The 139,439-nt window shown below is 36.8% G+C and overlaps 4 protein-coding genes and 1 long non-coding RNA gene across 6 annotated transcripts in view; 3 read left to right on the top strand and 2 right to left on the bottom strand.

Moving 5' to 3' along the window:
- Positions 1-30: 30 nt before the first annotated feature.
- On the bottom strand, positions 31-6,322 carry LOC109106605 (inactive serine protease 35-like). Of its 2 annotated transcripts, none has more exons than XM_042772806.1 (2): positions 6,049-6,322; positions 31-2,200 (listed from the first exon to the last, which is right to left on the bottom strand). In XM_042772806.1, exon 2 carries the CDS (start codon positions 2,185-2,187, stop codon positions 904-906), a length of 1,284 nt encoding a protein of 427 aa, XP_042628740.1. In that variant the 5' UTR covers positions 2,188-2,200; positions 6,049-6,322; the 3' UTR covers positions 31-903. The 2 variants fall into 2 exon arrangements, with proteins under 2 accessions (XP_042628740.1, XP_042628741.1); XM_042772807.1 differs by lacking the exon at positions 6,049-6,322 and adding an exon at positions 4,314-4,441.
- Positions 6,323-18,437: 12,115 nt separating this feature from the next.
- Positions 18,438-83,427, top strand: me1 (malic enzyme 1, NADP(+)-dependent, cytosolic). The gene is made up of 14 exons (XM_042772805.1): positions 18,438-18,605; positions 40,042-40,175; positions 42,887-43,036; positions 62,290-62,365; positions 63,205-63,366; positions 69,579-69,682; positions 76,906-77,015; positions 78,583-78,680; positions 79,004-79,117; positions 80,053-80,158; positions 80,243-80,385; positions 80,473-80,646; positions 82,915-83,013; positions 83,123-83,427. Exons 1-14 carry the CDS (start codon positions 18,477-18,479, stop codon positions 83,288-83,290), a joined length of 1,767 nt encoding a protein of 588 aa, XP_042628739.1. The 5' UTR covers positions 18,438-18,476; the 3' UTR covers positions 83,291-83,427.
- Positions 83,428-86,481: 3,054 nt separating this feature from the next.
- mchr2a (melanin concentrating hormone receptor 2a) lies at positions 86,482-99,022 on the top strand. The gene is made up of 5 exons (XM_042772804.1): positions 86,482-86,826; positions 90,233-90,442; positions 94,527-94,721; positions 95,284-95,403; positions 96,405-99,022. Exons 1-5 carry the CDS (start codon positions 86,546-86,548, stop codon positions 96,715-96,717), a joined length of 1,119 nt encoding a protein of 372 aa, XP_042628738.1. The 5' UTR covers positions 86,482-86,545; the 3' UTR covers positions 96,718-99,022.
- A 2,762-nt stretch (positions 99,023-101,784) lies between these two features.
- LOC122148015 lies at positions 101,785-125,523 on the top strand. Its single transcript, XR_006162004.1, has 3 exons — positions 101,785-101,948; positions 106,336-106,434; positions 124,844-125,523. It is a non-coding gene; the product is annotated as an uncharacterized LOC122148015 (long non-coding RNA).
- Positions 125,524-136,516: 10,993 nt separating this feature from the next.
- Positions 136,517-139,439, bottom strand: part of LOC109106589 (PR domain zinc finger protein 13-like) — a 5,365-nt gene continuing 2,442 nt past the window's right edge. The window contains exon 4 of the mRNA XM_042772803.1: positions 136,517-138,353. Within this exon, the coding sequence (XP_042628737.1) occupies positions 136,912-138,353 (1,442 nt within the window). The 3' untranslated portion in view covers positions 136,517-136,911. The remainder of the gene's footprint in view (positions 138,354-139,439) is intronic.

Here is a 139,439-nt window from a genome sequence, read left to right as displayed (position 1 = left end):
ACAAACATTTAGAGAAGGAAAAGTATGCAATTTGTATTTGAAAACATCAATTTTATATTACAATTTTCAATGTATATTTTATATCAAACTATATTGCTTTTCTCTTTATCATAATCACAATGATATGTATCATTGAGCATATCTAAGTTTAAATAACCCTGTGTATTTTGTTTAAAGAACGACATAATCATATGAAACTCATAATACGAGTCTTACATTAAATACATACAGTTCTACAGTAGACGGTTACTCCGACAGGTTCACTGATGTTTTATATTTTAAAATTAAATTAGCACCAAAAGTCAACAAGGGCATCTGACTCTGAAGGGTAAACCTCCAATTGCCTGCACTGTAAAAAGCAGAACAATTGTAAATGGAAACCCATGAAGACAGGTTATAGTTTATGCTATCAAAGTCACACAATCATAACATTTAATAATAATGATAACAAGAACAAAGGGTTTCAAAGAACAGCATATTGATAGTCAAATGTGTTCTTCAAAATGAAAAAAGGGAAGTAAAATCCAAAAATAAACATCAAAGCTTTTTTTTTTTTTTGCTTGTGTCAACTAGACATCTAACTTTCTACTTCAAGGTATCCAGACAGATTACCAGACAAAACAAATGCCTCCCATATCAAACAACACTGACTGAAGTACATTTTCTAATTCAAAATGACAGTTTAGGACAGAATTAGTTCTTGTTAGGACTACATTCGCTCTAATTCATAACAAAAGTTGTCTAATAAAATAAATTAAGGTATCAGAATAGCTTGGAAAAGTTCAATTGTAGGTGTGTTATAGTGTTGATGAATGCAGCAGTTTGTGTTGTGCACAAATGGGAAGCACAAGGGTGACTGAGAGCCGGGACAGTGGCAGTCAGACGGGCCGCTGACAGAGTCTCTCAGGTGCCCAGACACTGGCTGGAGTCCCCATGGACCCAGAGGCAGATTTGTGCGTACTTGGGGGGCGTGATTCGCACGGCTACGTTGTAATCTTGCTGCATTCCATTAACATCCACCCACTGGTGACCCGAGAACACTCCAATGATCTTTCGCTTCCACTTTTTCTTGCCAGGCTCTTTGAGTCGAATATAGACACCCGAGCCACTGGAGCCAGGCTTCGCATCGCAATACTGGTACAGCAGGTCATTGGACTCGTCGGAAACGGAGCAGAAGCGGTACACCAGGTTGCCTGGCCGATCGTCGTCAAATCCCGAGAAATGGATACGTCCTGCAGGCAGCTTCTTGACGGAGGGGATGACACCGAGATCCATGTATTTGGTCTTCTGCGCCCTTTTAAGCTCCAGGATGGCATAGTCATAATCAGCCACAGCGTTCTCCGAGATCCCTTTAAACCAGCCCTTCGGCACCTGCATCTGTTTCACCCGGGTCCATCGGAACGAGGGCTGCTTGGAGGTGGTGCTACGACGACTACGGTTTCTCCTGCCTTTGCCTTTTCCCTTACGCTCCTGCTTCTCTCCAATCTCTATATTTTCATTGATTTCCTCCTCCTCCTCCTCCTCCTCCTCTTCTTTATGCTTCCTCTTGCCTTTCCCCTTCCGTCCTTTCCCTTTCCGTCCCTTCCCTTTTTGGCGGGAACGTTCTTTCAGCACACCAATGCTGAGTTTCTGTACCCCATCCAGGTAGTCCGTACCATTGTGGATGCAATGAGCGGCAGTCAGGACGTGTTTGGGTGACACCAGCACTCCAGAACAACCCGTGGAGATCTTCACAGACGTGGAGAATGGATACTTCAAGGAGTACTGCTTGTCGCCGATGGTAAACCGGGTGTCCGTGCCATAGACTTCTCGTCTGCGCCGAGAGCGTAACATAGAACCTCCCTTCCAATCATTGCTAATGTTTAGCTCCTGTATGGTGACGGTGGTGAGTGTGCGGGTTCCGTTGTCGTACATGGTCTCATAGGACAGTAGCTGCTCCAGATCGTCCAGGCTGGGCTCTGGGAGACCCCTCTGGCACTCAATGCCACATATTCCATGGAGCTCAGATTGTGGCTTAGCCAAAAACTCAGAACTGCCCAGATGCACTGTTTGCTTTTCTTGTACCAGTGGTACTTTCCTCTGTGGCCACGTGTAGTCATCGTCACCTGTGGGATTGTCCACTGCTGCAGACACCAGCACAGCCAGTGCTGAGATGCAAAGCAGGAGTGTTAAGGGTACCGGGCCCATTGCAAAGAGCCCCCTAAAACAGACAGAAAGAGAAGAGAATCAACATCACTTAAAATATAGTTATGTAACACATATTTTACAGAGCATAAATGTCAATGTAGCATAAATGAAAGAGCATAAATGTCAATGTAGGCTACTTGTGAACATCTAAATTTCTTCAGTACAAAAAAATGAAGTGGGAGGGAATTTATTGTCTTTTGATACAACATTCTCAGCTTTGCTTACAGAGAGCCCAGGACAGTCATCACCAAAGGAATGAGAACACCCTCTGTTGTTAAATTAATTAGTGGTATCAGTCAACATTGGATTTTGAGTTGTGCATACTATTTTCCCTATTTTTACATTTAGATTAACTTTCCAGTCAATCCCAAAGTATAGTTCACTTTTTATGCATACGCTAGGGTATGCGTACAGTTGTGCAGTTGCATTCGATTTTTCCAACCCCCCCGCAGAACATGTGCCCCCATTTTATTGTTTGTTTGTTTATTTGCACAAATAAGTTGTAGTAGTCATTGCATATCATTTTGCCCTGAATGTAAATAAAATGCATGCAGTATATCTCTTTCAGACATTCCTAGAAATTAGTGTATCTCATTCCTGGTCCCAGCACTGCACATTTTGGATGTCTCGATTATATAGTACATCTTATTTATTTAATCATCTCTTTAATAGAGAATCCAATACTTGAAACGTGTGTCAGATTAGGCAGACATCCAAAAACAATATTAAGCCTGCCTGCATGAGAAGCAGGGCTGGCAGGATTGAAATCGGGAAAAAAAAAGATGATTTTATTACTACAGTCATGACCACTAGGGAGAGACAAATAATAAGGCTTTGGAGCACTATTTCAAGACTATTTCAAGTGTACATACTGTATATATCTCCTCATTGTTCATCATCACATTCCATAGATATTTAGATCCTGTCCTAATGTACCTGTTAAGTCATCAATAGTATTCTCACAGATTTCCAAGTAAAACTTTTGATTCTGCTTTTAAGACACACACAAAAATATTTTATTACAAAAGAAATAGTTTACATGAATGCCAAATTTGCTGCATTAGCTTTAGGGACTAAACAAATGACTCAAACATCACACAAATGTGCTCTCATTTAAAACCCAGTCCCTAAATCATACCAGCTACAGTAGCAAAAAATATCTGCCATTAGAGGAAAATGATGCTGCCTGTGGAGACGGGAGGTTTGTGGCGGGTACTTTAAGAATATTGACCCTGTCGGCACTGACTCGAGTCAGTGGTTTGGAAACGTTTCCTACTGTCTTGCTAAATGTCAGTAATAAGTATACACTGGGGTTCTGCGGATGGAAAAGCAATTGGTACTGTTACCAGTAAATCAGAATATAAAATTATATGATAATTTACTGTAGACACACATGCACCCACACACATATACAGTAGATGCTCATAGTGATAAGCAGCCTACTTATGCATATCAGGTACAGCTCTAACTGGAAAAAAGTTTTAGATATGAGTGCATTTTATTTTTACAGCGGACCATCAATTTGCATGGTGATGAAAAGATGCTTGACTCTTCAATGCAGGTCACACATGGAATCACGCACCACATAAATCATGCACATAAATAATGGGAACAAAGTAGTGATTTTAAATGGATACCAGTTTTCCCAAAGCTTTGAACAATGCATTTCTATGACTTTTGCATTTATCCATTTATTATCAAAACAATAGTGACTGCACTGACCTGAGTATAAATATGAATAATACATTTTCAATGAATTTGTAAATATTGTGCACATTTTCATGTTTCCAGGCCTGGAAATCACAATTTTATCCAAGTATCCTTATAATTTCAGGATTTCCATGTCAGTGAGAAACCACGTTTGCAGAAGTATGAGATCTTTCAGAGTCCTGATCAGGTTTATTTTACAATAATGACCAGTTGACTTTACATTATCCAGCTTAAGGCTTAGCAACAAGGTGAAAACTGCAAAAATATTACATTAAATTATATTAAAAGAAGTCCCGTGGAGTTTCACTACAATCATTGACAAAGACACAAGCTGGTGCCATCTGTGTTTATTTGAAGAGATCACAATAAGAGATGTGTGTGATATGATGCATGAAAATAGTGCTAGTTTCAGTTACCTGGATTTGTGGACTGTTAAAGCATTTCCATGGACAACAGTGACTATTCGGCAATGCGAGACCACTGAATCACCACAGCATAAAAGATTAGGCTTTTTATCCCACAGTTCCAACCTTTCTTTTCAGAATTTGCTGAAAAAATGTCAGAACTCGAAATTATGGAGAGTCCTTCCATATGCTAAAACAGAGGAATAAGGCAAAGTCTCTTTCAAGTATATCTATAGGCTAGTCTTCTTATGAACACAGAGAGAGAAAAAATCAGCAAACCACAAAGCCAAGCATTTCACAGCCACCAATCTCACACATTCATCATATGTTAGATTGCTGGGCACCCAAGGAAAACATAGACTGCAGCAGCATTTTCTAACCAGAAGTCAGTTTAGGGGTGGAGAGGGTGGGTTGGAATATAGATTGCTACTGCATTCTTGCTTCAGTACTTTCCCTGAGGAGCTGAAATCCCTCTCCTCTCACTTCACTATGACATGCCGTCAATGAGGATTATCTACATCAGCCACTCTGTCTGCAAGAATCAATCTGTACAGACAATACTGTCAGTGAAAGTGTGAGGCGAAAATATGTGTGCATGAATATGTATGAGGACGTTATGAGTCCAGGCAATGACAAATCAGATGTATCACTACTTGAGAGGGCCATGAGAAGTAAAGGACTTATAGAGGTCCAATAAGGCAAGCTTGAGCCTTAAAATGTCTGCAAAACAGACAGACTCAGGCAAACTCGGTCTGACATGTGATCTGATCTCTCTATCAACAGTTCTCTTGCTAAAATGAGCATCTGCAATCTGACATTCTTCCATCACTGCTGAAATATCGCTATGACATTTCCAATGACATTTCTGTAATAAATACATCTGACTTGCTCAAAAAATATCTTGAGATGCTTAGATTAGTGGGGTTTTATATGTATAATATAGCCCCTTTAAAGAAAGAAAGAAATAACTGGCTGTAGTGGTAGATGTAGAAGATTCCCCTCCATGTCAGCATCACCCAATTTTTCCATTACAAGGCACAGAAATTTCAATCTTGCACATTTGCTAACCTTTCGACCACCTTCATCAACCAAACGGTGGCGCTAATGGTCTCATTTACATTGGTCTCATTAAATTTAAGACTAATTCATTCAAAGTTGGCAGATTTTTAAGTGCATGTCTTTCCCTCACCGTCAATCATTTATGGATACATGAATATTTGCATTAACAGTATAAGTTATCTGCATGGTAATCATCTCCTTTGCACAAAAATTACTATGATAATCAGACTTTCCACCAAAAAGCTGTAAATGTTTCGCAAGGGCTCATTTAAAAGTGCATTTTGTTAGGTGAGGGGTCTTCAACCTACCCAAGTGTCATTATCATTCCTGATCTAGAGATATAGCCTATATTTAAAATATTCAATGCATTTTCCACTTTACTAACTCCCTAAACTTTCATGAAAAAAAAACTTAATTATTAGACCATTTTTCATGGAAGCTGTGCAATCAATAACTATACTTTAAAGTGATGACAAAGATAATGACACTTAAGTTTCACCCCAAAGGCTAGAATGATGCAAAAAGTTTTTAAACTTAATGTTTTAATATAGAGATTAGACTTTTACAAATAATAATAATAATAATAATAATAATAATAATAATAAAATTATTTGAGCCTGTAAATAGAACAAAACCTCTAGAACAAAATAAATAAATAAATAAAAAGTAGCAGTGAAATTCGCTGTACCTGCTATCATTCGATTGATGGAGATGTTCAATCCGCAAACAGATGTTTGTTATTTAAGCAAGAACCGTCTAAAAGTTACTTCATCTCAGAGGGCTTTCTGCTGGATGGACTGATAGTCCGATTCTTCTCATATCTGCTCCACCTTCAAGACAAGGAGAGCTCACAGACGAAGCCCTTGGTATGAATTACACTTGGCGTTTAAGGGAAAGGGAGGGAAAAAATCCCAACAAGCTTTTCACAAAGAGTTTTGTATAGGGGAGGGACCATCATGATGGACGGAGAAAGTGAAGTTGAGAGAGCGTTCAGGACTTGTTCTTAATGAGTCGCGGGATTTGAATAAATCTTTATTTGACAATTCAAAGAGTCGTTTATGTCCAGAATTCAAAGGGGCTTTCCACTGATTCGTTCCACTGAGAGCACAATAGCGCAGCAGCGGCTTTTTTTTGTGGTTCGGTTCCGTTCCCACATCACTGACACTTGTGTCCGTGTACATGATGTGGCAAACAAGCGAGCAGGGGGTCTGTGAGTTAGAAGAACGCCTTCAAATTTAAGTGTACATGTATGCAGATTACTGTGTGGGTCAATGACGTCACGTTCTGCATATATTAGATATTTTACAAACTAGATAAAATATCATACAGAAACCGACTTTCTGTGCGATTGTGTTTTCAATTTCAGAATTCAGATTTTGTGTGTGTGTGTGTCTAAAGGCATAAGCCTATCACTGAAATTGACTATAAAATAAAACTAATAGTATTAATATTTTTAAACCCTTTGTTTCCTAAATCAAACTGTGGCAACCAAGAAGAAAACAGGGATTTATGTACACTCTCATGAATGTGTAAAGGTCAGTATTTATTTATTGATTGATTTATTTATTTATTTATTTTTTATGACAAAGCATGTTCTTGTCAGGTCATATTGTGTAACACTATGAAAATTTCCTGATACTGTATTCATGTAATTTGAGCCCATGTATGTTGTAAACTTCAAGATTTATCTTTACATTTCTGTTTATCATCCTTATTTGTCATTGATCTAAACAAATGTAAAAGTTTTGTGTTTATTTATCCTTCATTTAAGATGTGCTTAGTCTCTTTAGAGTAGTTCTAACCTCATTGCTTCATTTAGAAAGATTAACACTATCAAAATTGTTTCCACTAAATGAGCTGCAGGAGCTCTAAGCATGTAAATGGGTCATATTTTTTTAAAGGGGCCAATAAACAATACTCTTGTGCGTTAACACTTCACACTAAAGCGCACAAATTCCTTTCGTAGAATTAGAGTGATGGACCAGAAACAAGCATTGAGATGCAAGAACTGACTTTCCATGTGATAGCCTACGTCATGTACAGTACATTCAGGTATATTGTCCTTTTTTCTTTCTGTTTTCTAATTCTTGTTCAATAGGCGACCACACGTCTTAAAATCACCTTTCTGTCTAGCTCTTTTTTTCCCAGAGACTCAGGGAAAGGGTCAGTCTTTCAGGTTCCACAATGTAGGCTCACATCAGTACCCTGTGAGGTTCTCTGTCAAGTCTGAACAGAGATAGATGATCTCATTGCTTTAGACTGTGGCCTCCACCTTCCAGCTTAGAGAACGTGCCCCTACAATGATCATCATGAGCTCATAGATCATCATCTCTCAATAAAACGTGTATTATTTTAAATTTTTTACACATTGGCATTATTTTATTTTATCAAAACAGATGACACAAACTGATGGAAGCAGAGTGGGGGGATTCAAACTCTTGAGCCACTTCTCTTTGACTGTAGCATATGCACTAGCTGATCTGATTTTGCTACATCTAAAATGTATGATACTTTTCATAACTAGCAGGTTCCATAAATTGTTACATGTGTGTTTGGCAGTGTTGCACTGAAAGGAATGGCCTTCATGTCATATTTCTGCTCATGGTTGTGTGAAACACTGGTTCCATATAGAGGGTTCTTTGTCAGGAGAATCATCTCTTCATGATCCGGGGTGAACCTATAGGTTGCAACTATAGTGTTCGTTTTAAATCAGTAGGATAGAGATACACACATTTTTTTTTTCTCAAAAAATAGTTTGAGATTCAAATCAGCAATTTTTTATTTATTTATTTTTGCTTCTTGATAGTCTTTATTAGGCAAAACAATAGATTAATCTTCTCTCAAGTAGGTTTGACTGGCTTGCAGTTTACCTAACAGCTTGTGGTCAGACTTCACTCACGCTGCTAACAGTCTGTCCATGATTCCATTTACAGTATATGCTAAAGAACACATTTTGCTTGAGTTTAAGGGAACGTGAGTGTTGCGTTGAGTGGCTGCTCAGGAACACCCTTAGAAAGTTGAAGGCGATGTACTGTAGACTAAAGAGTCCCCCTCTGCCTTGTAAACTAGCTGGAAGATAACTTTAGGGTAGCCATACTGAATTTGTTGACAGCAAATATTTAGACACATTCAAAAGTGTCAAAGTTCAGGCTGCCGTGTCATTATATAGCAAACATATACAAGCAGCACAGTAAACATGCACTACTGTTCAAAGGTCTGGGGTCGGTAAGATTTCTTTCAAAGAACTGTCTTATGCTCACCAAGGCTGAATTTATTCTTCCAAAATGCTGTAAAATATTGTGAAATATTATTACAATTTAAAATAACTGTTTTCTAAGTTAATATATTTTGAATAGTAATTTATTCCTGTGATGGCAAAGCTGAATTTTGAGAAGCCATTACTCAAATTCAGAGTCACACGATCCTTTAGAAATCATTCTTATATGCTGATTTGGTGCTTAAAAAACATTTATTATTATTATCAATGTTTAAACAGTGTTTTGCTGCTTAATATTTTTGTGAAAACTGTGATAATACTTTACTTTAATGTATGCATCAAAGATATTTCTTGTGTAGAGGGATGTGAAGCAATTTTTAATGATGAACTTTATTTATTTTTATCGCAATAACATTTTATAGCATTTATTTCAAAGACTGTTTTGGGTACTTTAACCCTACAAGATGTATATCAAGGATCTGGTTAGAATCTGCACTGTGGGTCATACCACATTTCCCCTCTGGAGGATTTATTTTATTTTATTTTTTCATGCATACAGGAAATTGATGTCCAAATGTCATGATAAAAGTAGCCCACCAAAACTGCTGCTAAAGTGAGACAGACTTCCTGTGCTTAAGGCAAAGCTGCCAACATACACAAGAGAGGAGCAGAGCACTTCAAGCATGCAAACAGCTAATACAAACCAAACAAAAATGGTTCCAAAGCAAACACACCGATTTGGCACAGGGAGTCTACAAGTCGTCATGTAGGTGTTTGAGAGTCAGTGGTTTGAAACAAGTTCAACATTTTATAGTGAAAGGATAAATAGATATTGACTTCCATTTTTGATTGTGAGTTTTGGTTAGTCTGTTGCCTTCAACGTTTCAGTGTCAATAGTTTGTTATCTAGTGTTTTACAGCAAGGGTCCTGTTGGATGAGCTCACAGGTTATTTAATTATTCTGCTAAATCTTAAGTGTAATATATTTTTATACAAAGCACACACGGTCAAACTCTGAGGTGTCTTCAGAGAACTTCCGGGTCAGAGGTACCTAAACACTCGCATACCTAAAACACACACACACACACACACACACACACACACAGACACACACACACACACACACACACAGCCACACACACACACACACACACACACACACACACACACACACACACACACACACACACACACACACACACACACACACACACACACACATTCTTTGCTTGAAATCAAAAAAGCTTTGCTAACACACTATGCTAATACAGTATTCATTGTATCCAGAACGGAAATCAGAAGTTAAAGTGCTTTAATAACTGACAATGAGCTTTATGTCTGACATAAAGTCAAGTATTTACATATTGCGGTAAATTGCTTAATCACACTGGCCTCACTTTTTATGCTAGATCACTTCAAAGAACCAATGTCAAAAGCAGCCCTTATTCCCCCTTGTGTGACCTTTGACCTGCCTTGCATTTTTGAGACAAGTCACATTACTGTGTATGCCTGGTTTCATTGTGCTTCTCCTTATCTCTAAGTCTGTCTCAATCTCTGTTTTATTTTATTTATTTATTTTTTTTGCATCACCTGTTCGTGTGATAGCATGCTTACCTACCTACTCAGCCCCTGCCAAACATGTGCAAACACTTTGCATGATCATGTGAGATGATTAATCATAGAATCATAGATTATTCATCGACCTTGCAAAAAAACAAACAAAAACACGTATTGAGAGTCCAAAAGCATTCACTGGGCGATGAAGCCTATTAGAATACAGGTAAATAAACCTTATAATTCAAGCAATTAAAGAAAAAATAACCATGTATGACGGCCCATTCAAATGGACACTTTCCAGTCTATCTGTCCTAAATAGTATTGAAAATTACTAACATCAAATAGAATTTAGCATGGCTAGTATGCACATTGCGACGCAGGCTTGTTTCGTTTCTAATTGAATCAGCCGATTTGAACGAATCATTTGATTTGAACGATTCAATAAATCATTTATCAAAACAGGGGCTTGCTGCCACCTACTGGTGGTTTTGTTGTTATCATTATTTATCCATGACGGGCCTAAACCAGCCAAGGTTTCAGCACATTTCCCAAGTAGTCCTCGCTGCAGACTGTAGCGCGGTGACGTCACGTATGTAAGGATGGATTTAATTGTAAGGATGCTTTGGTCATAATCATAGAGAGTGTCATTGCAAATGTGTGCGATTTCAAACATTTATGACATGTTTTATGATATAGTATTCAAAGTGACAGGGATTCTGCTGGTCTTATTTCGCCTAAAATGAGCCTTTTAAGGTGTCTTAAAATAGAGCAGAAATACTTTATTAATATAAGTAATGCCACTGATGGTTGCATGCATTGCAAAATAATAATAATAATAATAATAAATTATCATATATGTAATCTTTTTCATTAACCAACGTTATCAAAGATTAATAGATACTGTAACAAATGTATTGTTCATTGTTAGTTCATATTAATTAATACATTAACTAGTGTTTACAAATGACACCTTATTGTAAAGTGTTACCTCTTAAATTTACCTTCATGTGACTTCATATGACTTTTTAGGGACATTGTCAGTGAGAAGAAATTTAGAGAAGAGGCCCACTTCATGCGGCTAGATAGTTCTTTAACTCCTTACCATGTAGTGAGTACTGTACAAAGTATTTGAGTGTCTGTCTCTTTTCATCTTTCTGTCTGTATTCTCTCAACTATCTGTTTTTTTTCTCTCTGATAGACTGCATTGCCCTCAACTGTAAAATTTTCAAATTGAAAAAAACTTCAAACTTTCAGGCTATGCTTTCTCAAGCCAAACCAACCTAAATTTTGACTTGACAAACTTTATTAATTTAGTTGATGTTAATGCTGGTTATAAATTAAATCTCTTAGGTACTTTACAGACAAAGCAAATAACACTTTTTCTAACACCATCCTATAATATATTTAAAAAGACATTTAAAATCTTTTCCTTGTATTGCCTTTCTTCAAAATGATTTAATATTGCTTAATATTGTTTGTTATTGTATGCAAATTAGGTGTGGTGAACTGGAGTGCATTGTCTGCACAATACAACCAGGAGTTCCGGGTGCCATGTTCACTGACCCAGTGCCTACAGTGCAGTGAGATATTTAAAGACTGCTCACCTGGGTGTGTGGGGAATGGCAGGAGGTGAGTCCTGTGTGGGTTTTATTCATTGAAAGAATTTGAGGGCTACTGCTCGGTTGATTGTTTTATCAGTGATGGAGGTGAATTTCAGAATGAGTAGATGATTTTTTTTTCTTGTGTCATGTTTATAGTCTATAGTCTTCATCTATATTTGTATATACAATTATATATTTCTGTTTTGTTCTTTGAAATAAAAATAAAAAACACTTTTTTTTGGAGGCATGCATAAAATGCATAAAATGGGATGCAGACACTAAAAATATACTGTATGTAGTCAGTTGAACTTAAAACTACTTTATTAGCTTAAATATTTCACATGCAGAATTGCCAAGGCAAAAGAAAAATGTCCAAAATTATACTTAAAAAAAAAAAAAAAAAAAAAGAACCATGGCAGAGGAAAGATTGAAATAAGAAAGGCAGTGGATATTTGCACTATGTTAAAATAGCAGGATTAAAATAGCAGGATTTTCTGCTATTTATACTACTTGTTGCAAATAGTGGCAATTATCTGCACCTCAGTATTGTAGTACATTATAAAACAGTATGCAGTATTGAGTGTAAATTATAATTTTAATTCAAATTATTAAATGGATGCAACCTTAGTGGGACAATAAAGCCCTCCCTCACAACTTTTTGATTATTTCCTTCATTTTTAGTGAAAATAAATGTTTTTTGATGTGATTTGAAATTTAAAAAGGGAGAAAAAACTTAAACAAAAGGCAGATTTGAACCCGGGTCGATCGCATCAAATTGTGAATAACACACGTTTTACCATCTGCACCACTAGAGTTGAAGACTCATCTTTATCTGTTGTAATGTTGCCTAGCCCAATAAGAAATATATAAGGTGCAATTAAAGTGTAATATTACAATATACACAGTGAAGTAAAGTGCAACAAAATGTTAATATATTGTAAATAAAATACTACACAGAATAAACTCTGTAATTCTGCATAATTTTACCTCAGATGAAACATGGTTAAAATAATGGATATGTGCTGTTTGCTGTATTATATTTTACTGTTGTTTTTCCCTTCTTTTTTTTCCACCTTACGTCATCACCTTACGTCACTCTGCGCATGCGCGGTAAACATGACGTCACCGCGCTACAGTTGGCAGCCAGGAGTGTCTTGCACATTTATCAAAATATTGTTTAATTATCAATATTAACCAAAATTCTTCCATTTCAGGCCCGTGACACTTGGCCTTTTAAATTTATATTCAGACTTCTTTCTTTTGCAGCTCTGAGTATCACATTTATTGCTCCATCTTAACTCACCTGCTCTGTAAGTGCCCTTTTATCAGTTAAGAGTATAAATTTTAGAAGAACAGAATATACAACTGATGATCATTTCTGTCTGGAACTCTCTGTCCTTCCTCCTCTGTCACCGTCATCAGGTGAACTCATGAGTCTGTGTGTGTTCTTTCAGTTCTCTGGAAACTCAACAGGATCTGAGGTGTGTGTTTCCCTCGGCTCAACCCTGCTGAGGTTTTTAATGGGATATAAAGATCATGCTTGTAAAAAACAGCAGAAATCCCTCTATTAGATACACCACAGTGCAGCACCCTACAATGTGTTTCATTAAGACAGTGTGTTTATATGGCAAGTCATTTAGGCTATTTTTCATTTGCAGGATATGAATTCTTTCTATCAACAATTCAATTTTCTCTAGTTAAAATGCTAATTCTTGATATCATGAGTTGGATTTTGGCTCCTCATTAGGTTATCCCATAAGAGTGTACAAATTAATATACTTTATTTGATGCATTAAAACAAAGTGTAATGAAACCAAAAAAAAAAACACAGGAAAAAACTACGAGGTTATTTTTTATTTATGACAATGATAAAGCTTATGGTGACATTAAACTAGTAAAAATACAATTACAGATATCAATAATTATAGATTTTATAGCTGAAATTAAATTCTTGCTTTCTGTGGGTGATGATGTCATTGTTGATATTAAGAATTAACAATATGTAATTCATGATATCAAAAATAGCCATTGTTGCTAGTACAAATCAAGAATTAGCATTTTAACTAGTGAAAATTTTAGTTGTTGATATCAAGAATCTAATCCTGTTAATGAACTAAAGTCAAAACGGCTTGCCTTAATGTTTATGCATTTGTCTATAGTGGAAATAAACATTTGTGCATTGTGGCCAACTGCTAAGTGTTTAAAAACAATATTACCTTCTAGCACATTAGCCTTGTCAAATTCACAGTTCTAGCCTATTCCAAATTACCCATGAAATTTCCATTATAAGCGCAGAGGGATCCCCTTACTCCCACAGCAGGTTCTCATTGAATAAATTCTCAACTGATAGTTTGTATTGGCAGGTATATATCACGGCACAAGGAGTATAATTTCCTCAATCCTTGAAGTCTTGGTGTTTTGGTGCACACTATATGTGAGTGTGTGTGGTAATACCATACATCACAGGTTCAGCAACACCAGGTGTTGGTTTTCAGAGGTTAGGGAGGAAGTTCAGCAATACTCTGTAATATAGATTTCCCTTCGCTGTCTTTTCTGGAACCTTTTAGAGATTTCTCTCACCCTGCTGTTATCTGCACAGTGTTGTGGCTTCCTTGATTTAGTCTGAAGAGTCCAGTCTTTTATAAATACCCAGGGGGCTCAAACAGCCTAAATCTGGGAATAGAGCTTAATAGGAGGCTACTGGAATTCCTGCATGGAACCACAAAACCTTATTACTGAAATAAACACCTCTGCAAATACAATTACATAGCAGGGAGCAAGCCCTGTTATTATGATCCAGATAACAAAGAGTGTTCACAGAAAATTGCATGTTTACCATTGATGTTAGATCCTCTCTATATTGTTTTGAAAGCGCAAATAATAGCAGTACTAGCTTGTCCAGCTTAGACTTTTGGGAACTACTATTCTATTATAACTACTATGTGAGAAGAAGAAGCATAGATAAAGAAAAGAAGAAACTGGGGCCTTTTCTTTTTGCTGCTAAACTGGATGTGTAAGATTATTTATAGATTGTCTTGTTTTGCAAGAATGTAGCCTTGTAGTTTGTATAAGGCTGTCCAGTAAAACTATTTCCATGGATTGTTGCTAGGTAGAATTAATGGTTTTGAATGAAACAATTCAGCAAACAGTGAAACAATTAACTGAAATAATTCAACAGTTCAGAAAAAGCTTCTGTGCTGTCTAATAAAAGTAGCTTACTGCTCTAATACTGTATACTGTATATCTTACACACTGCCTTTGTTTCATTAACATATTTTCCAAATATATTGCGTTCCTTTTATTTCCTTGCTTCTGTACACTAGCATACACGATGGCATAGTGCACCCCATTTTGTAAAAAAATTTTTTGAAGTCTTTTTAAATATATTTAAAAATATACAGAATTGGCCAAATGTAAAAATATATATACCTAAATATATTTTACTTATATTTCTTTGCATATTTTGGCCATTTTTTAATATATTTCAATATAATAAATATATATTTATATTATCTAAAAAGTTTGTATTTCATTGCCACTTGAAGTACATTTTTCAATACATGTTGCCATTTGAAAGTTTAAAATATTTTATATATTTTGGCCAGAATTTCTGAGAATTATTTTATGGGAAATATTTTTGGCTCCTATAATAAAGTGCATGTGCTGGTTCTCATTTGTAAATCACTTTGGATAAAAAGTGTCTGACTATAAATTTCCTTTATTTACTGAATTATATTTCCCCCTTAAACTGCATTGTTTGTATCTGTTGTACTGTCAACAGCTATATCATCCTGCTCTGTTGGAGTGTAGAGCATAATGAAAAATGGACCGAATGTGCTCCTATCTGAGCCTCATTGTGCTTTTATCTGAGCCTCTATATCACAGTCTTGCCCAATTTATCGCTCCATTTATCTGTAACTCTGTGTGACAGTGTTTGAACAGTAGAGTTTGTTTTTTTGTCATATCATTTACAAAGCCTATGCCTCTCTGAAAAAAAGATCCTTTTTTCGAAAAAAGACGATATTTTTAGTAGAATAAATATTTGCTAGATTTAGCAAGCTAGGATTATATCTAGTGACATCATCTCAAACCTGGCACTGTCAGAGTCTGATTTGTTCCTTGTTCTTGTAAATCATTTCCAATCTATTTCTGACGTTTAATCATTTCATACATAGAAGAATCAAATGATCTGTTTATCCTATTCAGACAGATAAAGTTTTATATAATATTCTATAATATTTTCTATATCTATTTTGTTCTTTTTTAATGTTTGTATTATGTAATAAAGAGCATTTCATATGAATAAATCAAAAATAAATAAAATATTATTTGTATTATTGTATATTATTTTTGTCTATGAATGTATAGGGGTTAAAGTTAGCTTTTTAGGGTTAAAAAAGGTATTGTAAGTAAGGACTTAAATTCAGAATGAAACTGCTGTGCATTTAATGCAGCAGGAAGTGTTAAAATGCAGTGTGTTCTAACTACAGTATGTCTCTGTTGTCAGTTTCAGTCAAGGCCAAGCTAAAGTAATATGCCTGGGGCTAGAAGGAATGCACTTGAACAAGGTGCCCTTGAATCACACTTCATACATTCAGGGAAGTGTCTGAAGGTCACAGAATATCCATTAGCTTCCTAGACAGGTTCCTAGCATTCTAGACAGGTTTCCTATCTACATATTTGTTCATATGGGAACAGTAATTGGTATGCATAAGCAATTTCAACATTTTTGCCCCTGGCATGCTGTGTTGGATCAGGGCCAAGTGCCCTGGCTTTTCAAAGCAGTCACGGTGACTAAGCGTCTCTGTAAAAGGACCCTAACCGCTTGTCCAAGTCTGTAAGAATGCACATACCATACTGTACGAACCACATATCTTGCACACTTGCACACACATACTGTAGGCCAGGGTTCAGCCGGAGCACTGCTCTCAGACAAGCTCATTTGTGAAACATGATCCTTCTTATCATTACGAGACAGTTCAGCTAATTCAATGGCCTTGTGCACTGTAAGGTGAGTGAGGTAATGCTCACAGTGACACAAAGACGCACACACTATCAAAAAGTCTATACTGGGAACAATAAGCTTTGTCTATTCAAAAATCTGATGAAGAGGCGAATTGAGGCACACATGCAATAAAGTTTTGTGTGCACTATGTCTGATGTTGAGACTATCTTTTACCTAGACGTATTGCAGTGCATATTGCACTCAGCAATTTTGGATTATTCAAAGCCATATTACCTCATCCAGAGCTATTCGTGAACTTCTGTTGCAAACTTGTGACCTTGCTTTGCTAGTCATCACCTGATACCACACCACCACACACCAGCTTTTTTTTTTTTTTTTTTAAATCAAACTGTTTAAACAATATTTTTAGTAGAATAAATATTTGCTAGATTTAGCAAGCTAGGATTATATTTAGTCACATCATCTCAAACCTGGCACTGTCAGAGTCTGGTTTGTTCCTTGTTCTTGTAAATCATTTCCAATCTATTTCTGACATGTTTAATCATTTCATACATGGAAGAATCAAATGATACCCTATTTATCCTATTTAGACAGAGAAAGTTCTAGATAATATTCTATAATATTTCTGTATCAATTTGTTTCGTTTTTAATATTTGTATTACGTAATAATGAGCATTTCATATGAATAAATTAAAAATAAATAAAATAATATTTACCTAGATGTGTTGTAGTGCATGTTGTACTGTAAAAAAGCCATATTACATCATTCAGAGCTATTTGTGAACTTCTGTTGCAAACTTGTGACCTTGGTTTGCTAGTGATCACCTGATATCACACCACCACACACCAGTTTGTTTCTTTTCTGTCTTTTTGCAGTGCACACTGTAAAAAATAAAATAAAAATAAAAATAAAAGTACTGGTCATTTTCTGCCAGGACATTATCCATAAATTTTCTTGACATTTCCATTAACTCTTATGGATGTCATCTGGATGATGACATCACTGAATCATCAATGAAATGACTTTAGCTGGAAAAATGACTCTTTGTTATTGTCTTCTTGTATTACTGACAAACTGTTTTACTGATTGACACAGTATAGCTGCTTTGACACAATTCGTATTGTATAAAGCGCTATACAAATAAAGGTGATTTGACTTGATTCTAAAAGCATTGCAGTCCAAAATTCAAAATACAGATAAAATACCTGTAAAAACAAATACAGAAAATTCAGTGCACTTTGCCATTTTTTGTGTGTAAATAAATATTACAAATTGTTTAAGATTGTTTAACTGCTCATTTAAAAGTCATGGGGGGAACTTTTTGGTAAATATATATATAGGCTACTTTTATTGTACTTTCAATTTGATACAATATGATTTTAAAGTCTCAGACAAAATTCACAAAAAAGATATTCTAATTTAATAAATTATTGAATCATGTATTTAAAACCAACATATAAAACCACTGCTACAGAAAACACATTTTTATATCGACTAAATCTAACTCAAAATCTTTTGTGACAACTAGCCCCGTATCTTTTTTGCCCCTGTTCCAACCACGGTAAAGTTACTTTGAAACCATGCCTGAAAATATTATGTAAAGCCTTTATGTTCTGCTTCAAATAAGATATGCAAGACTATTATCGACTTTTACAGCTAATAGTTTGGCGATAACAGCGCACACGCAACCACTATTGACAGTGTCGCTGCGTAACGTCTTCCTGTCTGATGAGGCGCGCGCACTTGAGTTCAGCGCTATTTAAAGGGGAAGCAACATGGCACATGCTTTAGTCAAACGGGAATCTGTCGAGTGGGAGATGCAGAAGTCAGCAGACCAAAGCAAGACCTTTGTTTACACGAAGAAGAGGGGGTATGATGTTACACGTAACCCCCACTTGAATAAGGTAAAAAGAAACAACGCTTTTTTTTTTCAAAACATAACATTTTGTGTTGACTGTTTGCTAATACGACAGCAAGGCAGTGGATATCAGTTTCGAGAGGAACTATATTTAGACTTAAAGGGCCACACACTTTCTTTGTCGCAGTTGCTCTCTTAGTCAAAAGCAAGTCCGTTTGTAGTTTACAGGTGCTCTTGAACTGACGTTGGTCATGACGCGCTACCTTCAGGATCAGCTCACGGAGTTTTCTTTTGACATATATAGTATATATTTACCAGTTTTAATCTCCACAGATTTTGTTATTAGGCCCCAGATTACGCTATACTTCAAAATAAAGAATAATACAAGACCTATAATCCTTATTTATAATTTTTTGATGAGATCAACAGCAGCCTCTGTCCAAGGTGCTGACAAGTCGTTGCTATGGGATCACCTCAAGAACTTGCACCTGATGGGACAGTGATGCTGCAGAGTCCAAATTATATATATTATATATATATATATATATATATATATATATATATATATATATATATATATATATATATATATATATATATATTATTTTTTATTTTTTTTTGTTGCTTGTGTGTATCATATATGCACTGAATTAAAAACTAAAAATGTTTGTTTATTTTAGGGTTAGAATTCCATTTTCTAATGCAAGTTCTTACATTTTATTTAAAATATTCACTCTTTGGAACATGCATTGCTCTTAAGTGTTGCAATAATTATATCTAAGTTGTTAGTAAAATAAAATTGCAAGACCTGCTAGTTCAGTGCTAACTTATAGTGTTATAGTACAGACCATTGCCTCTTTTAACCTTTAAATTAATATTTTCTGGTAACTAAAAGAAATGCTTATGGGAAAATCTTTTGAGACTTACTGATTCTTGCACTTTTTTTCATTCTGACCTTGAATGAAAACATTACTGACCTTAGCCCGTTGACTGCTGTATTTATTGTATATTTCACATTGATAGTGTTTAGCTTCTGCTCTCTATTCAGTGTGATGAAGTCCAAATCTCCCAAACAACAATGAACAGCTTGGTATGAATCACTGGTTTTATTTAATTTTTTAAATTTTATTTACTGATTACATTTTTTTTTTATTCCAAACCACCAGTTGTGTGAGAAAACAGATAAGGGGTTGGGGTAGACCATTGTTTGCCCTTTGGAATTTATTTTCAGGGTCTTTCTTTTTTTTCCATTTTCCATCTGACCCAAAAACAATCAAATCATTGAAATAAATTGACAGTTTGTCACCTTTGAAATCAAATCATAGTTCTTGTAAATAATGCACACAATCATAAAATTATCAGGTTAGCATATATATTAACTCTATACTGCTAGATTTACATTTGTTTTAATTAGTGTTTCCTTCACTTTCATGACATTCAGAGAAGATTTTCCATAAAAACACTTTGTATTCACTACACACTATCTGACAGCAACAGATCACTACTATAATTTGTAGTTGCAAACACACATTTGAATATTATGAAGTATGCAAGTAGGCTTCTTTTTTCACTTTCAGTGGCAATCCCTAGTTAACTTTTGAGCCAGCACAATTTACATTTAAAATACTATCATTGTCTTTACTCTTTATCTTATTAGCAGTTATATTTAGAGTTTATCTATCACCATTTGACCCTCATTTGTGAATCACTGTCCCTGATCTGTGGTCAATTTATCTTTGGACTTTTCCATTCATTTGCTGCATGTGCCTGCACTCTGCACTTTTGTTTTCATTAGGGTGGACCATTTGGATCAGTTTCCCATTCCCAAACGTCACATCTCTTAGCACTTTGCCACAGGTCAGGTACTGATGACAACACAGCACACTGCCTGTCTTTAAGGTTAATGAATTCTAATCTGCACAAGAGATCCCACAGAATGAGGTCATATGTTCAATCCAGGTGCACACTACCAGAAGGTTCTGAAAGGTGTCTTTATGTATACATGAATCCATAGGGTTGGTTGAGGTATGAAGATCACGGGTTTGTGTGTTGTCTTTTTCTTTAGGGCACACTCCAGTCATTTCAGCTATGCCGACCCTGGCAAAAAATAAAAATAAAAATAAAAAAAAAAAACATTTTATAGGCCTGTAAATCATGCAAAGTCACTCTTTAATCAAAACTGGCTATTAAAGTAAAACATTTTCAGTGACCCACTCATTATAGAGGTCATGATGGTGTTTTTAAGAATATAGGCTGTGTTTTTAGATCATATTAATTTGAAAAGGTCTTTCTGTAACGACAAGATGTTAAATATTTATAATCGACCTCAGGTCTTGAGTTCAAAAGCTTCTCACTGCAAAATAAGGTTTGATATGTGGCTCGGAATTGTTGTGGGAATTGTTGATTTCAGTGTATTTTCAGTTGATGTGCTATTTTGTTTATCTTGCTATATTAAATTTGAACAAAATTTTGATGCAAAGTGCACATATTTTAGTTTTTTTTGTATTTAGAGGTGACACTTTATTATACCTTCCATGGTCCCCTTTACTGTAATCAAACAAAATCTTGAATTAATGGCTCTCTTTAATGCAGCTTCTGTGTCTGTGGTGCTGGAAGTTGCCGACTGGTGCCACAACTTAAAGCTTATGTGGTGCTTCGGGGTGTGAGAGCACTTCTAATGCTTTCATGTTTTTATGACGTGGCTTTCCAGTTCCACCCACGCCCTTGACTCTAATGAGCTAAATTCAGTGTTATTGTCTTGTTTTATAGACAGAGACTTGATTTAATGAGATTAATTAAAAGAGAGGCTCAGGTTTTGCTGTGTTTCTTTGTATGCTTGAGAATCAGCCTTTGCAGGAGGCGTCAGGAAAATTGTGTGTAATGCGAAATCTCTGACATTATAAGGAAACAGAATTGCATAAAAAAGAGAATGAACCTCCAGAACAAAAGACTGTGTGATTGATATCATAATTAGCACAGCAATTAGCAATCAACTAAAGTGCCTATTCCATTACGTCAGACTCAGGGTTGAGGGCCATTCATAGCAAAATTGAGAATGGATGCAGCATGAAGAAATACAATACGATGAATTTGAATGTAAGGAAATAACATGAACATTTTTTTTAAATTCACACTTTTTTAAACAAGAAAAGTCAATCTTTGGATCTTGCCTTGATTAGATAGATTTTTATATATTTTATATATTTATATAAAAGTAACCTGAATAATAACTCATTGAGGTTTGTTACCACCAGACCAGCTCAACTGTTAACACACAGTACTTTGGTCAAGAGCTTACGTCTTTGTTTACAAACTTTTATTTTCTGGACTGTGATGTGTCAGTTGAACATTGCTAAGCTTGAGGTTTGTGTAATCAGTGACATATCAGTCATTCCTCTGATGAGTCTTATTTCACGCTTAGGTAGTGCTACTCGCTTGTAAATACAGTCCCACATCGAGTAAACCATTTGAACTTTCATACAGCGTTCTGAAAAACCAACCTCCAGAACTCATGAACCAAAACAAGGAAATTAAGAGAGAAGGTAGGAAATGACCCCTGAGAGGAGCTGTACGATGCTGTACACTTGGTACACTGTGGTTCTCCAGTGGCACATTGTTGCTGTCCCGAGGGCCCGGCTATCACAGGGCTTGAGTGTTCTCCCATTTTCTCACTCTCAGCTGCAGAGAAGCAGAGGACAACATGCTAATTGATGCTGTGGGACTGAAAATGTAGAGGCCTCACATCCGCAAGCTGGAGTTTACTCTCAGCGCCCCTCCCTGGTATCCCTTCTGACCTCCTCCCTTCTCAACAGCCCTTCCCAGTGTCTGCCCGAAGTGCAGGCAGGATATTATGCTTGTGTTTGCGGGAAGCTTTGCGCAGTAAGAGATGAGAGTGAGAGAAAGAGGTCTCTGTGGAGCGAAGGAGAGAAAGAGGGAGCTGCCCTGCTCTCCACAGTCCTCCTCTGTGTCTCTGCTTTATCTCTCATTAATGACCGCGCTGGCCTCTGGCTCCATGCCATGCCAGAGACCAAAAACACAAACAATGCAGCACTAAACTCGCCTAGCATCCAAGCTGAGATCCTGTTTCACATGAGGAAATGTGCTTTTAGGAGCACAGGTGACTAACAGATGCCCATTCAACTTGCTGTTGAAAACAAGAGCTCAGTTGGAAATGTGGCACCTTTTGGGCTGAGCACTGGAGACTTTAAGGCCCCCTTGTGGTTGTTATGTGTGCCGATTAGCTATTGTTAGAGACAATGGCTATGTTCACACTGCAGGAAAATGTGGCCCAAATCAGATTTTCTCTTTGCTTTTTTTTTTTTTATCAGTGAAAGTCTTAATTCACTGATAATTTTGAATGTTCCAGCATCTACCAGTAGGGGCTAATTGACCTAGTTAGCGTGCTTGCTAGATTGCAGAAGCATCCAATTCAAAGTGGGATTGGCAGTAGCATTTCGATGACAAGGACCATCTTTGCAGTTTTGGAAAGAATTGTCCACACTGGACAATTGTGTCCTTTTTTAAACTTGTTTCTTACAGCTGCTTTTCCAGCACTCATGCTTGTCCTGTTCTGTCACAAACGTGGTGTGTTTAATCTCAAAGGGGTTAAGGTTTTCCATAAGACATGTAGTTTTGCATTTAAATGAAAGTAAATATGGGTGAGGTAAATAAAATAAGCAAAAAGTCAAAGGCTGTCAGTGTCAAGTGTAACCAGACACAGAGCTTTGCATTTCTCCTCTATCATAAAGAAAAGCAGGCCTTTACGGCCTATTGCTAGTGCAGCTTAGTTTAAACTGAATGCTCTTTTTCCCTTGAATCTGGCTTGAGTTTGATGTTTTGAAAATTTTTTTAATGAATCATAATAGCATCTGTTTATCATTGCGTGTATATCTAATATTTGGTTGCATAATTTTTTCATAATTTCATTCACTCCATGAATCATTTGAAAGTCATAAAATTTAAGTTTACTAACACATCGGCATTAGGATAACATTAATAATTTGAATTATTGAAATATTTAATAATAACAGGATGTATAGAAATTCACACTGAGATAAACATTTTGAAGATTCAAGCGGTATATTTTCATCCATCCGTGTTTATTTCATTTAGTACTATACTAATATATATATATGTATTTTTTTTTTTTTTTTTACTGGAACAGAAAAAAAAAACTACCAGGCAATTTACAACAACAACAAAAGTTTAATGTAGTAATATTTCTTTTAATAATGTGTTAAGTGGAATATCTTCTGCTCAGTGCTATTTGCATGGAAAGAATGTTCCTTAATTTAATTGAGTTCTTCTTTTTAAAAAAAACAACAACAACAAAAAAAAACATCAAGACTAACAGATGTTCAGTTGGAATCTCAGACATTTTAATTAGTTTCACTTCTACCCTATAAGCTGTAGAAATGTTCTCTGGGAGTCGAGGCTGCAAAATAATGTCAGCCTCTGTTATGTTGTTATATTAATGCTATGAGATGACAGGACTGCTGTATGTGCAACAGAACGTTATAGTGCGTTGGTGTGGACGCTGATATAGTTATCATTATTTTTATAGTTATCGTTCTGTGTGGATATTATTAGGAATCAACTGAGATGCTTATGATTGTGTGTGTGGAGTCGGTATGCTAATGATGGAACAGACCTCGTTTTGTCTGGATGAGAGAGCATGTAAGCTCTCAGGGAGGGTCAGGTGCTGCTGTCGGTCACATCTTTCTATGGGCTCCAAATGTGTGTATGTATTGCAGCCCAGGTGTGCCCAGGTGCATATGGAAGATACTGACCACCCACAGGGCAGCAGTAAAGCATTCCATCGCTAAATGTGTTTGAAGTGCTTAAAGGAAAATTGAAAGTGCTCTACTGTTCATGGAGAGATTAAATGCCAGTCACCCTTATCCAGCTCTACACAGACACACACAAGCATGCATGCATGCACAGATTGCTCAAATGGCTTTCTGATCATAATCTCCCTGTTTATTTGGCTTTCACATTTTTCTCTGTGACAAACTGATAGGACTATTCCAGCAGAACACTGAGACATTATGAAATGTCATTTAGCTTAGAAATGGTTAGTCCACTCTGTTTTCTATTTCCCACTACCTGAATCAAGCTGTATAATCAGTAAAGTCGGTAAGAATTTTGCTAGTTAGCGATGGAGTTCCAGTAATGATGGTCTCAGTTTTAATGAAGTTCCTAGATGAAAGTTTAGGAGGAGTGAGTCCATCTTATCTTTCAATCAACAGCCAGAGTATATAAGTAGCTGCTTACCTCTCTCCAGCCTCAGCTGTTCCATTATCCCTCCACCTCCCCAATCTCCACCTTCATCTAAGGTACCTTGCACTTTGTAATCATATCCTACATTAAGTCTCTGTGGGGTATATCGGAGCTCGAGTTGAAGCTGCTTCATCGAGCCCCTCATCAGTGGACAGCAAGCCAAATAAGTTAAACGTAATTTCCTAAAGTTTATATGGGCAAACGAACTTGTTAATCCACCTGGAGTTTAGCCATTCTTTTATTTCATTTACACAAGCAAAGATTTTATCAATTTGAATGGATAGAGTAGACCTACAGGTAATGAATATTTGGATGTCATCAGCATAGAAATGATAAACCATGCTGATGTAAAATCTGACCCAGAGGTATAATGTGAATAATAATGGACCGAGAACTAATCCCTGGGGGACACCTTGCTTCAGTGGTAGAGTGGGAGATCAAGAATCCCTCACAGAAATATAAAATTGTCTATTAGAGAGCAACACCAGAAATACCCACATTTGAAAGGCGGGAAATAAGTAAATCATGGGAGACTGTGTAAAAGGCAGAAGCTGAGGTCAAGTCGGAGAAGTATATAGAGACAACCAGAGTGGCAAGAAAGTATAACTGAGGGGTTGAGGTTGGGTTTATTGAGGACTAAGGTAGGGTGAGTTTATGGTCACTGAATATGTTTGTTTCTGAGGTAAATGTGACGTTACGTGACATTGTTTACAAGACTTTATATTGACTTTGCGTGGCTGAAACACTGATTGAGAGATTACATGAGACAGGATACGGATTGTAAAGTTGAACTCTTTCTTTTAACTTACTTTCGGATGTTTAGATATGACTCATGTTTAATTTGTGCTGAAACTGGTATTAATGTGGAGGAGATAATCGGTTCATGTGCGTTACGTGCTGCTGCATCTGTTGAATTACAGCGATCTGTCACTCTAGATTAAACAGCGCCAAAACGGCATTTATTGTTTGAATACTGCAATACAATGGACATAAATTGAAACCTGAGACTTTGTTTCATATTAAAAGCACCAAAGCACAATACTTGCGATATATTGGATGGGAAGTGCCCTTCAACGTTCCGTCCATTAACTGAAATCGATTCTTGGGATTTAAGAATCGATATCGTTCCATAAAATAGAGAATCAATTAATATCGAGATATCGATATTTTTACTCAGCCCTATTGATTTTATGCTCGCTTGCCTTTGACTTCCCATAAGGAACAGGGAGAGCGGTCACAGTCTTTGCTCACAGAAAAAGAGAAGGGTTTTTTAGACTCTTAAGTCTGCATCCTTTTGTCTTTTTGTTTTCTTAATGTGCAGTTTTTTTTACATGGATGGCTACCCTGTGGGTGGGCATGTAAATGACTTGAGTGACTGAAAAAAGAATGTGAATGACTGGTGTCAAATTAAATTCCAGGCACAATATAGCTCCAAAGGGAGCAAAGCTGATATCAATGAGGTTCAGCAGTCAACAATCAAGTGCCAAATTAATTCAGGCTCATACAAGAAGACTAGAACACATGGAATCTTGTTTCACCGGATTTAAAAAGTAATAATAAATAAATAAAACATAAATGGTAATTGTGACTTTTTATCTCACAAATCTGAGTTTGTATCTCACAATTTGGACTTTGTTTCTTGCAATTCTGAGAAGAAAAGTATATCATAAATTGTAAGATATAAAAGATACAATTTTGAGAACAAATGTTTTTTTTGTTTGTTTTTTTGTGGGGGAAAAAAATGAATTGTGAAATTGGAGTTTATTTATATCTCACAGTTCTGACATATTTTCCCCTCAGAATTGTGAAAAAAAGCTTCTGTAAGAAACAAATAAACACTTTCAATGAACATACCCAGAATTCTTATGTAATAATCAAAGGAACTGTTGCTCCATTCATTTGAATATCTAAGCAAAATATCTCATTAAATACCACCAGTGTTGCCAAGTCCGCAGTTTTCCCGTGGAATTGGGCTGCTTTAACACTGCTGCCATGGGTTGTTTTTCATGTCTGCGGGTTGAAGCGACCCCAATAACGTGATATTAAGCCCCTGGAATGCACATTTTACCAGGGGAACCCCGCCAAAACACGTGTACTTTATCCCCGGAACATTTTTTTTTTTTTTTTTTTTTTTTTTTTACGGGAAGACCTCTCTCGAAATGTGATTGGGCTAATTTTGGGTAGCGATTGGGCGGGTTTTGTTGTGAAAACCTGCCAACCCTAAATACTACTCATCTCCATCAACTTAACATCAAAGTTGTTTAGAAAGCACTTTCCTAGGTCTTGCTTGATACATCAGTGTCCTTTCCATTTATTAATATAAGTGAAAAATATTTAAAAGTTTTCAGGAAAAAAAATGGTTTTATTGTTTATCATATGCACTTTTTGTGGAAGATTGGAATGTCTGAAACAGTAGAATTATCTGCCTTAAGATTACTATGTGTCCACTGAGGAATGCTTCTGATCATGATTATAGCATTAAGAGGGTTTCTGCTGTGCCTGTGTATTTAAACTGGAGTCACATTTTAAATGATCTTTGACTGATTCTTAGATCAAGACTACAGATGCAAAGAACAAAATGGCTCAGTCTGGCAGGATTAAAGTTGTGAACACAAATATATTCTTTTTATGCATATAAAAATACAGAAAATTGACAAATGAACATGGGAGAACAAAACAAAGACATGAAAAATTAAAACCCCTCAAAAGTGACAATGCATGAAAAGAACAAGAAAACTTTAGGACAGAAGACAATAGATTACAATATATAACCATGAATAACGTAAGATAAAAAATATAGATTTGGAGACTCAACATCAGGAGAGGAACACATAACGGTGCAATGTTTTACATCTGTCTGTTCCCCTAGTGTCAACACATCAGCCTTCAGCTCTTTTCAGGGCTATTTAACTAACAAGTTCATTTAGACATCCCTCAGGTAGCATTTATTTTTGTGAAGAAATGAAATGTGTTGAACTCTTCTGTTTTTCCTTGAGTCAGAATGAGAGACTGGGTTGAAACTTTTAGTGATAGTATTCCAGTATTTTGCTCTGGATCTGAAACATGATTTGTTGGATAGCATCACACCATATGGAAGACCATTTATTGAACCATTATGTTTGCTTTTCCTGTCAGGAAAGAGCCCTTGCTGAGTGTAGCAAAAGCCTGGTTTCTTAAAGGGGTCCTATTATGCCTTTTACTTTTTCAACTTTAATTAGTGTGCAATGTTGCTGTTTGAGCATAAAAAGAACTGCAAGGTTATAAAGCTCAAAGTCCACTCCAAAGGAAGATATTTTCTTTAACAGAAATAACTTTTCAAGAACTACAACAAGTGGCTTGTTTGAACAACAATTAGCTTCTTCTGGATAATGTGATGTCAAAATATCACTCATTTATATAATTCCTGCCAACAAAATATGGCAAAGGGGGGGGGGGGGGGGGGGGGGGGGGGGGGGGGGGGGGGGGGGTCGATTGAATTCTGGTTGAGCTGCTCTAGAGAAGACAAAGAAGAGGAGCTACTTTAGTAGCGTTTTGTCGCCATGTCTGAGAGACACTGTTCAAAAAGCTTGCTATGCACAAAAGCTTCTCCTGCAGCTGTTTTACTGCAATTACTGTTAAATGGTGTATTGGACCAAAAAGTCTTGAGTGTCAATTTTTCGAAACTGAGATTTATACATAATCTGAAAGCTGATTATGGTTTGTTAAGATCGAACAATATTTGGCCGAGATACAACTATTCGAAAATCTGGAATCTGACGGTGCAAAAAAATAAAAATATTGAGAAAATCACCTTTAAAGTTGTCCAAATAAAGTTCTTAGCAATGCATATTAAATTTAGTTTTTTTATATTTACGGTAGGAAATTTACAAAAATATCTTAATAGAACATGATCTTTACTTAATATCCTAATGATTTTTGGCAAATAAAAAAAAAAGATAAAAAAACACGATAATTTTTGTCTTTTTTTTTTTTATAGGAAAACCATTTTTTTTTTTTCACTTAACAATGTTTTTTTTTTTGGCTATTGCTACAGTTATACCCAGGCGACTCCATACAATGTTTTTTTGGCTATTGCTACAATTATACCCCAGCGACTTAAGAATTACAAAAACAACACTCTGAAACGTCCTGTAAAATCCGTGCTTGCAAAGGTTCTGGACAATCCTGTTGTTTGTAAACATTCTCAGGGTCTGAATTGGGCCCAAATTGATTTAACAAAATTGATGCATTTGTTAATATTTACAGCTGAACAGATGAAACTTGCAGATGTTTGGTAAGGGGCGTGACATGTCCGGAACATGCTCTAAATGGTTTGCCAATCGCAATGCCCTGGGCCAGCTAACCAATTAGAGCACATTTTGTTTTTCAGAACAATCAAGCATGCAAACCTATTCTAGTACACCCAAATAAAAAAACCAAAAACAAATCAAGACTTCATTGCAGGAATATTAGGACCCCTTTAACATTGTTATACTGCTGTGGTCTACTTGGATCAGCTTGTGGAGAAGGTCTCATTGGTTTTATTTAATACTGTCATTGGTATCTGTTACTGTGAAGTTTCATGACTGGATGTGCCTTGTCATGGCACAGCTTGTATAGCAAGCGGAAAACAACAAAAGGCACTCTACCAGTCACAAATGTTTCTAAATTGTCTACTCTTGACTCATATTATCTGATGTTTGTCATGATGGCAGTTCGAGATCAATTCAGATAAACTGACATCTTCCATCTAAACAACATCAAGGGGCAAATACATCAGTCGCTCATAATAATTGACCTATTAAAAAGGACAGTTTATAGAGGAATTTAACTGACAGGCAAATGGTATTTTAATCTTTGTACTGAGGAAGTGAGGCATTTAAAAAATGCCAGTAACATAGCCAAGGTTATAAAAGCTTTCCAAGGTTAAAAACAATTTTGTGACTCCCATGTGAGAAAAAATCTAATATGGCATCGAAACATATCGTACCAAGAAAACTGTGGCCAAAGCTATATACTGATGTTTTGCACATTTGTGTTAAGTTGCGTTAAGTCTGAAAAACATAGGAATGGTAACTATATTAATTTCACAGCTTCCTATAATCCTTGAGCATGAGACTAAACAGTGGACACTAATTTATGTATAAATCTAATGCAAATAAAAAGTTATCATGGGAAATACAGTAGGTATAGAAAAGAATAACCCCCTTTAAAATAATCACATTTTGTTGCTTTAAAGCCTGAAATTAAGACGGACACAGTTTTTGTTTTATCCAGCTGTATTGACTCAGTGCAACTTATTATATCATAGTGGTTTATATACTGTAATTCTGAAATTAAGACGGACACAGTTTTTGTTTTCATTTTTTTATTTTTTAATAACTTGTCAGAAAAAAATTAAATAAAAAAACAGAATCACAGAGTTGGAAAAAGGACCACCCCTCTTCTCCCCTGCCCCCATTGTGTCAGTATTTTGTTAAACCACCTTTTGCATTAATTACAGCCTTTAGTCTGTTGGGATATGTCTCTACTCTGCACTTCTAGACTTTGTGTCAGTATTTTGTTAAACCACCTTTTGCATTAATTACAGCCTTTAGTCTGTTGGGATAGAGTGCAACTTTGCAATATTTGTTCAAGTTCAATTTGATGGTGACCGCTTGTGGACCTGTCACTTGAGTTCTTGTGTTCATCCATATATTCTGAGTTTCTGAATAGTACCCACTTTCTGAATAGATGTCTAATAATTATAATGTTAAAAATTTTAAAGTTAACTTTTATTTTATTTTTTTATTTTTTTAATAAAGTATTGATTTTCTAGATTACATGGAAAGCTTTGTTTCAAGTTGCCTTGTCACCTCTTCTTTCTGTTACTTGGTGTTACTTCGCTATTCTGTGTTTTTTGTTTTTTCTTTATTTGTTTTTGTCTGTTTTTGTGGTTGTTTTCCCCAGTGTTCTGATTGGTATGGTGAACCTCTTCTTTCTGTTACTTGGAAATGTTCTTCTGTTGAGGAAGTTGTTTTGATTTGTTATAAGGGAGTGTGTTGTGATTATGGAAGGTGTTGTTCATAAGTGGTTAAAAGAAAGAAATAAAAAAACTGGTGTCAGGGTTCTTGTACTTGAGAACAGTTCATGAGTCTGACCATAGATTGAATTGGAGGAATTGATCTTTCTGGGCCTTGACCTTGACTGGGGAATTTTATTTAACATCCATTATACAATCAGATCTTTGGAGTCTATTAATTTAATAAAAGAAAGGATGTCTCCTAATTTAAATAAAATAACCCCAGTCAGGGGGTCTTGGCTCATGGGAACTGGAGTCTGGCCTGTGGCATGTCCCGATCTTATTTCCACTATCTCCTGCACTTTCTCTACTCTCTTCTATTTCAAGACCCACTGAAATTAAAGTTTTTGCTTTAAGCTGCGTATTTGTAAAAAACAAAACAAAAGTTAAGGCATTTTAATTTGAAACCATTGCTTCTGGCCAAAATACCAGTCTATAATAAATAATAGCACTTCCTCCAATTAAAAAGTTCATCCATTGCTGTCCTCTCACATCAAAATCCACTGATATATTGGTTTAATGCTGCTTTGGATTGTTTTCACCTGTAAACTGTGGTTGATCTGTACATACTTCTATCTTGATTTAGACAAAATTACTTTTTGAAGAAAGTAATACTATGGATAGAGGACTTGTATTTTAGCTGGAGGCAATGGTGTGAAGTATCTTTACCTTTCCATTTCACAAGACATTAATTGATGAAAGGGAGTCGCCTGCTTACTCATGGATTATTGTGATGCCTTTTTTCAGCTGTTTGAACTTTCATTCTGATGAAATGCAAAAGTGACCTTTAGCAGACAGACACATTTAAATGTACTTTATCTTTCTCAGCTAAAATAGTGATGAATAGTGATTTTAGCTGATCAAAATCTTTCTTGAATGGGAATGTCCCTCCTAGCAACTACTATGACTAGCAAGTAGAAAATCATGGTTCATGGCTGTGACTTAACTAACCTTTTATTTTCCGTTTTAGAACAAATGGGATGACATCTTTCATATGATAACAGGAACAGTGATAAAGCTAGAAGCAATAAGCAAGGTGTTAGATTAGACAGCTTTTGTACCATTGGCTATATTGACTATATACTATGTTGACTATTGGTCATGACTATATTCAACACAGCTTTTTTCACTGCAAACTCTACAACTGTGATCCAGGCCAGTAAAGATGTCACCTGCTGTTTAGAATGGCACTTTTAAAGTCCACCAACTACCTTAGACCCTGATGGACTGAAAGAACATTTTACGATCTTACCAGAAAGCATAGAAATCTACTGCCTTTTTACAGCTCTACAACATTGTTTCCCCTGTGGATCACATGGTTTTGAAAGCAGAATTGAATGCAGAAGAAGGGGAATTTCACTGTTCATGATCTTTTTGTTTCCACAGCTATGGCTTAACAATCATCTTACTTAACATAACTGGGTCACAGTGTAACTTTTAACAGTTAAAGAGCAGCACAAGAAGGAATTGTCTTTTTGAATAGGAATTGTTTGCTGAAAAGACCAGCATACACTACAGCAATGAACAAAAGGTGTTACAGGCATGGTGACAATTAATTTGTGCAATAAATATGTCACTGTCAGGTAGTGCCAACTTTCCACTCTCTTGGTTTGTCTCCTGAAACAACAACAACAACAACAAAAAACCTTGAGTGAAAGGAGGATCATTTTTTTTTGGCTGCTATTTTGGGAAAAAGTCTGCAGACTCACCCATGATTCAGCTGAGTGCAAATAGATATTGTGATTTCTTTTTTTCTGGCTAAAGAGATAACGAAATTGCATCCCTTAACAGTCATAAGAAATATATTTGTGCATGAAGAAATTTGTCTTCTGGTGTTCAGGTTATAGTTATAGGAGAGGAGCCAGAGACCATGAGCTCATGGAACCCTTTGATTTAGAGCAGATCAAAGAACTGGGAAGAGAAGCTGTCCTCATTTAATTTATCTTTTTCTTGTTTTCTCCTTCACACATGAGCAAACACTTCACAAACTATTTCTGATATAGTGATATCTTTTAAAAATGAGCCTAATCATCAGGTTTCTTGTGGAGCTGTCAGCATACAGTATTTTATACATCTAATGTTCTAATATTCATGATTTTTCACAGTATAAAAGGGTCTGTATACATGGAAAGATATAGCTGCTTTTATATTTTAGGGGATGCCTCACAAGGGGATTATCAAATCTGGAGATTGTGGTGCCATCAAAATGTTTGAAAACCCACTGTACAAAGAAAGCAATCAGGTGAAAAAGAGATCTAAAAATAATGCCTTTCCATGGAATATCATCAGAAAACCTTCATTGTGTATTTGTGTGGCTCTGATTGAATTATTGCTCAGCATAAAAAGCAGTTCAAGAGAATAACCTGAATGTAGAATATCAGTTTTTCATCACTGTTTATTTCTCCCAATTTATATGCCCAATTAGAAATCCTTTTTTCTTTCCTCTTTGTTGGTGTTGAGATGTAAGTGGGTAAGTGATTGTTACATGAGTGTGTTAGTTCACTTATTTATGGTTTTGCCATTTAGCTTTCAGTATAATGTTGTGTGTAAACAGAGCGATCTCTGTGGAAATGATCAAACAGCTTAGTCAAGAATCTGAGTCATACTTCTGGTACCATAGTTTGCTTACCACTAAAAAGGGATACCACAATTCATAAAACACAGGGTTGGTTCGTAGCCAGATAGTCTATTATTGATGGAGGGGGATTTCTGTACTTCTGCTTAATTTTACTGATGTTTTGAAAATGTTTCACATTGATTTTTTTTGATGTAGCCTTCATTTTTGTTTGTGCATGTGGGTCTTGCTCTCCTCCAGCTGCTGAAGAACTATAATTTCAGTACTTTATTATCGCTCACTGTTCAAGTACTGTACATATTATTGGTGTTCAGAGTCATCTCACAAATGAATGGTTCACATATGGATCTTGCTTATTGCAATTTTCTAAAAGTTCACACGTGTTTGTCTTTCTGCACTTGAGATTATTTGCTTCTTGTTTTGTCTTCTTGCCCATTTGGTTGCTGGCCATTTAAGTGATGCTTTTATAGATTTTTTTTTTACACAGACCAGAGGCAATGAAATTTATTCCCAAGAGTTTTAATGCAATGTCATCATAGATCAGAAGCATTAAGATACTTCACCCAAATACTGTATGAAAATGCTATTATCGTGTACTCACCTGTCGTTCTAAAGCCATATGTCTGACTTTGAAGATATTTAAAAATGTGTTGTTGGTTTTTTCTTTTGTCTATACACTGAAAGTCATTAGAGTCCAATATTGTTTTGGACCTCATTGACCTTCATTGTATGGGCTAAAAAAGTTTAACAGTTTTCATAATATCTTATTTTGTGTTTTTCAGAAAAAAGCCAAACAGGCTTGAAATGACATAAGGGAGTGTGAATGATTACCGAATTTTCCTTTTTGGGTGAACTATCCCTTTAACATCGAACAAGCAATGCTGATGTCTCATGGCTTGCTTCTTGAGGGAATTTTACTAAAAATCATTCTGTAATCAGGCTTAACCTCTGCTTGTGTATTGATGTTCCTTTACTTGTTCATCGTTTGTTTTTGTCTTGGCTCTTTTTGCAGCTCTGAAATTGCTGCTTGTGGTCTGAATTAAGAGCGTGGGAAGATGCATATGGCATTAATACAGCAATTTAAGTGACGAGGGTGTTTATGAGAATAGCATGTGTTCATACGTTCCCTATTTGGTCAGCTGGAAAGGTCTAGTCTGAGTTGTACCCTGTGACAGCTTCTACTGGAACTATGTATGTGAAAATGTTTTTGGTTTCACCATCAGGCAGGCATCTCCCGCACAAACCCACACTCATTTTATTTGGAGTCGGCAGTCTCAAATGACTCTCAGACAGCTGGGAAAGCATCCTCTGTCATCATCAATGCCAGAGCAAACTCCCATACAGCTCCCACTGGAGCCAGAGGTGGATCATGTGATTGGTACAATTAATTGACATAAGATAGCCTGGGACTTTTTGCCTCTGTCTGATCACTCGCATGGCTGTTGCCCCTGTTGAAAAAAAGCATACTGTATTCTGGTTAGGTATGTTTTGAAGCATGACAGCTGGTTTGAACTGGTTTAAGCTGATCCTTAGTTGGTCATGAGCTGGTTAATAACTCGCTTATAACCAGTTCAGGACCAGCTTAATCCAGCTCATGACCAACTAAGGTCCAGCTTAAACCAGCTCAAACCAGCTGTCATGCTTCAAAACATACCTAACCAGCATATGCTGTTTTTTCAACGGGGTCATTAAGTCAAAGCATTCTCTTAGCAGAAACCTTTTTTTATTGTTTTTGCTTGGATGAAGGTCTTCACTTGGTAATAAGAGAAATGTGAGAGTGTGAGAAGTACATCAGAAAAAAAACTCAGCCTCTGATTTCTGAGAAAGAGAGACAGTTTATGTATTTGACCGACATGAAAGATTTCCTTTCTCATATCCTGAAATGGACCAAATTTCAAACCATGGTTTGTGTTTGGAGAAAGATGAAGGTTATGTTTGATGTGTGATTGTTGGTCTGTTTGTGTAAATATTCTTATGGGAGTGTTTCTTTAACTATAGGCACTTTGGCCCTGTGAAATTTTAGAAAATATATAATTTTTTGAACATGCTTTTTCCACTCTCATTTTTTTTCTAAAATTAAGGTTAATTCCCACCAATTCCCAGTAATAAAAAATTCCCACAGTGACTTTTCCAATTCAGCTGCATACCAGAATGCGTATTCTTGCCTTTAATTGCATTTTTGTAACATTTTATACATTTCTGAGGTAATTTGACAATTATAGCTTGTAAAGTTGAAAGTGATATGTACTGTACCTTGGTTTTTCTTTGTTGTCTTAACTTATATCATGTTTTGTATTGTCTTGAGCACTTTATAAAACACACTGGCATTTAGAAAAAAATATAAGGAGAAAAATTTTCAATGGGTTGGAAATGTGTAATTAGGAAAAATTATTAGGAGAAAAATTTTCAACAGGTTGATGTGCTTCACAGACTCTCATGTATTCTCCATTACAGGATCAAGAAACATCACTCCCATTGTAAAGTTCCACTGAAGAGCAGCCTTGCTTTGCTTTTCTTCTGCCTTGGTGCTTTTTTGGCACCTCTATGGACCAGCTGCAACATTTTCCGTGTACAAGTACTGGGAATTTCAGGATTCAGATTAAGCTGTTTGAATTGGAATCCCTGTGTTCATCAACATGACCTCTTGCTTAAAGTATTGAAGATCTTTTGAAGGTTGTAGTCTGGTTTTTATCGGGTCAAAAGCAAGGCTTTTATGTACAAAGTACTTAGTGCTATGTGTTTGCGGTGGTGCTGGTCATGGCCAAAGTGGAAGGGTGGTGGCATTGATCTTGAGATTACAGGTTGGCATGCACATCAGCTCTCCTTGCTTGATTTTGTGTGGGCATAACACATGCTGGCATATGACACACAGTCTTTATTGTGGTTGTTACGCATTTGGAAGCGTTCACACATTCCTGCTCTGCCTGTCCCATAATTGCTACATATGCAAAGCCGTAACAACCTGAGCCAACAAAACATGGCAGGTCCTATAATATAAGGATTTCTTTGCATTTTGACTCTTAAAGAGATAGTTTATCATTTACTTATCATTGTGTCGTTACAAACCTGTGAGATTTTCTTTATTCTTTGGAACACAAAAGATGTTGTTTTGATGTTTCAGTTTGAACAATTTTGACTTCCAAAATATATTATCTTGTCTTCCAAAGAAATAAAAAATACAGTTATTCAGGTTTGTAGGGCTGCACAATACAATACTGCACAATAAAACTGAAATCGCGATATGACTGAGGTTTATGTTAAATCCATGCACTGCGTCTTTGTTTCACACAAACTTATCTTTCCATTTACTCTTAGCTTGGGTCACTGAAAACGTACATTTGGGAAAGCAGTGTAAACCATCTTTCCAAACTTGTAATGAGAAATACTTATAAACCGACGTAGAGAACCCATCCTATTTTTTTTTTGATAATCTGTTTCACTCCTGTTATGTGTATATATATATATATATATATATATATATATATATATATATATATATATATATATATATATATATATATATATATATATATAAGGATCTGCCTCTATTTCTTTTTCATTGCGGCTTTAAAGGCTCCATGCAGTTTTTTTTTGCCAATATATGGCATTAATTAGCCATGAATTATTATTGTTATATAGTAACAATTGTAATTTTTCTTATTTTGATTAATTTTTATGTTGTAATAATAATATTACACATTTTTTTACACCATTATTATTATTATTATTATTATTATTAACATTATTATATATATTTTTTTTCAATTATAATCACAAAAATTGGGTCAAATTATGCTGCATTAAAAAAACAATATATTAACAATAATTTTTCCCCCCAAATCGTGCAGCCCTACATGTTGGAACAGAACATTTGGATTTTTTTTTTCCCTTTAAGTGCTTTTAAATGATGCATTCATCTGGAAATATAGGCATTTTACTCTGTTCTTTATTCTTTTCATGTCCTATTGTTTACAACATTTTTTATCTAGATAGGCGTGATACTGTTATGTTTTCTGTATATAGAGCAGGATTTGCAAGTCTCGCACTCATCTTAGCATCTTGGCAACGCAGAGTCTCTCTTAACCAGTGCCAAGTTCCTCACCATTTCCCACGCCAGTCCCGCCAGGAGCTCCGGGACTCATTTCTCTAATCTTGCTATCCATGCGTGCCATCAAACAGACCACTTTCCCCAGTCCAGCCATCCATGGCCACGATCAGAATGTCAGTCCTGGGGCCTGTGGATGTGCCCTTCAGAGTTCTGCCCGCAGCTCCATTGTCAGAGACATTAATTTGCCACTTGGGCCCGGTTCCACTGATGTCTCCATTACACATATGACACAAGGATCCATTCAGTTTTCGTAGAGCTGTCTGAGTAATTATATTTGATTAGGAAGAGCTGTTCTCATTGAGAATGTCTGTTGCTGTTCCTTCCGAGTCATCATCAATCTTCTCAAATCACTAATCACAGGAATATGTTGCCTAAAGACACCCTACCAAAGCACATTTATGCATTTGCATGTGTCAGTAAAGGTCAATGAAATGCATATTTAAGTCAAAGTTGTCTTTGATTTGTTTTCAACAGCTCTCCAGATGGTATAGTTAGTGTTTTAACAACCCTACAAACCAACAGAAAGGAAATCTGATGTAATCATACGGATAGTCTTGCATAAACCACCAGCTTTTCAAGCAAAATAGAATGTCCGTTTTTAATCACAAAGGTTGCAATTCAGACCTGGCATGGCTCTTAAATACAGACCATCAGTTTTGGACTGAACAGTTAGTTTCTGAAGATGGCAGAGATGACAGAAACTACAAATAACATCCAGTGGCTACTGAGTAATGATTCTGTGTTTTTGCCACAAGATCTTTTTAGAAGCCAAAAAGTGCCATTACATGATGTTTATTGAGGGCTGTTTGTTGTATTTGTACTCTAGCTATCACAAAAAAGCATTGTCTGGGGACATTTTGAAGTTTCAATAAGTAGTATATCAATATGCATATTAATAAATTGATTTTGTTTTAATATTTATGTTTTTTTTATATTTTTATTTTTATGAACACACATAAGAATTTATAATAGAAATATTAATATTAATTGCTTTTCTGGTTTTGATTTACAAAATTTGCATTGTTTTGATCTAATTTTCCACATAAACTGACCAAACTCTGAGATAAATCAGCTTGCAGATATTACAGAAATAAAGCATTACATTTTTATCTCTTGAAGCAGTAGCAAAATCCTCAGAATTTTTGTAAGACGAGTTCCTTTTTGTCTCAACTGTGTCAATAACACCACATCTTATTGCACGTGTGCAGACTAGCCTTCATGTGTTTACAAGGAAAAAATAATTTTTTCGAACAGGCCAGTTAACATAACCAGATGAAAAAGGGCTGAAAAGCCAAACTTGAATATATTTGTTTAAAAAGCAAATCTTGCATAGCCTTTCAGGGTTTTGGGTCTTCCTTAGTGGTTTCTCTAAAGGAGCAGCCAGAGGCAATGATGATGCAAGTCTGTCATTAAGGAAGATACGGCTGGCTTCAAATGCCAGAGCTTTTGGTCCACACAGCTATTCCTACATAGGCATCCATCCCTGTGGAGTGCTGTCTTGCTCAACAGTGCACATGTGGAGTCTGGTAATATCAACTCAGGGCCCCCTGGAGGTAGCATTTGTTTTGTAGAGTTCAGGGTCAGGGTAAATGTCAAGGCTCACGGAAGCAAAGTAGCAGTCTTGGCCTTTGGCTGTGCGCCACACTGTGGTGTGATTCAAACCATGACCTCTGTGATCTTTCCTTGGCTTTGCTTGGATTACAGACTTTCTCACCATAACAAACAGGGAGTTAGGAATAGAGCTTTATGAGCAGCTACCTAAGGCCTTTTAGTCATCTGAAATGAATGGAAGGGAAATGTGGGGATTTATTTAAGCTTTTCCAAACAATATATATATAATACAGCTGCAGAGGCTTAGTTGAATAAAGATTAATTATTGAAATGAATGCAAAGTATATATGTTTCTAATTACTTTAGTAGCCCTTGAAGAGATTTTACATACTTCCACAGATTACGTTAAATTTAATTAAGTTTAATTAATGTAAATGTAAACAGGAAAAATTTACAGGAAATTGGCCCTATTTAGTTTCTATAATATAATATTTTATATACATATTTATATAAAATAATGTTTATGAAATAAGCCCTTATGCTTAACAAGCATAATTGTTTCTTTTTTAATTTATTTAATATAAAATGTATTATATTCTTCTTGGTTTTAGCAGCCATTACTCCACTCTTCAGTGTTACATGATCCTTAAGAAATCATTCTAATATGCTGATTGGTGCTCAAGAAACATATGTGTGTGTGTGTGTGTGTGTGTGTGTGTGTGTGTGTGTACATATCGCACACTTTTCTTACCAATCAATTCTCAGTGAATGAAATCATGTCATTAATTGTTTAATATCCTGTTTTGTTTTAAATCATATTATGGAAGTAAAATAGATTCCAACATTCAGTTATCTCTGATTTTAAACATTTTACTGAAACATTTTCAGTAATATTGTTAATAGTTGACTGTACTGTGTCCTCTCTGCAGGGGATGGCCTTCTCCCTGGAAGAGCGCTTGCAGCTGGGCATTCACGGCCTGTTGCCTCCCTGCTTCCTCAGCCAGGATGTGCAGGTATTGCGGGTCCTCAGAAACTACGAGCTAAAAAAGGATGACTTGGACAGGTGAGGAAAAGGGGTACTGGCATCCATCCTGTTGCTCTCAGACAGTCCTCCTCCACTTATAACTTCTTTGTCTCAAATTGATCTGTTGTTCTCTGTAACTAGATTTCACACCTATCAGATCACAGAAAAGGTGTTAGATATAAGACTTACTGTTGTTGCTGCCATTTGGATGATAAAAGTTGATCCTTTGTTACAACAAGGAGGATTTTCCTCTTCTTATCTTTTTTTTTCTTTCTCTGTTTTTCTGAACTGTAAAGCAAAGGAACATCAAGAGTTGAATAGCCCTGCTGGTTGATGGAACATAAAAGGCATCATCAAAGTATCATCTAAATAACACCAACAGATCTTCAACTATCTTGTTAGTTAGGATTTTCCCAGAATTCATTAGCCCCTGTTGTTATGTCACTCCCAAAGCAGTAGGAGATCTGTTCACATGTTTTGCAGGCCTGACCTTTCTGGAAATTTGTTCCTTTCATATCTCAAGGATACTAGTCGCGTAACAGTCTTTGGTCTGTCCTTTCAGACAGTGGACGTGATTTATTTCTGGATGGGTCATTTTCAGTCAAATGACTCTGACTTTGGCATGCATATTACTGACTGCTGGAGCAATGAGGGATTCTTTCCCATACTATCAGAGTTATTTTGATGTTCTGCTGCCGGAATTTTATTTGAAGGGATGAGAAGCATGCCAACATAAAAAACACACACACACACACACACACTCACACTCTCACACACACACACACACACACACACACACACACACACACACACACACACACACACACACACACACACACACACACACACACACACACATTTGAAAGGTATTTATGTCAAAGATGAAAGAAAGAGATGCTTTTTTGGTTTGGATTTGGGAGACATTTGACAGTTTGTTGAAAAAGTACAGCATAGGCCTTTGGAAGCAGTCTCTGCCATAAGCAGTGGTCAATAGACTGAGGAGCAATAATGAGTAGACATTTCACAACAGAGATCAGTTCTGATAAGTTGTTTGATTGATATCAAGCGTATGCAGGGAAAATGTTCCTTAAGATCCAGAATTATCACGCAACATAGTCTAAGCACCTCATTTTGAACTGCCTTCCCCTTCACAATGCCACTGAATATAGTTGGAACAGTATATACTCTATGAAAGTCATTACTTCCAAGTGTTTATTGGGAAAACATACAGTTTTACAACAGCAGTTGGCTTTGCCAAAATAGAAGACGGCCAGTCCAGCTAGATTCTAGCATAGCCGAGTCTCAAGAATGACGTTTGCTTTACTTTCCTGAGACGCAGTTAGGCAACAAGGTGGCAAAATATCACCCACACATTTCACCCTGACAAACGCTGTCAGACCGCTGCATTCTAAGTTAACATGTCTGTCACGACAGAGCTGACACTAATGTAGAGTTTGATTTCTTCTCATCCCACCTTTTACAGTCCTGGTAAACATCTGGTTCCTCCTGCCTCGGGATGGTGGGCAGTGGACACACTTTCCCTGAGCCAAACAAGAGAGATATTATGCACTTGCCTTGATGGAAAGCTTGCTCGGACTGATGGGGAATGTGACGTGGTTAATTTGTTAATCTTGTTAATTTGGGTCAGATGTAGAACTTGAACGTATTTCTGTAACAAGGAACTTGTGTCTAAGTTCTCTGGGGGCATTTTTGTGCAGTGTGCATTTTTCCTAGCATTTTGACATAAGCGGGGGAAATCCCCCATTATTCTTGAGCTTTGTTTCAAGCAAAAGTCAAGACTTTTTAATATGATAGTCTGGTCAACTCTTTATTACTTTTGTTGTCAGTTTCATGTAATTTCTGTCCTTAAATGTCCCTCTGCCCACACTGTAAACTGTATATGAATGAATATATATATATATTAAATATAATACTGTATAGGTATAGGAAATATGTTAAGTTGACTACAATAATTACACCATATAAAACAAAATTAAAGACAAACCAGCTTGGGTGTTTCATTAAAGACACTGTTCATTCTGTTTTTCTCCAATATTGCCACAGTAGCCACTCGAATAGTATTAATGATAATGCTAAATGAAATCCTGTATAGTTAAAAGGAACATGACTATTCTGTTGTCCGAGAAGGGGTATGTGAGAGTGATTTCTTTAACATTTATTGTATTACTAGTCTCTTTTTTTCAGTCTCACCCATTTTCTCCTCAGTCCACATATTTTCAGTTTAATTTTATACATCTTCTCACTCTCTTGTGGATATGGGCATGACTTTAAGCTATTGTCACACTAGCTAAATTAAAAACGACTCAAAAATTGGTATGAGATGTCACACTTACTGACTGTTGTTGATGCAATCGTGCCCTTTTCTGCCACAAACACAGATTAAGAATTAAAGAGGGGTGACTGATTAAACCAATGCGTCTGACATTCCCTCTGACTCCTTGTCACATACTGTATTTAAAAGCCCCATTTTGGCAGCATACTTTAACAATACATTCACATAAGTCTGTGACATGAGCTTTAAATGGTTGGGTAGGTAGTTTGGGTAATCCTCCTTTAAATGTGGAGCAATATAATCCCAGGAGGTCCTGAAAACCCAGAAGTTACTCTCCATAACTTGTGTCTGTCCTGCTTTCTAGCTGTAGTTGATTTTTTTTTCTTTAGCATTTGCTGAACATTGTTATAAATCGTCCTTTAATTTATGTTGACATTTATATTCTGCTTTGTTACAGATACGTCTTTCTGATGGGCCTTCAGGACCGAAACGAGAAGCTGTTTTACAGAGTCTTGACCTCAGACATCGAGAGATTCATGCCCATTGTGTACACACCTACGGTCGGCCTAGCGTGCCAGCAGTACGGCCTTACCTTCAGGAGACCTAGGTAAGAAACTGCTGAATGTAATTAAAATTTTTCAACACGTTTCTTAAGCAAACACATCCATCCAACTGACAGCTTTTCTCACAGCTCCTGGCATTGTCGCTCTGCTTTTTGAATTGTTCTACAAATCACTGAATATCTCGCCTCCAGGCAAATGAAACTGAATGCCTCTGGAAAGTTGAAACATCTGTCTGGAGAGTTGAATATACATCCTGTCATAACAGAAATCTATTGTATGCTGGAATTTGGAGGCTGTGCTGTCAAATATTTTAGACTCCTTGAAGTATATTCCAGTATAAATAAGCATAACCTTTAGTTAATTGACAAGCTTTGCGTATGTTATGAGATTGTTATCATTCTCAGCTTTTTGTGCTGGTTCAACTTATGATTAGTAGCCTTTATCCCCCATTTTATCTATCAAATTATGCCTATTTTTTTGCCTTTTTTTCTCCTTCCTGCTGTACTTTGTGGAGTGAGTTAGGTCTGGACATGATCAAAAATGAGAATGCATTTCAAGTCTTTTCATTGTTTTCATATTCATTTTGAGGGAATTCCTAGGATCCTCAAATGAGGGGAAATTTTTGAGCTTTCCACACCCTCAATGTTACATGAGAGCCTTCCGCAGTCTTCCTAAATGCAAAGTATTTGAAAAGAATGCCTAGCAGACTCATTACTTCTGATTTTATGATATAGGCAGTGGTTCGTAACTGGTGGATTGCAACCCAAAAATGTGCCACAAGTCTGTTCTGATAGGGTCGAAGGACAGCAGGGGAAAAAACTATGCTAAAATGCAACCAACCACTTAATCGTTAGGATGGTGAGATAAAAAGAAGGAAAAAAAAGGAGAAAAGCTTTCTTTTTTTAATAAGGGTCAAAGACTGTGCATCCTTTCAAACTACTGTATTTTGGTGCAGATTCATCTGTCAATTAATAATATCACTAATATCACTTGAATATTTGAAAATATTCAAAATATAATATTTCAGATATATACCCCTTTGACTTTTATTGTATTAAAAAAAACCCTTAAAACATCATCCTTTGTTTTCCATAAACGAAAATACATTATACAGGTTTGGAATGACATGAGTTTCACGTTTGGGTGAATTAACTCTTTTAAGCTTGTAAATTACAAACCCGATTCCAAAAAAGTTGGGACACTGTACACATTGTGAATAAAAACAGAATGCAATGATGTGGAAGTTTCAAATTTCAATATTTTATTCAGAATACAACATAGATGACATATCAAATGTTTAAACTGATGAAATGTATCATTTTAAGGGAAAAATAAGTTGATTTTTTAATTTCATGGCATCAACACATCTCAAAAAAGTTGGGACAAGGCAATGTTTACCACTGTGTGGCATCCCCTCTTCTTTTTATAACAGTCTGCAAACGTCTGGGGACTGAGGAGACAAGTTGCTCAAGTTTAGGAATAGGAATGTTGTCCCATTCTTGTCTAATACAGACTTCTAGTTGCTCAGCTGTCTTAGGTCTTCTTTGTCGCATCTTCCTCTTTATGATGTCCCAAATGTTTTCTATGGGTGAAAGATCTGGACTGCAGGCTGGCCATTTCAGTACCCGGATCCTTCTTCTACACAGCCATGATGTTGTAATTGATGCAGTATGTGGTCTGGCATTGTCATGTTGGAAAATGCAAGGTCTTCCCTGAAAGAGACGACGTCTGGATTGGAGCTTATGTTGTTCTAGAACTTGGATATACCTTTCAGCATTGATGGTGACTTTCCAGATGTGTTAGCTGCCCATGCCACACGCACTCATGCAACCCCATACCATCAGAGATGCAGGCTTCTGAACTGAGCGCTGATAACAACTTGTTGTCCTTGTCCTCTTTAGTACGGATTACATGGCGTCCCAGTTTTCCAAAAAGAACTTCAAATTTTGATTCGTCTGACCACAGAACAGTTTTCAACTTTGCCACAGTCCATTTTAAATGAGCCTTGGCCCAGAAAAAATGCCTGTGCTTCTGGATCATGTTTAGATATGGCTTCTTTTTTGACCTATAGAGTTTTAGCCGGCAACGGCGAATGGCACGGTTGATTGTGTTCACAGACAATATTTTCTGGAAGTATTCCTGAGCCCATGTTGTGATTTCCATCACAGTAGCATTCCTGTATGTGATGCAGTGCCGTCTAAGGGCCCGAAGATCACGGGCATCTAGTATGGTTTTCTGGCATTGACCCTTATGCACAGAGATTGTTCCAGATTCTCTGAATCTTTGGATGATATTATGCACTGTAGATGATGATAACTTCAAACTCTTTGCAATTTTTCTCTGAGAAACTCTACTTTCTGATATTGCTCCACTGTTTTTCGTCGCAGCATTGGGGGAATTGGTGATCCTCTCCCCATCTTGACTTCTAAGAGACACTGCCACTCTGAGAGGCTCTTTTTATACCCAATCATGTTGCCAATTGACCTAATAAGTTGCAAATTGGTCCTTCAGTTGTTCCTTATATGTACATTTAACTTTTCCGGCCTCTTATTGCTACTTGTCCCAACTTTTTTGGAATGTGTAGCTCTCATGAAATCCAAAATGAGCCAATATTTGGCATGACATTTCAAAATGTCTCACTTTCAACATATGATATGTTATCTATATTCTTTTGTGAATAAAATATAAGTTTATGAGATTTGTAAATTATTCCATTCCTTTTTTACTCACAATTTTTACAGTGTCCCAACTTTTTTGGAATCAGGTTTGTAAAATTCTGCTGTTGTTTCTGATAAACAAAGAAATTCTCTTTTAAAAAACAACATACTGCATAATAAACCAGTTTCTTATCACTCACGACCCCCACACTTTACAAAAGCTTGATGAAATCGACCACGTCAGCTTTCCCGGTTCATATCAGATCTTTGAACCCTATAGTGTCCCAGTGTGAGATGATCTTGCTGACCCTCTTTTCCCACCATTGATCTTCAGACACAAGTGAACATACTAGAGAATTTCTCATTTCTGAGGGTAAACTTTTTGGTCAAATGTCAGAGGTGTTATCTGGGAATTCTGACAAATAGGTATGAATGGCCTTTCCATGACCCAGAAATCTCGACTATAAGCTGTAACATTTTGGCTAGATTCTGAGTAAGACAGGTTTGCAGTTGCAGCTCCAAATGTCAAAACTGCAATTGCTTAGGTGTAAAACACAGTCTAATTACAGTAGCTTATTGGCCTGTTTAGAAAGACAACATAGATTACTGTAAGTGTGCGGCCGGAGATCTTTCCTGTTATTATTCCTGAGGTAATGACAGAGAGATTGCTTACAGGGGTTGTCATTTATGCAGAATATAGGGTGCACGTCTCCTTAAACTTTGTGGCCCTCATAAAGAGGTTTTTAAACTTGCACTCTTTTATTTGGCCCACACACACTAAGACTGGATTGATGAGCTTTTAGTAACTCCCTTTTCTTTCATTTACCCCCTGTTTTGAGGGAGCAGTTGAACCTTTTTCATAGGAAATGCGTTGAGTAGTTGATTACTGGGTTCCAGAAAATTTTTTTTGCATAAAAAAACAGGAATAAAGTTTGGAATTACAAGGATTTGACAAATAGTAAAACATTTGGGATTATTTCTCTTGCTGATTTTGTGGACATTGTGAAACAATTTGGAGCTCACATACTGTAGTATAGGCTTGGTGGGGAATAAAATCACATCCAGAGTAAACACATAGAAGTAAGGTTGTGGAAAGTTTAATGTCTCTCTCTATTCCAATTGGTGTATATATACTTCTTAATGTAACATCGTAATGTCACACTTTGTGTTTAGTAATTCATTCAGGTGCTTGTCACTGTCATGCTTTGGCATTATCTTCAGTCACAAGACACCTTAGAGATATATAGGTCTACAACATCCAATTCCATTGTGGTGGACATCACAAATATTGGAAGATATAGTACTTTTGACTTTCTCTTATTCTGTGATGTATTGTGACCTTTGGGAGTCTGCAACACAATGTGGTGTTGTATAGCAGATTTTGTTAAAAGTGCAGTATTCAGTATTATCCAATTCAAGGCCAGTGTTTCTCTGTAACAAATCATTGAAATTGGCTGTTGAAATTGGTTGTTGAAATTCCTTTCCTCCTTGTAAAATTGTAGAACCTTACTCTAATACAGGAGAGGCTGATGAGAGAAATAAGGTGTAGCGTTGGCAGTATTGGTTGATATAGTTGTTAATGACAGAGAATTTTTATTTCCACATGGAAGTATCCAGCAATGGAACGCTGTGGTAATAATATTAAATAAGACTGAAAATTAGGGAACATTTTTAAGTTAAGTCCTAGTGCAGATGCCAGAGCAATTTAAGAAACATTTGTGTTAGAGGCCCCCAGCGTATTCATGTCCTGCGAATTTGCATGTGCTGTAATTTATCTGCTGTAGAGTATGTGAAGAACTGAATACCATAAAACTAATTTCATAAGATCCTATTTCCTAGTGGTAAGAGGTTGAATGATTTACCATTCTGTGATGGATGTGAAAGCCCTCCAGTTACTCAGAAACCTTATTTTCCAACCACAGTGACATGTAGATATGTTCTGCTTTTTTGCTTTATCGCAAGTAGGAATTAGAGTCATCTCTGTGGGATAGTTTTCTTTTCGTAATGAGAATTTATCAGAGAATAAAGAAACAATAACAACAACAAAAACATATTTGAGGCAAATTATAGAAGACGTTGCTGTTTTGAGAATCTGAAATTGTACCAGTTTGCTGTGTTTACTTTCTAGTCAGTTTTTTTTTTTTTTAGATACAGAGAATTATTAAAATGTGGTTCATGTTTCCTTTCCCATGTGTCATAGGGTTTGCAATCCTGTGGTTCTTGTACCAGAAATTGAAATTGAGGCTGCAGGATGCTAAATTTAGGCATGATGAAATAATTTAGCATGAAATGAATAAAAGACTTGTACAGTGGCCCCAAAAAGACATTTACTTGTATTTCATATTTAAAAATGTATAAGTTTATTTCTTAAAGATAAATGCCACTTAGTTTCAATTTTCTTTCTAATGCAATGACATTCAGACAATTTTAAGTATGTTTTACACTACCATTTAAAAGTTTGGGATCAGTAAGAGGTTAAGAGATGAAGATATTTTAAAAGATGCCTCTTATGCTTACCAAGGCAAATTTTTTTGATCAAAAATGCAGTAAAAATTATTTAAAATGACTGTTTTTCTAGTTTAATATTTTAAAATATAATTTATTCCTGTGATGACAAAATCCTTGGAAGCAATTAAAAAAAAATGAAGTTACCTCGATCAGAATGTAGCTCTCAATTTGATACCAGACCACTTGAAGATGTATTTGAGCTATACATCCCTTTGTAGTCCTAAAAGGATTTGAGGAATCTCCCACTCAAGGGAGCATCAAGGCACCTGACACAGTGACTTTCACATATTGTACAAATACACTGTTCTGACCTCAAGGTTAACAATGCACATTTACCAGGTTTTAGTGTCACCTGTTATAAAGGGGACAGTAAAATATATCACACAGAGAAAAACAGGTGTTGTTCAAACAATGTTGCTATTATGTAATTATTTGCATTTATTTACTCTTAAACCTGTGGTCTTCAGTCTCAGAGGCCAAACAATTCACAGTCCAGATGTTTTATTTTAGGTTAGCTGTTAACCAGATGTGTTAGTCAGGGTCTGTGCCTTTTTTTTTTTTTTTTTTTGCTTTTGGAGATTGTTTTAATTTCCAGTCACCTTGGCAAGAAGCTTCTGCTTATTGGTTGGGTTGATTATAAAGTAGTGTAGCAAATTTAAGCAGTGTTTAGCAAGACATAAATTAAATAAGCAGTCTGTCATAACATCAAATTGAAAATCATGCTTATTTGTTAGAGGTTGTAAGGTCTTAGACATGTGTGCCATTATTTGTCAGTGATAAGAATATTTTGATAATGTTATGTACATTTTCATCTGTTTTGCAGAGATAAGACATTATACCATGATCTGTGCTTGACAAATCACACAACGCTTCTTGTCTGTTGTTTTAAGATTATATAGGAATGTTTGAGGCTTGGATAGAGTGTCATTGTGCAATTATTGTTTTGTTTTGGTTGGTTTTGTCATGGAACAGCTTATGTAAGCACAATTCAGTTGGATGAAAATGATAAATATGATAGCCACATGAACTTAAATGTTCAGAATTTATGGTTAGAAGATTTTAAAGGAATATTTTAAAATGAATATCCTGTCATTAATTTACTCAACCTAATGTTGAAGTACCATTAAAAATACATGTCGCATTCATAGGAGAAGTACATAGCAATGTCCATTTAGTGAATGAATCATTCTTTTGAGATGATGAATGTTTTGAGAACTTAATGATTTGTTCACAAACTGGACTGATCCGGTTCTCAATGATCCAGCCAAACAATTGGTAAACAATGACTTAAATTTAGTCCTTTCAGACTCAGGTGAACCTGTTGAATAGACTACTTTAGGGTCCATTCATTGTAATTGCATGAAAAAAAAAACGGTATATTATTACAATTTTCTCCTTTTGTGTTTAATGGAAGAAAGAAAGTCATACAATAATGAATTCATGTTTAGGCAAACTTTAATCTCTTTAAACCTAATGAGCAAGGGGGAAAACCTCCTTATACAGTATGAATTTTAGTACTAAGTCAAGCACCAGACTCCGGTCTGCCTGTACTGTTTCTCTGAAATGAAGTGAAGTAGGAAAGTCACAGCACAACATCTTTGGCCTAACTGTAAAGAGATCTTTTAATAGTTTGGGAATGAATTGAAGATGCCAGAGTGTGTTTAATAAGGGCTTGTGAAACGCTATGCAGCATGCTATGATTTTCTCAAGGGGAGTAAAGAACCCTCTATTAAAGTGCAGAACACTATTGCAGCATTTTATAACTCTATGTGGTGTCATATTTTAAAAAGACCCTGTCCAATAGGTCACTGTGCTGACGCTTCTACATTTAATTTTAGTGCCTTATTATTTTATCAGCTGCAATAAGTACAAAATAGAATTCCAGCTGGGAGAGACTTTAAATGTGATTTAGTTAAATAAATAAGTCTGTTTGCAATTTTGACCTCCTCAAAACTGTGGGAAAGTAACCTTTAGGGACAAAAACTCAGACATACTTCAGTTCATTAATCTTAACTTGTCATGTTGCTCATTTTCTTTTCTTTTCAAACATCAAGCAAAATTCTTGATGTTTGGTTCCGGATGCAATCCTTTAAATGATGTGTACCAGGAAATTTTAAATTCAGATTTAGTCTTTTTTTATGACCAATATGAACAGAACACAAAACTGTGAACACCACACATACAGGTAGGACTCATGGCCTTAAAAACCTTACATTTTATGGGACATTATTAAAGCATGTATGTGCCCTTAGTCTTGGAGTTTTATAACTTGGAAGGCATCAAGAGGTTGCACTCAATATTTCAGAAAGAGTGATGTGTGCAAAATCTCTGAATAAATATCTCAGGATGTTAATCACATTTAATGAGGACACAAAAAGCCTGACAGGCATTTCAGCACAAATGAAATTGCGTGACTGGAGGTATAAAAAAATCTAACTCTTCTGTGTCAATTTACCTCTCAGTTTCTGCATATAATTCTGAAATGTGGGAGTTTATCATCATTAAAACTTTGGTGTCAGACTTATTTTTTGCTCACATCACCATGGCGTCCAAATTTTGGAGAGATGTGAAACTTAACAAATGTCATGGACCACCATGCCATGCTAGCAAAGACCAGACTAAATGGATAATTTGACTGCATATGGCAAACTCTTTAGCTGTTATTTGTTGTTTACAATAATTTTTAAGAAGATTTTTGTGCTGCTCTACTGAAATTATGAAATCCTTTTTATATGCAGTGCACCTTGCCCATGGTATGTTGATCAGTAGACCTTTTCTTTGAATATATGTATTCCCATTAAACACATAAACACAGCTTTTCAAGATAATTTGAATGCTTTGCTTAAGGGAAAATTGGCAGTAATCGACGCTTTAGCAGATATTCAATGGGCACCGTGGGTGCAGCACACCCACAGTCAACAGAGGATGCTTTGGAATAAATTTTTGTTGTATTTGTTTATAAAAAAAAAAAAAAAGCTTTACCTATATCAACACATCATGAACAATTCAGGCTGTTTTTCAAATTTTCCCTATGATTATAGGATTTGTTCACTTTGCACCTAACCCAAGCCTTCTTACTTGTACCCACAAGCCAAAGAGGGAAAATGCACCACTGAATCAGAGGTTAAATGGGGTGGGGAATTTTTGAATTTTTGAATTTTTAAACTCCACAAGGAGCAATCCATGAATGATCACCATTGTGTCCTTGAGAATGATACTTAACCTTTTTTAAAGAAAGTGTTATTACACTTACTATAATTGAATTGAGATAAAATCATCAAGTAAATGACAGCTTAGTAAATTCTAAATTACCAGAATGAAGGTGATGATTCTTGCCATTAGTCACAGCTTTTACAGAAGATTGGATGTCATTCAATACATTTGCTTGGACATCTCAAAAGTTTACAGAAACTTTGTCTAACTCTGCAGGATCTTATGGCCATTTTTTTTATGGCCACTTTAAATTATGCAATCTTATTGTGTGACATTCTAAAGTATGTGTCCCTTCAGATAAAAAAAAAAAAAAGCCTTAAAGAAAATGACAAATACATATATGTTTGTATGTCCATAATATTTTTTATTCATTATTAATATTAATAAAAACATATAACAAAACATATAAATGCATATATTATATTTATTTATTTCTTTTTGTATTTCTGTAAGAGTTTAGAGAATCTTAAACTGTTTTGAGTAAGATGTATTTTTTATACTACTAAATTATCAAATCATGCTTATTGTACTACTTTACATGATCCTTACATTAATATTCTGTTGAAATGGGGTCCGATAAGATGTGGATCACCATAAGAGTGATTTTTGTACAGTCGTCCCACAAGACACTGGTATATTTTACAAGCTTGTAGAAAATGCAGTCCACATTCATCTATAAAATATACAAAATCTGCACAATCCATAAATCATAGTAACACAAGCAATATTTAATAAAGCTGTAACTTTGCCTTTTATATAATTTCCAAGGCTCTCTGAATTAACTTTCCTTAAAAGTGTCTCTGTGTGGTCAGACACAACTAATACTATTTTCATATGGGATGTTAATTCAGTTTAGGCCTTTGTTGTAGAGTAGAAGTCATCGTATGGCACAATGAGCCTTTTGCATTATTTGATGTAGTGTTTTAAGCATGGCAGCTCTTTAATAGCCAACTTTATGCCAAAACGTACCAATTCCTGCAAAGTAATTGATGGAAAAATGAAGCATGGCTGTAATTTATCTGTCCTTTTTACTTTGACTGCAGAGGGCTTATTCCATTAGCGTTGTGTGTTTCTTTGTGTGTGTGTGTGTGTGTGTGTGTTTCACTGTTATATAAGCTTGGGTAATTTGACTCTGCTGGCTGTCTAGATGCTGGGTCGAGGAACTGTCTGTGACTCCCACAAACATAGACGGGCTGCCTACTCTGACCCACAGACATTCAAATGCAGCTAATTTGCACCACATTTTATCTAAGGAGGAAGGCCAGTACCATCTACATGCACTTCAATCATTGTTCCTTTCTAGCTATCATTTTTCATCTAAAAACCTTTAGCTGTGTCTGCACTGCTCATAATGAGAGTGAGGCAAACCTCAGACTGGCACTTGAGGTCTGACGATGATAGTCTGGGATTATAATTCTTCAGGAGCTGAAATGGCTTTGCACATTGCACAGGCTATAACAAAATGGGGGTGGGGGTTCAGAAAGATGAACGTCTTATGCAATGCGCTTCTCTTACCGGAAAAGAGGAAAGTTTGGCTGTTGTCGGCAGCTGGGTGGAGAGCAGTCTATTGTTGCTGCTAGTGGCCTGCACAGAGCAGAGGAGAGGGAGTTGGAAAGAATGGATGGTGTGTTTGTCCAGCTGATTCTTCGTTTTTTTTTTCGCATCCCCCCATCTTGTTCCAGCCAAGCACTTTTCCATCCATCAGAGCACACACACACACACCCTTGCACACTCCCACACAGCGCTCTCACAGATTTTAGGCTCTCTGTTTTATTGTTAGTGGATTGTGCCCCCACAGTGACATTTGAAGCAAGTCGATGTTAACAGAACTTTAATTTGTTACGGCTTGTTCTGCGCACATTTCCATTTGTCAACTAAATATTGCAAATATTATTGTAAATATTGCAGGCGGTTCATAAAGGTGGAACCTAAATTTGTCCTTCATTTCAAAGACCAAGTGCCCACTGCTGTGCATAACAATCAGCTGAGGTCATGTTTGTGGGATCGTTGCACAATACCTGCATATTCTTTTTCTCTCCTCTCCTCTCCTCTCCTCTCCTCTCCTCTCCTCTCCTCAAATGAACTTTCTGTCCTGTAATTATCTCATAGATCAGGATTAGGAAGGAGTCTGTGTCAAGAAACCAGTAAACCACATGCTGAAAGAATGGTATTGGCAGTGTTTTTTGGGGCCAGAAATTGGTCAAATCCAGCCACATAATTTACAGTAATCGCATGCCCCATTCCTATTGCTGTCCTTTATCATCACGTTTCTTTTTCTGTATTTATTTAAACCAGAGGATCTCAATGGGATCGTTTTTTCTTTGGAATAGCTGACTTATAATTTTTCAGAAATTTAATTAGAAATTTCTGTGTATTAATACATACTATGTAATGATTATGATTAATAATATTAACTTTATTTTTATTCTTCTAATTTATATTCATGTATTTGTATTTTTTTTTTGTTTCTTTTTTTTTTTTTTTTTTTTTTTTTTTATTTTATGTAATTTTTATTTTGTTTTTCTGTGTATTTGTATTTGTTAAACACACACACACACACACACACACACACACACACACACACATATATATATATATATATATATATATTATACTACGGGGCCGTTGAATGCTTGAATCTGATTGGCTGACAAATGTTCTGAGTTGTGCAATTATTTTCAGGTAATCGCACAGCGAACGTCGTTCCAGGTAGCTCTCTTGACCGCATTACAGTTTCATATCACTTCGCATAGTTAACTGTAATAACGGAAATTAGCATACAGTACCTATACAGCACACAGGACTAACAAAAACAACATGACAGATGATTTTCCGAAAGTAAATACACATTATATTTCTCACTAGTGAGGCAATCCTTTTTGGGGGAGTCGTGGCCTAATGGTTAGAGAGTCGGACTCCCAATCGAAGGGTTGTGAGTTCGAGTCTCGGGCCGGCAGGAATTGTGGGTGGGGGGAGTGCATGTACAGTTCTCTCTCCACCTTCAATACCACGACTTAGGTGCCCTTGAGCAAGGCATCGAACCCCCAACTGCTCCCACGGGCGCCGCAGCATAAAAATGGCTGCCCACTGCTCCGGGTGTGTGTTCACAGTGTGTGTGTGTGTCACTGCTCTGTGTGTGTGCACTTCGGATGGGTTAAATGCAGGAGCAGTAATTCTGAGTATGGGTCACCATACTTGGCTGAATGTCACGTCACTTTCACTTTCACTTTCAATAACAGTACTGTTTAGAGACGCTGCTGCAGAACACTTTTGAGGGACGCACAAGCTCACTCTCTCTTTCTCTTTCTCTGTCTCTCTCGCTCTCTTTTTAACTTCATTAATAACTGCATTAGAATGCTATCAATGGCTCAAGCCTCCGTTACCAGCTTTAAAATGACATTTTGGAACTAGCAAATGAGGCGTAGGATGAGATGTGGAAGAAATAATCCTATTCACAATAACAATTTAAGTACAAAACCCGGACGAATCCCTTTAAATATATCATCTGATCGATGTCATGAGGTGTGGTAACTGTAGTATAAGTGGAATAATTGACTCCGGGCCATTAAATTATTAGAAAAATAATGCACACCCCGAGAACAAGTGGCAAAGCATTAATTCAGTGTGGTGCCGATAGGTGTTCTGTGGTATCTGGTACCATAATGTCAACAGCAGGTCCTCCAGATCCTGTACATAGCAGGGTGGTGGTGATGTAGCATTAACCAGCTTTTCCAAGCTGAAACACAAATACTCGATTTGTCAATTTGGAGGCTAAGGCACTAACAGAAATTCACCATCATGTTCCTCAAACCCATCTCTTTGACAATTCTAGCAGTGTGACACGGCGCATTATCCTGTTGATAATGGCCATCACTGGCAGTGAACACAGTTGCCATAAATGGGTGCACTTGGTCCGCAACAAGGTTCAGATACCTGACACCTGTCAGGGATTGTGCTATTGGGATAGTGGGGCTTAGAAAATATTGCCCACAGCATAACACCACCTCCAGCAACCTGTGTCTGCCCAACAGTGCATCCAGGTGCCATAGTCTCTGTTGGTAATTGGAATATCCGTGGTCAGCCGTCGACATGATGCACCAGGAATTTTAATTTGTCAGACTAGGCCACATTCTTCCAATCATCCATTGTCCAATCTTTATGATCTTGGGCTTATTTCATGCATTGTTGGCGAAGACGTGCAGTTAACATGCAAACCTGTCTGGGTCGTGCTACACAGTCCCATATGCAGAAGGTTGTGATGTTGTGTGCTGTTACACATTGCCCTGGACACAGGTTCATTGACTGGCCATCTGTGCACCACTTTTGATACGTACTGACTACAGCAGCACTTGAACAACCCACACAACCCGCTGTTTCTGAGTAGTTCTGAGAAGTGGTATGCACCTGCAGCATTTGGTTGTGCTCATTGCTGGGTTTGGTCATAACTAAATGGCTCAATGGTTTATATGTGTATATATATATACTGTATATTGTGCCTGTGTTGACTCTTTTCTTGGTGCCTTTTCCCCCCTCTAGTCAGTTTCCCACACCTGTTTCTGTTCCGCGTGATTACTTTCTTTGTGCATTTATACCCTGAGTTTCCTTAGTCCTATTGTCCTTTCTCATCTGTTTTATGCGATTGTGTTTCCCTGCTCCTGAGTTTTCCTGTTCCATTTGGATTGACTTAATAAAAGACAATTTAATTAAATACTCTATCGTGGTGTGGTTTATTACAGCCACCGAGCTGTGACAGGAGGATGGACCGAAACTGGACATTTTATTATTATTATTTTTCCCTCCCCCCTCGCTATAGATATACCAGCTGTATGCCTGCTCTGTTTGGAGTGGTCCTCGAGGATCTCTACCTCGAGGACCACACAATGGAATTTTTAGATCTTGCCTACATGATGCACTACCCGGACAGTTGCCTGTGTACATTTTATAATGATGGACTCAACATCACGGCACACCTGACAAGGTGCGTTAGCTAGCAACATCACCCATCCCCGAGGGAGTTCTTGTGGAGTACAAGGGTATGGAATGGAGCCCCGCCCACAATCCCGTTACTGAGGATGAACTGCTGCTGGCCTCTGAGCCGTTTTCTGAGATTCTATCAGATCTGTTTGATCCCTTTTTCTCGTCTCCTCTGGCCCCACCCAGCCCTGAATCTCCTAGATCTCTGCTGGTTCTGCCCAGCATACTATCTCTTGCATCTCCTGAGTCTCCTGTGTCTCCACTGGTTCCGCCCAGCTTAGTATCTCCTGCATCTTCTGAATCTCCTGTGTTCACACCCAGCCTCCCTCTCCCACATCCCAGAATCTGTCTGTTCCTTGGCCTCATCTACACTGACTCCTGTCTGTCCCTCTGCTTATCCTAAGTCTGCTCTACCCTATTGTGTGGATCTGCCTCTGGCCTTTTAGTCTCCAGCTCTGCCTAGGCATCCCGGACTTTACCACGTTCCTCCGACCCATCGGCTCTGCCTTGGCTCCCTTGTCTCCACCATGGCCCGTCTTCCCACTGGCTCAACCGGGCTTCCTCGTCCCTCCGACTCAGTGTTGGTCAGTCGTCAACCTGCCTCTGCCATGGTATTCCTCTTCTCTTCCCTCCATCGATCTGGCTCCGTCTGGCTTATCCTTCCCACGGCTTTGCCTTCGCCTTTGTCCTCAGTCACTCCGGCTCCACCATGGTCTTCCAGGTCCCCATCTCTGCCTCAGTCACATGAGCTGTCAACTCTGCCTTGGCCCTCCAGACACTCTTGCTCTCTGTCTGCATGGCTCTACCTGGATCTCCACCTCCAGCGAATCTATCATGGTGTCATCAAGGGCTTCTTCACCATGGCTCCTTACTGGCTTGACTCTGGTTTATCATCTTGCTCCTCCCTCTGTCATTCCCACCATGGTTCCTCCCGCCATCACCTTTTCCCAGTCCCTGCCTTTCTCCTGCTCCATGGCCTCCTCCAGAGCCCCCCTGTTCCAGGGGATGTACTGTCAGAAATGTAGCCTGCATTGATTTATTTCCTATGCCTGTTTTGCCTGTCTGTTTTCTGGTTTTTATATATATATATATATATATATATATATATATATATATATATATATATATATATATATATATATATATAAACCAGCTTTTAATTTATTTTGAATGTAGGATTTCCTGTAGGAAATCTAAGAGAGAGCTGGCCTGTTTATGAGGATGATTGCAATTTAGGAGTTTGGACAGGGGTACATGGGAATAATTTTGCGATTTAAAATTAATGTGTGAATACATGAATTAGACTGCTTCAGAGCCTATGCTGCAGAAATGTCACAGTATGCATGTAAATTTGTTACATGAAGTTTTACTGATTACGGCAATGCATGAAGAATTGATAACGTTAGTAATTTAACAGTGGGCTAATTTCAGGATTGAAGTCAAAGCATTTTAACCAGATTTGAAGGTTTCTCATTTAATAGTATGATTAACACTGTCGGAGAAAATCATTTTGAAGATGTTGCTTTACAACGCTGATGCAAGCAAAAAAAAAAAAAAGTAGATTTGCATGATGTGCACATAGATATATTGTAGTTAAACAGTTACATTATGAGAACAATATCACAATACAATCTACAGATGATTTTACAATGATTTTGAATCTATAAAATAAATTCTGAACTAACACGTTTTGACTGTCTGGAAAAGTACACGTTTTGTATTTGTGGATACATTTCAGACAGAGTGTAAATGCAAATGGCTCACATTTATATGCGAAATGATTTCACCTTTTTTTACTTTGTAAACTATTTAATTGCGATCCCCGTTAGCTTGTGATGACTAAAACAGCGGTTTGTTCAGTACTGTGTGGATGTGGACAGTGTGTTCATGCACTCAACAGAAATGTCTGTGATTGGATACAGTGCTCATTGCTTTAAAAACACGAGTTTGAGCTGCCTATCAGTGGGTACCAAGCTGATGTCAGACATAATGTGGGGGAAGTTTTCCAGGCTCTCTGTATATGATCCAAAATGGTTTAAAAGAACTGTTTTGGTTTCCCCCTCATCATGCATATGATGATTCACTGTGGAGGAGAACAATATAGAGCAGTGAAAACCAGGGACACTTTAGTTTTTAGTGTTTTTGAGAGGGAAACAGGTTTCCAAGGCATCATAACATCATTTGCAATAATGTTAAACAAATTTGAAAGAACTTTAGACATAACTAAGTAAAATTTTAATGACTACTATGCTTATTTTCCGGTAGAATTGGAATCATACATTGGAAAAAAAGGGAAAAAAGACATTTATGAATTAAAATGCTTTAAATCACTCCTTTAGATGCTTTTTTAATACTTACAACCAAGAGTCGAACCACACGGACAGAACTATGGTATATCATAGTGAGCTTATCTAAGAGAAGGGCAACTTAGTAGACAGGTTATTAATAATAATGGGAATAATTTCTCATTTAATATAATATTAATAGTATAATATTTTTTTAGATGATAACATAACACTGTCATTCAAAAATTTGGGGTCATGGTTTCCACAAATGTATTAACCAGCACAACAGTTTTCAACATTGATAATCATAATGTCTCTTGAGCAGCAAATCAGCATATTAGAAAGATTTTCGAAGGATCATGTGACACTGAAGACTGGAGTAATGGCTGCTGAAAATTTTGCTTTAACATCACAGGAATATATTATTGTCAGACACTGTTTCTGTCTTTTCATGTGTTTTTCTTCCCCCACATGCTCCAGGTTATTTTTATGTCTTTATTTGGTTATCTTCCTGTTTCGGTCATCATAGTTCATTAGTTTCTCCCTGTGTCTCATTGTTAGTTATCCTTCTTACATGTCTACCCCTCGTTATCTGTCCTATTTCAGTTCTAGCCCGTTCTGTTCTCCCTTGTCTGGAATTGCTTGTCTATTTCCCTCTGCTATGTGTGATTTGCTTTCATTTGGATTAATAAAGACTGTTGATATGAATTCCCTACATCTCCTTGCTCCTTCGCTCCTCGGCCCATCACAGTAGCAGCAGCGAATTGTGACAGAATTCCGGACCTAAACAAACAAATAAGCGATGCCCTTTCTCCCCGGTTTTTGTTTCAGTTTTTTGAAAAGTGTTTTGTTTTCCTGTTTTTTCCCCCGCGGCATGGAAACTGCCGCACGTTTGGCCGCACTAGCTTGTCTGGATCTCCCCTTCGTCGAGTATTTCGGGGAGTTCTGCAGGTTCGCAATGGCTATGGTATTGGATGACGCCACCATCAACTCGCTGTTCTGGCAACTCAGCCCGTGGACCTCCAGTGACTGGAGAGCATCCGGCCCGAGCCTGAACCAGCCCACCGGCCGCAGCATCCTCAAGCCTGCCGGCCGTTCCCAAGTCAAGCCCACCGGCCATGGCATCTTCAAGCCCGCCGGGCCATTACGGCATCCTCAAGCCCGCCGGCCTCTGCTGACTCAAGCCAGCCAGCTGTTCCCGAGTCAAGCCCACCGGTCGCAGCATCCTCAGGCCCGCTGGCCGTTCCCGAGTCTAGCTCACCAACCACGGTATCCTTAAGCCCGTCGGCCGCCGCTGTCTCAAGCCAGCTGGCCATTCCCGAGTCAGGCCCGCCGGCCATTCCCAAGTCAAGCACACGGGCCATTCCCGAGTCAAGACCACTGGCCACGGCATCCTCAAGCCCGTCGGCTGCCGCTGTCTCAAGCCCGCTGGCTGTTCCCGAGTCAAGCCTACCGGCCATTCCCGAGTCAAGCCCACCGGCTGTTCCCGAGTCAGGCCCGCCGGCCGTTCCCGAGTCAAGACCACTGGCCACGGCATCCTCAAGACCGTCGGCTGCCGCTGTCTCAAGCCCGCCGGCCATTCCCAAGTCCAAAAGATGGCCTCCATTTATGTCTTCTTTAACCAGAATTCTTGGAGTCTGATCAAGTCCACCTAGTGAAGCCTAATTTCAAGATTCTTCCAGATGTAAAAATTATTTGTTTTTTATGGATTATGTGAACTCAGGCTGACTAAGAGATTGGAAGTTTTCCATGAATCCGTGGGTGGAAGTAAGAAACATCTACAGTAGGTGTATGTCCTCAAGATACCTATGAGTTCAAGATGAAAGATGTCCCAGGAATCCTGCTCATCCAACTATGGTAAGTGGATCTCATGAAACCAGAAAATGAAAACTTAAGACAAAAAAGCGGTCATTGAGAGTTTGAGAAACAGAGAGAATCTTTTCAAGTCCCAGAACATGTGAAATGCCACTGTGAAGTGCATTTGTTTTTATCTACTGCATCTTCTGACACTAAAGTCTATGTAAAACAAAACTGAGCAGGTCAAGCCAAGGTTGTTATTTGCATATTTATTAATACAGTGATTTACATCAGTTCACACCTCAGCATCAGCAACCTAGACACACCACACACCAAGATCAAACACCATTCATAGACCACACATAAAACTGTTCAAACACGTGCCACATCTGAGTAAATCTTGCATTAAATATGGATCAGAAAATCTGAGTGTCAGCATTTGTTCATCTGTTTCCTAGACATGGATTGGCCAAGTATAACGTCTACTTAAATATATTCAAAGGTGTTTTAAGTTCTTGCCGCCTTCAACAAACATGATTTTCCAGACTTAATAAGGCTGTTTTACACTAAGCACTGGTGTGATTGGTAAACCAGTGTAGCTGTGCTCAACCAACATAGACGTTTGGTTGAACCTGGTTTGTTCTTTCTTTCTTTTTACATCTTTAGTGCAAAGTGTACTGAGTCAAAAAATCAGTGACCCTACAGTCAAAATTAAGTGGTCACAAGTGGTCACGGGATCTGCATTTGAGAAGCTTTTTTGAGAAATAGTTCTCCAGTAGCCCAGGGATGAAGCTGTTAATTTGTTTATGTTCAGAAGGTTATGAATGGTTATAAAAAAGCATTTTTATTATTAGCACATGTGGGGATTATAGATTGGGTAGATAGGAGGTCAGTTAGAATCAATTCATTCATCTTCACTGCAAGACTGATGATACTGATTATAAAGTTTTGTCTGCTCAAAAGAATAATTACCTGTGTTCTTGATTATTGCATACTGTCATCTGTGTAATGTTTTTTTTTCTACTTTATTATATTATTTTTATTCAGGGCTGTCGTCTTTGAGGAGGCCAGGCTATCTCAAAAACTAATTTGGATCAGAAAATAATTGAGAGTAGAGAAGTACAGCAAAGCATTCATGTGAAATTGGATCAGATAATATAAAATCAACTTTTTAGTAACACAATAACAGCAGCAGATAAAGATTTAGAGGGAGTTTAAAGCGTTTCCATTGAACTCATGAAACAGACCAGTGTTTCAGTAATTTAACATTATGTATATACTATTAAAGTGTTTATTAATATTTTTAATTGCCTTTTATTTTTACATTTTCAGTTTTCATTTTAAGTTTTAGTAATTTTGTTGTTATGTTTATTAGTTTTTTGGGGGGGGGGTTATATTACTATTTAGGCTTAATTTATTTTTATTTCAGTTTTAGTAATTACTTCAACTTAAATGATTTTATTTCAGTTGGTTGCCAAATAAACATTTCTTATTTTAAATTTGATCTTCACCTCATATTTATTTTTAATTTTATTTCTGCTTTATTTCAGTTACTGAAAGGGGGTAGCAGGAGAAACTGTAATTTACAAAAAATCAATCATTAAAATGAATAATAATTATAATAAATAAATCTGTGAATAAGCCTCCTTATAGCAAAGAGCTTTGTACATTAGCTGAAGGTAGAACTTTTATACTTAATGACTTAAAGATACTGACTCTGCCTCCTCATTTTAGATGTCCACTGTTTTGTTTTGGTAATCTGATTCCCTATATAATGAATGGAAGCTCTTGCGACACAGACACAAAGCAGAATCAATTCAATTGACCAGGTTTTGTCACTTACTCTGTTTTTCTGTCTTCTAGGGGCCTGTTTATTACAATTCATGACCGCTCCCACATCTCCACACTACTTCAGAGCTGGCCAGAGAAGGACATTCGTGTGAGTTATGCCCACTCCCAACTACACCACCCTGTACTATTACACAATGTACCAGAACTCTCACTGTCAGACAAATTAACACTCTCCAGGGTTTCACCAATTCCAAAGACATTGATTCCACATTGACTTGCACCATGAAAACAATGCCAAAAAGTCATATTAATCTGCTCGTTAAGCATTTAAAAGTTATTAAGGTAATGATGTACGGGGTGGTATGAAATGAAGCAGTAAAAAAGTTGCGTCTGGTAATGGGATTCAATTACATAGCTCATGCTGTTATTTTGAATTTGTAGTTTATTGTGAATATGTGAAAATGTGATTATAAAAGCAGAAAATCTGTTTTTGCTGGAGGGCAGACTTACAAGCCAACCTAGCCAATCACAGATATAAATATCCAAGATAAAAACATAAAATTATAATTAAGTAATTTGATCATAAAGTACATAAATTAGGTCAGCAAGCTTTGTAGGGGGGTTTAAAAGTGAAGGCTGCTGTATTTAGTTACTTTAGTATATAATGTCCAAAATACTGTATACACGCTGCCATTCAATACTGTCACTTTAATGTGTCTCGTTAAAAGTTTTTTTTTAATGTATTTATAGTATTTTTAATAATAATAAATTCACCCTTGATGAGCATAAAAGACTTCTTTCAAAAAATATTTAAATGTTAATTTTGCCAAACTTTTGACCACTAATGTATTTTTGTGGATGTGTGTATGCCTTTTAAAATAATAAATGGCCCACATTTTATTAAATCTGGTTCAGAGAAATAAAATTACAAAGGAATTGGTCATTTATGGAGTCTGTTTGTGAATTTTTGGTTGTATTTTTTTCTAGGCTGTAGTGGTGACAGATGGAGAGAGGATTCTGGGCCTGGGGGATCTGGGCTGCTATGGTATGGGCATCCCTGTGGGTAAACTGGCCCTCTACACTGCCTGTGGTGGAATGCCGCCTCAGCAGTGCCTGCCTGTTATGCTGGACGTAGGGACAGACAATGAGGTACGCAGACCTGTGGCACCACAGTCAACCAGACCGTGACTGCTGACACACGCTTGCCATCTCGCTTATTCTGACATAATCAAAGAGGGACTTAACTATTCTTAGCAGCCGCATCCTCACTCACGACTCTAATCCACCAGCATATTTGTTTTCACTGGTCGTGCATTGCAATGTTGTAGCAGAAGGACAGAGGTGACTGCTGCAGTAGCTGTATACTCTGAATAGCCCTGTGAGTTCAGAAGTAAATTTAGTGAGCATGAAGTCTATGTCATTTTTAACAGGGCCAAGGGTGTGGCGCCGCAGAAATAGAAAACCACTGCCTCATCTACCAAGGCTTTGTGCCAGTGGACACCTGGCATTTCCTTCTGTGCCAGAGCAGTGGCTTAGCCATGCCATTATAGATGCCAAAACTCACATGGATGGAGATAAGGAGAAAAATGCCCCCATGGGTGGGGTAAATTGCCCCCAGTCTGACAAAGCAATTTGCTTTATACATGTGCAGCAAAATCAGAGTACGGGCAGTTTTAGCTTAAAATGAAAAAGAGTTACATCACTAATTATGAATTACAAAATTATAATAGCTTATTTGAAAAATATTGTTAGATGATGCTAACTAGCTCCTTGATGTTAACTTGAGGTAATGTTTAAATATAAAGTCCAAATATTTGTATTCAACCAACTAGTTAGAATACATTTAATGGAAAACAAAGGATTTGATGTTCTGGAAGAAATAATTTTACCATGCCTCCTGGGGGGGTGTTTTAACCCACAGACAGCATTGAAAAAAAAAAATTCCGTCATTGTGAAAAAATAATTATATTATTAAATAACATGTACTCCCTATCTACAGGTCTTAGTATTCTCATATCATAGATAATTGTGATGTTCTACAAAACAAAAAGCTTTAAAACACTCTTTTCTTACTGCTGAAAATGTATTACAATATATTACAAATATTACAATTTACTGTTTTTAATACATTAAAAAAAATATTCCTTTGATGTCAAAGATGAATTTTCAGCAGCTATAACTTCAGTCTTCAGTGTCACATGATCATTCTAATATGCTTTTTTGTAATAACTAATAATAACTGAGTAACCAAATCAACATATTAGAATGATTTTTGAAAGATCATGGGACACTGAAGACTGGAGTAAATACTGCGGCAGGAATTTAAAAAGATGAAACTGTACTTACTTATATATATATATTTGTATTCAACCAACTAGTTAGAATACATTTAATGGAAAACAAAGGATTTGATGTTCTGGAAGAAATAATTTTACCATGCCTCCTGGGGGTGTTTTAACCCACAGACAGCATTGAAAAAAAAAATTCCGTCATTGTGAAAAAATAATTATATTATTAAATAACATGTACTCCCTATCTACAGGTCTTAGTATTCTCATATCATAGATAATTGTGATGTTCTACAAAACAAAAAGCTTTAAAACACTCTTTTCTTACTGCTGAAAATGTATTACAATATATTACAAAATATTACAATTTACTGTTTTAATACATTAAAAAAAATATTCCTTTGATGTCAAAGATGAATTTTCAGCAGCTATAACTTCAGTCTTCAGTGCCACATGATCATTCTAATATGCTTTTTTGTAATAACTAATAATAACTGAGTAACCAAATCAACATATTAGAATGATTTTTGAAAGATCATGGGACACTGAAGACTGGAGTAAATACTGCGGCAGGAATTTAAAAAGATGAAACTGTACTTACTTATATATACATTTGACATATACTTTTGTCCAAAGCATCTCTGATTTCAAGGTATGCATTTAAATATATAAATGCATACCTTGAAATCAGAGATGCTTTGGACGAAAGTATATGTCAAATGTATATATAAATGTCATAAAACAATTCTTGCTTTTGCACAAAAGTTGAAGTTCCTCAACTCAGCTTCACACTCTTGTAAGTCTGTATAAAAGCTCATAAATAAGTAAGAGGGTAAGAGCACATTAACACTGTTGTGTAACAGCTCTGAGTCAGTTTTCCCATTCACTTCTGCTTCAGTATCCAGCAGGCCAGCTCCACATGGGTCTTCTGCTGCAGTGCTAAATGCGGAGTGGCCAGTCAGCTATTCAACATATCCTCGGGCATCTAAACACTTTAATGAGTTGACTCTCTAGATTTTGCCCCCCTGTCTGCGTTTGCATCCAAGTATATTCAGCTGGAGGAATGGAGAGAATTTTTTTTTTTTTTTTTGTTTCATTTATTTATCATTTCTTTTGGTTATACTATATTTGTTTATTTTGCGCTGTCTGGGTTAATGTTGCATGCATTTGTTGATGATTAAGAGTCTGTTTTTGTTATTAAAATGATCTCAACGTAGACAGACAGAAAGCAGTATTTCATACCCGTACACATGGCTTGCTGTTTAGTCTTGCGTCCCTCTACAAGTCAAAAATCGAAGGACAGCGTCTGCTGCACCATTTGGCTGACTTCTATGAAGTCTGAGGTAATTAAGGCCTCGTTTTCATGATATTCTCAAGAGATGACAAGTCTAGTGATAGATGAATTCACTGCTTATACCCCCACAGCTGTGTGTGTGTTTTATAGGACTGTGCAGTCCGATGATTAAATAAGTGTTATTAAAGGATTAAGTCTATTGTTTTTTCTAAAAGAGCAAGACACCTACTGACTGAGGTCAGGCTGTCTCCTCTCTTTCAGCCCCTCAGAGGGAACTGGATGACTGCACCTGGATCAGTTTTGACTCTCCAAACGCAGTCACTAACATCAATTCAGACAATGAGGAGTCTGATCTATGATCAGCATGCATCATTTAAGAGGGTTTGATCCAGGTCCTGTACGCTCTGGTTAAACTCTAATCCGTAAAGAACGCTGTCTGTGGTCTGGCTGCTAGAGAAAGTTCAAGATGTGCAAATAACATGGAGGGGCTTTGTGCAGGCTTTTTGTGAAGAGCTTAAATGTGCTAATTATTCATGTCAGCAAACTGGATTTCCTGTCAGATACTGCTTGCACCTCAGTGTAAATATCTGCAGCTGTTTGCACACCTTTGTGAATATATACACTATTACACATACAATTTTAAGATTTTATGTACATTATTTTAATAGAGTTTTATATGCTAAAATAGATACTACTAAAAATATTGTTTTAGTTATTAAATCTTATATATTTTATTATAAAAAAATAAAATTTTAACAGTAGAAAATATAACATGATATATTATAAGTTTATTATAGCATATATATATATGTGTGTATATATATATATATATATATATATATATGTATGTATGTATGTATGTATGTATGTATGTATGTATCTATAATATACATGTTTTTTTCCAAGTTCTGTGATTTAGTAGATGCAATGCAGAACCAGATTGTACAAACAGAAACAGCCAAAACAGACACTTATAGCTTGCAATCAAACCCATTTAAACACTATCTCTGAACTTCCTTTTTTGCTCTATGTAAACTCCTCCTGTGAGTGTTTCTGGAGTATTGTGCCTTGTCTAAATAGTGTTGGACTGCATCGAGATCTCTGAGCTTCTGTATAGACTGCAGACCTCCAGACAACAGATTATGATCACTGACACCACATCAGTTTATGTGTCTCTGATGACGTCTCTTATATTTATCTTATATTGATTGACAGCAGGAACACTTACTGCTATCACCTCATGTGACCTCATCCACACGCATACATTCACATACTGAAAGGAAACCAAATGATGCCATCACAAACAAAGTGCTGTCTGTTGTGGTTGTGGGTGGCCTAGGCAAAGAGACTTCCCTCTCTGAAAAGATTTTTCTCTCTCTCTTTCTTTCTCATATAAGAAAAGATTCTCATTAATTTTCTCATCTTTCTCTGACTGTGGCTAACAGACCCTGACTGTTCCTGTGCCTTAATCTCACCTGAAAGACTACATAAACGTACAGTTCACACACACAAAGCGCAGTTCACCAAAACCCAGTATTAATCCCTGAGAGAAAAAGGCCTTCTCTCATCACTTAGTGACTCATTTTTACAAAAGCACTTCTGAGTAGTTATGCAGGTCTAGGATCAGATTCTACCTGGTCTCATGGCTACGCTTGTATTATCTGGATCTGTTTCACATAGAACAAGTTTTTTTGTCAAGGCGCATCTGTTATTTTTGAAATTATCCTATCTTGTAATCTGATGTATTACATTTTCGGATGTTACAGTTATTACAGAGCTTTTTATCATGTCAGCTTCTGGTTTTCATCAAATGGCGAGAAGATCAAGAGATACTGATAGCAATTTAATATGGAAAAAAGATTTGTGAATTTGGACATGTTTCCGGATCCTTGTTGGTCTCGGAACTACTTTTTCATCAACTAATCAGACTTTAAGGTTAACCTTAGGAGTTGGACTGTTCGAAAGTTTGGAGTTTTGAAATAATTGTTTCTATTGTAATAGATTTTAAAATATAAGTTATTTCTGTGATGATGGCAAAGCTGAATTTTCAGCAGCCATTACTCTAATGTCAAATGATCTTTCAGAAATCATTATAATATATTAAGGAAAAAATCTCACTGAGCCCAAGCTTTTGAACAGTAGTAGTGTATGGTTTGAGTTAGCAATAGGGTCATGACTTGTTTAATAAACATTGTTCCAGGACCAACACAAGACATCCTGCTTGGCAAAATCACATCCACGACCAATAATTTAAACTGTTTTAGGTTTTGTCCTGGTACAATCCTGTGATTATCCTATAAATGCTGTGTAGGAGGGGCTTGTTTTGTCTCCACCCCATTGATGGGATAACTGGCACAACATGTCACAATCCACTTCTGAGGAGGTGTGGCAGTTAGACGTATGTTTGGCTTCCTGTGAGGTTCAGAGAAGCTCCTTTTATAGTGACTGTTTTGAGATTAAAAAACAGTCACAACAAACCAGACCCTTTTGAAGTATATCCCCTCCCCCCACCGAGTGTGCACTTAAAAGTGAATTATGAACACACATATCTTAGACTGCACTCTCCGTTTTCTTCTGCCACACTGATGAATTCACTTACCGTCTGAAACCAGACAGTCCTCTCTGTTAAGGGCACCTTTATGAGCTCAGTTGCTGTGTAAAAGTCTTGAATAGAAATCCAAGGTAGTGCTGGAAGAAAAATATCCCTTTAGTCAATTTCACTCTTCCTGCATATATATATTTTTTTCAGCCAGCATGCATTATTATTATTAATTATTTTTTTTATTTTCTTTTAGAAATGTCTTTGTTTTTTATCCATACATTGAAAGTCAATGGTCACCAAAACTTTTATCAAAATATCTTCTTTTCTGTTACACAGAAGAAAGAAGAAAGTCTCTGTAACCCAGGTCTCTAAATGAGAAACTACATTCGAAATTGATGAAAAAAAAATCTATATATATAAAGTCAGAAATTGTAAAACTTTATAGCACTTATTGCTTTTTCAATCCCACACAAGCTTTTCTATTTTTTCTCTTTCACTAGTCCTAAGACGCTAAAGACGCTTTAATACTGAGGACAGAAAAGATTATGCTTGAAATTTTTGAAATTTTGTGTGCTGTGTGGGAATGAGTTCTGATGAAAGCACTTCCTCATTCACCATGATCCAAAAGATGTGAAAAACAAAACAAAAAAAGTTCCAGAATTGCACTATACATCAGTACTGCTGAGAGTCATGCAGGTGCTCTGTTTATCCATTTTCTTTTCTGGTTGACTGGCACGCTGACAGTGATGGGGCGCACAGAATTTTTATATGACGCTCGCATTCTCTCACTACTTTCCTTCTGTTTTTCGCATGGTGTTAGAGACTCTTAGTGTGAAGTCTGCAGATCTGTACAAAAGTGACAGCTGCTAGACTTCCAAACTGAAAATGCAGTGTAGTTCTTTTTTGTCACATGTTGGCCTCTTTCTGTCTCTTTCTATGTTTTCGTGCATTTCTATTTCTCTTGTTCTCAGTCTTCTTTCCTTTTAACATATGCTTACAGGCACTGTGGGTGGTATAGCTGTGGGGTAACCAGATTACCATATGTAATCTAATTAAAGAGGAGCTGTGCACATAATAAACATTCTCTTTTTGAGTTTTGATAGTATTGTACTTTTGTTTCTCATTTTTTCCCACTGGTTAGAGTAAAATGATGAATTGCAATGTCATGCTATTGTTTCTACTTGATGCCTGGGTTTATAGAAATGAAAACCTTCTCTCTTTTTTTCTTTTCCTTTAGGAACTCCTAAAGGACCCTCTGTACATTGGGCTGAGGCATAAAAGAATACGTGGACAGGCCTATGATGAACTTCTGGATGAATTTATGAAGGCCATCACAGACAGGTATAGTAAACCCAGTGTACCCCTCCTGCACAGCACATGCTTCCTTCCACAGGCCGCTGATGGAAATGCCTGGAAAGCATAGCTGAGGCATTGCATTGCAGGAATGTGGGGTGAAGTGCGTGCCTCTTGGTTTGCGGGCACTGAGCAACAACTTCAGTGGCAGGGACCCGAACCGGATCGCTGACTGCACGCCTCATCAGTTTTCTCCCCATATATCCTGCTCAATACTGAGCCATGCGGTGATGTAATTCAGCCCATAACCAGCCCCACTGCCCGATGGCTCATTCAGCTCACTGATGCTTAGAATGGTTCAAGATGCCATTTGTCTTTGAAGATGTCAGTTTGGGTTATTTGAGTCAATGTCGTTTTTTGTTTTTTTGCTGTTTTATTCTTTGACAGCTCATCTTTCATTTATTTTTGAATGATGGAAGATTGATATCTGCTGTAGTTTGTTCAATGAATGCTGGAGTTTAGTGTTGTTTGCATAGAGAAATAAAATTTGAGTGGTTTTAGGTCTTTTTTAGTGGAATTTGTTAAAGCATGCAATGCAATTACTTTAACTCACACTTAGTGTACAAATTCTGATCTGTATTCACACTAATTGTGCTACAGACATGAATGATAATTTAAATCATGCGGGTTGTTTAGGAGATTAGTGCTGTTACTTTTCTAAGTCATTATACTGTACTTTTGGGGAATTAAAAAAAATCCCTTAGACTTGCACTGAAGGAGGGACACAGATTGTATCTAGGGACCAAAATATCAACTAGCATGAGCAACCAACTTGCAACAGCACCTAACAGGTGGCAACCACCTAAGAACATAGTGGGAAGTTCTGCACTGGTAAACACCATTAACATTTAAGAACCAGGGTCTTGGTCAAAGTTCTCTTGGTGTGGCCTGTTGTGACAGTGGTTGTCATAAGAACATAGTCGCACGTCACACAACACGTCACTTCACTTTAGTGCCACACATGGCTGTATTTAAAGCAGAACTCAAAAACCCCAGTGTCTGATTTCCCTCCAGCTGGCTGAATATCGCCGTGATTCTATAATAACGGGGTGGAAATGAAACTACAGGCAACAGCATCACTTTTCCCTAAAAGTGCAGAGTTGGTGGAAAATAAATGATTATAGGTTGCTGACTGAACAAATGATTATAGTCCTGGTGATTTTTAATAAACTTCTTATAATTTTAAATTTAAGAGGCTCAGTGCTTCAGGAAAAATCCTGAAAAGTAACATTTGCTTGTTAAATGAGGGTTAAAAAACATTTATGTGTATATCTAAAACAGCTTAGATTGCACTGAAGGGATAAGATCTTTTTAGACCATTAGTTTATATTTTAATTGGGCATCGAACCATGACCGTGCCATGTGTTAGTTTTAAAACCTCAACAATTATTCGCACTCAGGAATAAAAAATATTAATCAGATGGAGAGATCCATTTTCTGCTCTGTGAGGTACATGTAAATTTCAAAACTTCTTTCAGTACTACAGTTTAAGAGTTTTAGAAGAAACCGCACCCAGCAGTTTACTGGGGGACTGCACAGTTGTACTTTTTAGGGTCAGCGAACGGCAAAAGACTGTAGAGATAAATAGCATTTGTGAAAAATAGCTTTGGCTGTTTGAAACAAAATGTGATAAGAAGACAAAGAGAATCATGAAATGCGTACAGTAAATTCTTTAGCTTTCACTGTTAAGGTTCAGGCTCTCAGACTGTAAGTTTAACAGCCCACAGGTGCTCTGTTTCCCATCAGGCCTTTTTGTGTACTGTAAGTCCGGAAACAAATGATGAAGAATAATGACAATAATAATGCACAGACACTCTTTATTTCCGTTATAGAGTGTACAACACCATATAAAGAAACACCCAGAAGAAAAGCAGCATTTTAGGCGGTAAATGCTGGGATTATTTTCGCGGGGTGTTGTTATGCTTCTTTTATGATGTAGTTAATTCAAGAATAGAATTTTTTTTTTTTTTTTTGCTTCTCAGGCTTTGTGTGCCGGAGTAGTTTGTTGGCGGGTTGATTTTGTTTTCCGTCTTCTACCAGAACAGACTGAAAAGTTTTTGTCTTATGTAGCCCCTCTGTGTGCACCGGTACAATTCCCGTGTCAAATTATTTCATTAGAGCTCGTCGCTTTTCACAGAGCTGCAGTGGTGACAGTGTTTCATCTCCATGGTAACACGGGCCATCTCAGGGCAACGTTACGAAGCCATGTTAGGACAAGGAGTAGAGGGAAATGTCAATTGATTTTTGTCTGCAGATGGGAATAGAGAAATGATGTGTTTAATAGAAAAAGCAGCCTGTGAAGCCCCATGGGCCCCATGGGCCCCGTGGGAGCCCGTAGAGAAGCACTGAATGCTTACCATGAGTCAATGGCCTGTCCTTCATAACTGTGGCCTGATGGTAATTATTACCCTATATGAGGCCTTTCTGACATTCTGAAATAGAATGCCTTGCCTTTCAAAAGTGTTTAGATGTAAGGTGTGATGGATACAGTAGTTTTTTGTTTTTTTTTAATGGTCTTTCAGTTATATTGTGATGCAAAACTGAATGTTGATGCAAAAAAATTTTTAATGTATCAGTATGTATTTTGTTTCCGGTAAAAAAAAAAAAAAAAGTGATTTACATAAAGTGTATATTATTTAAAACAAATAATATATAAGAACAAATGTGTTTAGTTTATGGTTGAAAAAATAGAACAATATAGAACAGAATAATACACTACCATTCAAAAGTTTGGGGGATGTTTTTTTTTTTTTTTCAGTCATATATCAGTTTGACTTTAAACCTGATAATGTGGGCAAACCTTTCTGGAATCCTAAAAAAAGTTTTAACCCCCATTTTGTTTGTGTTTTTTTGTGTTTGTTTGTGTTTGTGTGTTTGTGTGTGTGTGTGTGTGTGTGTGTGTGTGTGTGTGTGTGTGTGTGTGTGTGTGTGCATGTGTGCGTGTGTGTATGTGCATGTATTGAAGTCTCTGGTTGAACAGCTGTGTTTGGACAGAATTCTCACCATGACCTTTAATTTGAAGGCCTGTGGGCTGCATGGTAGCCATGCGGATAAAAGATAATCTTTGAGAGCTTGTCAGATCCGGCCGAACCCCTAGACCCAGTCTCAGCAAATATCCTGAGTGTGTGTGTGGTCAGTAATGGCCCAGCAGGTTTACACTAAATCTAAACCCTAGTGGCTGTGTTTTTTGCCTCCCTTTTCTGTTTTCTTTGTTGTTCACCACTTTATGAGAAATGCTTAATTCTCAACAACCATGTTATGTTGCTGTTACTAGTGCACAAATGCTGAAGTGCCACAATGAAATTTGGCCTGTTAGCATCAAATATCAGTGATGTATGGAAACAGACTCAATCTTTTTTTATTATTGTCTGGGTCAAATAATTTATCTTTGAAGGAAACGACTTATAAATCATTGCTGAATGAAACAAGGAGACAAAGGGTTTTGTTAGCGATGGCGTGGAGATGAGTTTAGCAGTCTCTCATTGGCTCTGAGCGCATTTACTGCATGAAGCCTTGTTTTACTTACTAAAACCATTTAGACAGAGACTGAAGTGCATTATGGTTTGTATAGAATTTGCTGACTACAGTCTTCAGCTTCCAAATGCCTTACAAATAGATTTGGAAATTGTGAGATGTGGTGCAATGATAGTATTTTGAAAATAATAAATGAAGGCTCTAAATGTACAGGTGTTTATCTGGGAATTTAGTCATCCTTTTATGTCTCTGAGCTGGGCAGTTTGCCATGTGTAAGTTTACACATGTAGTGTGTGTGTATTAATGCCGGGACTACTATGAGGCTGCTCTGTTCATTTGATTATATATATTTATTTACCTATATATAATTAGATTATATATAGGTAAATAAATATATATTGTATTACATTACAGCAATTACCGCTACAGTGTTTTTTTTTGTTTTTACATTGTTATTTGATTTATTTTTCACTTTTATTTTCTATTTTTAATCTATTTAATTATTCATATTCTTATTATGACTGTTTTATTAGAATGTAATACAAAAAAATGTACATTATAAATATTTTGAACAAAAAAAAATTATTTATATATTAGTCATGGAATAGGATATTTTCACATAACAGTTTTACCAGTTAGGGGTTGTTGTTGTTTTAATATCTGTTTTAATGATCTACATAATGTCTGTTTTAACAATCTTCATAAAAATGAATTGTCTTGCATTTTTGCAATTTTGACAACTCTGCTGGAAACTGTCTCACAGAAGTGTTCGCTACTTGCTTGTGCCTTTTTCCAAAGTACAAAATGCAAATAGAGTCAAAGGAAGTGCAGTAAATGGAGAGCTTTAGTTGTTATTCCAGTTTATGAAGTTTCTTCATTCTCAGATGCTGATCTGTTGATCTAGATAACTCTTACAGAATCAAACCAAGTAGCCTGTTTGTAAAATGGGGTTTTGCTTCTCCTGGGGCACTGAGTTGTTTTAATATTGCCTTGAAGAGCTACATTCCCAACACTTTCTGCCCTGTCTGGAAGTAAAGGCAAATAAGGAGAGACAGAGTTCATGCAGCTCTCAATGTGCTTGGGTGTGTCTGTCATTGTCTGGCTTGAATTTTGGTGGAGAGGACCAGTAAAGCTGATCCCCAGCCAGCTCTTTGTTTGAGTTTTACAACAGAAGCAAAGGTGCATTATGGATCTCATTGAACAAGGCGCCAGAAAAAAAAAAAAACAACAAGCTTTGGTGACAATGAGACCACAATGCACCACAATGTTTCGTCGGCTAGTAGTTTCTGTCTTTTTCTGTCTCTGTCTCAATCACATTTATTCAGAATAAATCCCTGAAAACTATAGTTAACTTTGTATCACCTCAAATATTAAACAGTATTTAGTTGACAGCAATTTAACTTGTTCTTATGCTAATATTTACATCTTTTTACCACTGTTGTGCTAGATCAGGAGGTTATGATTTCATTTTTCATCTTCCTCCTGAGATGATGCACTTCAACAGATCTGAGAGCATGCTGCGATTATGACTCACTTTCTCTACATCCTGTTTATATCTGCCTAAGTTTTTCTTCCAAATCCTTGAGCAATTACTCTGTCGGTCTCTATTGACTGTTTTCCTGCCTCCTGCTGCAGATATGTCAGAGTTTAGACTGTAGTTTGATTAGAAGGACCAATCTGAGGCCGGATCTCTGGGCAAGGTTTCTTAAAACTTTAGATGAGATTCTGAACTCAGTTAAAATTGTTTACCTTGAGTGCTTTGGCGCTGGAAAGTCTCTGGAGACGAAAACTTTTATTGCACTTTTCTGTTTTTGTAGCATGTCTGAATATGCAACACCATTTTATATTACTTAAAGGATTAGCCAAAAGGATTTACCAAAAATAAAATTTCTCTGCATGTGGATCTAAACTTGTATGACTAGAAATTATTATTTTTCTTTTTTATAATATAATGGCTACTCTTTGAATGTTAAAATAACATAGAAGCACCATTTAAGTATAATAAAATGATTTATATGCTATCTTCCACGTCTTCTGAAGTTATACAATAGCTTTTGTGGGATCTGTTCACTAAATCTCTACAACCACCATAGCTCTGCATTGTGAGTTCATGAGAGAAGTAGTAATGTCTGATTTGTGAACAAATCATTCCTAAAACTTAAGTAAATTGATCCAATTTACAGAACTGCTCGGAGGTGAGTTCCCCAAAACATCATTAGCCAATTATGGTCATGGTTAGCAACATAATTGAATGATTCTGTGTTTTCAATGAACATTTTCAAACAGCATTGCAAAGTTATGTGGTTGAAGTACTCGACCTGTGTTTAGAAGCATAGTTCTAGTATCACATAGACTTTATCATGTTCTTGACCAAAATAAGCAAGCTAACAAGTGGTACAATCTGTATCTCTCATTTCGTATACAGTATATGCAAATTTAATTCTATGTCTTTAAGTTTATCAAGAGAATGAAAGTGGCATTTTTGAAAAATGTGCATGTGTGAATGTGCTCTGTGATGCAAGAGTGAACGTCATAGTACTAAGTCGTCATAGTAGTCATTAGATTCCATGTTCATTATTTACATCAAACAATTTGACATTTATGCAATTTCTAAACAAATTAATTATAAATAATAGTTGTAGTCTTTAACAGTTTTTTTTTTTTTAAAAACAACATGATGGTTTGAATGACGGATGAGCAACATAGTTCTGAGAAATTCACCCCTGAGTGATTCATTCACAAATCAGACTGAATAACAACTTTACATATGTCATGTATCAATGCATTTATGGTGATGTTGTTTTTTGTTGTTGTTGTTTTTTTTTTTTTTGCTTTATGATTTTGTTCATAAAAATAAAGAAACGATTGGATGCTTCAGGAGACAACTGTCATTGTGAATACAGTGATCGATTTTCCCCCTTGTGTGTTTGAGTGATATGTATACACAACAGCTCTAGGCAGCAATGCAGATCTCTATTCTTCTTGCATTGCGTTGAGTGACAGGCCAGCTCTCTATGGAGCCACATTGTGTTGTTTACCTGTCCTGTTTCCCTTGTCTAGGTGTCTGGGACCTCGAGAATTGCATCAAAATATGATGGACCTGAATCTGCTCTCTATATTTCACTGGGGAATCAGTTGGTTGCTCTGTACTGTTCTTTCAATTGTTCTGCTGACTGGATAAATAACCAGAGAAACCACTGAATTGGCACTGCAGTCCATTCAAAAAATTTTCTCATGAAGATCTGTCCTCAAGAGAGACACAATTGTGGGCGTGCAGATCATTGGCTATTGATTTTGAATCTCATTTTGGTTGGTTTTTATCTACCAATGGGAGAATTAGAGGCCACAGTGTTACCACATAATTTGCTAACTGATCATACAAGGGTTGTTATTTGCTTTTCTGCACGTTAAGAGTTGTGTTTGGCTGTGGAAACGACTACAAAGTAATGATAACAATCTCAGGCCCACATTGAGAAGGAAAAAACCTTCAGGATTGAACACCCACAACCACCCCATCTGTGAAAGTCTTTTAAGGAGCAGTTGGATGGCCCCCTCTGCAGGCTGAAACGAGTGCATTTAACTAGCCACTTAACATGAAATGGTACTGTGAGGATTTGGATTGTTTTGTAAGGATTCTTTGTACTTAAAACAAATGGCTTTGAGCTTATCTTTTGTTTTGTTGTGTTTCTGTGTTCTGAAGAAATAGGCCTATACACTGATTTTTCTGTTATGTACAGATATGGGGTGAACTGCCTTATCCAGTTTGAGGATTTTGCCAACATCAACGCCTTCCGTCTGTTGAGCAAATACCGCAACAAGTACCTCACGTTCAATGATGACATCCAAGGTATGGGCACAAAAAGAGACTTTAGTAGCACACTGCTTTTTAGGTTTTGAATTTTCTGTACAAAGTTTATTAAAGCACACAGAACACATACAGTCTAAGTTATGCTTTAGGTTAATAAAAAGAGTCATAATGTTATGCTTAAGCTGGTTCTCAGTCTATAGTCCAGAAATCAACGATTGGAAGTTAGTCATTCAGACCATATCTCTCGATTTCCTTCCTACTGCTGCTTAATATCCCTCTTGTATTTATGGTTCAGTAGCAAGGGGTGTTTATCTTGAGTGCATTTTTTTTCTATTTTCTTTTCTACCATCCTCCCCTCTCAGTCTTTACCCATTGCAGGCACATTCCAATCAACAACTTGAAAACAATCACACTATGTTGAATTAATCTCACCGTTCACAGAGTTAACCATATGTCCACTGGAGTGGAGCGAGTGGAGCTGAGCGGGCGTTTTCAGTTGATTCTATATGGGAGCTATTGATTTTGGAGTTTATTGTGCCCATATCAGTGCTTGTTTCATATTTCATATACAGTTTGCACATTTTTTATGCATTTAGGTCAATGATTCTCAACCTTTTTCAGAAGGTCACAATATTCAGGCATGATATTTCTGGTATCTTTTTATTGAATTAATTAACCTGGTTAATTTAATATTTTAATTAACTTTTATTTATTTTATGATTCCAGAAGTTTTTAATTTATGATTTGGAAATATGATTTCAGTTTACACCTTCATTTTATGTTTTTTTTTTTTTTTTCAGTGTTTTAATTTAGGTTAGTAGTTATATATTATATATATATATATATATATATATATATATATATATATATATATATATATATATATATATGTATTTATATACAGTATTTATTTATTTATTTATTTACACAACAGTTCTTTAGAACTCGTAATGAACTAGTAACAAAGTAACGTTGAGTTGCTTCTGTTTCAACAAAGAACCAGAAAGAGCAGTTGTGTGTGTGTATATTTTTTTATTTAATTATTTATACAACAATTCTTTCTGGTCCTCGATTCTGATTGGCTGAGAGCCTTTTCCAGGGGTGCGATATTCAAGTGATACAGGAACTCCAACCATTTCACTGTCTGTATCAGTCCGCTTGCTGTATTTTTCACAGCAAGTATCACAGTGGGCGCCCAAATCCACTATAATTTTATAAATAATACTGTTTTTGTATCACGGAATGTAGTTTTAAGAGTTTTTCAGGTAATCACATTATAGCCTTGACGTCATTGAATTTCAGTTGTGCGACAGTCATTCGGCGTGTACGGATACCATAGGAATAAATGAGAAGTGCCATAAACTGTATCCCACCTGTCGCAAAAAGACTTCTTTTGCTGTACATTTAATTGACTCACCCCCAAATCAGAAGATCTCCAACATTAAGAGCGGATTTGTTCTTTGACAGAATATATAAACATCTGCTTATTTCACTCCTTTGACAACTCCATATTGACTCAGCTCATCCTTTTGTGAACAGCTTTGTTGTTTACCTCAGAGATAAGATAATTCCTGAGTGAAAGATATTTGTGTTTCCGGTCCCATAGGTACTGCTGCTGTGGCTGTAGCGGGACTGCTGGCTGCCCTTCGCATTACCAAGAGCAAAATGCACAACCATACCATTGTATTTCAGGGTGCAGGGGAGGTGAGTGTGTTGGCTGCACAGATTCACAAATAACAGTTTAAATGCCAATTTTCCAGTATTTTGATTGTTGTTAATCCATATTGGGTGAACAGCAGTGCAAGGACGCAAATATGCCACGGTTCGTCTTTTCTGTCAATAAAACTTTAAAAATGTTTAAAAATATTCTTGTGTCTTTTAAGATGTATGGAATGAATTCATTAAAGATTCATAATTTGAGTCAAGCTGTGAGATTTTTATTGAAAATTGCACAGTTCACACATCTCTTTAGATGTGTTCAAGTCTATGTGAAATATAGATTTGTAACAGCATTTTTATATTTTCAGGCCGCAATGGGCATAGCTGAGCTCATCATTATGGCAATGGAGAAAGAGGGGCTTCCTCGTGAGCAGTGTATAAAGAAAATCTGGATGGTGGACTCTAAAGGTCTTATCGTTAAGGTGAAGTTATCATTAAAGGTTTTTTACATTTACTGTTGACATTCAAACACACCATGTGGTTTACATTTACATTAAGCAGATGCTTTTATCCAAAGCAACTTACAGTACATTCAGGATATACATTTTTTTTTTACCTAATGTGTTCCCCTGGGAATCAAACCCACAACCTTTTGCGCTGCTAACGCAATGCTCTACCACTGAGTCACAGGAACATATTGGAGCTTATACTCTTCTTGTTCAATCTAGTTAATTGATTGTCCATGAATATTACTGTAGGTCTTCATTAGATTTTTTAAAAAACTGATTCAACTTCAATAGAATTGTTATTTTAAACTAAACAGATCATTTTGCCCATGTTACATTATTAACAACAAAGAGATCAGAGAGGTTTTGATAGTGACACTTTCACCTAGACGATCTCGGTTACACCAGTTGCTGTCCACTTCCTTGGAACTTCTTGGAGTAAAAATCTTGCTTTAGGGCAAGATAGTGATGGAGGAGCTCTGTGATCTCAGCAGTTTTCACATGTCTTGCTCCTTTCTGCCCCCCTGCAGCCTGGTGCTATGTCTTCAAAATTTTACTTAGATGCTGTAAAGCATGAAATATCCAAAAGTATTTGGGTATTATACTTTTTTTATTGCTTTTGATTGTACTTTTATTTTGAATGAAAAGTGCATACATTTAATTGCTTTAGATAAAATATCAAACCAAATGCCATGTGCTAGACCTTCTCAAGAATCTTTTGATTCTGGACCTTTTGTCAGTGCTAACCTCACTTTTGTGTGCCATTTCTGATTATTTTCAACCCACTGGTCTCTTTGTGCCTTCATAATCTGTGTTCATTATCATTGCGGCGAGGTGTGCTGTAGTATGTTGCCGATACACTTTCATCATCTGTCTTTTTCTCTGTTGTCATCTCTCTGTCTCTCATTCAGGGTAGGGATCACCTCACCCATGAGAAAAAGAGGTTTGCACATGAGCATGCTCAAATGAAAAAGCTTGAGGATGTAGTGAAGGAGCTGAAACCCACTGCTATAATTGGTATATATATATATATATATAAAAATAAATATACGCTGCTGTTTTCCCAGCACTATTGTACTCAATTTCCTCTCTTCTCTTCAGGGGTGGCAGCTATCACTGGTGCTTTCACAGAGGAGATAATCAAGGCTATGGCATCGTTCAATGAGAGACCTATAATCTTCGCTCTAAGTAACCCCACCAGCAAAGCAGAGTGCACTGCTGAGCAGTGCTACACACTCACTGAGGTGCATTTGAGGAGTCACATGTGTACATTTGTGTGAGAGAGTGAAACATTTGGTTTCATTTATGACTCTTTGTGTTTTATATTACAGGGACGGGGGATATTTGCAAGTGGAAGTCCCTTTGATGTGATAACCCTTCCCGATGGGCGGAAGTTCTACCCTGGTCAGGGCAACAACGCTTATGTGTTTCCTGGAGTGGGGCTGGGGGTCACCGCTTGTGCAATGAGACATATCCCTGAGGATATATTCCTCATTACAGCTGAGGTGATCAAATCTCTCTTGCTATTTTCTGTCTGTCTCTAAAGCCCCATTCAGATGATAATAGTTTCTCATGGGGACATCTGTAAAAATAAGTCTGCATAGTTCCTCAGTGATAAAACTCATACGTTCGATTGAAGATACATTCATGGTGGACGTGTGTGTTTGTGATCCTACAAACCTGGAAATGTGCTTCTCATGTGGTCAGTCACATGTTCAGTTACAATGCTTGGACAGTTATTTAATAATAAGAAACAGGGTTGTCAAAATTACCGACTTGAGTACCGGTGATACCAGCATTTCTTGCTAGCATTATGAGTGCTGATGAGCGGATCCTTAAACACCTCTGACTGGCCATTGTGTTCACATGCTCAACAGATATGTCTGTGATTCGCTACATTGAGTGCTTACACAGATACACATGGGAACGTTTTGATCCATGTATCAGTGGATCCCTAATAGATCTGCTCTTAGATGGATCCGCTGATTGAACTACTCTAAATTTACATGCTTGAAATAAACCATAAAATCCCATTACAATATGCGAACGTTTCCATCTTATCACTGTGCGCAATGTAATGTATGCGCAATGTCGTCTTGCATTTTGCTGAACTTATCTGTCAAGCTGTCTTCCGTGCTTCACCTGATATCAGCCAGACAGTGTTGTAGTCAGGTACTGTGGATGGTTGCATCAGACGGGGTAAACAACAGAGCTGGTTTGAATCTCAATGAACCACTGTCCTGTTCTGCTGAAAACAGAACTGCTGCCCATTGCAGCCTAAAAGGTTAGTCAAGTCCATACAGCCCCACATGTCATACCATCATGTGCCAACAAAGCAGAATTATCTCTTTAGAATCACTCAGAGTGGTGTGACGTACTCCGAGCTTGAATTGGATCACTTCTCATGCTCCAGTGTAGCTGCAGTGGGGATGTCTGAACTTCAAACAGCATTGGGCAGCAGGAGGGAATGCTTAATTTCTTAGTCCCTGCTGGTCCTACTACCCTTTTGTGTATTTCAATAAGTTATGGTTCTGGACTATTGAGTCTCAGGAATGGGATGTGAATGTAAATTGGCAAAGTGGTACACAAAGCAAACTAACTGAGAGAAATAGAGGGAGAGATGGGGAATGGATGTAAATAAAGCAGTAAGATAATGAGCAACAAGAATAATGATTAACTACAGCTGATGGTGGCTGGAGAATTTTGTTGTCTATATTAATTAGGTCTAAATTGGAAAATGACAAAAGCTTATTGTGATGTATTATGCCTTGTTGTTATTGCTGGTCAAGGTTGCTGTAGTGGAGCCAAAAGGTTCGGAGATTATTAGTATTTACAAAAAGAAATTATTTTGAGGGCAGCACAATGAAGCTCCACAGCTGTGCTTTTGTTTTAGATTAATTAAACCTGCAGGAGCTTCTGGCAATTATTTAACCAGTTGACCTGTAGATCTAATTCTGTATCACTTAGTGCTGTTTAGTGTTTTTTATATACTATTATAGAATTCATCACTTTTGTATGTTGTCATTTTAGTTTAAGTTTTAGTAATCTTGTGTGCTTTTGTCATTTTTAGTTAATTGCAGGTAATTGCCAAGGCAACATTTCTAATTTTCATCTCTGTATTTTATTTCTGCTGATCGAACCAGAAATTAAAATTCTTTCATCATTTACTCACCCTCATGTTTTTCCAAAACTGTATGACTTTTTTTTTTTTCTGCTGAACACAAAAGAAGATAATTTGAAGAAAGTTGATAACCAAGCAGTTTCAGGTCCCACTGACTTCCATTGTATTTTTGTGCATACAATGGAAATCAATGGGAACCAAAACCTACAAACATTCTTTAAGATACCATCTTCTGAAAGTCATACAGGTTTGTAATGACATGAGGCATGATTCTCATGACAGAATTATCATTTTTGGGTGAACTATCCTTTTAACAATAACAATACTGGTACCACAGACCAGAGGCTGAACTGAAAATCCGGTTTGAGTCTAGGCCAAATAAATCTTTTAGTTATTAATTTGGTCTCTTTCTGTTTTTGATTGAATCTTGCTGGTCACAGGCAAGAAAAACACACTTGTTCCTGCCTGTGTAATCCACGTCTCTAACCAGTGGGAAAACAGGATGAATATTTGATGCAGTTATATCACATAAACAAACAAGAGAAGAAGAATTAAGTTTCTAACACTTGTGCGTGTGCACATATGGTGCAATTAGACATATTGTCTACATGTTCAGTCCATTAAAAGTCATCAGTTTGACCTGTGTTTACAGGCTATAGCGGAACTGGTGACAGAGAAGGATCTTGCAGAGGGGCGTCTGTATCCTCCTCTCAACAGCATCCGGGAAGTTTCATTCAAGCTGGCTGTGAAGGTGAGCACGACTCTCAAGCTACAGCCGTGATTCATGCATATCGCTATTTACAGATTCTTTGTGCTTGTGGTTTTTTTTTTACGTAAACATTTTATGTGCATCATGACAGATCGTGGAGTACGCCTACAAAAACAAAATGGCAATGCTGCATCCGGAGCCACATGATAAAGAGGCTTTTGTTCATTCGCTCATCTTCAGCACAGACTACGAAGAGTTTGCAGTGGATTCGTACAGCTGGCCTGAGAATGCCATGGCTGTCCAAATGTGCAGACTGTGACCTCCCAAAATACACAGACCAGAATGAGATTTAGAATATGACAAAATACTGTTTTAAATGTGATTTCTTGACATGTTTATAATACCGCACAGTACTGTAAACAAAAAAAAAATCTTTAATAAAATGTATATGTATAATATGCTTTAATCAGACCATAATTATCAAGCCCCTTTCAACTTTAAAATACTTGTAATATCTAAATCTTTCCTAATGAGTCACTCTCTTCAATAAAAGCAAAATTCTGCCTCCAGATATAAAGTAGATATTACTTATAAAGTAGAGATTCTTGCATCATGCACATTATTTTAAAATCATAACCAATTGCTGTAGATGTCTCTGCAGCTACTAATTAGTTGGTACACTTCCTGTAGCAGTTACACTGAATCTGTTGAAGTGCTTTTGTTGAAAACATTGGCAGAACTTAATGAGCCATCATTGCTGCCAGCTGAGTGCTTTATAAAGCCTTTTTTGATGCCATTGTTCTTAGTATGTATTTATGCAGGTGATGTATTTAGAGACAACATTGTCTTAATTATCTTTTAAAATGCCAGGTTTGGAGTGAGACCTGAAGACAAAATTATCTATTTCAATAAAGTCTCTTTAAAAGTCCCTTTAAGGCAAATCAGTTCACTTGGCGGCCAGTTATTTTCCATAGTTAGCATTTTAGGTGAGAATTTCTGTATAAAACAAAATAATAATTAAAAAAAACTTCAACATTGCCAACATAATGGTTTGATAAAAGTTTTCAAATTTCCAATAAAACCGGTCAACAACTGTAAAAATAAAATTTGTCTTTTTAGCTAAAATCACTTTTTCCGCCTTGTTCAACTAGTGCTCAATGAAGCTGTCTGTTCCCCCCTCTTGATCTATTTGGCCACTGTTCCTCTGTAACCTTTACATGACCGTAGTACAACTTGCTTTCCTTTTCAAACAGAGTACTGTGTAATATTCATTCATTTCCTGTGATCAATGCAAACACTCCACTTATTACATCACTGTGGGTTCGGCCATATAAACATCTCAATTACTGCAATTCTTTGCACATTTACCAAGTGCTGAGATCTGTGCTGCTGGAATACCCTCAAAATCTGTGGATTTATGACATGATGTTTTATAAGCAATGTTCGGGAGGAGCATGTTCAAATGATCTACCCAGTCATCTTGACAGGAGGCCTATATATTCATAGCCGACCCACCTACATTCCTCGACCACCCCATCTCCTCACTCTTGGCTTGATCCTATTCCCAGCTAGGGGCACGGGGGGAGTAGTCTGGGTTGGGGCCAAATTCTGAGCTCGGAGCCCTCCCCTCAGACAGTACGCCAAATATGAATAACCTTAACTCTATCTGATCATACTTGTGAAACAGAAATTATAATCTAAGACTATATTCTTTAGTTGCACATTTATGTCATTCCTACAGTGGGAAACGATAGGGTTTCCTTTCTTACAGCAGCCATCTCAGGTGATATATATCACAGATAAATGTTTTAAGAAATCTCAATAAAGATAAGGAACCAACACTGCGAGATCTACAGCCCTCGATGGACTCTAAGATAAAGGCTTTGATTCATTTTTAATGTCCTCAAAACAAGTTTTCTGTATCTGCCTGTCATTTCATATGAACTATATGCACAGATATTGCTTTAGTACATTAATGGAATCTAGAGTGTTCATTTTTCAAAGAAAGGCCACTGATGACACATCATACAAATGTAATCAAGGTAACATCCAGGAACACTGCATGATAGTACCATTTGCTTTTCATTAAGGCTCCTTCATTTAAAGAGGAATCAGGGAGTTTGCTTATGGTGGTGCAGCTATGCCAATGAATCTCATTAATACTTTTTCTCATTCAAAAGATTAAATGCTGGTAAGAGCAAAATTTCCCTATGAAAATGATCAGAATGTAGGCTTGAGTTTTTCCCTTTTTTTATTTTGTAGCTCAAACAGAGGTCACTGTTCAATTGCAACGAAATGCATATTTGACTAAATAAACCTTGAATAAGCAACTTAGAATAAATTGTACTAATGCATAAATGTAAAATATAAAGGTTTTTCTTATTTTTATTTTTTATTTTTTTGCCAATAAATTCACAAGGTGAAATAAAAGAGGTCCTTATGGAGCACTGATTAAACCATAATTCCTTAAAGGTATAGTTCACCCACAAATGAAAATTATGTCATCATTTACTCACCCTCATGTTGTCCCAAACCTGTATGATTTGCTTTTTTATGTTCAACATAAAAGAAGATATTTTGAAGATTGCTGGTAATCAAACAGTTGGTGGTTGCCATTGACTTCTGTATAGTAGGAAAAGAAATACTGGACGTCAATGGCAACCACCAACTGTTTGATTACCAGCAATCTTCAAAATATCTTCTTTTATTTTCAACATAAGAAAGCAACTTATACATGAACTATCCCTTTACGTTTCAGTTTTTTTTTTTTGTGAGACTGCATATATATGCATATGTAAGTCTCTTAGGCTCACCAAGGCTGCATTTATTTGATCAGAAATACAGTAAAACACTAATATTGTTAACTATTTTTACAATTCAAAATAACTCTTCTATTTGATATCTATCTATCTATCTATCTATCTATCTATCTATCTATCTATCTATCTATGGTTAATACTGTTCAAAAGTTTGGAAACGTTACAATAATATCTCTTAAAATGTAATTTATTCCTGTGATGGCAAAGATGAATTTTCAGTTACTCCAGTCTCCAGTATCACGTGACCCTTCAGAAATCATTCTAATATGCTGATTTGTTGCTTAAGAAATATTTCTTATAATTATGCATGTTGAAAACAGGTGTGCCTCATTGATATATCAAGAATAATAGACTTCTTTCAAAAGCAAAAAAAATAATAAATGTAACGTTTCTAGATAGATAGATAGATAGATAGATTTTTCTAACGACAGTTAGGCTATATTTGATGTCTTTTGATATGTTTCAAATTTTCTAATTCAAATACCTAAATTATGCCACTGTAAATGTATCACACTCTTTCCACTTCAGTGCAAATAATCAAAGTTAAAAGCAGCACAACTAGTACAGTTTGGTTGGCTATTGAAGAAGGACCGAATGTGCGACAAAATCCTGGTCAATATTATCAGTCAATGATATCGAGTTGGAGTGAGTCACTGACTGGTAACAAGTGGCTGTGTGCGCGCTGGTGAGAGTGGAGACGCCAGTGCGCACTGTGTGTGGTATGATGAGGATGCTGAAACCTACCAGGACTTTCCATGGACATACAACTACGTGTAGTGTTACCGCATTCAGCGCAGTCTCGTCAAAATGAAACCCAAATGATGAGCGCCATGGTGGAGTCGGAACCTGTTGTTTGGAACTTTACGCTCAAATTAGACAACAGCACGCGCGCTAATGAGACAGCAGCAGGATATCCAGCAGATGAATATTATAATATTGTTCACGTCACGGAAACCAAAATTCTTCCTGCATTTATTGGATTTTTGTGCTCCACCGGGCTTGTTGGAAATATTCTTGTTTTGGTGACTATTTTAAGGTAAGTTTACAGGTTGACGAGGCAAAACTATCTTTTTCATTAATTTAGCATTTGTTCAAATATAAATAAATAAATAAATAAATAAATAAATAAAAACTATACATTTACTTAATGACATAAAATAAAATAAATTCGTTATTACATATAGAATACATTCTTCCCTTAAAATGTACTATGCTATACCTCTACCTGGAATGGTATTTGTGGTTGAAGATTTTCTTTTTCTATATAGACAAATACCTGTGTATAGGTAGTTAAAGAAATATGACAAATTTCAAAGAAAAAAAAAATCTAATGTAATCAGAACATAACAAATAATAAAACATGTTTATGAAGATTTACGAATGTTTTTGAAATCATTATTGAATTTGAATTGAGTTGGATTTGATAACTGTAATAATTGGATAGCTTAAATGAGATACTGCCACTATACATTTAATATATGATTCCTTTTCCATGCAAATTTAATTATAACCCATATGACAATAAAAGATCGTTTAATTTGATAATTTTAAAAATATTACATTTTCTTAATCAAAATGTTTTTTATTAGCCAAATCACAGATTAATGAAATATTGCTTTCTATTTGCCTGATTTCTTTTCCACATTACATGTACAGTATGCAGCACAGATTTGTTAATTTGCTTTTCATAATGAACATAATCACTGAGCATCAAAAATTAAATAAAAATGCAAAACACATTTTTTTTTTTTTTTTTTTTTTTTTTTTTTTTTTTGCTTGTACATACATACGTACATACAGTGGTGTAGTCTACGTGAAAAGGCGTAGCTATACCCACTAGGAAAGGTCGAGGATTTCCTTATACCTACTGCTGCAGCAGATGACACCAACGTTAACATTACAGAAACTACAGTAAATGAGCCAGATGAGGATGCTACTATCCTACGCAGTACAGAAAACCATGATATATCGTAACGTTACCTGGTAAGTAAAAGTAGCATATAAGTTATTATTAACCGTGACTGTAACAGCAGGGTATTGATGGCATATAAGAACAATGCGGTCGCTTTAATGCACGAATCCAATAACTAATGATCCACATCCGATTTATTTCTAAATAATTTGTTTCGATGATACTAGCCATGATGTCATATATTTTTCAGACACAACGACAGGGCTCTCTGTCGCACAAAATAGCTGGTAATCACTGAATTCTTTCCTGTTATCTTATGCTTGAATGGTGAAAAATGCTTGAATGTTTTGATTGGCAAGGCTTAAAACGTTGTGAAAAAAACATGCAAATGATAAAGTTTAGTGAGGAGGCAGGGCCAATGGGAGCTGTGACGGATCATTTGTCCCGAGCTTCTTTCACATGGACAGTCAATATTCTCGAGTCCTGACCTGGGCACGATCAAATATGTTAGCTTTGCTTGGGAGCATAAAGGAAATGCATGCATTTATTTGTAAATTTAACGAATTGAAAACGAAAGTAAATGAGAGTTGAAAGACTTCTTATCCTATGGCTCCCTCTAGTGCAGTGGTTCCCAACCACGTTCCTGGAGGCCCCCCAACGCTGCACATTTTGCATGTCTCCTTTGTCTGAAACACGCAATTCAGGTCTTGGAGTCTCTACTAATGAGCTGAGGATCTGAATCAGGTGTGTTTGATTAAGGTGACATGGAAAACGTGCAGTGTCGGGGGGCCTCCAGGAACGTGGTTGGGAACCACTGCTCTAGTGGACTGTAATTGTCTTTCAGATGGGGCATTTTTGCTCAACCAATTAAATTTTTATAATTTTATTTATTTTTTGATAATTATTTATACAAAAACTGTAAGTCTGATCAGTTAGAAAAGATATAGCAAAAAACCTACAGATGAGGTCAAAGGTCTCTGCAGAGTTTGGTGCTAGTAGAATTAAAGCCCTAGGAGGAGATACAGTATACAGTTAAAAATCCTGGGTCTTAAAAGAATAATAAGATGTTTAAATAGTATAACAGTATGCTGGCTTTCTCAAGCCAACATAACTAGCTAATAACTTCACTAACTGTTGTGTGGTGCATCAATGAATGTGGGAGAAGGAGAGAGATAAGTGTATATGTGTGTGTGTGTGTGTGTGTGTGTTTGTGTATGTACAGAAGTAAACAGGACACAATGTTTGTGCAGCATTTTTTCTGTTTATGATAGAATGTTTGTATTTTTTTGGTTCATTTTGTGATGGAGGTGATGATTGGTGGTTTGAATTGTGGAATTATTATATGTGTTTCAATAATTGCCAGCTAATAAAACCTGTGCTTCAAGGATCATATTCATATAACATCTAAGGATAAATGTAGCTCTTAACTGGCTGAGTTAGATGATTAACAGTAGAAAATTAGTCATTCAGGAAATCAGTTATATGTTGCAAAGACAAAAGAAATGCTCATTGATTTTAGACATAAATATTCTGTTATTCAGAATACTGTTATTAAGGGACAGGCAATTAAAGTTGTGGAATCTTATAAGTATATTGGCAGTTTGATTTATAATGAGTTTAAATTTGTAGCCAGTGTGGAGATGATTGGTAAGAGAGCACAACAACGACTATATTGTCTTCCCAAATTGTCAAAATTTTATGTGGATAAGACTCTCATGTCCCTTTTTTTTTTTTATAAATCTCACACATTTTCTATAATATGTTGGTATAGCAATCTTAGTGTTAAGGCTAAAAATGCTTTGTCCAGAATAATAAAGGTTAGCAGTAAAATTTTAGGTACTGAGCAGAGTAGTCTAACTGTGGAAAGCCAATTCCATTTTATCAGCCAGTGATCATCCCCTGTCCTCTGAGTTTGAGTTTCTACCTTCTGGTTTGCAGCTTAGATTTCCTTTACTGAAGAGTAATCGTTACAGATGCTCATTTATTCCTACTACAATATTCATGCTAAATGTAGGTAATGGTCAGTATTTATTTATTTTTTTAAATATCCATTATTTTATTTTTATTTTTTTGGTGGGGTGGGTCGTAAATTGTATTACTAGGCTTGTTTTTTTGTATAATTTTTGTGCTCTTTATGTTGTTTGTATGTCTTTCTGCAAAACTAATTGCCCCTTGGGGGACGTGAATAAAGTTGAATGAATGAATGAATGAATGAATGAATGAAATATGGCACATAAGGGACACACCAAACCAATATTGAGGCTAATGTGAAGAGTGATGTGAACAGTGAACCATGGCACTGGAAATGGCCGATACGAGTAGCCTTTTTAATTAGCTGTGGGGGAATTCCTCAGAAGATTTTCACAATTAACCATTACCCAACCGCATTGGAGCTGTCACTCACTGGAGGTTATGTAACCCTGTTTGCAACTTGCAGTTTTTCTTTTCACACATTTCCTTGTTGTTTCTTTAGCAGTATCTCATCAAGGGACCACAGATCACAACAAATTCTTTCTTGTCCTTCTTGTAGATCTGCCAAAAAGACTGTGCCAGATGTGTACATGGGGAACCTGGCTGTGGCCGACCTGGTCCACGTGACTGTCATGCCGTTCCTGATTCACCAGTGGGCGCGTGGAGGGCACTGGGTGTTCGGCAACACGCTCTGCACCATCATCACCTCTCTTGATAACTGCAACCAGGTGGCATGCGCTGCAGTCATGACCGCTATGAGTTTAGACAGGTTTGTGATCAGGGAAATATTAATACCATTGTTCTTCTCATGCTCAAAAGAATTTAATTAGATTTCCAGATAACTGTCTTTAATAAAACAAGCATTAAGTGGGTTTTCAGCAAATATAACAATACACATTTTACAAGTGATTCATTTTTCATTTAAAGAGTCATTTTTATTTTGGTAAAAGTAGATCCATTTAAATAAAAATTTGTATCCTACTCAGATTGTCTCTATTGCATTGATGCACTCAAAATCAAAAATGCATTCATATAGACTCCTGCACCTAATGTGATGAGAAATGTTTGTGACTCATCATTTGATTCGGTGTCCTGATGCGTGATATTAAAAAATATTCAATGAGAAGTAGCCTTTCTGAATCACTGATGTTAAATTTAAATTTGATGTCTTCTGAAAATAACAGCTCATGCTATGAGTTCTAAGAAGAAGAAAAGGAGACAACTGAATCTGAGGCAGACTGCCACACGGAGAAGTTGTTAAAAGGGCTTTATCTCTGTAACTATAAGGTTTTGAGACGTTTTCTTTTACAGTGGTTTTGTAAACTGGTTTCAACATAAATGTGTGTAAATGTTGTCCTTAACCCTCTAATACATTAATTATTACATCAGGAAGGAAAAGGAAAGGAAAACGTGCTTATTGTTTAAAAAAAAAAAAAAAAAAAAAAAATATATATATATATATATATATATATATATATATATATATATATATATATATATAACTGGATGAATAAATATAATTTAATAAATAAATAAACATTAAGCTTTTCTCTTCCCCAAAATTATGTATTTTGATATTATAAGAAAAATAGTTTAATGTTTATTTAACATATAAATAAATGCATACTGAATATTTTATGAATTTTTATTTATTTATTTTTTTTTTATTTTTTTGCATATATAGCTTTCCTCCTTTGAGGGTTACAAATGTATTTCAACAGAAAATAGTAGTAAATTCTTCAGTGGTACTTGATGCATCACCTCTGTAACACTGTGTTAGACAACATGTGTGGCTTTATTCACAAAATTACTGTGGTACAAACAGGCAGGGTTCAATCACCGGTGACAGGTATGTTACAGGCAGAGCAGAGACATAATCACAAAGTAGGCAGTTGATCAAGGCAGGCAGCAAACAGTTTAAACGTAATCCAGGCAAACAGGGCGATAAAGGTCAGGGGTGCTGTTATGTTTTCTGGGCCCCCTGAACAGCATATTGACTCATGGATCCCCCTCTGTAAAAATCGCATTCTGGGCCCCTTCTCCCTCATTGGGCCCTTGGAATCCTCCTAACCTTCCCCCCATTACTGCACCGGGGGGAAGGTTAGAGTCATAACAAGTTACACAGTTCAGGGTCATACACAGGGAATAACGTTCAGAATCGTAAGCCACGGCAAAACAAAACCTCGCAAAGAGAGTGTGTGAGCGTGCTGGCTAAATATTCCATGGGATAGGGGACAGGTGTGAGTGTAATCAGCAGCACCAAGTATGGGATGATGGGAAATGGAGTCTGTAAAGGGATTAGTACTCTGGCTACAGCGCCCTCAGAGGCTTGATTTGTTTCATCCACTTTCATTAGCCATTTTTTTTATATATATATATATATATATATATATATATATATATATATATATATATATATATATATATATATATATATATATATATATATATATACAGTTCAAAAGCAGCCACAGCGATATAATTATAGGCAAAGATGTAACATCATAAACTGAAATATTAAAAAAGCTTTCATGAGAGCAGAGTTAAACAAAAATTTCAATATTGTATTTTTAACTATTGATAAATTGTAGAAGATTTACATATTGAAACAAAAAGTGTGATAAAACAATTAATTGCGATTAATCGCCTTCAAAATAAAAGTTTTTGTTTACATAATATATGTGTGTGCACTGTGTATATTTATTATTTATGTATAAATACAAACACATGCGTGCATATATTTAAGAAAAATATTTTATGTTTATATATTAAATATATTTATATAAAATAAAATATAATAATATAAATGTATATACGTAAATATTTTCTAAATATATATTGTATGTGTGTGTATTTATATATACATAATAAATAAACACAGAACACATATATTATGTAAACAAAAACTTTTATTTTGGATGCAATTAATCGCGATTAATTGTTTGACAGTACTAATTTAAATACAAATACAGTATTTTGTATTTTGAAAATACACAAAATACATGTAAAATTGGCCATCCAGTGCAGGTATCCCCTATAGGCTAAAATCTATCTGGACCTATTCTGGAGAAAGAAAACAAACAAACACACATTTCGATGTGTACAACTGCTTAGAAACTTTTGTTTTCATTTTACATACCTCTTAGGAATTGCAAAAAAAAAACAACAACAACAAAAAAAAAAAAACAACAACATTTATTTAATGTTAAGTTTATTTTGTTCTATATAAAGTTTTTTTAAAATGAGAAAGTTTATCTAAAATTTAAATTTTAAAATTAGAATTCATTTAGATAGCATTTAACACTATTTGCTCAAAAGCTATTAAGTCAAAAGTGTAGGCCTACTTGCCTGCGTTCCACTCTCCACCCAGAACATCACATTCTACTGCTCATTCATTCTTGCTTCTTTTTCCATTTCAACGTTACAATAATTCCTGCCCACTAAAAGCTGCACGAATATAGTCTATCTATATAATGATTTAGAAAAAGTTTAGTCGATTCACACTTTATATCATTGCCACAATATGTATTGTCATATCACCCAGGCCTAACATGCAGTAATGCTTTAAACACATTTGACAAGCTAGTTGATAAAAAAACAATAATCGATTAACTATTAAAACTGATTTACTAACACTATTCAATGCTCTTTTCTTCTTCCATGTTAACTGAAGGCAAATCTGAACGATGCACTATTTTAACTTTATTCAACAACTACAGTTGACCATGACATACTCACCTTCTCTTATTCCATAAAAGTCACTCACCCAATGCTGGATGGAGCTGTACAGCTGCAGCTCATGTGATGAATACTGGAGGAAGGGGGCATGTACATTTGATTTTTCCCCAAAGGCTTTTAAATACAAAATAGTATTTTGTATTTCAAATACGTATTTTAAATACATGTATCTGAAATACTGCCCATCCCTGATCGTGCACAATTATGGCCAACAATTAAGTGCTGTGCAAATTCAAAGAGCGAAATATCAAAATAAAGAAACAATAACATGAAATAAATAACAAGGAAAAGAACAAAACAGATGCCTCAAACAGTTTCAAAAGAAAGAAATAAGGCTTTAAAGATCTAATTTTAGTAAATTCAAATATATATATTAAGCATTCTAAGTGCAGTTCTGAGTTTTTGTGATTCTTGTTTTGTTTGTTTTGAATTATGGATTTTGGATATTGTTTCCTTGTATTGCAAATTAATTGCTGCACATGAATTATCACTCTTTTGTCTTGGTCTTTTGTCTTCACACATTGGTTTTGCACAATGTATAATAAGGGGCTTGCCTATTTTGTTCTTCCTTTGCATAGTAAGGAGTGCTATATGTTCTATATGAATATTTCTTCAAATTTAATATTACATTTTGAGAATTATAATGGATGATTCTGAGGAAGAATCTCCTAGACCAGAGATTTAGACAGTGTTATTTGATCATCGCCAGGGAGCTGCAGTTGGCTGTTAATGCAAACCCTCATTTCCCACAATGCAGCATCTGCAGTAGCCCCTTATCCTCCTCTCCTTTTTTTAAAGAGGTATATTGTTGGGTTTAAGTAGACAATCTTAACTGTCTGATGCCATCTTGCCACAAGACGTTTTAATACTAACCTCACTTGCAGCTGCTCACTTGCTTTTTAAGCAACAAGGTTGTCTGTCCTTTACAGTTATTTTTCAGATTGTGTCTTCGCCAGCAGAGCAATGATGACAAGAGAAACATTTTTAAATGGATTATTTTGCTTCTCATAGATGGCCAGACAACTAATTAAATGATAAAACCACACATATATGGATATATATATAGATATATATGGAGAGTAAAATCTATATTGTTTTTTATTGATGTACTCCAGATACCTGGCCCTTGTTCATCCATTTCGCTTGTTGAGTCTCAGAACCAGATCCAGGACAATCCGCATTAACCTGTTTGTGTGGGCAGCCTCCTTCATCATGGTTCTGCCAGCCTGGGTTCATGCTAAAGTGATCCGCTTCAGGGACGGTCTTGAGAGCTGTTCCCTTAACCTGGTCTCTCCCAAAGAAGTGCTCTGGTAATTGGTTCTGCTTTACTTGTGTATTATTACCTGCTGCACAGGTCTGATTATCCTTCCTTCTCTCACCCTCTGTTTATTTTTATTGACATAGTTCTGCTTTGAAGTCTGAATTCTATCCTTCTGTTACTCTATTGTTACACAATCTTCTATTGAAAAGAAAAAGAAAATGGCTCACAAACAACTGGCTGTTTTTCACATACCATTTTCAGAATTTTCAGAAATGCTACAAAAGCCTACAAAGTTATATAGAATTTTTTTTTTTTTTTGCGAAATTCACTAAAAAAAATAAGTTATTTTCTGTTATTTGCTGTGAAAGATGTCATTCAGTATAGTGCCGCATTGGCTTATAGTCACTTAAAAGCAACAAAATAAATGTTTTTTTCACAATGTTTTTTTTTTTTCTGTCAGTATCTTTTCCCCTTCAGTAGAAAATTGCATGTACAGAAGTCTGTGGCTCTGAGGAATCCAGCCTTCTTGTTTAATTAAAATAAGTGGGATGAAACATACTGTAGAGAGGGAGATGTGAAGGGTTTAAATATGTGTCCTCATATATCTGTAGGTATACACTCTACCAGACTGTGACCTCCTTCTTCCTGCCATTACCTCTGATTCTCATCTGCTATATACTGATTCTTTGCTACTCCTGGAGAATGTATCGCAAGAACAAAAAGGCTCACAGGTGACTTTACCTTCATTACAGCAAGTACAGTATGTGATATAAAACTGCCAAATCTACTAATTGAATTGCTTGTGAAGCCTGTCACTAGCTTGACTATTCTATCTTAAGTAGGTCTACACTGGTTTCGTTCGTTAATGTTTAATTCGTCATCCATAAAGAGAATATCTACTGCAAAGTGAATAAGTGAATTTCTTGTATGAAGCTGTCAGATGTGATATCCCTTTTGCGAAATGTTTTAGTTTTAGATTGACAGTGCATTCTGATGTAGATTTTTTTGGGCTAAACCATGAATTATAAGTAAAATCTATTAAAAATATTCTAGGTTCAACACAATGTTTTCCTAAAAACAAAAATGTATATACAGTGGACATAAATGTAACCAATATTGCTTAAAAGCGCTTACATTTTTCTGTTAAACACTGTGTATTATTTGAGCTGTTAAATTTTTTAAATAAATATTTTATACAGTTTCAGGGTTTTAGGTTTTATGGAATTATATTGCCATACCTCACTGTAACCCAGTGTTTTGCTTTTTTAAAGAAAAGGAGAGACAAGTGGACATTAATTTTGCTGTGGTCAACAATATGCCACAAATGCTATCGACTGAGCTTAGAACTTGAAGTGAAACTGTACCTGGCGAACTGTGCTTTTAACTGTAATTTGTATACTTAGGAATATATATTAGAACACTGACCCCCGGTTTCAAAGACTAAAATGTAAGTCTGAGCTGTTTCAACTGAAAGAAACTTACACTGATTGATCTTAGAATATGTCAGTGCCCTTGTTTTGACTCAGCATGCACACCAGTAATGTTTTTTTTTTTCAAATACAGGCTTATAAAAATTACTTTGTAAAATGTCCTAATTGAACTATGGCCTAATCCTGGTTTAGTCTAGGCCCTGTCTGTGAATCCAGCCCTGAGTTTAATTACCCTAAACTTAGATTTAATGTTTAGGAAATATACTGTATGACCAAATCCTACATTCCCTACTTTCTCTCAGGTATAACACCACCCTGCCTCGGGAACGTGTGGTCCGCCTCACTAAAATGGTCCTGGTTCTGGTAGCGGTTTTCCTGGTCAGTGTTGGGCCGTACCACGTGTTGCAGCTAGTTAACTTAAGTGTACCACGCCCCTCATTAGCGTACCACACCTGCTACTACCTGTCTGTGTGCTTGAGCTATGCCGCCAGCAGTATAAACCCCTTCATCTACATTCTGCTGAGTGGACACTTCCGCCACAGGCTGGTCTGTCGGGATGCACCCAGCATGCCGAGTGTGGAACGGGAAATCCAGGCCCCCCGCTCCAGTTTTTAAGCTGAATTCACACTGAAACACACATAACACTGTAAATGGATGAATCAATGCATAAGCCTTTGTTGGTCTTAGGCAAAGTGCACTTGTTTTGGAGAAAGATTCTTGTTTCTTGTTTTCAAATCTAATTGTTGGGAGTGATTTTATAAAGGAGGCATTAGCTGTTTTACATCTGCATGTATGCATGTCTTGCACTTTTTACAGTAGGCCTGAGTTGTAAATGTTGCGTTATTATTGTTTAATGTGGTTTTTGGCTCCCTCTACTGCTGAGTTTAAGTAATTCACTCTACATTCTATCTATCTATCTATCTATCTATCTATCTATCTATCTATCTATCTATCTATCTATCTATCTATCTATCTATCTATCTATCATTATGCCTATAAACCTTAAAAAAATTTTAAACAAGTCTTTATTTTGCAAATGTTTAAAGTTCGTTTTTACAAACTACACTTTTCTTCCTAAAAATTAAATGAAAATGTATTTAGTCTTGACTTTTCAATATTGTTTTTTTCTTTTTTATCTATTTCCTTTCATTTCAAATTTGAATTGCAATTATGCCATTCAAATTGAGAAACTGTAATTGCATTCTTAGTTGAAAATGCATGTTCGATTCAATTCTGAATGACACACAACCCTGCCTTTAATTGAAATTGAATTAATGTTTTGAAGGGCATTTGGCAGTATCAGGTCGCATTCAATTGTGGTCTGCAGTATTCATCATCGGAGAATACAATATAATAATAATTGTTACGTGTATAATAATACGTTACGTGGTTGTCTGTTATGGTGGTGTATATTCCGTTAGGTGTTTTGGTGTTTTTTCCTCTTTGTGTCTCTCTGCTGCTCTACCAGGTGCTTGCTTACACCTGCTGCTCGTTACTGTGAAGAGTCTGCACACTCAACAGAAGCTTGCAGTGACATTCGAACGAAAGCCTGCCTTCCAGAGTGCTGTGTCCCTTACCTGCCTTCTGCTTGTTGTCCTGTATAGAGTTGAGACTGTGTAATTTTCTTACTAAGTTGAGGCTTATTGTAGCCTGTATAGAGCGTTACCATCAGTTCTCATTGTTGTTACTACCTTATGCTCAAACGGGCTGGAAGCTGTAGGGAGGTGGGTGCCAGTTTAATTTTTGGAATATGTTTTTCTCCTGTTTTTGGTTAATGTAGCCTACATTTCTTTTGTTTTTGTTTTCTTTTGGTAGTTAAAGTAGTTTTACTCCTTAAATTGTCAGAGGGTACTTTTTGTTTATTATTTTGGTATGCCCCCTCCTGAAGTCTGCTTTGCTTCCTTTCGGTTTGCTTCGTCAATTATATCTTTTGTTAGTAAATCCCATAGACTGTAGGTATCCCTGTTGAGCTGAAATTGAATGTGTCTGTCGTGCAGGGCAGGGGACGGGCACACTCCAGTGGCGGCTCATCGGGGGAGCCACAGCTTCCCCAAATTTAGAAAATGGGAGGAGGACGTTTTAATGTTAATAAAATGCACAATTCATTTTAGGTCATATCTCAGAATGTGTATTTTTATTTATTTATTTCATTTTTTTTTTATATTTTTGTTTTATAATTTCACAGCTGTAATACCATAAAATGTTACTGAGGTTGGGCGCCACTTTTCTATCGCTGATGTAATTACTACCGCTAATAATAGAGAAGGGGAGGAGGAGGCCGGGTCAAAGTGTGTCGTTTTCTGACTAAAAGCAACCAAAAAGCCATTTTAAAGTGATAATAATAATAATAGTAATAATCTGCAGGGATCCCCAGACCTATACAATTAGTGTGCCTCTATTTTAAAACCCACGAACGGAAACTTCTCATCTCACTTTTTTCTTTCTTTTTTTCTTCTCTCCACAGTTTACTCCCCTAGACAGACCTTACACCTGGGACGTAACCATAGACTGTATAAAAACAGGACGTAACATAAAAATTGTGTTCAGGGCACAGAAGTAGACCACATTGTGTCCTTGTACTATAATATTGCCATGTTTTATAGTTTCAAGCTTGACTGTATGTGACGTTTATAAAATGTTATATTTTATTATCTTGTGAATGTTATGTTGTTATGTGGTTAAAAAACCATCATACCAGCAATATGTTAAGTTCCTAAAGATTGCTTTGTACTGTACAGAATGTATTGAGGCGTGTGAGCATGTTTCCACTCATCTTTTGTGAGTGCATTACCATTGTTACAAACAAAAAAATAATAATATTGCTCGGGACAAAAAGTTGCCATTGTGGAGAAATGGCATTTTGGGATTGTCTGGTGTGAAAGTGGACGTCATGATGAAGTAGCTGGCAGCAGTGGTGTAGTCTAGTACAATGATATTAACCTTGTGTGATATTCTCACCGTTCTGCACAAATTCCCATAAGCACCACCACACTCACTAATTCATACTATATGTAGCTATGTAACTGAGAGCATTCTGAAAGACTGCTTATGTGATATCAACATGTCAGTTTATTATAAGCAACAGAAGACTTATCAGCCAGTGACAATGACAGCTGGGGAGACTGGACTGATTTTCTACAGTTTAGTGTTAATCAGTTAACTTGGTTTATCTTCAGAATATGGTCTCTAGAGAATAGTTTTTGTCCAATGGTGTCTTTAGAAAAGGTTTTATCGAGTGCCTGTTTTTAAATTCCCTGACTTTCAGTCCACAAGGTTGGTCAGGTGTTCTCATCTCTCTCATCATCTGAAACAAGGAGATATAAACATTGTATTCGGTTTAACTGCTGTAGACACACACATACACTACATGTATGTTATCTCTCCCCTTCTCTCGCATTCACTGATCCACCACACTAGCATTACTTACACTAACAACGATGTTGTTACATATCCTCAAGCTTTTTTAAGTGGGTATACGGAAATCCTTCACCTTTTTCCTAGTGGGTATATGGCGTATACCTGCGTATCACGTAGACTACACCACTGGCTGGCAGCTCGTAAAAGTGAGGTCACTGAACAGATGAGATGCAGGGATCTGTTTGCAGCCCAGCTCTCAGAGAGGAATCAATTCTCCAACCAGACCAGAGACAGACAGGGACCATGTCTGACCTACAGCATGCCTGGCAGCAATGGCGGGAAACTCACCCCAATGCTCTGTCTCTCTCTCTGTCTCGGTTGTACCTTCTATGGCCTAGTAAACCAGCCAGAGGCAAAATACCAACTGATGTGTTCAAATACTTGTCAATATTAGTGTTTCAGTGTCAACATAGCTTGTTGAGACCCTGCATTTCAATAATACTATTCAATACAATAATATACAAACTGTTTGTCAATGATTCCAGTGCAGCAATAAATATTCTGCCTGGGAAGCAAGGTGCTTTTACATTCTTCTGTTTCTACAGTAACTCTGTTAAAGCATGTTATGCAAAGTCTTCACCCTGGATATTCCCCATTACATCAGTTTTCTCTTTCTCAGACTTTGAATCATCATTCTGGTCTCTGAGCGAGATAATTGACTGCTGCTGCTGTTAATTGTTTGACCTTGTTTGTAACTTGCTTCATATGGCACTGACCTTGTTATTTCCACCTCAGCAGCCTGGCTGCCTGTTTGTGTCATGTTTTTCACACTGGCTTTTGTTTTAATATTTATTTTATTTTATTTTGAAAGATCACCTATTGCATTGTACATATTATTAAATGTATGATAAGAATAACTTTTGAATATGTTTATTGAACTACCAATTTTCCGTCAAAATTCTGTTTACGCAGATTATTAGTAGGATTGATGGAAGATTAGTAGAAAATGTTGCTGTCTGCTAGAGGGACTGAAGATCACAAGTGAAGCCATTTTCTTGTGTATGTCTCTAAAATGGGAAATCCCGTATATTTCTGATAATGCATCCACATCTCTCACTTTAGAGGACACTGGACAGACGCATTGAATCATCTGCTGGACGTATAGATACCACAAATTTTATTTTTTTCACCAGTAGAGGGCACGTGATGACAATTTTTTCCAGCATACAGAGTTGAAAGATTCATTTGAAAACGAGGCAAAATACATAATCAATATAGTCAGTCGAATCAGTTAATTCGCCATGTCTTTTAAATGCTGTATATAAATCGCACCTCCCTTACGAAAATTACCCATGGTTTTACTAGTGAAAGTGTAGTAAACCATGTTTTTTTTTAGGGTATACCACCATTAGTATAACCGCAGTTTTACTACAAATACCATGGTTAAACTATGGTTAGTGCAGCAAAACCATGGTTAATTTGTGGTTAATATGGTTTAACTATAGCCATTTTTTAACCATTGTTATTTTTCGTAAGGGCTTATCGAATCATTTTTCTCTTTGTGAATATATAGGCTACTTCCCTTTTATTATTTTTTTGGCCTTCTAATACATTCAATATAAAATAACACAGTTTCCTGGATTTTTGAGGGGGGAAAAATTCTAATAACCGCTAATATCGCTGTTGTCAAACCGGATCTACTTCATGTTTCTATTATTACTCCGCGAATTTTTATATTTTCTTATCAACGCAGAGTCAAAATTGTTAATACCGTTGTAAAAAATGGTATTGGAGGAATTCAGTTTAGTATTAAATTGATTAAGTTTCACAGAGAATAAAACTTGGGATAAAATGCTAGAACCGGAGAGATTGGATAAGGACTATTTTTCTTAGCGGATTCTTTAAGCCAGTCTTCAAATCATTTAAACTAAAATTAATATTTTATGTCAATGTATTTATTTATTTCGTTGGTAATAAACATCGCCTACCCCCACCCACCCACACACACACCTTTCTTTTTTAAATGCTAATATCATGTAATGTAAGATAATGTAATATAGCCTACTTAAAACTAATATAAGATCATTTTAGAAAGTATCTTATGTGGGCTTCATTCTCGCTGACATCTTCATTCTTGATCATTATCATCATATCATAAACACCAGTCTTTAAAACTGTAAAACAGTTTGGCACTGTCAGTTTCGCATTCTGACAAATGATCTCGGTTAATTTAATCGTTTTAATGTAAGATTAATATTCCCGGACGTGTCAGTACATGGTGAAACCTGTGTGAAGAGATGAGCACAGGTTTTCGCCTTTGGTGCGCGCAGGTTTCGGACTGCCTGTTGTTTCGCGCGCGGGTACCATGCGCAATTGCGCAGAAACCACGCGACAAAGAAGGGCATGACAACTGCTTTGTTAATTGGAATAGGCTTCTCGCTATGTGTGCAGCGAGGGTGGTGAAAAGACTGAGATATAAGATGACACGTGTGAGTACGAAGTAGAGTCACGTTTAATTAATTTCCCTCTCTCCCTTGGGAACCGAGCTTTGTATGTGATCCTACATTTAGCTTGTATTAAATAACACATAATTCTGTCTTTATCTTTTCAATGCCGTCCGACCATTCTCAGTCCTTGCATGAGCTCATGGAAAGAAGTAAATGAACATGAAGCTTTTTAGTCTGCTCACAAACTTCTTCCCCGTTTATTATTACATTCACACATTATATAGTTGCATTGCAAAGGGTGGTGTAGTGGTTTATCCAATAAGCATTGTACACTACACCATATAGGAATGTCTAGAAAACAAGGGGGTTTCCCTCCTGCTGCCTCTAGAGCCCGTACATCTGTATGTTTTATATAGAATGGAAGTATGGCCAGGAAGTTCTGGACATATTAGGCATATACTTGGCCAAGGATACTTCAACTCTGAGCAGAAGGACAGACCGAACTCAATAACCTTCGGGCCTATAGCCCCCGTCCTGGTCTGAACATCTGAACTCATGAGGAAATATGCATGTGTGTGCATACATTGAGGTATAGAAAGAGAACACAGAAGGGAGGAGGGAGCAAGACAGAAGAAAAGGAGTAAGAAGGGAGGAGGGATTGCAGAGAGGCACAAAAAACATCTGGCAGAGAGCATAATATAATCTAACAGGGAATAGAGGATTAAATGAGTATTTAGGTATTAGGTGTTGGAGACTTTGAGTTTGTGGAATCAATGTGCTGCCTGTCTCACAATTATAGGGTGGAAACCATAAATATTGTCGAGTTGATCTAGAGATTAAAGTCAGTGGTGAGCTATATATATATAATTTTTTATAATTTTTTTTTTTAACAGTTTAAAATACATAGCCTATGTCAAATACCAAATGTAACAGTGACTAGTCCCTTAGACTATATTTAAGTTTTTATTAGCATAATTAAAACGCTCATATTGTCTCAAAAACAAGACAGCTACAGGTCACTTAAGTTTCTAGAGGAGGCATTAAGTCAAACCTATGCAGACTTAGAATAGTATAATAATGTATCAGATGTTTGATATACAGTATGTGTTAGATATAGTTGTACATTTTTATCTCTTTTAGTGGCATATTTTAACTGAATTTTTATTTTTGGGTGAACTATCCTTTTAAATTGAATAGATCACCCAAAAATGAAAATCATGTCATTATTTACTTATCCTAATGTTGTTCCAAACCTGTATGAGTTACTTTCTAATGTGGAAAACAAAAAGATGTTATCTTTAATATTGATTTAGTGTAATATCATAACAAAGTATCAAAGTATGCCTTTAAGGCTTTTTCTTCCACATAGGAACTACTTTCAGTTTGTGTGGTAAATATGATGTTTAGTGGACCAAACATGTTGATTTAACCGAGTTATTTGACTATGCAAAAGCATGGTGCACATTGCACATTTCCCGCTCCCACAACTGCAGCACATGCTTGTGCTGAATATCCAGCCTCCACAACTCCAGATGGATCAACACATGCTGAAAATGCGACAAACCAAGACGCAGTTTTCCATCTGACCTCAATCTATCACTTCTGTTTGCCTGTATAAATGTCAGCGTGCTTCCACTCTCAGACTTGGGGAGTACAACATAATCTTGTTGTCATCTTCTAAGTAGTTTTAACAGCCTCATCAGTGTTTGTTTGCATGTTAATTGAATCTGTGTGGGTGGGCTTTGCTTTATCCTATTCTCGTGTATCTTGTTGAAACACTTTTGCCATGGGCATACTGCCTTTAGTCTTATAAGACTGTTGAGTTCATAGTTATGTTTTGGATAAAGACCTTTTATATTAACCTTTTTGGATAAAGACCTGCATTTTATTTTGAAATAGATTGAGTTTGTTGGACTGATATAGCTTTGTATGATGCAGTTTAGGATGTAGATGATCAGATTAACCTTAAAAGCAGGTTAGAAGACAAAGGGCGCAGAAATCACCTGTACCGAGCATGAGCCGGGCTGCTTTAATGGTTTTTGAAACGATTACATGCATTCTAATGGAGGACATTAACATGCATGTGTTTGAAACAATAGCGTCCTTCATTGTTTCTCCATTCTTCATTAATGCTGTAATTCAGTGCAATGTGATTAACTGCCAAGTTTTGTGAACATCAAAGCTTTTTTTTTTTTTATATATAATTTTCCCCAATCAGAAACCCTATTAAATTAACATGCATTTTGAATCTTTTGCCAAATAAGTTGCTTAATGAATTGTGAGGGGCATTGACAGTGAACCAGGCCTCACATTAATGTCAGAATTAGACATTTAAATAACTGTGTGTGTGTGTGTGTGTGTGTGTGTGTGTGTGTGTGTGTGTGTGTGTGTGTGTGTGTGTGTGTGTGTGTGTGTGTGTGTGTGTGTGTGTTGTCCATTTCGAATCGGACTGAGATAGTGTGTGATATGAGTGAGGTCTCCAGTGCTCTTCATGCCCTGTTAATAACCTGGCCTGCTTTGATGTGGCAGTGTGGAGTGAGGTGGCTCTTTCTCTGCATCACTTGTGGCATGTAAATCCGGCCAGTATTTTATCTCCTTACCTGCTCAAGGGGCGACAGCATTTGCTCTGGCTGCCTGTATATGCACTCAGTTGTAGCGTGAGTCATGAGATGTCACCTGTCTGACAGGCCACTTTGGGAAAGAATGTGCTTCTGTTTGCATTTGCTTCTCTGTTCATTAGATGCTATTGGTTGTCTTTGTATGACATTCAGACATTCAAAGACATTCAATGTAACACTAAACATGGGATAAACATGAACATGAACACTGGTAATGCTCTGTTTCTGAAGGGCTTGTAGGACTTGTAACCAGGGCTTGTCTTTAGGCTATATCATACAATTGCACTTTATTTCACATAAATGTGACTTCATATCTCTCAGCTGTAATTTTATATATCTCTCAGTGTGACTTTGTTTGGTAATATGACTTTATATCTTGCAATAGCATATTTACACCATGTATTGTGATATTTCTCCATTTCAGCATCTTATAATATTGACTGTTTCTTGTCATTTCAGTTTTGTTTCTTGTCATTTCGACTTTCTCTTAAATACAACTGTTCCTCATAATTTTAACTTTTTTTTGCAATTTAGATTTATATTGTGACGTGTGATATTCCTAAATGTCTGCTTTGTTTTTCTTATTGTCAATTCTGTTTCTTGTAATTTCAACTTTTTGAAACTGCAACTTTGTTTCTTATAATTGGCACTTTATCTCTCATATATATTTTGCAATTGCATCTTTGTCTCATCATTTTGTCTTTATTTCTCAAAATGTTACTTTATATCTGTTACAATTTAATTTCTCATAAATTTGAGTTTGTTTCTTGTAGTGACTATATCTCATCTTTATATCTCACAATTACATCTTTTATGTCTTGTAGTGTAACTTTATTTCTTGTCATTTCTACTGTGTTTCTTGTAATATTTTAACTTTTTCATGGTTATCTTTTTATTTTTATGCTGAGGTGGCAACAGGCTTCCATATACTTGTCTGGTCAAACAAAGCATAAATTTTTGATTTAGTGTTTATATGTGTGCTATAAATTATAGTGTATGCAATTACACCTGCTCTAATTTCTGCTCTAATGTGATTGAAACCTAACAGGTAAGTTTTTTCTTTTTTTTTGACCGGTTCTGGCCAAAGCATCTCTCATGCCATCATAGAGTGTCAAAACTGCACTCCATTGTGCATTTGGTTGGTTAAAAACACATTTGTTGTTTTGTGCTAACACAGAGAGAGCATGTCTGATAGCTCTCTTGACCTTGAGATAAATGGCTGCCCAAACCAGTCCCTGCTTCACATTACCATTTAAATGATCCAAGGAGAAGGTTAGGTCAGCTCATTTGATGTTGAAATGCAAACCGAGATCAAAGGAGAGATCTCGCAGTGGCCTATATTTACAGTAGTCAGTCTTGGATTAGTGTGTTCGGTGGCAGAGGTGCAGAGTTTTGTCTGTGTGTATGTGTTAGACGAGAGTTTTGTAGGAGGGAAGAGCACATTGTCTATTTGTTCTGCTTGGTCCTTGTGGGTAGGTAGCTCATTAACCATTGTAGCTTGGCACAATAGCTAAGAGCGCCAGCTGTATGGGTACAACAAGTCCAGCACAATACCTGTAAACAGCCAGCGGCTTAATTGGAAATGGTCCCTTGGATCACCAGGCTTTCATAACAACAATAGACTTGTATAGGTGCATAATATCAAAATTGCAGAGACCTATTGGTGGAGAGTACATGTGTGTGTGATTGTGGTTTCTCAGCAAAATGCTGGTTTATTGATATTGCGATGTTTCCTGCCTATTTTAAGACGATGCATGTGTACTAGCTGAGTTTTTGTTTAACATGTTCTTATCTTTTTGCTCATGTTCCAGGTCACTGAATGGCACAAGCTCCAGCACCACCCATCTCCAATGATCACCTGAGACAAGAAAACACTAAAAGATCCAAACGAAGAGGATGAATGTACAACGGTGTGTGGTAATAAAAGTAATCCAATCACATAAAAGACTAGTGCAAAAGGTGGGAGTCAGCAGGGACCTGGCGGTACTATATTATTTTGATATATCATGATAATATTGTGTTCGTTTTATTTGGTGTACAGTCAGAAAAAAGGTACAAATGCTGTCACTAGGCAGTGTCCTTTCAAAAGGTACATATTTTGCATAATTTACCCCTAAAGGAAGGATATTATGATCATGATGAAAGGGTACTACTGCCCAAGTGACAGTTGTTTTTTCTTCTTTTTTGAAAGTGTGTAATTGTGATATCGTGACTCTTTTTTTGAAACTGGATTTGTCAAATAGAAAGAATCTAGAATGCATTTACCTAATGCCACAGTATATGACTTTCTATAACTAACAGGTTTGCTTTTATACTTTCTTGCACTCATTCATCTTTTTATATTCTTTAGCTGTGTGAAGATCAATTTTCCCCCACCTGTAACTACTCTACTTTTTAGGTTTTCCTTCATTTTTCAACTTCTGTGTGTTCAGCAAATTTACTGTTTGTTCTCTGTCTACTTATTGGTTCCTATATTCAAATGTAACATAATGGTAAAGAACTTATTTCAATGACCTTTGGTTTCTAAGTGGGCGGAGCCATTAGGCTCCTTTAAATGCTGTGTTGGAAAAACATCTCTTTTTTGACTGCTATCATTCATATATTCATATAACTATTATAATTCAGCTTGTTGGAAAGATTCTCTATGGTATTTTTGCCTCTTTAAAGTTTATCATCAGCACAGATATAAAATCCCCTTCAGCAGAGGTTTCCAATAGATAAGAGTATAAGTGCACTATGTAGTCCTTTCTTTTGTGGCTGACCGCTAAGGTCTTGTTTACTCTTCTGAGGAGTTTGTTCACAAACACCCTTGGTGTCACCCACCAGCTGTTCTCAAGGGGGTTGGTTTTGGGTCGTCCAACTACAGATGACCTCAGACCATGACCTCAGGCACTGGTAAACTGAGGCAGGTCTTTGGCCCAGCAGTGCCACCTCACATTTAAGTAAAGTCCATGTGATAGACCCAGCTTGTGAGACTGCAAGTTATTGGGTCTGAATGGTGCTAATCGCTGGGCTGGTTGAATGCGGGTTGGAACTCTGGTGTCCCATTAATCCTGGCCGGGAGAATCATATCAGGTTAGAAGTTCAGGCTTTCAGACTGCTCTGAAGTAATATGATCTGAAGGTCTTCTCTGTAGTGATTCAGCACTGCATTGAAGATTGTTAGAATAATATACTGAGGAGAGGATATGATTGCCTCAGTGCCTGTAACACTTTTTTAAGAGGAGGTAAAATAGAATAGAAATTGTAGGATGGTGGTACTATTTAAGTAAACGTAAGTTTTAGTATGGTCTCATGACTGCTAGAGCTTGAAGGCCATTTAATTAATTTAAACAACAATCCAGCTTTAGAAATGGTAAATAAGTTCAAGAAGTCACTCATTCACCTATATGACTGGTGTACTGTATATGTTGTTTTGGGTAAATGTCTGTTAAATGATGAATTCTAAATATGCTTATCTATTTTTTGCCATCCAAAAGTAAACAATCAAAAACAACAAAATCCAGCTTGCCTGATGTATAGACTCAAATGGAAGCCGGTGTCTCATTCATTTATGTCCCCAGGACATGTCCCCTTTAGGCCTTGTTTTTTGAGGGCTAATTGGGTCTTGTCTCACACCAGGTTGATTGGACCTGACACTTAGTGCAGGGTGAGGGTTCTTAAATTCACTGGAGCCAAAAGAGGGGATAAAACAATCAAAACTGAGTTACTGACCAGTAAATTTGCTAATTATAGTCCATTAGCCCGGGCACAGAGAGGTGTGAAGACAATCCAGATCCACATGGCTCAATGAGACTCCTGACACTTTGACCTAGATTACCCAGAGGATGTGTATTATATTCACATCTATATGTTTGTGTACTACAGACTATATTCATGATTTTAAAATACAATAAGAATAATTTACCAGCAATTCATAAAATGACCACAATATCAGTGAACCATAATATATGTCTCTGTGTATATATGAAGTTTTATGTTAAATGCATTGAAATAGTAATGTTGTGAAATATTATTACAATTTAAAATAAATTTTTTGTTATATTTGAAATTGTTATTCATTTCTGTGATGGCATAGCTGAAAATCCAGCAGCACTTAATCCAGTCTTTTGTGTCACATGATCCTTCAGAAATCATTTTAATATGCTGATTTAGTGCTTAAGAACCATTTATTATTATTATCAGTATTGAAAAGCAACACAAATATTAATATTCTTACTATTTCAATCTTTGAAATAATTTCCATGTTTCATATTTTGATACCTATTTAATATGTTTGCTAAACCTTGAGAAGTTATGAAGAAGTTCAAGTACAAATTCATGATGAATTCCATCACAGCAAAAAGCAAATTAACATTTGTGCCTCATATGTGTCTCATTTTCTCTCCAGGATTGGAGATAACAAAACTTTAACAACTGAAATTTAAAAAAAAAAAAAAGCTAATTCTTTGCAAATGAAAATTACACAATAGTGACACAGTAGGAGGTTGGTCTAGATGTTTTAAAGCTTGGTTGTTGTTGTTTTTTCCTTCCTAGTGTCATTCTTTCACTGTCAGTGGTTTGTTTTGCACTGTCCATTAGTTGAACCATTCAGGGATGAACCAGCTTGTATTATCTTGTGATCTAGAGTAGAAGATTGATATTCCCACGTAAGGTTACTATACATAACACCGGCACTTTAGAGGACTGTTCTAGTGTGATCTTTTGTTTCAAAACCGTTTGAGTGTGCAGTATATCAATTAAAAAGCCCCTTTTCTGGCCTTTGGAGGGGGTGGGGGTACAGGTCCAAATATTTACATTAGGGCATATCAGTTTGACGACTGTGTGGCGGAGCGGAGAGAAGAGCCGTTTGGTGCAGCAGAGAGGCCATTAACAGAGTTAAATGGCTAGAAAGAATCTGGACCAGACAGCTTTCCACACAGGATCACTCAACCGCAACCACGTAGCTTCATAGATACTTCCGTTATGTAGTAAATACAGTCATGAACAAAGACTTAGTTTGTAAATTAGTTTGTTAATGAGGAAACACCTTTTCAACACCTTTGCATTTGGCAGATATGGGTTGTGTAAATGGGTTGAGAGTTGGGTGGTGTAAAGAACAGGTCATACACCATCTACCCCCAAATGGCAGCATAATGTATAATGAACTAAAATAAATAAATGAATACAAATTGATTTTTTTTTTTTTTTAAATAACTTGAATACTCTTTAATATATTGGCTCTGGCTTCATTATTCACCTTGGAATAAATAAAACAAATATAACAAATGTAAATATAACAAATTATAACAACTATAAAATGTATAAAATTCATAACTTTTTTCCCAAGGCTGCCAAGCAAAGCTATTTAATTTTATGAGATTTTCTGATTTAAGAGTAATAGTTCAAGAGAGCCACTAGTACTTTTTCCAAGTATACTCTGCTATGTTTTGTACCATCTTCCTAATCCTTTCTGGCTGGCAAGGCTGCGTTTTATGTTTTATACACTTTGTGGCTGGCATTAGTTACAAATAACATTTATTTAAAGAATCGAGCAAAATAATGAACAAATTACAAAAAAAAAAAAAAAAAGGTTTGAAGTATTTGCTTCTTGCCAAGGACAGAGGAGGAGGAGACCAGTGATGATTTTAGGGTTAGTTGTCACAGTCTAGATTCACCGCTCTAGGACGAGTTAAAGCCATGCTTACAAGAACATTACAAGAGCATTGCTTTATTGCTCAGAGGTTGCTCTATCATAGCTAAGGAGCCATTTTTAGACATGCAGTAAAAGTATAGAACATTAAATAAGAGGTAAGCAAACAAAGGATAAGCCATTTGTTTGGGAAATAATTTGATGATAAATTTATTCATATTATTGTTTGTGAAATAACTGCAGGGGAAAACAACAGACACAATTTCTTTCTTTTGAAGGGCCCTAGCTGCTTCCTAATTATCTTATTTGATGCACAGAGAACCACGCTCACTCATCTGTCGTTTGGTCTCCTCTGCACATTGCTCAACGCTTCAGGTATTGTAAACTCTACTGCTATGGTGATGGGTCTCCATCCATAACATTGTGTGCCCAGCTCGAGATGACTGTGCAGATAGGGACAAGGAACTGGCCTGGAGTGACTCCCAGAATAATTAGGCTGCTTTGAATCCTTGGCATTAGAAAGATTATTGTTTGTCCCTCTCCTCTCACAGTGACATCTTCACTCTTGTGAAATTATGAACGCTGCACGGTTCCCCTCCAGGTTGCTTCTCTGGTTTGTGAGGTGTGAACTTGAGCGTAGGTGGAGGATTAAAGATGGTCTTTGAAGAACATCATTAGATAAGCCATGACCTAGGGAGGCAGATTTGACCCTTGAGGCACAAACAAATGCAGTGATCATTATGTTATATCTTATTTCCTAGACCATTTGAAGAAACTAATAGTAATAGTTCTCCTCTCTATTAATAGTTCCTTTCTTGCAAGCAGCATGAGCTTTTTTCCTCTCGTTTAATTTTGTAATCCATTGTAGATTATAATAGTGATGCATGTAGCTGCATCATCATACTGATCATATGTTACTGGCAGATTTAAAAAAAAAAAAAATAATATATATATATATATATATATATATATATATATATATATATATATATATATATATATATATATATATATATCATATTGTATATATATATATATCATATTGTATATACTCATTTCACCTATTTATGCATTTATCTTTATCATCAACTAACACTCAATTTGTAATCTTGAGCAAATCTTGAAATAAATAACCATTTTTTAAAACTGTACATTACATTGCTGTAATGCCTAAATTCACTTGTAGCATTTAAAATGATTGTTTTTAATTTTTAGTGCTATTTTAAATTTTTTTTTTAGAAAAAGAAAATGTCATTTTAATGTCATCCATTTATTGGTTATCAACCATTACAAGTAATTATTGACTTATCTGCCAAATTTTTTATATTGGTGTAACCCTGTGGATTTTAAACAGTATTTCTGATTTGAATATTTTTTTTTCTCATTAATAAGTGCTGTAAAAACATGAATGAAATTAATGAAACTGTACTGTGGGACAATTATAAATTGAAATAGTTTTATATTGCGGGCAGGATGTAATTGTATATAAGGTGTAATCCATTTAAACTCTGATCTTAAATATATTATATTGATCCATCATTTTTTCAACTGTATTTAAGCCGTGAAATTAGCTATAGAAACTGGCATGATGTTAAAAACAAATGTGATTGTTAGCTTTGGAGGGATGTGAGGATAAGCAAACATTTCCAAAAAACTGACCTTGTTTTAAGTTCCCTAATTAAATGCCTCCTCCTGAGTTGCACTATTGGGTAAAAAGACTGCCATGATGAATCTTCAAGACATAGCTGTCATTCAGTCAAATCAACTCAAAACCCCAATTATCATGATGAGACACAGGTTGTAATGCTGGTTAAAGTTGGTTTGGTTGCATGCGCTGGCTCATATTTTAAAAAGCACACTGGAGGGAAAGAACTGAATTTCCAATTATCATAACAAGAATATTCTCATATGGGCAGACAGCAGCAAAAAAAGTCATTTTTTATTCTGCATGATTTGGCAACTTAAGGAGGTCAAGACATAAATTTGTGTAGCCTTGAGCTATATTAAGTCTGCATAACAGCAGGAAGGGGGATGAGGGCTTTGTCTTTTAACATGCGCACTGGATGTGGTTGCATGTATTCTGGTGTGCTCACTGTGTCTCCCAATCTCCCTTCAGGTAACATGAGCGCATGGCCTTTTAAATATCTCATGGAATGTCAATTTACAGTGAGTTTATTAGTGCATTTGGTGCCAGAACAAATTTAGGAAATAAGATGTCATTAAATCATCTATGTTTCAAAGAGCACCTAAAGAGGGAAGCAAATAGTATGCTGAACGAGCATCTTTTGTACTTTGTGCTGAAATGTAGTAAAATAAAATTGTATCCAAAGCAGGCATTGTTTTTTTCCCCATGGTGGAATGCAAATAGAGGAAAAAAGAACTTAAGACATTTGTATTTGTAAATAAATAAAAAGAAAAAAAAATTTAAAACAGGGAGTTTTTGTTATCTTTTATCAACAAAGCTGTAAATAAAAAGTTTAGAGATGTAAAGATTATCACAGCATGTAGCTGTAGTATCAATGTTTCCCCATTAGAAATATTAATAGAAAAAAGTTATAGAAGTTATAGATCAGTTTTCATATTTCTGCCAAATACACTACTTGGTATTCAATATTTATTATCCAATATTAATGTCCATAGACTGTTATAATATATACTACCATTCAAATATATATATATATATATTATTTTTTTAAAGAAATTAATACCTTGATTCAGCAAATAAGCATTAAATTAAGTTGTTTAAAAATCTATTTAAAATAAATGCTGTTCTTTTGAACCTTCTATTCATCAAAAGAAAAAGAAGTATCACAGTTTTCACAAAAACATTTTCAACTGTGATAGAAATAAGAAATGTTACTGTCACCAGAACAAATTCCTTGTTTGTGCAAACATACTTGGCAATAAAACTCTTTCTTATTCTGATTCTGATTCTGACTCTACTTTAGCATCAAATAAGCATATTTGAATTATTTATGAAGAATCACATGACGTTAAGGAATGGAATAATGGTTGCTGAGAATTCAGGTTTGCCATCACAATAATAAATTATATTTTAAAATATATAATGTATATAAATATACAAAATCACAATATTACTGTTTATACTTATGTATTTTTGATCAAATAAATGCAGCCTTGGAGAGCATGAGAGACTTTCATTATTGTTTATATATTCCCGAAGACAAAGTTTTGAATGATAGTGTAGGTGGAAACATATTTTGTGTGTAGAGGGGCAGGATTTTTTAGTTTTTTGTACATGCTCAAATGAATTAAACAGAGCCTGGTCTTCACTCTGCTTCACAAGATAAAAGCCCTTGGAAGAACAAGCCAGATTCCCTGCACCCTGTCTCCACAGATCCTGTCATTGTCAGAGGATCCCAGGCTCATAATCCTGAGAAACAGCCCAGCCAAGCAGGCAGGAGTGTGCACAAATCTGCCCACCAAACCCACAGGCTTTTCATTTGGATCCATTCTGTATCCTCGCCCTCTCCCTCCAAGTCATGCCTCCAGTCCATGCATGACAGTTTCCAACATCCCCTGCCAAAAATGTTTCCTGGATGCTTCCTGACCTCTGAGTTCTGCGTCTCACACTTTTTTTTTTTCCCATCCAAGCATGTCTGCCGTTTCTTACTGGCTTGCGAGACGCTGCCCACACAGTGTGTTGTCTTGTGCTTGTACGGCCTCATGAGGTTTGTTTGCATGTGTATTTGATTCCACTCTGTGAACACGTTCATATAGATGCACTCCATAAGATAAAGAGAAGCACAGGGTCTTGTCATTCCTCCACAGCTTAATCAGGAACTACACAGAGGAGAGGAGCACAGCCACATGGACCTTCCTGATCATTGTAATGAGGACCCCTGGCAATGCAGCCAGCGAAGTATAATTGACTTGTTCGTCTCTTATTTTCATAATAGACACTCCCTGACCCAGAGCACATTTAGTTTGCTATGAGAGATGTCAGAAAGCATTGGAAGTTTCCTCCGCACACCCATTAAATCTGAAGGCATGCCACCCTGTCTCCGGCCGGACAGCACTGTCATTGGATGCCCAGCTCATTATGCAGATGGAAAATGTAAGTAAATGATTCCAAGACTGGCTGAAAACCTCCCTTGTCCATACACAACCTTTCCCCGCCGCCTCTACCCTGGAGCCTTTGAAGGCATCTAACCACCCCCCACCCCCCAAAAAAATACAGTTCTGTTCTTCTGAAAAAAAATCAAAATTACATATAAATAATAAAAGCGCAGCAGTGCCCCTTGACGTGAAAACCTGGTGAAGCGTGTGGATGTCATTGTTGTTGCAACAAGGCCTGCCATCTACCTTTCAGGACCAATTTAAATCAAATTACATATTTTTTTGCAGAGGTAAGGGTTAGCCAGTGAGGGTGAGCCTGGTTCTCTGTCCCTGCTAGCTGATATGAAACAGAACATCTGTGTATATGAGTGCCCCTGCGCAATTCTTCACTGACCGTGTCTGTTGCGATTTTTGGAGCTGTCGCATTCATTGCTATGGACAGCCATAATGGGACATATCCCCATATATCTGGCATTGGGAACACAAAATTAGATCATTATCACTTAAGTAAACCTACTACTGGCACATTTTAAAATGTCTGCAAGTAATTAACTGCTTTGCAAGTATTCAACATCCTCTATTTCCTGGCACACATATAAGAGTCCTAGAAAATATTAACTCTCTAATAGGTTTTTTACATTACACGTGTGAGGAAAAAGCCACCATCTTCTTTCCTTTTGTATTTTCTATCTCTGTGTTGTTTAATGAGATGATTGTGTCTCCCATGTGCCTTCATTGAACTTTTATTTTGTGGTTGGCCTTCTATTGCTCGTGGCGCGGCGGCTGAGATGCGGAAACATCATTAAAGTAATTACTACAAGCTCTAGTAGTTGCAGGAAAATAATATGGTGGGGGTGGTCTTTTTTTCCACAGACAGGAAATCCTTTTTTCACCAAACATTCAGCACTGCCATGATTGTTAGGACAGACAGGACCCATCGCATTTCCTGGACCTGTTATGGAAATGGGGAAAGAGATGGAAAATCCTGGTGATGTTATGCCTTCTATTCAGTCATTGTCAGAATATGGTTGTCAGCCCTGTTTTAGAGTGCTAAGTACGGTTATGTTCACACACAGTTCTGTTATGAACCAAAGTGACAACTGTATTCTGTAACTGAATACACTCTTCTAAATTTTCTGCATCGGTAATTCTGAGTGGCTCAATAGCGCATTATGCAGTTTTATCGCCATATATATATATATATATATATATATATATATATATATGTATGTGTATATATATATATATATATTATCTGTGTGTGTATGTGTTCCGATATAACAAGGTCTTTGTTCAGAAACCAATGAATCCGAAACTAAATAAGGTTGAAACAGGAAGTGAAGAGGATGATTCGAGAATCGCACCTACTTGTAAATACTATTGGCAATCCCTAGTGCTGACTTTGTGAATGTAAACATAAAACTGCATCCTGTTCGTATTTTGAATATCTACAACATGAAATCCATATTTCCATTTGGCCACATGACAACTGACAAATTATATAGCATAATCTGTTTGTGAAGCGGAAAAATAAAGACATCACTTTACAGGTAACGGTGACATACTCTTGTGACACATGCTGCTGATATCACTTTTCAGGTATAGGGTAGCTTTCATTCTTGTTTAGGTATATGGTGATAGGTGTTTGTTTGTGTATGAATTTGTATGTAAGAAGAAGAGAACAAGGACCATGTGTGCGAGCTTTTTTTTCTAATTTCTCCTCTCTCAAGGTTTTGGCCTTGATGCAGCTTAGCAGTACAGGTCACTCCCTGCCTTGTTTCACCAGCACTTTTCGGTGGCTCATTTATAATGTCCTTGAAACTGAGTAACACGCACATAAGAGTGTGTAATAACTGTACATTTTAAAGAAGTGTTCTCTCACTGTAACCACATTTGCATATGATAGTTTGTCCTGTTTAAATATTTTAAATTTCACTTTTTAGTCTGTTTGAAAGAGCACTATACAAGCATAAAGGAGTGTATTCAGCAGAGGAGGGTTTGCATTCACTAACTGGAGATGAAGAAAAGTATTGCATATTAATTAATTACTTGCATTGACATTGAACTGAACTGCTGATTGGAATGCAATCTAGTACCATGTCTGATATTAAACAGATGATCATATTGAACCTCTACATAATAAAGATGTTCTGTCAAGTGTTTGTTAACCAGAGAAGTGGGGCTAGTGAGCAAGAAGGGCTCCTCAAAGTATGCTAATATTCTTATGAAAAAGGAAAAGAAAACAGTGTTTTTCTATGCTCTGCATTCCCTACTTCAAGTATTCTTCCCCCTTAAACTGTCAGTTTTACCAATAAAAATGTCTTTCATTCAGTCACTAGATTCTTTTCTCAGATGTGAGGCTAATGATTCATATATCTCCAGTTCTGTTGTGGCGACCACTTTCTGTGACTTATAGGAAGTAAATACGAAGTTCAAAATAACAGCATTTATTTGAAATAGAAATCTTTTGTAATATTGTCAAATTTTTTTTTGTGTCACTTTTAAACAATTTAATACATCTTTGCTGAATAAGTGTAAATTTTCAAAATCTTACTGAAACCAAACATTTGAACGGTAGTGTAATGTTAACAATATGTTGTTATGCATAAAAACTTTAATTAAAAACAAATTAATACTCTTTGAGAAAAAAAAATTAGGTTACATGTTGTCAAGGCAACAAAATTAAATAATTGTTTCTTAAATTAAATAATTAGATTTTATATTGTCTTTATAATGATTCATTAATTGCTCGTTATAGTTAAATTGTATTATTTAAAACTTTTTTGGTTAATATATATAATATTTTTGGGCTAACACTAACTTTAATAACCCTAAAAATACATATTATAAAATCAGTTTTTTGTTTTCTTCTCTAAAATTGCAGGTCTCCTTGCGGCCCCCTGGGGGTCCCCTGAGCCCAGTTTCAAAAAGTCTGTCCTACAGGGTCGAATTACCCACACAGTGCATGTATAAATAGTTGACTTTGTTTATTGAACATTGTTTATTGAATAGAGAGACATGCTATATTATCCCAAAGACAATATGACATCTTAACCTGGCCCCCTGCAAATGATATAGGGCACCCCACATACACAGAAACAAATAATTAAGACCTAATTATTGCAAAAACAGACAAAGGAATGAGAACTATTGAAAGGGGTGCACAGGAAAGTGTCATTTTTAACTGCATGAATCCCATTGCAAGGTTGCAAGAGCCTGTGACACAAAGGAGACCGTGGCTGACAAAGCCGGTTCCTCGCTATGTGAGCCCAACCTAAAAGCATCTGGCCTAATAGGCTGGTCATTCACATGTTGAGAGAGAGAAAGCTTTTTCCTCACGGGCCAAGCTAAAACACAGGCCTCAATCTCCTCATGTACTAATCATTGTCTATTTGCAGGGGATTACGGGGGCCAGCCCACCTTTTATCAATGGGTGTGGTTCAGCTATAATCATCCCTAATTTTCCTCTTGTTTCCTCTTATTCTAATTCACCGTCTCTCGTGGCCACACTAACATGCTCTAAATGGGTGTTGCTAACATGTGCTGTCAATCAAAGGCCCTTGAGAGTGAAGCGGTTTGAGTTGACACTCAGGATCATTTTTTGTTTGCCAGTCAGTGCTTATATCCCACCGCAGGTGAATGGTGCGACTGCGCTCTAGGGATCTTTTCATTCAAATTTAGACAGGTTAGTTAAAGTTTAAGGATTAGGGGAGGGGTAGTGCCAAAAAGCTTAATTATTTCCATGTTTCATGTTATGGACAATATGATATCAAATAGACAATATTAAAGTTCTGTACAATTGTCTAAATAAATTTAAAACTAAAATTAAAAACTAAAAAAACAGTAATTTAAGTGGTACAACACATTACAGGCATTTATTTGCTTTGAAGATTCATTTTAAGTGAATTTTAAATGACAGCATGTGTAAAAAAAGATAGGAAATCAGCTTGATTAGGATTATTTTGATGATTAGAAAGTTCACTGTTTATTTGAAATGGAAAATATATCTGCAAAGTTAAGAAAGATTAAAAAAAGTCACTTTTGATGAATCATCCTTGCTGAATAAAAGTATACATATCTTAAAAAAAATAATAATAAAAAACTCTTACCTCACACTTTTGAATGTTAGTTTAATGGCAGCTATACTGTATATGTATATGTTTATGTATAAAAATTGTGATTAGAATACTAATTTATTAGAGGTGGAACGGTTCAACTTACTCACGGTTCGGTTTGTATCACGGTTTAGAATCACGGTTTCAGTACGGTTCGGTATGCGCTATGTTTAGGGAAAAACTATACTGTCAAATAAGAATGATCTATCTAACTACAAGCAACAGCACAAATAAATACAAAAAAGTAAAGATACAAATAAAATAAACAGTGATTTTCAGTTGTTTTTTTTAGGTAGGTCTAACATTAGTTTATGTACAGAAATTGAATAAAGTAATGAAATGTAAAACAGCATTGCATATTTGACTGTACATATTAAAGATTAATCTTTATTAAAGTTACAAAAGCTATTCAATCAAGAGCAGTGAGTGAATTCTTTGTTGTTGCTGTTTTATCAATATTAAAAAAGTGCTGTCATCGTAAGAGAATGCACTGATCCAGTGCACTGATACAGTATTTTCAGACAGCTAAGTCTGCTATAGGATTCTTACTAAGACGGGCATTTTGACCATTTTTGTGTGAATATGTCCTTTGATAAAAGGTAGGAATATTTTGTGACAACGAGACCGGACACGGGAGTGATGTGAGGTGTGTGCTTATGAAGCAGTCTTGATGGGGGTGATTATATGGAACAGGTGCATGCAATCAAAACTCAGGTGAGGGTGTGCACTGTGATTGGGTAGTGGGCGAACCTGGCCGATCCGTGACTGTACCCCCTCCTCCACGGCCCGCTCCTGACCAGGTTGGTATGATGGAGCTTCGGATTTTCGAAGGTCTGCTATCATCTTTTGTCTGTGCACTGCCCGCTGGAGATGATGGTGAGCAGTGTCCCAGATCCTCTCGCTCTCTTGGAACAAGTAGTCAATGGACGGAACATCAAACGGTTCCCCAGACCAGGGAAACAGGGGCGGCTGGTACCCGAGTATGCTCTGGAAGGGAGTGAGTCCAGTGGAAGGCTACCGGAGGGAGTTGTGGGCGTACTCGGCCCAGCCTAGGAACTGGTTCCAAGAGTTCTGGTGGCCATGGCAGAAGGAAGCGTCCAATTTCCTGGATCTTCCTCTCTGTCTGCCCATTGGACTGAGGATGGTATCCTGATGAGAGGCTTACGGTCACACCTAGGAATGAGAAGAAGGCTTTCCATACCCTCAATATAAACTGCGGTCCCCTGTCTGAGACAATATCCTCAGGAATTCCAGTATATTGGAAGAGATGATTCAACATAATTTCGGCAGTCTCCATTGCTGTAGGCAGGCCTCTGAGGGGGAGAAGACATAAGGATTTAGAAAACTGATCGATCACTACTAAGACACGTGTTACTGTGGGAGACAGGTAGGTCTGTGATGAAGTCAACTCCTAGGTGTGACCAAGGGCTGTTGGGAACGGGCAGCGGAAGGAGTTTGCCAGATGGTGGGTGGCGAGGGCTCTTGGAGATTGCGCCTTCTCACATCCCTGGGCATACTGGGCCACCAGAAGCGAACTTTCAGCAACAAGAGAGTGCCATTGGTCCCTGGGTAGCCAGTGCCCAGAGAAGTGTGAGTGAATCAAGGGAGTGCTCTGTGCTCTAGTGACGTACTGTAACCCAGGTGGGCAGCCCGGCGGAGTGGCTGTGGAAGCATCGGAGGAGGGAACTTAAGTAGAAAACCACTGGATGGGGCTGACGATGAGTTCCTTGGGTATGATGGGTTCTGGTTCTTCCTGACCTTCTTCGGGAGCATGGAGGCGTGAGAGAGCATCAGCTTTCATGTTTCTTGGACCTGGACGGTAGGAGATGATGAAATTGAATCAGGTGAAGAAAAGCGCCCACCAGGCCTGACTAGGATTGAGTCTTTTTGCATCTCATAGGTATTGCAGGTTTTTGTGGTCTGTGAGGACGGTGAACGGATGTTGTGCTCCCTCCAACCAATGCCTCCATTCCTCCAAGGGCAGCGAGGAGCGCCCTGTTGTCGATGTCCTAGTTTCTTTTCGCTGGGATGAGTTTGTGGGAGAAGAAGGCGCATGGATGGAGTCTGGCTGGAGTCCCTTGCTGCTTAGACAACACCGCTCCTACCCCGGTGGAGGCGTCCACTTCCACAACGAAGGGCTTAACAGGGTCTAGATGGATGAGGAGCGGTGTGCTGATAAATGCCTTTGAGTGATGTAAAAGCTTCAGTGGCAGCTGGTGACCAGGACAGAGACTTGGGCTTGTTTCTGAGCAGGTTGGTGAGTGGACTGGTGATGGTACTGTAATTCTGGATGAATCGTCTGTAGAAATTGGAAAATCATAGGAAGCGTTGGAGTTCTTTGATGGTGGTGGGTACTGGCCAGTTCTTGATGGCTTCCACCTTCCCCTCGTCCATTTGGATGCCACCGTTGTCAATGTTGTAGCCAAGGAACAGCACTGAGGGTTGATGGAAGGAACCTTTTTCTGATCTGAGGAAGAGATGGAACTCTCTCAGGCATTTCAGGACCTCTGCAACGTGGCGACAATGTTCGGACATACTCCAGGAGTAGATGAGGATATCATCAATATAGATGAGGACAAACCGATGGAGAAACTCCCCGAGTACCTCATGCATGAAGTCCTGGAATACGGAGGGGGCGTTGACTAATCCATACGGCATGACGAGATATTCATCATATCACATATCCGGATGAGGTTATAGGCACTGCGGAGGTCCAACTTGGTGAAGACGGTGGCTCCGCGGAGATGTTCCAATGCTGCTGGGACGAGGGGAAGTGGATAATGGAACTGTTATTTTATTGAGAATCCAGTAGTCGATACAAGGCCACAAGCCTCCGTCCTTCTTGGCCACATAGAAGAAATTCAAAGCAGCAGGGGATGTTGAAGGCCGGATGTAGCCTTGTAATAATCCTCTTCAATATACTCCTCCATGGCCTTCTGTTCTGGGAGTGAAAGTGGATAAATCTTTTCCACACGGAATCAGATCTATGGCACAGTCCCATGGCCTATGTGGTGGCAGCTGTGAGGCCACCCAAGGCACCCAAGAATCACGTCAGTGATTGGGTAGTGGGCGAGCCTGGCCGATCCATGGCGATAGTTTCCAAAATTGAATAATTTTATTTTATACTGGTTTTGTCAATTACTAATAAATTGTTTTAAAATAATTGTTAAAATATATAATTTTAAACATTAGAAAAATTAGAAATGAGCACAATTTAATATCCAGTAACTAACAAAAAAATGACTAATATCGTGTGTTGATAGAGAAAGTGTGTAACTGGGTTTATTAGAGAGTGCTTGGACTCAAAAAGTTTCAGCGCTGCACAGAGAAATGGGTGCAGTGTTACACCACTCACTGGCTCTGATCTGCCTCCAGTGCCCCCAAATCTATAGAAGAACTGTAGGAGATACTCAATGCATGTTTTTCATGTCAGTCGATATCGATAATTATCACAATGCATTTCAAATCTTTTATTTCTTTCAAGTCAATTTAAATTTTGCTCCTAAGAAAGTTAGAAACCAGACCTTTAATTTTTGTTTTAAACGATGGTCAGAACATGAAATAGACATCACATTTTTAATTTTTTACACTTTTCCAGTTATTTTTCCTTAACAAAATAAATATCTTTATGTAAAAAATAAATTTCTTAGTTTCTGCATGTTCTAATGAGTGATATTGTTTCAAATCATGAAACAGGTTTGTGTTGCCTGACTTTAATAACATACAGGCTGCAATATTAATATTACTTTTTTTGTCACTTAAAAATGTAGTAGTAGTAGCTTGAGTTAGAATGCAGCTGTAAATTTATGTTCATTATCAAAAACAGTAACATCTGTAAAAATTTAAATTCCTTTAAATTCCTTCAACTGCAATTAATTTCCTTCAACTGTTGTATTCCTTTAGTACTTGCACAAGACTAATCATGCGTACGGGATGCAAATTGATGTTTTGCCTCCTATTTCTTCACCTATTTTTGAAAATGCGCAAAAGTCACACGAATTTAACTTATTTTTCAATCATTAAAGCATTCGTGCATCTAAACAAATGTCTTTCAAAAAGAGTGAGCGATGTGGATGTAACTAGAAGTCCAAGTGGATTGCAGAGATGAAAGGTTCTGTATGCTGGTGTCCCCAATTTGAGAATACATTTATCCGTTAATAAACTTCTCTGCATACCTCATGCAATCAAATTCACCATGCATGAGCTCCAGCTTTATCTGCTTGACAATTATCTGCTAACAGCAATTACTCCGATGGCTGTGCACTGAATAGAGCCATCTGAACCGGGGTTTTGAACCCTAGCCACGGTGTGTAGGCTTTCTCATGGTGTGTGTTGGTGAGCACAGAGCTCCTGTGAGGCAGGATCACCTTGTGTTTATATGGAGATGTAGGCAACGATAGGCCATCACAATAGAGGCTTTTCTGGTGGAGTGTTCGAGTCTGTGTATGAGTGTTTGGTGTGTGAAATTCTCCTTTGGTTCAGTCGCGTGTGGGTGAGAGTGGGCACGTGTGGAACATGTGGTGGTGTTCTCAGAGGAACAGCGGGGCCTTAATGAGGACTAGCCCTGGATGGCAGCTGGTAAAGTCCAGCCGTAGAATAGGTGGCTCTCCGTGCCCCTTTATGCACACACAAAAGAATGCTAATGAACCCCGCTGCTGAGTGGAGACTGGGAACCAGCCCACATGTCGCACACACATACACACGCTTACTTGAAGGCCTTTTCACCATAACTTTCCACCAACATCTACAAAACACAGGGGGACGAGTCTTGTGGCAGCTTGCCTTTGAGTATGTGTGTGTTTGAGTTATAAACAGTGCATTGCTGCCTACCTGCCTCTCTGTGGTCAAATTCTGATTCTCATATCTGGTCTAAATAATGTTAGTGTAAGAGTAGTGGCTGGAGTTTAAGGACCCCCCTCCTGTAGAGACAAAAAGTCCTTCATTCTAGAGCCCACCTGAGACCTGACCAAACAGATCCTGCTCTCCCTGACTAGGCAATCAGGCTTCATTTACAAATTATTCATTTTTTTCTTTAACCACTGTAATGCCCTTCAGAATGCTGCATTCTGACAAAATTAGGCCAGCTTTTCATCCTTTGTTGTTCAAGTGTTCTTGAGTAGGTTTCAACTATCATGAGGCAGTTGTATTTAGTGCTGTCAAATGATTAATCGTGATTAATCGCATCCAAAATAAAAAAATTTTTTTTACATAATATATGTGTGTGAACTGTTTATATTTATTATGTATATACAAATACACACACATACAATCTATATTTTGAAAATGTTTACATATATTTACATGTATATATTTATATAATTTATAATATATATAAATATATTTAATATATAAACATAACATATTTTTCTTAAATATAAATGCATGTGTGTGTGTTTATACATATATACATAATAAATATACACAGTACACATATTTTATGAAAAAAAACTTTTATTTTGGATGTGATTAATCGCGATTAATCGTTTGACAGCACTAGTTGCATTCTCTGTATATCCTCTGAGTCCCTTTGTGAAATCCAAGGTCTCACGGGAGGTAGAGTATGTGCTTGTGCCTGTAACCATGTCTTTGCTTGTGTCGATGTGGATGCATGTGTGAAATTTTGTGCTGCTTTGATCATGTAGCCATGAACCTTTACTTCAGTTTTATATATACACACACACACTATGTATATGTGCTTTATAGGGAATGATACTGCAGAAACTCAGACATCGAGTTTCATTTAATCATGGCTAACCTTAAATTGATTTTCTTTTAGTCAATCTCACCATTTACAAATTAGAGCTGTAAATGGCAGAGCCCTGAAGAGTTTTAAGTTAGCATTAATTAAATCAACATTAACCATTAACCATCACTATTCTTTAGATTTACAAATGTGAATCTGCATCAAGAACTTCATCTGAGACATTTGTGATATAACACAACCAAACTAAGACACAGCCATAACTGGATAATATCTTTTAACCGGCAATAATGGAATTCCATGGGATGCCATTTAGCTACATTTCTTTTATAAGATACCTCCAGATGTTGTCCACCTAGAGAGCAGTTCAACTGGTTATGACAAGTTTTTATGAAGCGGATCTCAAAGATGAAATAGTCGGATCATGATCTTTCCCTCATCTCAACTTCAGTTCAGGACAGTTGTCAGGGTAACACATTAAGCCAAATGACGGTTTAAGAAATATCAAAGTGTTGCAGCTGTTTTCTTGAGTGTGAGAGTTTTGTGGAGGAGCTCAGGAGGAGCACTTTGTAGAAGGAGTGGAAAGTGAGATTTCAATAGTAATTATGCCGAACGCAAATCATAACCGAAAAGGGTCCTAGAGGCCCGTGTGGTGCCACTTCGTCCAATCAGCCAGGGTGACTTCAAGAATATCTCCATGATACTTCAAAACAAAAGTCTCATTACAGGTAATTATGGTTTGCCAGTCTTGGAACAGAGCTTACTGACCCCCCTTCCTCTTCCTTCCCTCAGCACTTTCATCCCCCCATTCTGTACAAGAGGGCAACAGGGTCTGGAGAAGAGAGGCTATTACCTGTACGTGGTGCATCCGACATCACGGACACCGATGTTCTTCTTCCATTCATCTGGAGTGGCTCACTTTCCATAGCAATTACTGGCCGTGAGATCAAAACTGGACCATCAGGGGGAATTGCGTGTCCTCTGGCAGACTGTTGCATGCGTGTGAATAGACTGGCCGATGGTACTTGGCCATTGAGTGCACTGGCAGAGTGACTCGCAGAGGAAATTGGTAAACTGACCGACTGATTACACATGAAAAAACTGTGGCCGACTGTTACGAACATCCATAAGCTTTAAGGTCATGTAAATTTGACAATAATAGTACAGTATTATTCAGGTGCTATAAATTTTACTTTATTATATCCTGTATACAGGCTAGTATGTAGTATATTGTATTTAGTAAACTCATTGTGTCTGTTTGTGGTGGTCCACTCTGGAGCTGGTGCAGCAGGCCCTGTCATCTGCAGGCCATCTCACAATGAAGGCCAGCAGAGCTCACTGTCATATTACTCCAAGACATAGGTAATCATTAGCCTTGTGACACATTCAGCTGTTTCCTCTGCTACAATTAAAGGGATACTCCACCCCAAAATGAAAATTTTGTCATTAATCACTTACCCCATGTCATTCCAAACCCGTAAAATATTTGTTTGTCTTCGGAACACAATTTAATATATTTTGGATTAACTGGATTAATGACAAAAATTTCATTTTGGGGTGGAGTATCCCTTTAAGAAAAACAAAAGCTACAGAGAGAGGAAAAACAGAAAGAAGGTGTAATTATTCATGAGACTTTAGCAATGTCTATTTCACAAATGATTGCTTTTAAATGGGTGCAGTATCTAAATATAACCACATTTGGTATGTTTTAATGAAGTCGTCTTGTCACAGCACCTTACATAACCCTATGCACTATGTATAATGAAAACATGGAATTAGATTTGATCGTTCAGACTGAGACGCCGTGGTAAAAATCTGATTTTAATCCAGTTCAAATCGTGTGTGTGTGTGTGTGTGTGTTTATTTTATTTTTTTCTTGTGAGACTTTTAAAAAAGTTTGATTTGAAAACAAATTTTGGCAAAAGTATGCCAAAATCTAGCTGTCTCTAGCTGTGTCTAGTTTCTATACCCTCTTCACAATCGGGATTCAAATCATGATAATAATATATAAAAATAAATAAATAAATAAATATGTTTAAATGAATGCAACCAAGAACAAGTTTTAAACCTGTTTTCCACCACTTTCATCCTTGTAAGCCTGCCAATAAGCATCATCATATAAAGTCTCAATTCCTACTCACAAGTGTTTTCAGTAAAGTATGCAAGAACGATGAAGCACATTCATATTTGTTTGGAAAACATTTTCGGCACATTGTTGCACCATTTTCTTTTTTAATGTAATGGCAAAAGCATGAAGAACGGCATCTAAATTAAAGTCAGTCCTTTTGTTTACAGCTAGAAAAAAATGAAAGTAAGTTGAAATGTTTGGTCTCACTGCCTGAAATGATTGTAGTCTAGGTGAATAGATGCCCTTGAAGCACAAAGAAAGGTCTTGAAACAAAGTGAGGAAGGTATTTGTCATTGTTATTTCTCTGAAAGATGCCTGGCTTCAAGTTTGTGCTTTTCGTAATTAGTTATTGCACCTAAAAATATCACTTTTTTTTCTCTCTCTTTTTTTTTTAATATAATATAATATAATATAATATAATATAATATAATATGTACATTTTATATACATCTGGTGACTTGGTTCCTGGCCATGTGAAGTGCTCTACACAGCTTTTGGTTCACACACCGCAACATACTTCCTGAAAATTATGGAGATATTCTTCCTATTGATTGTATTAGTTTTCTGTGGTATCGTGGTTCTGCTATTATGATGTTTTTTTTTTCCTCCACTATTGTGCAATAGACGGGTGTATCATTCATAGAGCAGCTCTTTTCTTCTTTTTTGAAAGGACAGCCATCTTTAAATTACTTCCTCTGAAGTTAAAAGGCTTTGCGACTAATCAGCCTATTATTCTCCACTAATAGATGACCAGTAATTGCAACTAATAACTTATTACTCACCTATACAGATATTCTAATAGCATGTATTTAGGAAACAATTTCTTCAATAGAATAAGACAGAGAAAAAGGGAGAGGAAAAGAGTCTATTCAGTGTTCAGAAAAGAGGTGTAAAAAAGCCCTCTTACAAAAGGAGCTTAAAAGGCTACCTGTAGCATTTTCTTTTTCCCCTTGCTAGGATTAATATGTGATCTCATTCACAGACACTGAAGCCCAGGCGTCGTCTTCATCTCAAGATTAGACTCTGGGGCTTTGTTTGCTCTCCTCACATAAGGAGGCTGGGAGGAATTAAATGTGTGTGTTTGTAATGATGGGCAGTGAGGAGCTAACTGACATCATTCTGATCTATGAGAATATGTTCTTTAAGTCTTGGATGGCTATAGATGGAACGATATGTGAGCTTCTTGTGCCTAATAGTAAAGGAAGCTTACATTGATACATTTTTTGTATATTTAGTAGAAATGCTCTTGCACGATGTTGTCAGAGTGCTTTAACAATACAAAGTAAAAGGATTCTCAATAACATAAGAACTGCATTCCAAATGAGGATTCAGGAATTGTGTTGAATCCTTCAGGAAAGTGAGAAACTATTCTGTCTACTAATTCAACCCACTGACCAGTGTCCACAGGATTTCAAAGGCAGTGAGACCAAAGGGCCATTGGCCTTTTCAGAACAGCAATAACAATCCCAGCACCAGACGTCCAATAAAGAGACTTCCACTTCATTTAAAGGTAATTAATATTCTCTGTCAGCCTGGCCACTTTCTTTGGGTTGGCAGGTCCAGGCACGCCCCCATGCACTGTAATGGAGTTGACTGGTTAACTTTGTGTTTGTGGCCTGTGTGCTGCTGCCCGGGTGAGTGCACTCAAGCACAGCCAGACGGTCAGCTTAGATCTGTGTGAATGGACCGGTCTCATAGCCCAGTGCACTCCAATAGACCTCTCTGTCTCTCACTGTCTACCTCTCTTTATTTCTCTGTTTTCTATTTTCTTTTTTAGATTCAGGCTGTTTCTAATGTTTTTGTTTTTTTTTCTCTGAGAACCTTCAAAATGTTACATTTTGAAATGATGTCACCAAGGGAATTTTTAAGATGCTCTAAGTATTTTTACAGCATTAAAAATCTTAAAGACCAAATTGAGTGGAATTACAAATATTAAGGGCTGAAAGACAGTTCATAATATCACGGGATAGAAATGACATTGACTCATTTGGGAGAAATGTTGAAATTTAGGAATTTACTAATATTAATATTCCAGCCAATATATATATATATATATATATATATATATATATATATATATATATATATATATATATATATATATATATATATATATATATATATATATATACAGTATATTTATTTATTTATTTATTTATTTTTTACATGTAATTCAGTGAATAACCAAAAATGGTACTGATACAAATTGTATGTCTCTAGATTAATAAACTGCTGATATTGTTGGAAAATACCTTTTTTCACAGGCTTTTTCCTACTTTTTTCCTGTTTTACAGGGACCTTCTTTTTCTTCTTCATCAAAGTTGGATGGTTTGAACATATGTAGCTAGTGCTGTTTTGTGTCTTGTACTGCAAATAGTGTACAGGAAGTAACTTTTAATGAAAAGTTTGTGTCAGGTATTTCATACTGTCTAATTTTAAATCTGTATTTATAGTACAGTTCATACTGAACGTTTGTAATCGTTCAGTTTACTGAACTAACTGTGGTGATAGTTAAATGGAAAAGGGGGTGTTGTAATTGATGGTACATTAGCAGCCTGGTTTGACTGCTTGTTTACTAGGCTGAAGATAATGAGTAAATCAATGGGACACATTAAGCCCAAATTTAGCAGCTGGACAGAAAGCATGGCCACAAGTAAACAATTTTCCATTAATCACTCTGGTCCTATGTCTCTGGCTCAGTCCCTGAATGTGAGGAACTTGCTCTTCTAGAAGCAGGTGATCAAGATTAGTTTTTTTTTTTTTTTTTTTAATTTGGTGCACATCTTAGGAAATTGTTTTTTGGAGTTGATAACCAATTTGTCCAAAAGAAACAGCCAGTTCAGCCAGCCAGTGAGTTGTGAATCATTTAGACCAGTTTAGTCTGATCTGTATTTAAGAACTGGTTCAATTCATTAATTGAAATTATCTGATTCAAAACAACATTCATTTGCAACTCAGATGACAATACAGTGCCACATTTGAGAGAAACTGTAATTGTATTATTGTAATGTTTAAGCTGAGATGTTTTGCATGGAGCTGTCCCATAAATGGTTTGCTATACAGTATTATTCTCAACAGGCAAGTCACGATAGACATGAAACCCTAATGTCTGCGTTGTAATACCATGTCTGAAGTATTTCTTTCATTAACCAAGCCTTTTGTACATTTTTCAGTTGAGCTAGGATCTCTATTGAAGGCCACCCTCACAAAGTGGACAGTGGCTGAGGATAACACTGTTCATCTCACATATTTCTATGTTAAATTCCTACAGTTTAAACTAAACAGGTGGGTTTATTTTTCAGTCATTAAATATGTGATACTAAAATTAATTGGACTGTAGTAAACTCTGTTCTATGAGCACTAGCTGGACTAGGTCTGATGGACATTTTTATTGGTGTGAATAGGGAGGAAGAGGTCATTGACCTTGAAGGACAAGAGCTCTGGGTTATTGACCACTACCACTGAAACACAATGAGCCGTGGTTAATGGAGTAGTACAAGACATCCAGAAAAGAAGATGTGTTGTAGATTTGTTGTGTGTGTGTGTGTATAGCCAGGCTAAGTTAAATCCTTCATGTCCTTGTCCATCACATGGATGTTGTGACCAGCTGTGCGTGTGTTCTACCTGTGTTGGCCCTCTGGTTTTACCTGCTCCAGGAACACAGACTATCAACTTCAACCTTGGATAGCTGTCACATCCACTTTCAGTAACACACACGCACAACAAACTATCCCCTCAGCTCAAGAGAGATGTCAGGAGAGAGGAACATTTGGCCTGCTATTCTGACATGGCTCATTTTCCCAAAACCATTCAGTACAATTAAATAAAATGTCTTTATTCAGTTCTTATTGGTCTTTTAGTGGGAGCATAGGTTAGAATGGTTTTGAGAAGTGTGCGGGATCAAGAGGAAGTGAAAACCCCCAATTTTATTAGGTTCAGTGTCTCTTAAAGGTAGTTTTAGCAAGAGTGTACACAGATCTGATTTTGGAAAAACCTGAGTGTAGTGTTTTGACATACTTTTTTTTTTTTTTTTTTAAAGGAATCATATCCTTATGGTCTGTGTATGATATATATATATATTTATATGAATGTATTTCATCATATGCAATTACATTTTGGCCCAAAGTGTAAGAACACTTCATTTTCCAGAATGCATCGTCTGTGTTCTTTGAACTGCAATTCATTAAATTATTATTATCCCAGTTCAATTTAAATTCAGACTCATGAATTGAACTATTTCTTCAACTCTGATCTGCAAGTTTGTGATTTACCTTCTTAAAGTCAAAATAAAAGCCATTTAACTTTAAAATGTGGCATGTTTCTGAACCAGACAGGCTATCCAATAAGAAATTGAAAATCATTATTCACTGAACCATTGTTTCTTTTTCAGCCTACTCAAAGAGAGCAATGTTTTAAAAGGTCCACATAATGACAGTGTTCACACTTTTTGAGGAAATTTGAAAGTGTTTGAAGTATCATCTCAAAAAATGTCAGTTTTTAACATACTTCAGGCATTATTGTCAAATGCTTAAATGTATGATTAGAACTTATGATGATGCCATTTAATGGCAACGTTCATAGTGGGACGTTGAGCTGCTTTGCAGGTGACAGGGCGTCTGGGTGACGTTGACTGTGTGTCTGTCGGATGAATGTCCTTGTGTTAGTGTGCTGTGATTTTAATCAGCTGCAGGAGACATGGCTCTGATGGCTAGACAAAGATATAGGCAAGATCACAGCTGGAGGGATGAAGAGGTGGAGGATGAGTGCCAGAGACAAGAGAAGACAGAGACCAAGAGAAGGGTTGTTTAAGTGTCCAAAACCTGGAAAAATGGTTTCTTATTTCATTCTATCTTCTACCATTGGGTTATTCACTTGCTATAATGAATGTTATAATGAAAATAAATGATTATGCTGAACCTGAAAATGAAAGCTAAACAAAATATATGATAGTGGTAGTTTCTTTTATACAAAAACGCTATTAAGTCATTCACTCTGTCAGCTGATTTCTGTCATCCAATGTGTGTGTATATTTTGGTGTATACAAACACGAAATTAGCTAAACAAGATGTATTTGAAGTATAGATTGTCTGCTCTCAGGTCACCCTAACATGCCATCAGTTTAGCCACAGTACAACATCACCTTGCAACTCAACAGAAATCTATTTTCCCCACTGGCACAGAATGGCTTTATGCATTACTCCTTTAAGGGAGTTCATTCTTATCCTGATTGGCACTGACATCCCTGTTGCCTTAGAAACAAGTGGACATCTGATCCCAAAACAAAAATGTCTTTAGCATCCCTGCACATCATGCACAGAATGCATGGCATGCCCGGAAACCCACAGTTGTTTCACCAGCATACAGACTCTTTCTCAGACAAAGCCACGCAAACCAGACAAAAGCCTCAGAAACCTGACCAAGGCTCTGTGCTCTCAAGCCTCTCAGTGTCTCGTTCTTTTTTTCCCTCAGTTAATTTTCAACATTCAGTCAGACTCAAAAAGGGCTATGTGTTTACGCCACACAGAGGAAATTAATGTTTTGGATTTAAGTCTTTTTGTGCACAATATAAAACTTTTCTCTTTTTGGTCTAGGCTCAAGGATGTTTCTTAAGCATGACCTTTATTTTTCAAATCAGCTCTGTTGAAGACTTTTGTTTTCTCAGCAATAGTGAAATTATTGATTTTACATCGCCTCTGCTGAACACAAAATAGTACTTATGGCTTATACAGCATCGGTAAGAGCTTTCTGTGGCCATGTTAAATGGCATTAATTCAACGAGTACATTCAGCTTGTGTGGTGCTTGAAGAAACAATTACATGTACAGTACATGTGTGATAAATGCAGCTAACCTGCTTGTGTTTGTCTACTCCTTTGCCTCTGACTGCTTCTTAAGCACACACTGCACACTGGCTTGTCAGTGTTTCAGTGATGCTGTGTAACTATATAATAGCCGTGAATAGTATTTATTTGCTCTTGATATGCTCAAGAATTATGCTTTTACACTGCATTTCAGTGCACTGATGAAGCAAGTAGAATGAGAGCAAGTTGATTAGAAATTTCAGAATAAAGACAAAAGTGGTTAAAGATGAGATGTTATCCTTATTCACAGCTAAACATCATATGAATGTTCATACTAAAGAGCAGAAAGAGTTTTTAATAACATTTTTATTTGCTTTTGTAGCTTGTATTTTTATTTTTTATTTTTTTATTTTTTTTTTTTGCAGTTTACTGAAGTTTATTTTATTGTGTTTTTGCTTTTATTTGCATTTGATTTGTATTTTATTGTAGCTTGTGTGTGTGTGTGCATGCCCAAAGATTTATGGTGACTTGATTACCCATCTTAGCAGTCACTTATATTTGTATCTGACTAGCCCTACAATGCTGCACAGAGATTTCAATCTTATGGTGGGTCGAAGAGGGTGAAGGATGAGATACCTCGTTAGCTTTCTGTGCTTTAATGCTTGTGTCTCCCCTTCACCTGACAATGATTTTTCTATACTTCTATAGTGTTTCATGGTTAATCAGTTTTTAACAAACCTCTACAAATCCAATAGGTGTGTGGTGGATGGGTGACGAGGTGCAGAAGGAAATGGAATCATTCTGCGATCCTGTTCCTTGACCCAGCTGTCAAGGACTGCAATACATCTTGTTTCCTGTTTGTATGTATTTGTGGTCTTTTCTGTACAAGCTATACATCAAAAACAATTACACTTTTGCTGAAGTAGCAAGGCAAGTCAGTGTCCATTCTTACTGTTCATAAGTTAAACTGTCATTTGATATTTAAAGGGTTAGTTGTAATTGGTACAACTTGTAATTTGTTCAAGATGGCAAAATCGTATAATATATTGGGTGAATTATGATGACTTGATAAAAGCCGGGTTAGTGTACCTACGTATTTTATTATTTAAAAATCTATTATTTAGATAAGTTAAAAACAACTTGACCTAATGTAACATATATTTCTAATGGTTAGAGAATTGGACTTGTAACCAGAAGGTCGCAGGTTCACGTCTCGGTGCTGGCAGGAGTTGTAGGTGGAGGGGAGTGAATGAACAGTGCTCTCTTTCACCCTCAATACCCATGGCTGAAGTGCCCTTGAGCAAGGCACTGAACCCCCAGTTACTTCCCGGGCGCTGGATATATAGCTGCCCACTGCTTCGGGTGTGTGTTCACGGTGTGTTCACTTCTCACTGCTGTGTGTGCACTTGGATGGGTTAAATGCAGAGCACCAATTCCGAGTATGGGTTTGACTTTTTTTCACTTTCATCATTACTTCTATCTATAGCACTGGTCAATTCAGTGCAGAATATTATCTTTTATTTATTTTTTATTTTTTTACATAATGCTATTAATAGTGTCTAGTAGATATTGTAAAGCTTTTGCCAAACTTTTCTAACTCCCAGACTGTGTGAAAAGCCAACAGTCTCTTTATCAAACCCTCTTTCTGGTGTCTGTACTAATCAACGGCACTAATTGATTTGAGCGCTGGTGGGGATGGGGGGCTCCAGGGGAGGGGATGCGTGGATTATCTCTGGCCCGGATCCAAGATCTTTCATAAAAGCAGAGAATGAATAGTGAATAAGTGGAAAAAAATATATATATAAATTATATAAATTCACTCATGTAGAAGTAATCGTAAAAGTAATAATTACACATAAGCATATCCACTTTCATTTGATTCATAATAACAAATGAAAACAGTCATGGTCAGGTACTGATGCCATAACTTACAGTTTGTTCTTGTGTTGTCAGTTCCTTGAAAACACAGAGGCAATGACTGGTACACTCTAAAAATTAATTTATTAGCTCAAAAAAAAAAAAAAAAAAAACTGCAACAGTTTGCATCAGTTTTTTGAGTTATGACAGCTTCTAGTGAAATTGTTCAACCAACAAACTACATTGAGTTAGAAGAACTTAGAGGGAAACTACACCCCAAATTCAAAATTTTGTCATTAATCACTTACCCCCATGTCGTTCCAAACCCGTAAAAGCTTCATTTGTCTTCAGAACACAATTTAAGATATTTTGGATGAAAACTGGGAGGCCTGTGACTGTCCCATAGACTGCCAAGCAAATAACAGTGTCAAAGTCCATAAAAGGTATGAAAGTCATCATCAGCATACTCCATCTGCCATCAGACTTGCAATCTGGGTTATATTAAGCAATGGGAACACTTTTTGTAAGCGAAGAAAACAAAAATAACTTTATTCAACAATTCCTTTGTCAACAGTCTCCTCTGTGTCTCTCCATATAACCATATGCTGATATGGCTCTTCTGTATCATCCGCACCACAAGGATGCGCTGTTTTCTTTCAAATCAAAGCTAAATACACGTAGAAACAGTGCATCCTTGTGGCGCGGATGATACAGAAGAACATACAGTGATATGGAGAGAGACAGAGGAGACTGTCTTTCATACCTTTTATGGACCTTGACACTGTTATTTGCTTGGTAGTCTATGGGATAGTCACAGGCCTCCCGGGGAAGTCATGGCCTAGTGGTTAGAGAGTTTGACTCCTAACCCTAATGTTGTGGGTTCGAGTCTCGGGCCGGCAATACCATGACTGAGGTGCCCTTGAGCAAGGCACCGAACCCCCAACTGCTCCCCGGGTGCCGCAGCATAAATGGCTGCCCACTGCTCTAGGTGTGTGTTCACAGTGTGTGTGTGTGTGTTCACTGCTGTGTGTGTGCACTTTGGATGGGTTAAATGCAGAGCACGAATTCTGAGTATGGGTCACCATACTTGGCTGTATGTCACGTCGCTTTTTTTTCATCCAAAATATCTTAAATTGTGCTTTTATGGGTTTGGAACGACATGGGGGTAAGTGATTGATGACAAAATTTTCATTTTGGGGTGGAGTATCCCTTTAATAATTTGTAACATAAATACATTTTTAAGTTGATTACTCAAAAAAATTAAGTTGTTCCAACCAATTTTTATTATCTTCTTTCAAGTCAAATCCGCAGCTATCATTGCACATGCTAAATGTAACTTATTTAGCATGCATATTTAATGAACAAGCAGGATGTTTGTCACTGGCATTAGCGCCTCATTGCTAATAAAGTAAATGTAGTGTTTACCTTCATGTGGTCTACTCTTCAGCATAGCAGCCCATGCAGGCTATGAAAGAGAAAGTCACACATGTTCGTACCATACGAAGAACGCAGGCGTTTCCACAAAGGAGAAGAATGCACCGTATCAAGGACACACCAATGTGGAGAAAGAAATAAAGCAAAGAATTCTGTGTGGAGAGAGACTGACTGCTTTTTCAGATGAATGCAAAATCCACATCCCCAGCCTTAAGGGTACATTTCTATAATTTAAATGTGACTATTGGATTTATTCTTGGAAGACTTCACTTTATTCAGTCAAAGTGTAATTATTGATTTGCAGTATATTTTTTGTTTAAATACTTTATTATGGAGAGAGATATGGAGATAAGTAATTTAAATATGAAGCTGTTAGTTAAGGTAATCAAAAAATGTGCTTTGTAACATCCAATTTTCTTGATTGAATTAACGTGAAGTAATATAATTAAAATTAATTTTTGAAAGTTAGATCAGGAAGAAATAGAGCTCTATAAGATAACAGCTGACTGAGAGTGTAAGAAACATAGATGAAATCGATTTGCTGAAAAGCATTAACCGCTAGGCTATGTAGGCTAATTAATAATCTAATCTCATGTCTGAGAAAGCGAACAATGTACTGTTAAGTAAATACAGGAAAATTGGATTTTCATATAGTGTGCCATCCGCCCCCCCCCCCCCCCCCAACTTAAGGGCACATTTCTATAATTTAAGAAATACAGACAAACAGAAAAAGTAGGTTTTCACATAGTTTCTTTAGGTCTTCTAAATTAGTTCAAATTTTAAAGACTGAGGATTATGTTTCGGGTCATAAAGACACGCAGTCTAACCTTGACCATTTTACGAATATAGCTTCTGCGTTTTCATTTAATCTTAAACTATACTGAAGCACATCTTCGAAGTAATGGAGCATATAGGTCAGCAATCATTAATTCCTCTCATACCCTTTTTATTTTCCTGAAAGTTATTTTCAGGAAACAGACGAATGGTCAGCCGTAAAAAATAAATACATTAAAAAATAAATAAATGTCTATGTCTATGAAATGTGTCAATTATCAACCCTCTTTTTTTATTCTTTTCCACATTTTTTAAGTCAGTGAAAGGAATTTGGGCTTGTTTGGAAAAAAAAGATCATACAATATTAATTAATAATATTATTAATATTAATAAACTTCCTTACAAATGCATTTTCGACTAAATAAACACCAATATTTTTGAAACACCACTTTATTTTTATTGGTATTTGCAATTGTTCTGCGAAAAAAAAAAATAATAATCTAAATCAGTTTATACAGAATTAGTTAAATGCTTTTGGCAATAAAAAGTGCGGATTTGACAGGTAAACAAAAAAACAATAAAACGCAAACTCGTCTGTTATATGGAATAACTCCGTCTTTATAAAGTGCAACTCCACATTGGGGTGCCGAGATGTCCTCAATACCAATAAGCATGTTATGACATTAACTTCATGAGTGCCTCCTTCACAAAATTATTTAATTTACTAGGGGAATATTTGCTTCTGCAAGATTTTCTTTTTAACAATAATTTTATAAAATAAACAAACAATTCATAACTAATTTATATACATGCATAATTTAGCTACTTAAGAGTAAAGTCTATTTCAATATGTCCAGAAATTGGTCCATTAATCATTGTGTTTACTCGATTCCTGGTCGCTCTGATCATCTGTGAAGCAAACGTCGACGTCGCTGTCGTTGTCGCTTTTTTGTTCGGTATCTTCAAAGATGCCTTCCATTTTGTCGTCGGATTTTTTGATGCTTTGACCAGGATGCCTCGATTTGACATGCCTCTCCAAATCTCGCCTGCGCACGAGCACCTTCCCGCAGAACTCGCACCTGTACGGCGTATTGCCCTCCGCGTGCAGTCGGATGTGTTTGTTGAGATTGCTGGGATCGCCAAAGGGCCTAAAACACACTTTACATTTGAGTGGTTTGTAGCCTGTATGAGTCCTCATGTGAATCTTCAGCCCGTATTTTCGAGAGTACAATTTGCCACAATATAGGCACAAATGTCCCTTTTTTGGCTTGCCCGAGTTTGGGTTAGATGCGGGCAGAGACTCAAGTCGTGAACGGTTCTTCTCTACGGCGATTTCAGACAGCTGTTGCGTGTGCATCGCTATCTCCCTGTCGATATTCGTAATCGCGTTTAGATCTGGATTCAGAGCTGGTGCACCAAAGTAGTCTGGGTATTTAAGCAGGTTGCCGAAGTGAAATTTAAGAGGATAGTATGGGGAGCTATAAAGCAGCTCTCCGTTGTAAACAGTGAATGGCATGAGGGGTATGTTGCAGTCCCCATTGTAGGATTTCCCCCCATCAAACTGTGGCAAGGAGAACCTCTCGAAGTGAAAGCCGGTCGGTAGCTGGGAGTAGCGCGAGGGGGACAGGGCAGGGTGCATGCGGCTGTCAACGTGCTTGAAAGCAGAGGTCTCCTCAAAATGTGGCAGTAGAGGAAAGCCACGGATGCTGTTTGCGCAGGGGATCACGGGAGGTGTGCTGTCCATGGAGTGCGCGCATTTTGAAGGCTGGACGTTAGCTAGTGGTGACTTGATGTTCCCTAGTAGTTTGCTAAACCCGATATTGTTTGGTTTCCCATTAGGCTCATCTCTCACTATCTCAGCCGGGGAGATCTTCGAAAGTCCCATTGGTTTGAAAGCAGAGCGCACGCCGGGATGGAAACCCATGCTGTTGAGCACAGAAGATGTTCCGCCGAGGCCCAGGATGTGTCCGGGGTTCCTGGTGGAGGTCACGGTCATGTCAAGGGCTCTGTCCTGCTCCTCTGCGCTCGGTTTTTTCGATAGTCCCGTTTTATTGGGGAATGGTGAGGTGGACACGATGCGTTTCACTGCGTCTGACATGAAAGTGCTGTGACCGTTTCTTGGAGAGGAGGACGTATTTGGGATGTCCCCTGATTTCGGAGATCTGTTAAAGTTGTCTGTGGCCCTAGCTTGATCGTTGTTCGCCAAACTTCTGCCGTTGTTCAACGCACAATGGAAATGCACGTGAGCTTTCAGGGTATTTGGGTATTTGAATATTCTCCAGCAGTACCAGCAAATGTAGCGCTCCTCGCCTGAAACATAAATTGAAAAGCAATCAAATGGCGTGTTTTGCAATCAGATTAGAAGAGCCTTTTCGAGTTCACCAAAAATAAAAATCAAGTAGGAATGATTCATAAAAATGTTTTTAATGCATATAGGCAACTCAAGAAAAAGTATAAAATAATTATTGATCAGAAATTGAATATGATAACCTTTTTTTGAAAGCAGTCATGACTTTTTATCACCATGCCTTGGTCACGTTGGCATGACACCATTTGGGCAGTCTGGGGTCAATGATATAGATGTAATGATTTTGTAATCTACAAAACCCCCTTGTTTATTGTCACCATCAAAAGAGCAAGCACCGACCCAATCTGGCGCTTACAAACCAATACACTGAATGGCGACTTTCTCTGTGCGCTTTCCCGTGGAATTGACGGCAGCTGTTGCTTGAAATCGCTAGTCGCCTAAGACAATGAGGCTGGCCCATCTGTTGACGCTGGAGAATAGGAAGCGTATGTCAAGGAGCGCACCACGTATAGGCCAGAGAGTAGAGCTCACAGTACAGCGTCGCAAATCAGGGCAATATACATCCCACATAAAAGTTTACATTCACTAGCCAACAATACCTTACGCAGCCAGCTAATTAACCGTAGAGCACCTTTTTGAATTTATTTGCTTTTGAATACATGAATATTAATGCCTAGATGACATTTGTTAACCTCTTCCCCTCGCAGACCTTTATAAGTGAATGAATTAAGAGAGATAATACAGCCGTAGTACGGAACGTATGATCAATCATATATAGCAAATACAGTAGCCTGCAGTATTTGTGTGTAATCAGCTCGATAATTCTCAACCAATCAATAGTAGTTACTGCCCCAGACGACAGACATTTCGATTTACTAACTGAACACGGATAATCTGACAACATTCTCAGATAAGCCTATTAAATCGGATTTGAATAGGATTTGCCTTGATTCTGCTGGTGGCAGCGTTGCTTAAAATCCGTTTGTGCTTAACAAAATAAATATACCATTAGATTTTAAAATAGGCCTATTCTATTTAGAAATGCTTTATTTGATTATACAAAAATTACGTTGAGGAAAAATGCATTT

This window comes from Cyprinus carpio, chromosome A16 (assembly GCF_018340385.1).
Source record: "Cyprinus carpio isolate SPL01 chromosome A16, ASM1834038v1, whole genome shotgun sequence".
Lineage (NCBI taxonomy): Eukaryota > Metazoa > Chordata > Actinopteri > Cypriniformes > Cyprinidae > Cyprinus > Cyprinus carpio.
Note: the sequence above shows the minus strand (reverse complement) of the source record. Positions and strands in the feature narration are given on the sequence as shown.

Coding starts and splice junctions, on each gene's coding strand:
- LOC109106605 (XM_042772806.1), bottom strand. CDS start 2,187: ATGGGCCCGGTACCCTTAACACTCCTGCTTTGCATCTCAGCACTGGCT.
- me1 (XM_042772805.1), top strand. CDS start 18,477: ATGGCACATGCTTTAGTCAAACGGGAATCTGTCGAGTGGGAGATGCAG. Junction 63,367..69,578: donor ACGTAGGGACAGACAATGAG/GTACGCAGACCT, acceptor CTTTTCCTTTAG/GAACTCCTAAAGGACCCTCT. Junction 80,386..80,472: donor AGTGCTACACACTCACTGAG/GTGCATTTGAGG, acceptor TTTATATTACAG/GGACGGGGGATATTTGCAAG.
- mchr2a (XM_042772804.1), top strand. CDS start 86,546: ATGGACATACAACTACGTGTAGTGTTACCGCATTCAGCGCAGTCTCGT. Junction 94,722..95,283: donor TCTCCCAAAGAAGTGCTCTG/GTAATTGGTTCT, acceptor ATATATCTGTAG/GTATACACTCTACCAGACTG. Junction 95,404..96,404: donor AAGAACAAAAAGGCTCACAG/GTGACTTTACCT, acceptor ACTTTCTCTCAG/GTATAACACCACCCTGCCTC.